The 144,179-nt window shown below is 35.0% G+C and overlaps 2 protein-coding genes and 1 long non-coding RNA gene across 3 annotated transcripts in view; 2 read left to right on the top strand and 1 right to left on the bottom strand.

Annotated features, from left to right (window-relative positions):
- Positions 1 to 50,254: 50,254 nt before the first annotated feature.
- LOC126836940 (sal-like protein 3) lies at positions 50,255 to 106,445 on the top strand. The gene is made up of 8 exons (XM_050570660.1): positions 50,255 to 50,851; positions 96,354 to 98,714; positions 98,974 to 99,285; positions 100,796 to 100,932; positions 103,060 to 103,738; positions 104,135 to 104,280; positions 104,373 to 104,567; positions 104,962 to 106,445. Exons 1-8 carry the CDS (start codon positions 50,710 to 50,712, stop codon positions 105,343 to 105,345), a joined length of 4,356 nt encoding a protein of 1,451 aa, XP_050426617.1. The 5' UTR covers positions 50,255 to 50,709; the 3' UTR covers positions 105,346 to 106,445.
- A 14,237-nt stretch (positions 106,446 to 120,682) lies between these two features.
- On the top strand, positions 120,683 to 122,960 carry LOC126836830 (uncharacterized). Its single transcript, XR_007685399.1, has 4 exons — positions 120,683 to 120,781; positions 121,405 to 121,437; positions 122,230 to 122,379; positions 122,841 to 122,960. It is a non-coding gene; the product is annotated as an uncharacterized LOC126836830 (long non-coding RNA).
- Positions 122,961 to 132,548: 9,588 nt separating this feature from the next.
- Positions 132,549 to 144,179, bottom strand: part of LOC126836817 (uncharacterized) — a 20,340-nt gene continuing 8,709 nt past the window's right edge. The window contains exons 2-4 of the mRNA XM_050570465.1: positions 137,973 to 138,137; positions 135,701 to 135,861; positions 132,549 to 133,362 (exon numbers count right to left, since the gene is read on the bottom strand). Of these exons, the coding sequence (XP_050426422.1) occupies positions 133,237 to 133,362; positions 135,701 to 135,861; positions 137,973 to 138,137 (452 nt within the window). The 3' untranslated portion in view covers positions 132,549 to 133,236. The remainder of the gene's footprint in view (positions 133,363 to 135,700; positions 135,862 to 137,972; positions 138,138 to 144,179) is intronic.

The raw sequence follows: 144,179 nt of genomic DNA, 5'->3' as shown, positions 1-144,179 counted from the left end.
TGAATTCCCGTGTATTTTTTATTTTTTATATGCCGACTGAAACTCAACCGTCAACCGTCATAAATAATCGTACACGGCCCAACCACCACCACACAGACCGTCGCCTCTGATCTCTCCCTCGGCCCTCTCTCTCTCTCTCTCTCTAAGTACACACATTATTTGTTGAAACGTGGTGAATGATTATCATCGGTGTGTTCATATTCGGTTGCTCGGTGTGAGCAAACGACACCGAGAAACATTCGGCAATCGATACGATACGCAAACACACAGACGTGATATGAAATACAAAATATCAGCTCCCGAGCAATACTACAATATGATACTCACACTGCGAGGGTGACCAAATTTATTAAAAAAAAAAAAGTCAGTTCCCTCCCTTGAAGCAAGCACATTGGATCACGAATATGTCTTATGATCAGTGTTGAGCGCCGGTTAGATCATTTTTTATCTAAGTATTTTTATTATCTTATTTTTCCCCCTTAGATAATATTTAACTCCTAGGAGGGACTGTGTTTGCATAGCTTCTCCCAAACATGATTTTTATTTGACTAATTTTTTTATTGTTGGCATAATTAAATGAAACATTATTCGAATAAATCATCATCTTAAATAGTGTCGAATAAGAAGGTTCCTATATGAAGGAATTTCAACAGGTAAACCGCAGTCTGTCACTTCAAATGTGTGTTAATTGTAATTTTCTTCCCCTACCTCTATCAACAATTCCCCCACCTCTTCATTTGTCACAGATCTGTTATTATCTGTATGCTATCTGGAGCTTTTAAAAGATGTCTCTTATCATTATTATCGTCTTGTCACGGCCTTAGAAGATAAGATCAATTAACTCCACGCCCTCCTCACCATCTTGACATGACATTAGTCTCCATACTGCTATAGCTAAACGATTTTATAAGCTAACAACTTCATTAATAAATACAATGAATACCGTCAAATACTATTCAGAATTCAGTTGTTCTTTTACAAAATGTCTTTCTACAAGTAAAAAAAATTATAATAATTATAATTTTTTACTATAAAACTTGTACTATACTTATAATTTTACTATAATTTGTGAAAAATATTATAATCTATTATAAAAATGGGTTAATAACAACTTTTAAAATTAAATTTACTAATTATTTTAAAATACAATGTTTGATGTATTAGATATAATATTTATAGATATCGATTATAAAATTTAAGAATGGGGTAAGTTATAAGGAATGGAGGTAATATTTTTATATTAGCTATAAAAGTATAGGAAAGGATAATTTTTAAAAATGTCTCTAATGTGTTCTAAGATATTGACCATAGTCGGTGGAACATTGTCACGGTTAGCCAATCACTGCTGTACACAATTTTAAGCACATTGTCGCTCTTGCAGTGATTAAGTGTGAAAATGTTTCCAACGTTTCGCTTGTGTTTTAATAATAGTAATTTCAAACATTGTATCATCCCAATGGGACAGGCAATGTGGACCGGGGTGAGGTAGCACCAAATCGTTTACACCGCCTACACGGATATGAAATCTCTTAATCCGGTCCTGTCGGATTACGGTTCGATCGACGGAATTTAATTTAAACCCAAAGTAATAAAGCGACGATTTGACTGCGTATGACAAAAACAAACAGACAAACCCTAACCCCACCCCCTCAGCCGGTAAGGTCTGAACAATATACATTTTGGCGCCCCGGACGATTTGGTTTTACTCTATATAATAATATAATACGTATGTACATTGTGTAATGCCAGCAATGTGTCTGCCGGACTGTGTTGGGGTTTGGACAGGTCTTACGTGGCGTCAATTATCCAATTTGTGCGCGTTTAAACCCATTTGGCGAGTCCCTCTATTCGTTTTATTAAATCGTTCCACGACAACACAGAACACAACACGAGAATCCGCCATTCGACAATAATTGAATAATATAAGTAATAACCGACCGAGTTGGTGATGACCGAGTGTGAATAATCCAAGGGAAAAAAAATGTCTAAGGCGACCCCTACAAACTGCCCCCCACCCCCACGGCCGTATTCCTCTCGTCTTGCTTAGCGCGTCCCGGAGTACTTATTCCCTATCCCGGCACAACGTCACTCCTGTCTGGAATATACACTCAATATTCAACACGGGCTCTGTTGCTCCACTCGAGATTCGCCACACACACACATTTAGCACGGTTTTCCGGCACACTTAGCCCTAACAACCGCACTCGACGGTTAGTTTTGCGGCCGTTTTCCTCCGTCGAGTCTCGAGTGGCACGACTTTACCGCCAATATAACACAATTACGAAAACAATAACGATTGATAATAATATATATTGTAATATAATTATCATTGTCTCCCGGCACAGCTCGTCGGCTGAATAATAAAATACAACGGTCGTCAGGCGTATATACGATAATGTTATAAGTTATACTCGGTCGTCGACAACTGAAACTGTATTCAACATACTTATAAATACAATTTTGCAAAAAACGTTTTCGTTCGATGTCTTTTTAATATTTGACTACTCAGAGAAGCCTTTCATTCTTGTTTAACTGATTGGAGTGGTATTCCTAAACTATGAACTACCAAAATCCTTCTAAATTCGTTCAGGCTAGTTTCAGAACTATACCGCGCCAATAGTGTGTTCCCTGTAGGTGTTTGTTTGACGGCGAGTTATAGAAGACAACACGGTCTGGTAGTGGCACGAGGTGCCCGGCACCGGTCGGAGAGACAATTAAAAAAGAAAAAAAAGAGTGCCGAGAACGATATAAACCTTAGATATTATACCTTAAGTGTATACACGTATTTTTATGTGTGTACAGAGACACATTTGAGAACAAATGGCGAGAACGGAGGCAAGTGGCAAATGGCAACAGCAGCAGCAGCAGCAGCAGTGGTCGGAGTCAACGACTGCCTTGTTGCCTTGGTCGTGAACGTCGCGGGCATACAAGTGTCGAGCGCCGACTGACAGAGCGCGAACTCATCAGCTCACGAAGATCAACAGTGCCCCAGTACAAAAAAGGTCATTGGAAATAATATTCAAATGCAAAACGCAAACACGACGAGCGGATTATTTATTTTTTTTTTTTTTACCTCCTTTATCCGCTGCAACAATAATAATACCGGCGCGGTGTGTGTGCAATGCTCACATAAATTAGCCGAGATAAGCTCGGGCCCGACGGTGTTTCTTATTCGTTTAATGAATGTACTCCACAGCCGGTCATACTTACACACGTGTGTGTGTGTGTGTACCTGTGCACACTTGGAAAAAGTTCCAAGCAACCAAACTGCATTGGAATAGCGCAATCGTTAAATATCTACTCTAAGCCTAACGATTACTGGTCCCTTGTTTCGACCGTTGTGCGAACGGGCAGCCAATCATATCTACTTCAGAGCCGATTTTAAAGCCATTTAAAGTAATCGATACCTAATGCCGTTTTATATTAATTTATAAATTCATCTTTTTTTCGCAGATGACTTGAATATAATAATTGGCAATGACAAAACACCTCGACTCTGAACAATGTAGCAAAAGCCATAGGGCTGACTGTGCTTGCTAATAGAACCAATGCAATGGTATCATTACCAAACTACAACCACGACGTTAATGTAGTTCATTCAAGAACGTACACTTGAAAAAGTATACCAATTCATTTTGCTGTAGCTAAATACCACAAATCGAAACTATTTTCCAAAAGATCCAAAGTGCACTTTTACACGGTCATCGTTAGATCAACATAATATACTGAGAATTAACTGTGACCCGTTGTATGATATTGAGAAGGAATCCTTAAGAAGAAAAAAAGAGGGATCCGATAGATGAAAGGAATTCCAGAGATAACAAATGTTGCGAAAGCACAGAGAATCACGTGGTCGAGTGGAAACCAACTTGGAAGAGGTCGTCCAAAGAAGCGATGGGTAGGACCTGGATAGGTTAAGAATACTAAATTGGCAGAAAAGACGAGTGCACGATAGACGGTTGGAAGACAGTGGTGGCGAAAGCTCCTGAAGAGTTGTGATGTCAGGAATAAGGAGAAGAAGATTTGATATTATTACGGCAAGTCGATGGCCTCGAGGGAGGCCGAGGGGACCATAACCCCCAAAGACGATTCACAAGCCAAGGTGTCAAGTATCGTATCGTGTGGGCATTATCGGTGAGCTGTCGGTACAAGTGTAAATGTACAAACTGTTACTGTGCCTACCTACCGTGATGTACAACCGGGCAAACGCGATTAGTAGGTACACATAGCTGTTACGGTCGCAGCAGCTTTGATATTATATTATAGTGGCGGCGGTGTGGTCGTGTGAGGTTGACTATGGAGATTGTGTTATTGAGCATTTCTCGACCGATCGATATCTATTAAATCAAACACATTAAACAAAAAAAAAAAAAAAACAGGACAACACGGACAGGATACCCGAGAGAATGGAGCATGTACTGTGTACAGATGGCGGCAGTTCTTCTATTCGCCGCAAATTTTATACCGAGTGCGGAATCTTGTTCCACGAGCTATCAGCACACACACACACATACAAAGGCGGCGGACACACCGACCACATAGTGTGTGTGTGTGAACCGAAAAAAAAAAAATTATACAGCACTAGTTTGGCCACACTGCATTTACATGGTATAGGCGAGGTCAGTTCAGGCGACGAAGGATCGAGATCTGGCATAAATAAGTTTCTTGACGAGGCAACGTTCCAATTAAAAATACAATTTAAAATTGCGAAAATTGTACTTAAATGGCCATTAGGCTATTTCAATTATTTATCAGCCTTACACAGAGACCGTGGAGAGGCATTTTGTTTTCGTTTATATTTTTACATATTTACTGCAAGTCTGCAACCGTTGGATTTATTATTTATTTTGTTGCATTTTTATCAAATTGTTTTTTTTGTACAAAGCAACCTTTATATTGAAACCACTCCTTTTTTTTTTGTTAAAAATTATTTTGGTTCTTATTTGATTCATATTTAAATTGTGAATTGTGGTCTAGTCATTGCACAGCCCCTGAGTAATATACCAATATGTACATATAACTCTATAATTGATTGTATTTATTTATAAATTATTTACTAATTATTTTATTATGTAGTTTGTGTATAATTATTTGTATCGAGAAAAACTGTAATGTACTCGAATAAAATAAAATATAAATTATGATTTCACAATATGATTTGAGGTTTCTGATTAGTTAACTTTTAGCAAGGTTGATCGAGTTAAAATATGAACATTTTTTACCTGTTTATCATAAATAGTTATTTGTTCATTTCAAATTATATAATTTATTTTATTTTTTATTGATTTTAGGCTTCAAAAAAAAAAAATTTTGACTATCACTAAATTCTTAATGTAACAATACAATGCTATGAAGTTTCATGTCATATTTTAATGTGTTTTGTTATTAAATTTTTCTTTTAGAAAATTCACAAATTTTCATCAAAATGTTCAATTAATTCTTGAAGTCAATCAACAAGCCTTGGACAACAATTAAATAGCAAATATATACAATTATTTGACTATAACGTAAAATTCTTAATATCAATACAATGTGCTCTTATATATTCTAGTGTGTTAAATTGTAATCAATTTTCTGAGAAATTTTCTTCTCTTCCTTTACACCTTTTCAAGTTGTGTTTGAGCTAACCACGCTAGTCCTAGGCCCTTATCTTTTTTGATCTTTCACATTTTCTCTGCCCTTTTACAACCATACGTGTCGTTTCAGTAATATAAGTCCAACCTAATAATAACTGAAGTCGGTATAGACTTAAGCAAGTTGAATGGAGATCAGAAATCAATTTTAACTCTACGATGGCATTTCATATGATTTATGGCCGTTCGCGGTGGCATTTACATTAAAATTTTTGCTTTTTCTATACAAAAACATTGAACTGTCAAGACAATATTTGGATTTGAAATCACCGGTCGGTTAGGTCGGTGTGCAAACGGTTTTGTTGATAATAAAAAAAATTCATACTTGGCGCGAACGGCGATAATTGGCCTGTCCTTGTTTCGGCGTTGTCGGCTTGTGTTTACCGCTAAAAGAACAACACTACTATTCAAACATGATTTATATGTGTATTATAATAATGTGTACTCGTGTGTTACATCGTAAGGTATTATATTATTATTACTATTATAATAACACTGTTTACACACAATAAACGCGACGACGGGTCTTTAGGTCCTCGGCGGTTCAAGGTAGACCGTATTACGGCGGCAATGACGATTACGGTTGCCGGACAGGATGAGGATGGGGAGGGGCTTTGGCATTGTGAAGGCGGTTTTTTTTTTAAGTATATTTTTTATATATACCTATTTATATTTTTTTTTTACCACGCGTGCCGCCACAACGTCTGCTGAGTGTACCCCTCTCTCTCCGCCGGCACTTCTTCATGCAGGTATGTGCCTTGTGTGTGTGAGAGTGTTTGTATTTTACTTTTCTCACAAAGTATTATGATGTTACCGGTGGTCGATCGACTATTGTCGAGGGGGCGATAGAGGAGAGGGTAGCGATTCACAAGCAGGTGGGGGAAGGTAAACACGAGAATTGAATAACATAGTTATATTTTGAGGGGAACAAAATATGCAACAGGTCGCATAGAGATGACTGTAAAATAGGACGAACTGTTGTGGGATAAAAACGTTGGACAAATTTTGAATGACATAAACAGCAAATAAAGACAAATGGGCTAAATTTGGCTACAATTCAGCACAACACTCTATCGCCTAAATCGCTTTATTTAGCCCCATCCCCCCTGTGACTTTTTCGATTTCAGGAATGCTAAACGGTCTTGCGGGAGATGAGTGACACTTCTAAGGATATCTGATGTCTTTGACAGAAAGATAGGTAGGACAAGCACATTACGCCGAATTGAGAGTGTTTCGAAGGGGATTCAAATTATTTAGCGTTTTTTGTGTAAAAAGGAATTGAGGCATCAGCTCGAGTACATTTTAGACAGGCTGTGTAATAAAAAAAAAATTCTATTTAGAGGAAAACAAAATATTGTTACTTTACAAATTACATTACATACTGACCACAGAATAGATTGCCTAACGACAGAAAGGGCAAAATGGTGACTAGGCTTACTATTGCTCAATTCAGATTAGCAAAAGCTATTATTTAACCTATATAATAATGCTGTAAGTAATATCACGAATACCTCCTCGGGCAAAGACAAAGGCCATTCGAATATTATTATTATTATTATTACTATTGGACTTTCTTTTTTGTCTTGTCTACAACACCGAGGTCGTGTTCATACCCATCGCTATGGGTATGTAGAACTATAATGTAATAATAATTATCATATCACCGTGTCTCGTACCCATCACGATCACTCTGTAGACCAATGCTGATGATGATGATGATGATAATAATAATCATATTATGGACTGTCGTGCGATCATCGCGTACAAGACGCTATTAAAAACGGCGAGACGGAGGAAAACACTAAGTATGATGCAAAAAAAAAAAAAAATTCACCAGACACGGAATCAAAGTAGAAAAAAAAACCCGGCAAATAAATAATAATAATAATCATAACGAATGCCTATGCGCGAATAACTACAACTAAATAAACAATAATGTATCCTTTTTTATAAAAAAATAAATACATATACGTCTTATTTTCTTATTGCTTCGGATGAGGTTTTTTTTTTTTTAAAAATATATATATTTTTATACCTACTCCGGTACAGCACTATTATTATTATTATTAAATAATGTCGTTTTCTCAAGATGGCCCGACACTCGTCATAACTCGTCGTGTACCACCTCCTCCTACACTTTGCAATAGCCGTGTTGTGTACCTTAGGTAGGCAGGTACAGGTTTCCAGTTTCGGGATTATGGTATCGTCGACCCTGCTAGGTATTTAATTACCCACCGGCATTATTGAGCTGTATACCTACTCTGTACGAGACAATGTCGTTTTGATTTAACAAAACAATTCCCACAAGCTCGTCGGGTCCAAATCATCGCGCCGACATAACACCATCGTTGGCAATCGACCGCAAAAATCACAAACGAATAGTGTGCAATTGACAAAGGGCTATACTCGACGGACAGGTCGAGGCATAGTGGGGAGGGTCAGGTCACAAGCTTACAGAAATTATTCAAAAACTGAAAGTGGTAGGATAACCGTGTACTGATCAAAGTGTAATTTTCTCTTATTTTTAGGTTTTCCTTAAAAAAAAAATTGTATAATATGGTACAGCCACATTCTAGATCTATATTAGGTTTGAAATCTATTATAAATCCAATAATATCTTCTTTAATTTACCTTCATTGTCGTGCACTCCTGCTTATTCCACCACTTAAATTGTTCTCAAATATATTTACAATATTTTTCACCTCTAAGAATAAGAAGATGTATTATTTTCCCTTAAGTTTGAAATCAAATCATAACAAATTGTTAACCATAACCGGATTTTAGACTTTTAACTAAACATCACGCGTTATGTATAATGAGTCTAATTGACCGTCATCTTTTTAGGTTTCATCTAAAATTATAAAATTAAAATTTTCTTGATAAACCGACGTGTAAGGCTTTCATAAGGTCAACATAATGATTAATTATAGGGTATAAAACGATAGAACAGGTGGATGACTTTGAATGTGTAAACACTAAAAGCTCAAGTGGAAAATTTGAGATTTTTGAAATGTAGTGTTGATGCAGGAGGTAAGTTGAACCAAGTTTGATCACCATTGAAGAAGAATTAAAAAAACGTTTTGGAATAAAGATCAAAGATTCAATCCAATAATGATTGGAGGTAATATCAAGAGTAACGGCGAAACTAATGGACTAATCGCTTATTCTCAGACAACGGTCACAATGAGCACAAGACAAATAGGTGACGGAAGATCAGGAATGCCAATTATACGAAACAAATTGAGAGCAAGGCCAACAATATTGGTTCTACTTTATTAAACATTGTTCCATTGCCGGGTCCTTCTTGTTAAATCTTGGCCGTCGTCTCGCGATTTCCTCTCCGATCGTTTTGATTGGATTCTGGCTGGGATCGCGCCTTTTGAGAACGGCACCCACAATGCCGTCGAAACAGACGGCGGTGCGTTAGGCGAGTATAGAATATAATAACAACAATATATACAATCTATGGACGTTTTGTGTCAATGGCAATGGACGGAGAATGAGCGCTCCGATCAAATCGTTGAAACGATATTCCGGCGGCGGTATTTTCAATAACGAGGCGAATAATACACACAAGTAAAGCGACGAAGTGTAGTGGTATAATATGCAGAGAATACGCAATTTTTTGTAAGTATACATATAACAACAACAAAGAAAGACAACTACCGCCGTCGTCGTCGTCGTCGTCTCAACGTGTACCAGTCGATTTCACATTTGCATAGGCCGTCGATTTATGAATACCCGTCGCCGCCGTCGCTGCTGTCTTCGCTTTGGACACAAAAAAAAAAAAAAAACTAAAAAGAAGAAGAAGAATAAAAAAATTAAATTATTTATATGAGACGTATGTATAGTTAAGTTTAATGCGATTTACAAAAAAAAAAAAAACACTACACAGACCGCCGCAAGCGGTGCCTGTGCGGACTGACAGACTCGAAAACGTCTCAGGTCTGACAGCCGCGCACCGAGCAAAAACCGATTGAACGAAGCCCTTCCATCAACTGTGCCCGTCGGTTAAACGTCGCCGCCGATGTCGGCTATTATATTATACTTACACACACAATTCTCCTCGGTCTCGAACCCAATACGATATATTGTTGTTATTATATATTATTATTATAATGTATACGAGATAAATCTTATTATACCTATACGTTGTCGAAACGACCAATATTTTTATACACTACCGTGGAAATAACAATAATTGTATTCGCCGCGGCCACCGCACGACTCTTGTGTGCCTTCTGGGTAGGTATTGTTTTAATTTCCACGGAAACAAAGTATCGAATACGTCTTACGAGACTTACTCGGGACTACACCCGCCAAAACTGTATCTACCGTTCCCACGATTATCCCCATAATCCCTGCAGCCAGGGACCGGAACGGCGCAAGGCATAGGCAACATAGGTACATTGCCTAGGACGGCATACCTATCATAAAAGTGGAAAAATCGTAGTTGGCCCAAGTTGAAACATTGTCTAGCGCCTAACCCGCTGATAGTCCCTAACCTGATCCTTAGACTGTGTCAAAAAAATATACAACTCTCTACCAATCGTCAGTCGCCTACGCAAATAATAAATCGTCAAAATTACAGACTTCTAGCTCGAATCCGAGTTGAGAAATTTTGATTTTTCGTTGAAAACATTTTAAAACTAATCGAAGTGTTAACAAATTGAAAAAAACAAATCTTTAAGCTGATATGTGGCATTTGACAATCCGTTTCTTGATATTAACATTATGATATTATGTCGCCATTTTCGCGTTACACTTACACTTTCACGTTTCATTTTCAGTCAGAGATAAGTGATAATAGATACGTGATAAGTTATAAGAGATAAGTGGTAAGATATAATAGATAAGTGATAAGTAATGAGAGATAAGTGATAATAGATATCATATCGATAATTCTATGCTTTTCTGTGAAGCGGACAAAATAACTAGACTTTACATGATAGAAAATGAGTTCATCAAGTTTTCAAGTGTCCGATTATAAAGTTTTCTTAAAGTGTCACATTTTCAGCTTTAAGAATGTTCTTTTTTAATGTTTGTAAAACATTGTTAAACTGAAAAAATAAATTTCTCCGTGTTAATCAAACGCAAATACACTGAAGGCGTTTTTATTTGCAATACGTCAGCATGAGAATATAATCAGACAAAATTGGAAGAGTTCAACATTTTGCGGAAAAACCTTGGACTAGTATGGTAATAGACGTTATACGATAATGCTGCTTTATGGTGATATTATGTTCTTTGCTTTATGATAGAGAAACGGCCACGGGTGCGATAGACTAATCCTAAACAATACATTAGTAGCTTTAATGTTAAAAATAATTGTCGCAGTACACGAACAGAACGGCGACTGCCAAACCTACACCTGGCGCCGCACACATTTCCGGATAATCCGATATTAAAATATTATACAAATAAAAATATACGTCTAAGGATAATTTCTTATCGGCTTGGTGGCTGTGTTTAAAATTGGGATTACGAGTGCTTATTAGACTGCACGCAACAAAAAACGAGTGTATCATAAAATATATTGTATAATATGTATTTATCGTTTGCACGTGCAACGGCTTTGTATTTAAATGTTTTACGAAGACAAGTCGCACGCGAGTTTAATTACAAATAATAATCATAATAATATAATGATGGCGTTTATTGTCTATCTCTCTCTCTCTCTCTCTCTCTCCCTCTCTCTCAATAGGATTTCCCGTGTATTTTATTTTTAATTTAATATAGTTATATAGCCGCGGTAATTAGGTTGTTATGATCTATGGACGTGATTGGATGAGGTCCATCGTAGCCGATCGGCATTTTATTGCGAGATACACGACCGGTCATGTGCACTGAGATAGATTTAACTGGCCTAATAAGTACTTTGGGCTTGGAATTTTAATGCACCGAAAATAGATTCGAACTTTATATTATACAAGCTAAGACTAGCTGTTAAGTTTACAATTCATGAACGTCCCTCGAATATCGTTTGTCCGTTGAAAACATCCAAGTTGCAAACAAGAATGAAACGTGTCTAGTAGTTCAAAGGTTACCAAGTAGAGTTAGGTAGGAAACTGTACTCTTCAGTTTAGTCAGCCTAACACGAACCTATTATCAAAGGTCAAGGGGAATGTAATTGTTTTCCAAAATCAACCCAATTGATAACCATGACAAAGCGGTTGAACTAAGTTGAGATCACTCACCATTCTGATAAAAAAAATGTTAGGTTATGTTGGGCTAGTTTAGAAGGAAGCCCTCGCGATTCAGAAGTAGCATGAAGTTGTTAAGGTTAGATTCTGTGGCATTTGGCGGTTCTAAAGGACATCTAGAGAGGTATTAGGTAAGATTAGGTTACCACGCACAAATGTGTATACATTTGGTTACTTTTACCTAGCTTAAGATAATACTGTATTATTACAAGTCGGAAGAATAAGAATTTTGAAAAAAAATATACTTTAATTTTTCCAGACAGTATGTACTAATTAAACCGCTTATATATTATGGAAGACGATAAGTCACAATTTTTTGCATTTTTTCTGGACATTTTTCTACTTAAACTCGATAAAACCAATGGTCGGGTCGACCTCGCCGACCTAACACCTTCGGCTATTTATGACAGTATTTCTAGATAACGCCGTGGTCATTATTATTGTATAACTATTTGCAAGCCATACATATGAAAAATAATACACGTGGACGTCGGTTCCGTACCATTGTTTCTAAATACATATTATTATTATTATTATTATAAGCGGATAATCTGTGAGAGTCATCTCTCTCCTCCGCCTCGGCGTGCAGTTCAACGGGGTAAAGTTATTTTTCGCAGAGGCGGGATCACGACCGTCGTCTAGTGTTAATTAATTGTTTAATTATATGTATATTTATTTATAATAAATTATTTAAAAAAAAAATAATAAAAAACAATCAACGATTCGTCGGTTCGTTGGCAGACAGATAGTATGGATAGATAATTTATATAAGGTATAATGTGTATAATGCCTAACCGTGTAACCCAGTCGTCGTCCCGTGTATTGGATAATATTATAAATATTCAATATGTATATGTACATGTACACACCGTGATTCATTAAGGACAAGACACTTATTTTATTTTAACCCTTACAGTTCCCATGCACATCACAATAATATGCACAACTTAATTATTTATTTTTCGTTTTTAGATAACACACTTAGATACGTGTTAATGATTTAACTTAATAGAAAAACATGTATTTTATACGATAGTAAATATTAAGGAAATTATAAATGTTGCATTGTGGTAAGTATTAGAAACAAATATTCTATAGGTACAAATTAATTTGGCACCGAAAGGTTTAAAACAATTGCGATTAAATAATTTTTCATTTTGAAAACGTTTTTGTGTATGTGATTTTAAAATTTTTTTTATAATTACTAAATATTTAGCTTTTTTAGTATTTACCAAAGCTTTATCAATTCGGACGGTAACGTGCACGTTTAATTGACTTTTAAAATTGTTAAAGGTAAACAATTTAGGACGGAAACAAGTGTGAAGAGTATCTCCCTTCCTAAAGTTTAGACTTTAGTAACTTTAAAGAAAATATCTAAAACTGGTTATCGAATATATTTGAATATTGCCTAATATTGCAGAACTACATACATTTGAGTGTCTCCAAAAGAATACCTGCGAAATTCAATTATTTTAATTGTAAATTAGTGTCTTAAACTTAAGACACATGCATTTTCATTATTTAGACACACGAGTTGGCTTTCTCCATAGCTCTTCCAAAAATTGTCCTACAGTAAAATTACTTATATCATCTGAAAGTCGAGAACTTTATCTGTGTTGCTTGGACAAATTTTTTTATAAAGGTAAACTACCAAATCTCCCAAGCTCTACAGGCCATAGTTGATCTTGGTTTCCAAAACAATTCTTCTCCACTCGTCCCGTTCTTTAGCGCCATTTCACCAGTTCTTGTAGTTCTTTCTATACTTTATCCAACCATCTACTAGCTAGACTTCCTTGTCTTCGGGTATTCTTTCCTCGTCCATTCTTTTCTACCAAAAAAAAGAGTTTCCTAATTACCGAATTAATTACAAAAGATTTTACAAAAAAAATTGCCTATACACTTTACTCCCGGGTGGATTGGCGTCCTCTTTAATGAATCACCCTGTACCTGTATTGAAATATATTATATGTTTATCGTTTCTCAGCTACACTCCAACGACAATAACAATATTATACACACAACACTTCGTGGTCGTCGTCGTCGTTGCTGCTTCTGCCGGTTCTGATGCCGTTGCTGATGCTGATGCTGCTCTGCGAATAAACGTTATTATAATTGGCTTGTCTCTACTCTGCCGTCCTCCCCACATTGCTCTTACACACACACACACACACACACACACACACACACACACACATACACATTATATATTATACTCTACTATATAGTTTATGGATACGTTTCCATAAGGCCAATGTGCTTCCCGACCGCGGAACGTGGTGAATCCCAGTTTGAAATTTATATTCATCACCACCCGCCCGTGTGTGTGTGTGCACTGTGCCTCGTTCAGACACGATTTTGCAGGAGCAAGCACACACACACAGATATATATATATATATACATACATGTGTGTATAAATGTGTGTTTGTAATATGGTTAATTGCGATAAATCAAGTCGGGCCTATACATACACGGTGTGTATTATACGCCGGGGAGGAGGACGGTCGGATAATATAATATATAATATAAATGCACGCGGAGAGATTGAGAGAGAGAAAATTATACCACGCCTTTTATGTCTCGCGTTTATACGGTGTATATGAATATTCATCGTTTTCCACCCCTTTCCCTTCCCCTATCATCCCCCCATCGTTCTTCCTACTCGGCCCGTGCGTCGTTGTTATAATAATATTACTAGCGCGCATAATATTATATTATTATTATCGTCAAATAAAAAACAATCCGACGATTATTATAATAATATATTATGTGCATCGTGGTGATTCATTAAGGATAAGAAACAGTGCTTTTCACTTAAAAAAATAATTGCCACTTTGTAGTTTTTCTTTCTGAAAACCCTTGTAACTATGTTACATTGAAAATATTAGACAATACTATAAAATTTGTACCTTTTTTTCGCTGAATAATATTTAGATAGAAGAAAACCATAAAAACTTGGTATTGGTAATTCAAAATCAACAGCATAGATATGAATAGTTGGTTTTGTTTTTGATTTCAAAAAGATAAGAGACAATGGATAAGTAATAAAAGATAAGTTATGAGTGATAAAAAACTAGATATAAGTGATAAGATATTAGAGATAAGTGATGAGATAAATAATTATAAGAAGTAAGTGATAAGTGATAAGAGATAACATCCGTGATTCGATGTTTTTCGGTTGAATCCGTTTTTCCATCGAATAACATCATACCAACTTATTGTTAATAATAAGGGATTTTTATACTTTTTTATTTTTACAACAGCAACAAGTCTGACGTTACCATTATTATTTCCCCCTCCCCGGAAAGCAATATCCGTCGCTATATTATTATATCTCATTAACCGTGTACATTATGTTGGCTATTATAATGTAAATAATGATAATAATACGGAAAAAAGGGTGAGATTTCAAAGGATTCTCTTGCGCTTCTGCCGGTGCTGTTGTTGTTGTTGTAATAATAATACAAGGAAAGGGGTACGACGACGACGACGAATAAAGATATAATACATGTGTATGTACATACATACAATAATATAATAGGTCGTTCTCGGGTTTTCGTACCAATACAATGATAATAATTACTATCGAACGCCGAAGTCGGGAGTAATTTGAGAACTCACAGATCTGATCCTATATAATAATACGTGTATGTACATGTCGTATATCGCGGATAAGTCCGAAATAATGATTTTTTTTTTGCATTATTTTCATTATACTTGCTCGTGTATCGGCTAAAAAAACGTATACAATAATATTAAAGGCACGCGAACGGCAATCAATCACCGGTTTTATCTCACTCCCATATTTTATTCATTGTCGTTGTTGTTGTTCATTGTCCGCCTCGAGCACCGGCAATTACCCGCTAAACAAAATGATTGACATATGAATCGTACGGAACGCGTTTCGCTTTTGGACTTGCCCGGCCCAGGTCAGATGGGACGAAGACCGGAGACGAGATTCTCCAAATCGATATTTACCGCATTCACCCGTTCATAATAATAATAATAACACGGATTAAAATATACGACCTGAGATAATATACGAGTAGGCTACAATCAAACACTCGCAAGATCCAAAAATCGCATATTTTGTCAGAAAATACAAAAAAACTGAGACAGAGTTTTCTCAATCACTAAAAAAATCTATACTATATTATTATTATTGATATATTACTGGGTTGGATACGAGAAATTTCATGTCTCCATTTTTGCGTTACACTGTCACTTTCAGTAAGAGATAAAAGATTAGGGATAAGTGATAAGTACAAGAGATAAGAAATAAGAGATCAGAGCAAATATATGAGTGATAGGTTATAAGACACTAGAGATAAGACATTGATAAAAGGTAAGTGATAAGAGATACGCACAAGAGATAACATATCCATGATTCAATGTTTTTCTGTGAAGTGGGGAAAACAACTAGGTTTTTTTAAGTAGTTTGGACGGAAAAACCCAGACGTGCTATAAAAAAGTACAAGTTTTGTTGATAAACATTCAAGCTTCCACGCGAAGCAGAAAAGGTATATTGTTTTTACAATGTTGTGTTTTTATTTTTGTGTCTGGACCCACGATACCATTTAAACCGTTGAACCGATTTATTCGTGTAGCAACTCTATAGATCAAAAATCGCATCTTAAAGGTTCTTTATTGGATATGAATTTAAAAAAATTCACTCATTCCCCTTCAAAATCGAAAAAAACATTTAAATTACCATGCACTTCAAATTGTTTCTAAACAGCCCAACCAGTTTCAAATTTGAATGGTGTATTCTTTAAACATCACATCTCCATCAACGTTGAAAAACAAATATATCATTAACCCTTTTCCCTAGGAGTGATAGGCATTTTTTCTTTATTACACTTTTCTGAGCAAAGTTTAAGGAACTTAAGTGTGAAGATTGGACCGAAGGTAGATCTAGAATAAAAAAGCTATAACATAAGCAATTTTCTCAAAAATATGTAGTCAAATTTTTAATTACTAAGCTAATTGTTTGTGGCCTAACAAAGTAACTTTGTTGTACGATTTCTACGATTTATAGAATTCATACAGTGATGAAATCGGCTCATCGTGGATTCAGACATAGAAAAGGAAATTTTAAGTACCCGATATAATACAGGGGGGGGGGCACTCGTGCCGTGCTATATGTATGTATAGTATAATAATAGGTCAGGAACCTGAGCATATAATATCCGTCTCCGGTTCACGACAGTTTCGGCGATTAACAAATCAAACAGTTTTATTATATTACATTATTGTTGTGTAGTCGCCGGTCGAGGTCTGCGTGACTGATTCGAATAAACTTGACCGTGTAATCCGCATATCTTTGTTTTTTTTTTTTTTTGATAAGTTGTGTGCCCCCCTTTTCCTCCGCCAGCCCAGTCGTCGTATGATATATAATAGGACGTATACAAAACAGTGGAAGTCACGCTAAGTATACTCTTATATTATACTTACCCGGGTGGAGGCGGCGACGGTGTGCGCGAACGACACCTGGACATTCGTCACGGGTCTGCCCCGTAAGTGCCCCCCGGTCTGTGTGTAATTCAATTATATTATTATTCAACGTAGGTACGGTGTTTGTGTGTTGTTGTTGTTATTATCGCTGATACATACTAACTTTGGCCGTGTAATCACAATTTAGCCGAATATTCTCAACCGAAGATGACGTGATGACACATCATCGATGGCTTGCTCCATCTTGACTTGCTACACACACACACTTGGGGCAATCGTTTGCTCTTCCGCCGCCGCCGACCGGACATAACCGTTGTGTGTGTGTGTGTTTTGTATGAATAGCCACTATGTATAACTCGATTATCATCACCGTTTTTGGTCCGACCGTATAATATCCGTAGCGAAACGGCAGCACGAGTCATCTTCGTCGTGCTGTGTTCCTGTACTATGCACACGGCCGACCACACAGAATGACATAGCGAGATAGCATAGTGTATACATATTATAATATCATAGTACCAGCTATAAATGCCAAGCCGTCAACTAATAAGCTTAAAAGGGTTATGAGAAATATTGAAAATGGCATATCAGTCACCTTGGCAAGAGCCATAATTCCTGGACATTCCTCTACGACGCATACAAATACCTTACATAATTCCAAACTTGTATGGAGTACTCTTTAGATAAAGCACTAACAACAAAACGTTGGCAAACCAAAAAATTATCTAATCCCTTTTCTCTCCCAGAAGGGTTAGGGAAAATTGTCCTCACTTCGCTTTAATAGGTCTTAAGGTCTGAAAATTGGACCTCAAACCCTTGAAAATTTAATACATTCAAATTATTATTTTACAAAGAGAGTTTAGTGTTATATTACCTTACGTTGTAGAGTAGATGAAAAAAAAATGAAATGAAATGTATAAACTAATGTAGAAATCTGTATACATATGCAAGTAGAATAAAGGCTAGATATATAAATGTATATTTTATTGGTACTTAAGAAAGAAAAATAAACCACGCCAGAGATTTCATTGTTGTTTCCTTCAATGATAATGTCAAGAAGAAGAAATGATTTTTTATAATAACGTTTGTTCGTTAGTATTTTTAGCTTCAATGCGTCGAGCTGAGAAGAGGTTTTTGATTTTTACAAAGGTGTGTTTTTTTATTTGTGTCTGAACCGATTTTACAACTAAAAATCATAAAATATTACAAACCCTTTTTCCTTAGAAGGGAAGTTTAGGACTTGATGCCTGAAAATGAACACTAACGAAGATCTATAATAGCGGGTCTATAGCATATAATAACATTTTCTTAAAAATCAAACTTTTTAACATGGACATGTTATTGGTCCGGATACAAGAAATTTCATGTCGCCATTTTCGTGTAACACTTTCGCTTTGAGATAAGAAATTAGATATAAGTGGTTATATGTTAAAGATAAGTGATAAGAAATCAGAAACAAAAGATAAGTAATGAGTTACAATATAAGTGATAAGTGATAAGAGATAATATATCCATGGTTTAATGTTTTTCTGTGGAGCGGAAAAACTAACTAGGTTTGTTTTTTTGTCTTAAACTTGTCAATAAGTATATGTAGCGTAAGAAAATGTGAAAACGCTTTCGGTTCTAGATTTGAAAACGATAGCTCTTTACAGCTAGACTACAATATTAGCATATTGTAATCGGTGTCAACAAATTTTCCACCACCTGTCTATCCGAACAAAGGGCTCTGGGTTTTGGCGATACAATGGAAAATTAACGATTTTTACCCACACGTGCCGATGATCCTCTTCATCTGCAACACGACCGTTGGGTAGGTAATGCTTAATCGAAATAGTTTACCGAATTCCGAAAAGTCTGCGACCGATTTCTCTGGGACGCCCCGTCCGCTGTCAGTGTATATTTTTCAAACCGAAATTCTCCACATGTAGCCAACACCTATGCCCGTCGAAATACCTTAAAGTCAATTATTATTTACCGCTCTTTGCGTCGCGACACGGACCGTTGCCTCGCCAAGACACTAACAATTATCTACAGCAGGTACGCCGATTGTTTTTGCAAACCCTTTCACGAGGGGAGGATTGTGTCGCATCCAAAAAAAGTATCCCTTTCCCTCCTCGGGGGTGAGGGGCTGTTGAACGCTGATGGGGCGCAAAAAAATCTTCGTTCCACTTGTAAACAATGGCACAAACATTGTTGTATGCTAACATCGAAGTGTGGTAATTAAAAAAACATTTAATCACAGATGTGTTATTTCTTATCACTTATCCCTTACTTCTTATAATTTATCTCATCACTTTTTTTTTGTTTCTGATCTCTAATATCTTATCACTTATGTCTAGTTCGTTATCACTCATATCTTATCTACTATCACTTATCTCTTATTTCTATCTGAAAGTGAAAGTGTAACACAGAAATAGCGACATCCAATTTCTTGTATTCAGCGCAATAACATTTCCATGTCAAAAAATTCGATAACTTTAAGAAGTTGCTGTGAATAGGAAAACATTTTTAAAAAGGGTACATACTAATAGTGAAAAGATAGATATTAATAATTGTATTAACTTTAATATAAGATAATGATATACTGGTCGATTGGATTTCATACACCCATGTTTTGAATTTGAAAAATATCTCTGTGTGTATTACATTTTATGAACGCTTAATTGTCAATATTCTCTTGGACTATAAGAGATAGAAAACTAATACTGTATGCTCATAAAAAAAGGAGCCAATCAAGAAGATGCAAAATACGAATTGAAAAAATAAAAAAATAAGTTATTTAATTTTTCTACAGTATTAAAAAAAAATTGTCAACTTTAATTAGATTTTGCTAATTTCTAGTCATGCAAATCTCTAGAATCGATGAACGGATTTGTTTTGTGAGGAACTTACTAAGAAACACTGAATCTAACTATAACAGAACTTTATCTGATAAAGTTCACTCACTACAAAGCTTTACAGGCGTCAAGCTACACCGTTTATTATCGTTTGCCGTAAGGACAGACATTTTCGGATGAAGTAAAATATACAGGTCGGTCGTACATAACTAAGTTGTTTAACGGCAAAGTCATCTGCGTCAAGTCGACGGGCCAAGTAGCTCAGGAATTTCGGTTTTGCCGAGTCCCGAATTGACTTTGTGAAAACCTTTTTTTTCCACCTCGTGTACAAACAATACAATCCACCATTGCGATTGCGGCGGTATACGAACGGTTATTTACATAAACCAGTCTTTGGGCGTTGGCAAAACCGTGGCACAAAGAATAAAATAATTACCAAACTTTCAAAAGTGTGAGTAAATTAAACTCTGCCGACAGGGTTGATCGTAGGCTCGGCAAACGGGTTGTTTTATAGTCATATCACGGCGGTGATAATGAAATAAACTAAACATACAGGGTGATCATTTTACCATTAGGCACTCAATTTTAACCCCCTCTCAACTTATACATTTCATTGGGTTTTTAAATTGAGAATAAACATTTTGACTGGTCGATAACCAGCATTGAATAACTATTCAAGTTATTGAAGTTTCAAGTTAAGGGCAGAAAGAAAGGTCGAGTGTAGTATTTGTTTTAATTACTTACACTTCCCCCTTAGTCCTGAATTTTAAACTATTATAACTTCAAAAATAGTTGTTGGTACATATTTTATTATATTTTACAACAATTAGAACATTTTTATCTTCATCCCATATACTTAAAACTAGTGTAGACATTGTTTTTATAGTTCTATAAAAATGTAGACAAAAAATTTAAAACAATTTTAGCGTTTGAGTTTTTAATTTCCATTAATTTTTACGTTCGTTATGACTTATTAAAGATTTTTACTTTTGAAAATTATAGTATAATAATATATACCTCCAAATATTAGTGCCTTTAAGTCAGATGGATCACCCTGTATATATTATTTTCGTCGGGATGAAAGTGAGTAACAACGTAACGCTTCGTTTAACCGGAAATAGTTTGACAAAAGTTTTTCTTATTTTTTTTTTTTTTTTAATACAGTCGTCATCTTTGCAACAGTCGGTTTGTTTTGCGCAAAAAAAGTTGTTAAGTAAGAAAGCCGACCAGGGCCGGCGGGCCGGGGAAGTACGCGCGGATTACTCGTTAAGCTCGTCGGCGCTGGTTTTGATTGTTTGCCTCCCCTATTTTTTTTTTTTTGGTCTTCTTGCCGTTGGGAAAATATAAAGTTGAGAAAACAACAACCGGATTTCATTAAAGGGCCGTCGGCCACACGGATCGGCAGAGATAACAACGGTTCGGACGGATTAATACCGTAATCGCACTCGGTGCAGCGCCGTCGGTTTTATCGGTTTTACTAACCGCTAATTCCATCAATTCCATCACCCTCCCCTCACGCGACCACCCACCCCCTCTCCGATCTGTCACTCTGATTACACTTGGGAAAATATCACGTCGGCGGCGTTGGTCATTCAAAGGCAACGCCGGGATCGTTTGGATTATTAAGTTAGAGCAAGACGGACGTGTTTGGAAAATATAATAATCATCAGGTGTCCTCAGTGGAACACGTTAGGTCCGTTAGAGGAGGGGAGATAACGGAAAGTGAGAATCGGTGATGAGAGACAGCCGATATAAGGGTTACATTGACAAGGGGTCAGTGATAAGAGATAACTGAAGAGTGGAATCAAAAAAGGCTTTAAGTGCCACTTTTTCCAAAAATTATTTTTTCAGCCGAAAAGCGGATGTATGTTCCAACGACAATGTAACGCAACAAGGCAGAAATTTCCTTGTCGATTGGCACTTACAGCCTTTTTCGATTCCACTCTTCAGCTGATAGAATGGCTGCTGACAAACGACCGGTGATAAGATAGCTCTTTTCCACGACACTGGAAGGTTAGATCAGGTTACTGTGATAAGAAGAAAGTGAAAGCGAGTGGAACAGGAGAGAGGAAGAGGGAGGAGAAGGCAAAGTAGGTATCAGTGATAAGAGACAGTCTATGATGGCTGCCTTAAAGGGCTATGAGCCTATCTGGAGTAACACCGGAACGTGAGAACGGTAGGAGGAGGGGGAAATGAAATTGATTTAATAATAAATATTATACATACAGTCATACTTAAATTCGTATTATTATTGTATGTCTATTGTCTTATTATTCGTCTTATTGACGGGGAATAACAAGGTATTAGATTAGGTTAGGTTTGTCAAATAGAATTGAAACGCGGGTGTTGTGTGACAGGAAGCCTTGTCGTTCTTTGAGTGCAAGAAAAATTGTTCAAAACGGTAGCGAGGCCAACAATGACGAATGGAAACGAATGTGTTGGGCGTTGAGAGACGAAACGAATACGGAAGTGGTCGAACAGCAACAATATTGTAGACAAAGACTATTTACGGGTCTTTACTGTGGAAAGAAACGGATACAGAATATATTAGTTGTAGTCTGTGTTTTCTCGCTTAGGCGATAGAAATGCTTTTACTCAGGTCTTGTTTTAACTCCTAGTTCAAACGGAACGTGTTCAAAAATTGATCAACTACTTGCAAAGCCAACCTGTTAGTCGCCCTGTAGTGACACCCCATTTAATCCGACAAAGTTGCCACCCATAAAGCATCGACGGATTAAATTTTATTAACGGGTGGTGAGATATTTCTGTGGAAAACATTTTAGGGAAAACCAATATTCGTCGGGTTTTTCCCCGAAAATTCCTTGTCGAATCAAACGAGGAAAACCCCGATAAAAACTATTTTCATATTCGAGGAACGCGGTTGGATTTTAACAACTGTTGTTTTATATTGTAAAAATATAATACCGATAACGATTTCGGTTAGATGTCGTCGGATGAAAGGGGAATGAAGGGAGGTGGATGGGAAATCACAAGACCGAAATAAAATGTTTGTGTATACTTTATGTACACGTATATTGTATTATATATATGTTATTTTGGTCGAGAAAGCTCGATAAAAAAAAACGATCGACCATGCATTATAAAAAGGGTAGCACGGTCCAGCGGGTTTTTTTTCTTAACCATTCCGTTTGTGCGGGCCAAGCAAACGATAGCACAACACGGTAAGGTGTGCGGTGGCGGTCGAATTCAATATGACGAGGTGAGCGTTCACAAAAAGCTTTTCTATTGCCGCACGCGCGCGTCCCTAAGTATACATAATATTGTATACTTTAATCTTTGAGAGCATTTTTCGCTTTCAAAGAAAACCGCGGCGTTCCCCCTCGGGTGAAATCGTCGGCGGTCAATTTCAATCGGTTTGCCCGGGAAAAAAAAACGTGTCGGCACGACTTGTTTCAATCATATTTTACTCTCTCTCGCTTCGTGTGGACTGTCTAAAAGGGAAGATATTTTTACACGAATCGACTATCACACACATCTTCTCAGCTCCGTTACGAAGAGTCTTGTAAATATAATAATAATAATTGTCTTTCATAATATTCCAAAATTAAGATGCTCAGATATGAGGGGATTTGAATGGTTGGAGACGTTCATATGGATTTTTGTATAGTAATAGGAAGCTAGTTGATAGCAATGGTATGTTAAGGTCATGGAGTAGGTTCGTTTGCTGCTACAGGTTACAGGTTGTATGGTAGGGAGCTTTTGTGATGAGGCGTAGATTTATTTATTGAAAGGATTGGTAGACATTTAAGTTGGAAGCTTTAGTAGTATGTTTTTAGTACTAAAAGTAAAGGTAATGTGGGTGAATTTTGATTCATTAATTTTTTTCCATAAGCTGTACTCTACTATTGTAGTTTTAACAGGTGCTCTTGGAGTTGCAGAAATAATGTCAGAGCTAGAAGAAGTTATTGCTGTGTCATCGTCAAAAGTGGCCAAATTAGTGGAGCTGGACTGGGGTAGGTCAGCTGTAAATAGGCCGTAGAGGGTCGGGACTAAGATATTGCTTTAAGGTGCGCCAGCTATTATAACTTTTATACGATTTTCGAAAAAGGATTTAAGAATGAGATATAGAGGGAATATGAAAGAAAGAGAAGTTTCAATAGAAGTCTATCTTGTCAGACACGGTCGAATACCTTTGCGGCATCAAGGAACACTCCTAAACAAAATTGACAAACTAGTCTGTGTATTTGATGCATGACAGAGTGTTTACTTCTAAAGCCAGAGGCCCAATTGGGCTTTGAGGAGGATTTTTTTCCATTAATTATTGGATTTAGTCTTCATAAGATGAATTTTTCTAGGATTTTAAAGAAGGTATCAGGCAGATATCAAAGGAGCAGACTAATAGGTCTGTACGGAGTAGGAGAATCAGAGGACTTGCCTGGCTTACGAATGACTATGATGACTGAGTGTTTCCACAAAGGTGTGATGTAGGAGAGATGGCGTATGTTGTTAAAAGATGTTGTTCGTGAGAAGTAGTTGGTAATTATTACTTTCACTAATGTTGTGTGCGATTATTTTTGGAAATATACAAGCTACGAGCATACTATAGGTGATAACATTACAGCACCGTTGACCGGCAGCCAGAGGGACAAGACAAACAATTGGGATTACTCACACGCGGTCATTTCGGTTCTTTATTTTTCTCCTACGACCGAGGCGGCCAGGCAGGCAGTTAAGGGCCGAAAACACATTTGCCGGACCCCTCTATAAAGGGAATATAACGCCGGAGTATTACAAGGGAAAAGTCGGCGGTAATCGACAAACGGTGTACCGCGTCCCCGGTGCGGAGAACAAAGGCAACAGCTACTACTAGCACACATTACACATAACCGATTATCTGTGGACGGTCTTTATTTTTGATGAGCGCCGGCAAGCCTTAATGTGTAACGCGGGACTAATAATCGGCGACCGGACTGTGATGTGTGCAGGTGCAATTACCGGCTATCGCCCATCAATATCAAAAGTTCCAGCAGCATCCTCAACGTCCATCGCGGTCCGACTCCGAAAACACTGATCGTTTTCCACATTTCGACCGACGTCAACTGATAGCCCGTCATATATAACATTACACACTTAAGGGATGCGATGTACTTAACCGACTAGGTCTTTGTGTCTCTATCCCACCCACTCTACCTCTACCACCTTCCTCACTCTACAAGTCCTACACGCAGCACTTTTGTCTACTAAGCGCTCTCCGAGTGTAGTGTTGTGCGTTCGGTGTGATAATGATTGAATTTCCCGGTTTTTCTTCGGTTCACAGAAAGGCACAGAGACAAAAAACTAGGAAAAAATTACCTGAAACGATAATAATTGAACGAATCACAGACTTCCCGCGAAGTTGCTTGAAAAAAAAACAAAAGTTGACAATCCGTTTTACCTTAAGACGTTCGGTTTCGTCTCAAAACTACTAAAAGCCAAGCGGAGCTCTGAGAAACTCAACGAAGCGGGGATGACCCTTTTAAGGTCCTAGGTGTACAGAGTTAGGGGAAATCCGATCACGAATTCATATAAAAGTTTTTTTTTCGCCGAAGTGATTTATCACTTTCATAATATATTGGTGGCTTCAAGTAAAATGACCACCACGACCCTACGCTGCTGACGGTTTTCTTCTAAAGGTAGATGAATGTATATTTTAAAAGTTGACAAAAGTTTTCGCATAGGAAAAAAAAACGAATTTATATTTTATATTTTTACTACTTTTCATAAAGTATAAGCGGATTTTCAGGGTATACAACAAGCAGAATGTTATCAAAAGGAAAAATTAAACAGAAAGAATGTTCGTTAGCTGTACTATATTTCTTATACTCTGCTAATCTATGAACAGCTATAGTGAGTAGAGGCTTAGGGAAAGGCTGCAGACTCCAAATAGTTGTGACGAAGAAAAATAGCAAGATTATTATGTTTCTCATTAGTTATGTCGTCGCACTTGATGCACTTTGTTCAAAAAAACTCATTCTTTTTCAAAATATAAAATGTCCGTTTCAAAAAGTATTTTAACTGTTATAATATTATTCCTAAACCAATACAAATGTAACGACTTGCTAATCTCTGGACTGAAATTGCATTTGGTTGGACCAACAAAATTGATCTGGATTAATAAATAGTGAAGAATTAAAAGCTTAAAAAAAAACTTATTTTTTATATTTTTTGTGACTTAATATTCAGATTATTATTACGAATCGTTTAAACTGTGATAAAAACTAATGATCTCTACAAAAACGTTCATAACTCAAATAAAAACTATTCATTTGGATAATCCGTCAAGGCAATAAAATATCCACATTTCTAAAATCCGGGTTTTCCTAACTACATAACATAATTTTTATTAACCCTCCTGTCCTTTCAGTTTGTCCAACCTGCAGCAGCTATCTAGACAGTTATTTTCTAGTGTTAAACAATTTTTAAAGTTGTTACCGCTTTTGGATAAATTCTTGAGCTCTATCAAAAGCTTAGGAAACTTAAACGGAAACGTTAACGATTTTGTTGACTTTTAAAGTTAAAATAAAAATTACCCAGAACCTTATTGACTTGTCGACAACCATTTTTTAACAACTGATTTTGAAGTTAGAAGAACATTACTCGATCACACTCCATCTCCCGTCTTTAAACTTATATTGAAAACCGGTTACGATCAGTAAACGTGTTTGAGCCAATACAACCTAACCTTGTCTATCTAATCCAAATCTAACCTTTTCTCATCTATCAAATCACAGATTTTCTAGTTTATTGAGTTCATTACAATTGACAGTTTTTGATAGTTCAATAGTTAGGCACTAACAAACAAGAATCTAACCTAACCCTACAATGACCTTACCAATCTAATAAGAATCGAATCTAACCTAACTTTGTCTATTCAGTCCCAATCTAACCTTAAACAAACTTAACGCTAACTTTATTTATGATTTTCTTGACGCTTCCTGGCAAATTGGTCATCGCCAAAGCGTATTACTCCATTTTAATACTAAACCAAACCGTCGCAAAACACCGTCAACCAAAATGTTTCCCAAAGGAAAAATTACAATTATTTCAAGAGGAAACGACCGTCTTACCGTTTCTGAGTAATCGCTTAGAAATTATTATACCTTGTGGACGTTTTCGAAACCGTTATAGTGATATCAACGGTACATATATATATATTATAAGTGCTTCTGCTGCTGCTGCTGCTGCTGCCGTTGGCTGTTTTAATTACCCCAATGAATTTACCCGGTAATTCCGGACGAATATCAAAACGACCTAACCGGATCCGGGAAGGGTTTGTATGACGGTAGTGGTGGTGGTGGCGGTGGTAGTTTAGTGGCGGTCGTTTTGAGTAAAGTTTGGGCGTTTTATAAGAACCTCCCCACACACCCCTGGCCCAAAGGAAGTTAAAATTAATTGCGTGACGTTTGCCGGGCAAGTATATACCGTGCACGATCCGCGGCGAGGGCGGAGGGATCGGATAAACGACTTTTGAGGGCGACTCAAAATACAGGGTAGGTATTCATTAATTTCGTGTGCCGCTTATTTTTTCGATGAATAATACTAAAATGAAGTAAGAAATATAACCTGTGAAACGATTTGTGTTACCCCTCCTAAACCTGGCATTTGATTGTTAGATAAAATCAAAAACGGTTTCATTTTTTCATCATTTTAGTATAATATTATTATCGAGAAATTAGGTGGGCCGTAAAATGTTGCATTTGTAGTGCCCATGTCGTTTTAGCAATATCTTAGTAGCCCATCTTACAGCCAAACACGGTCTCCTAACAATCATAATGATCTAAACCCTTAGAGCGGTCGATGGGGAAGGGGGAGGTGGTGAATTTTGTTTTACTACCCCAGTGGATAATATGATTTTTTTTATCGAGATGGATCACTCTATACGGACAGATGAGTATAAACACTACAGATAGCTGTTATTACTGGCATTTTTTTTATGTTACCATTTTTTTTTCCACTGCATAGCCCTATGCCGTCCAAGTGAGTGTGTCTTTTTATACCTGTATATAGACACAATAATAATAAAATATAAAACTATTATTATTTAATAGAAGCGTACTTCGTGTATAATGCAAAGGGCGCGCCCGACAGAAAAAACGCGAAAGGCAATAAAAACGCAGAGCCGGGCTTTTTTTTCCAACCATCCTCTTCCGCTTGTTCATATTAGTATTTTATATTTTTCATTTATATTTATGTAGGCCATATCGGCCGCAGGAAAAAATAAGTATATATATTTATACACATACCTATTCGAGATTCTCGCCGGCAATAAAATACTCGGTTTAAACGTGAGCGTACGCTTAAGTAGTATACACACTCATATAATAATATCATATTGAACGGCGTACGAAGACAGATGGTGTACAGACCAAAAAAAAAAAAAATAGCCAATACTGGCCAAATATCATCAAAATAATTTCCCAGAAAATGATTGACTATTATATCAGATGGATCATCATGTATATAGAACGATAAGCACAATGGATATAATGTTCACAAAGTGGATAGATTAACAGAGTGAAGAGACCTTCCAGTGATGGAACTTTAGCAATTTATTTTTCCAATAAATCTAACTAATATTCTAATAAGTATATCGAAATTCGACCTTTTAATTCCCATTAACAGTGTTGCCAACCCAATCTAACTTTCTTATGATAAGAGCTAAAAAGATTCGATAACGCTTCTCGTCGGGTAGGTAAGGTGGAGGTGAACCTTGAAATAACTGTTACCATATTTACAGCAAACAGTATCCGTTCAATAGACACAAACTCATCAAACTAAGGTGGAGATAAGCATAATAAGTGTGTGACTAGACAAACTTGATTTTCAACTACTGTTTTCGATAAATCAAGGCCTATTTGAAATGGATTGAACATTGACTGTGGTTAAAAAAAAAAACACTTTCCGTTCCCATTAAATGGGTTCAATAAAAAGCTTAAGCCCTCTGGACGAAATATTGAATTCGGAAATGTACATTTGGAACGTTATAAAACAATTATCACCGAATTGCCACTCCGAACATTAGTGATTTTGTACGCATTGAGGATTAGGTACATGTATATTATGCAGACTGTGTAGTTTGAGGGTGGAGAGAAGGGGTGTTGGCAGGCAGGGACGGTGATCAATTATGCATAATTTATACTTAGGGCTTGTCAACGGCGCTGTTTAACGAGCTGGTATTCATCAAGATGTAATCGTCATCTCATAACCCCAACAAACAATAATTATTATTATCGCCGCGTTATTATTCGCAGTTAATTACTTGCGCTCTGCGCTCGGTTAATTACCGTCGGGAGTTATTAAGCACCTATCCCCTACCCCCACAGCCGCCGCCACGTAGGTACAATAATATAATAATATAAATTATACCAATAACAGGACTTCTTGGCGTTGCCGGTCGCCCTTCTCCACCGTCTTGCATTGTATACAAGGGGCCGACGCCAATAATTATTATTGTCGGATTTCCACCAGGAAAATTCCCCGAGCTCCGCCATATAATACATATTATATCGTTATACTTACTCAGCAGAGTTGATGTGTATATATATATATACATGTACAATATCTCGTTAAGGGCGGTGGTCAATTGACACGGGCCCGGTATATAATATAGCTTTTGTCTAAAACTCGGTAACCCATTTATCTCGGTCCGCACACACACACACACATAATATTATACCGTATACTTATATATATATACAAGGTGGTTGGAAATTGTAAAAGCACCCTCCGGTACGCGGCGGGCATGGGCGATAAATCAATTGCCGGCCGGTCAATTTTATTTTTACCGCCAAAAGTCAAACGACCTATGCGCGCGGTAGTCGTTATTCTTTATTACCGCCGCGATAGCTTTAACGGGCAGCGACCTAGTCGCACGAAGGAAAGCCATATTTTTACACATATAATATAAGTAAGCACAAACTATATTATGATATAGTACACAATATCATCATATACAACAGACATTTGGCAGTGTTAGCCTAGAAAAAAAACCTACTACTTAAATACAACCTGGTTAATTTTCCCACTTCACAGAAAAACATTGATCTTGGATATTACAGTCTCTTGTACTTATCTCTTATCACTTCCCTCTTATCAAACTCTTATCACTAATATCTTATTACTCACATCTTGTCTCTGATCTCTTGATCTTATCTATTTTCGCTTATGTCTGATCACTTATATATTGTCTCTGATCACTTATAACTTATCTCTGATCTCTTATCTCTAGCTTGAAGTGAAAGTGTAACGCGAAAATAGCGACATGAAATTGCTTGGTTTCAGTCCAGTAACATATGCACGTTAAATCAACACAATCGGTGGAAATACCCACATACTAAAAATATTGCATTGTTATTGAAATTAAATATCTATTTAAATAATTAAAAAACTGACACACCGAATTTTGATGTTATGAAAAGGACAAAAGTGCAATTTTTATTTGCCAGTTTTACAATAATTGAACAGCTGTATTTTTCAACACCCAACTCGAGAAACCTAAAGAAAACCGTTTAGGTATTTTCGATGTAATATAATTTATATTGTAATTCCTGCTATAATATTTTATAAACCAAGTCTCAATGGATCATTATACGCCCATAATATGAGTCTACCATTCAGCTACAAAATGGCAAAATCTCAATTTCTCAAAGAGATCAATTTTCTAAATTTATCCTTTTTCCACTAGGCTGTTCAATTATTACTACTCTTAAATCATTTTTGTTTTTTATTTCAATTGCCAGATTTTGTGAGTTTCATATTATAAATGCGGACTATACGGATAATTATCGGATGGTGTCAATGGTACTTCATAGTTGTGCTATTAAGTTTTTTCCCATTTATTTTTTTTTTTTTGCATTTTCACCGTCCAACCCTTGCCGGTGTAGATTTATCGCGTTTCGAGTACTCCGTTTTTTTAATTGTATATATTTCAAAAATTAACGCGATAATTTAATCGCTGATAAATATGACCGGAAACGTTTGCGTGTCTTGCCTCTCTCACCCCTTCTTACCTGGCCACCCTTTGCGCCGCCTCCACGTTAAGCCATCCGTGAAATTATTACTTGTTTCCTGTGTGTATAAACACGACCAGCGATTGTCTTATCTTTTTTCACTATCTCTCTCTCGCTCTTGAAATAGAGAATCGTCCGTTTCTGTGTGAACGCTAAACGTTTATATTATTATTGCTACGTACTATTGTAGTAATTATAATATTATTATTACTATTGTTATTATTATTTAAACCGTTTCGTGCTCGAGCACAGCCGACTATTGTACAGGGTGATCCATCAGATGTAAGACACTTAAATTATGGTTTTTCCTTATTTACTCGTGGGTACACATTTTGTCATATTTTTCAATACTTTGAACATTTTACAGATGACAGTGATAAAATGGTCAAAAAAGTATGGAAAAACAGTTCATTTGAAAAATATTCTTAATATCCGATTGTGCCTTACGACAGATGTAACACCCTGTATTAGAGCCACTAAAGGCCGTTGTGTGCACACGCTTTGCCCCCGAGAGAGATCTTTTTTGTGTTTTATATACAATAATAATAATAGTAACACCAACAAGTAATAATACAGCAGTAAAGGGTAACGTTTGCGCGTAGACGGAGTAGTGCCCGGTGTAATAATAATAATATATAGCGTATGAAATGATATGATAATATGATTAAATTATTCAATTTCTAGTTGTAAATTATATCGTACAAGCGATGGGGACGGGCGATAAAAAACGACATTCGTATCGTCCGCCAAACACCTTGTGTATGTAATAATAACGCTATTTGTTTTTACCGCAACGAATCGTTTTTTTTATTTTTATTATTGTGTTCTACTAACTAGACGTTTATGTAAGGGTGCTCTCCCAAAACCCACACACACATGAGGAGGGGCAAGGGTCGCTCAGTGACCTAGAATTCAATAACCCCCATCAAAAAATAATAAAGTGTCTTAAAAAATGATTAATAGATTTGAATTTAGTGACCCTCCCCTTTCCCTTCCACTCTTTACCCTAGTGAATAACTTGTTAATAATAAAAAACTTATACTCAAATAAGTCTACAATATTTGGCGGTAAAATTGGATTAATTACTATTTGCACATTAAGGGTTAAGTCTCTGCACCGCCCTATCTTAGACCTTTTTCCCTGCAATTGAGTTACAATCCATTTACTTTTCATTTACCGACACTTATCTTAACATTTGAGGTCTACCTCTTAGTTTTTAACCGGCTCTGCTCCAAATGGGTTGTCATAATTGCTTAAAGCTTAATATTATTGTAAGAATATCATTGTATGATTTTCTAGAACGTTAAATGGCAGAGAGAATAGATACGTAGAGTGTTGGAAATTGAACAAGAGAGAGAGTGTTCTTAAATAAAAGGAACTGCAGTGTTAATGTTGATATGAATGCCTGAATGGATTATCTATCTGATAGACTTAGAAATGAGTGGTTGGCAGAAAAACGAGAAGAAATAAAAAATATAAAAACGGATGACAGTGAAAAGCAATGAGGGTGGAATGATAAGGTTGAGAAGAATGACGATGAGTTTTCATCATTAGGCACATTTCCATGTTTACTACCATTTTTATTGTAAAAAAAATAAACCCCAACAATCGTACAACGTGTAGACCTATGAGATTAGAGAGTTTACTCTTTGGCGGTACAAATGCCGCTTTCGAACGAGACGGTCGTTTGCAGCAATGATAATTATAATTATTATTAACAGAGACTTAATCGAAAGAGAGAGAGTGAGTGAGAGTAATAATAATTTCGGTAGTACCCATTTCGCGAATCGACTCATTAATAAAATGTATTCCCGGGGGAGGGTCGGTGGTGGTGGCGGGTTGATGAATTCCTTTAAGTGTGTACACCGTTAAGACGTTATAGCAGTGCATAATACTGTGTAGAGTGAGAGAGAGAGAGAAGTTTTCACGGCTGATGGAAATATCACACAATACGTCGGCTCTGCCACTCCTATCTTCACAGCGTTCCAGCCGAACACAGTACCTATTTATACATACATATAAAGTACATAACTACTTTGCAACAGATTTAAAGCTAACCCTCTCAATTATGCAAATGGTCTGGCCCGTTTAAAACCGTCGGAACCCTTTGAATATCGCTACATAATATACTTGCCGTGTATGTGTGTTAGATTAAAGTTTCGCCGCGTCGAGAGCGACGTTAAATTTCTAATTATAATACCAGCCTGGTATGTATACATACACGTGTACACATTTATATATATTATAATGCGTACTTACAAGCACAAAAGCGCGATGATAATAATATGAGAATAATATAATCTTTTCTTTGTGCTCGCGCAGGTGTATAATGCGTTTAACTCGCATTGTGTTGGCAATTCGGGCCGGAGACAATTTTGGTTCGGAGATGCTACTTCGCTGCAATTAAACGCAAACACACTCGGAGACAATCCCGGTTTGTTCCGAGTGTCCCGTCGTTCTCGAATTCCGGATTTTTTCCGTCTAATCCCCGGATTTAATAAGAATTTTGTCCGTCTTTCCCACATCTTTTCGACAGATCGTATCATCGAATTTGTGTATATGTCGTATATGTCCTATCAAACGCGGCCACGAAACGGATCAACGGAAACATGGGTTTCCACCTATTCCACTTTATCTCATACAAAATACGAGGTCATCCGTTGCCCAGTTTAATCATAACTGGTTCTGGCCTTGTCGTGGGCGCACAGTGGTCTAAAATAAAAATTAGCTTGTCTAAACTGTGATTTTCTAAACAAATTGATTTGAACCACTATTTCTTAGCAATTCCCTTAAAGTATATCCTATTGAAGCTGTACAAAATATGTTAATCAATATAAGTTGTTTTTATAAGTGGTTTGAATAACAAACGATTCAATTTTAATTTGTTTTTTTATAGTTATTTTTGGATATTTGTTCACATAAATATATATATGTATATATTTTTTTAATGTTTAAAAAATATTATATTGTTTATTTTAATTCAATTTTTATGAGATATACGGATACCAACCTATATGTTTTATATGAGGTAGCTGCATTCAAATTTAATATCAACTGTATTAACTCCTTGTTTTAGGAATAACAGAGTGCTTAAAATAATTAGATTAAAAGATGATAATCTTCAATTTAAGCGAGTTGAAAAATCGACTTCATACTAGTATATTTTAATGACACATTACGGATAGTGATTTTTTAAACAACCGAATTGGATAACATCGGAATAGTTGTTGTTCTTGTTTTGAATTGAGAGATATTAGTGTTAAGAAAAGTCAAATTTTTATTTCAGACCACTCTTAGGGGCACCTTCCGACTGCGTTGTAATAGATGATAATATTTTAACATAAGTAGACGTGTTAATGGGCTGGATACAAGACATTTTATGTCACTTTTGCTTTAAGTCAGAGATATGAGATTAGATATAAGTGATACGAGATTACAGATGAGCGACAAAAGATAGTGGATAAGTGATAAATGATAAGATATAAATTACCAGAGATAAGTGATAGATAGCATATCCACGATTCGTTGTTTTTCTGCGAAGCAAAGAAAACAAGTAGGTTTAAACATTTGATCTCATCTTTTTGTCGTTTTGGTTTTGCTATTTTCGGTTATAAATCTAAATAAAGCCAATAACTTACTTTGGCGACGTCACCTGTCGCCGCACCGACATGGCAAACATATTATCGTTGTCGTGTGAGATAAGCGCGTAATATATATTGAAAATTCGTGTATTTTTTTATTTTGTCAAACATAACAAAATAGATAGACGCGTAAAATGACAAGTACGTATACCTCTCCAATGCTGTACACAAAGTAATGCACGTCGGGAGGTGGTGTATAAAATGTAAAAAAAAAACTGCGGAGAAGTAAGCTAAAACGTCGACCGATATTATTGCGAGCAATATACAACCGTGTTACACGTGTGTATGTATATATATATATATATAATGCACGTCTGCGTGTATAAAAATATTGAGTGACTGATATCAATAGTGTGTAAGTGAGTTAACGCCGGCGAAGAGGGATATAATATATAGTACATATATATATAATATATATATGTATAAGATGCCGTGTTCCCGAGGGACTCTGCCGCCGTGGTGTGCATATAAGAGCTACTTTGTCGACGACGGGATTCCAGTCGGGTAGCCAGTCGATATTTTTCTCTATATTATTATATACCTTCTTTTTTTTTTTTCTTACAACAACCGATCGCGCCCTCGCCGTTCCACCGGTGGCTGCCGGGTCGCTTTCTTTCTGTCTTTCTCTTGCAAAAAAAAACCTCTTAAGTAGTACTTTTTTTTTATGTAGGTACGTCAAATCGTCGGTTGTGTGTAGATAGAGAACAAAAAAAAAACTACCCGGTTCACGACCCACGGCCGCAGCCGATTATATGTTTTTGTTCGCACAGTATCTTATTTACTTTTTCACTCTTTTTCCCTTTTTCTTCCATTGACGCTCAATTTCCCTAAACGGCCCGCACCGACAACCGGGATACATGCAAATTAATACTGAAGCCAAAAACCTTTAGTTGTAATCTTATTAATTTGTTTTGGTCACATTTTCAGGTTTTATTTTATTTATTTTTTTGGCCTGGGTAAATTCGGAAGCGTTTGTACAATTATTTAATTTCTACATTGTGGTCACACAAAGTTGAGATAGATTTCACTTATTAGTAACTACATCATCTGGTTTTATCTAATCTATGGTCTTACTGCATAAAAAGTGAAAAGTTATGTTGATACACAATTTTAACTAAACTGAATTGACTAAAAACTGAAATAAACTTAATTTAATTAATAATATTCTGTTCTTTAACTGCACTAATTTGACATAAATCACACAATTTATAATGCATTAATTGTATTAATTTAACAAATAAATTATTTCTAGTTGAAAAAACGCGTACAAATAATATTTTCAAAACAAAGAAAAATTTAAGGCGTGATGATGGCAATATATTATTTATTTGTACTTACCTTAAATGAATTAAATTTAATCGGGTGAATATTTTTAAGCTGAAAATGTGATTTCACGTTCCCTTGTGGTAACACAGGTGAGAGTACCTCACCCAACTCTATTAAAGTCAATATAAATAATTAACTTGTTGGGCCTTTGATCTTAGACATTATATTTGGTCTATAAATTCAGTTCAATGAAAACAAATTTAAGTTGAACCTTTGAAAATGCTTTCAACGAAAACTGTTTTATAGAAATAAAAAAAGAACCCCTTTAAGAGAGGAAACTGATCATTTAATATCGATTGTGATTGTATGTCAAAAGTTTTAGTAGTTTTTAAAGTATCGATTATCACTAGCAGTAAGTTTCTTCAAACACACAATGTAGTTTGTTAAGTATCAATTGGACGTGCAAGGCGTGTGCTAAAATACCTAGATACCTTGCTTAACTTTTCACAATGAATACCCAGACTTCATATTAACTGGTCAGGCTAGGGTGAAGGAGACGTTTTTAGATTCAACACAGTACTTGAGTGTAAGTTGTTTGATGGATTTTGGATTGTAGAATTGGGTGAGCATAATTTGCTGACTGAAATGTCTTATTAAACCCTATGAGATGTTGAGCCTGTATTGCTGTACACCCGAGTACGTTATTCGTGCTATAGTGACTTATTCATATGCAATATGGTATAATATAAAAACTACTATGTGGCCGAATGATATTGTACATATCCCAAGTACCTAACAGCTCTGTGTGTGTGTGTGTTTGCAATAATATTATGTACGGGCACGCACTTATTCCGTGTCGGGCTGTTCGGGGGCACTCTTTTTGGCGAAAGTGATTGATTGTAAAAATGTGTGTGCGATTTTGGTGGCCGGCATATGCCGAACTTCAATTTTATTAATGGCTATTGCTCTCTGCCATCACAGCGCTGCCGCACATGTACACACAACGCACATACATACACATAACAGGCCAATAACTGCACTCTAACTTTTCGGTCATCTATTTTCCCCGAGCCCTATATCGGCCGGGATACGTGGAATATATTACACACAAACGCGCAATTGCCCTTGGTATATATATTCCATATTATACACGTGTACGGAAAATGATAATTTATAACCGCCGTCGACCGATGGAAACCGTGCAAACGAATAATGCGACAATAAAACATTATAGGTACTATATTATTATCGCACACCATCGACGGTTTTTGTTTTTGCCGTTACAAAAAAAAAAAACAGCCAAAGATTTAAAAACACAAAAAAAAAGAGATTTGAAATAAAATGTAAAAATGTTGGCCCTCTTCATGTGACCTGAACTTCAACAGTTGACGCAAACGGGCGTGACCGATTTTTAAAAAAAAATCAATATTTCCCCAGAAGGTTAGGTCAGGTCAGCAATTATTGTATAACACATTAACCGCAACCAGGTCTCTTCGAATGTGTTTGTTGTGTTCATACCCTATTTCCTCTCCCTCTCCCCTATCTTCTTCTTTCTCTCCTCCTTATCCTTCCCTTAGCCTATTCACTCTTCGACCTTCGGATCTCGAGTCCTTGAACTATTTCAACTAAAAATAGATACGAGAAAAAAATTGCCACCCCTTCTAGGGGTAAAAGAGGTAATATGATAAATTGTCACAAGAAGAAATCAGACACAAAAACACTCATCTTTGCTGAAACAATATCTTTTCAGCAATCTGCATCGAAGCCAAAATACTTACAATATTAATACACTTTTACTTGTATAATATATATATATATATATCATAAAAGAAAAAAAACAATTAATATACTTTTTGAAATAATGAATAACGGCGAATTGATGACAAAAAACAAACAGTCTCGATATTGCGATTGTCACACACACACACCAACACAACTAAAATATGTCTAGGTCGTAGATAATATCATATATTATACTGTAGAAAATAATGTAAATAACAATAACAACGGCACAGGGTTGATATTATTGTTACGGTGATTTACGGTTAAAGTCGGATAAGTCGCCCCGAAGACTGCTCTGTTTGATGGAAACTATCGAAAAAATAATAACTCATACCTTAAGGACGAGTAACCTTAGAAAGGGTCTATACCTATATAATAACAAACATCGGACGCATTATTATTTACTACATAGTGGTTGTGACTTTCCGGAGGGATTTTAGGATTTTTTTATTCCTTTTTCTTTTCTGAGATATGACTCGGTGATTAAATAAAAGGGCAAAAGACTACGAGGATTTCCAGCGCGCGCACAAGCCGTTATAATAAAACAAACAAACAATAACACACGTGTACATATACAGACATTACATCATATATATATATATATATATATGTATATAAGTTATACGGTCGGAAGTCGTAGATAAAAGAAAAATCTCTATAAACCCATTTCGGGAGAGATATAAACGTAATCCGCGACGAGAGAAGCTGAAGCCGGTGGTTCGCCGGCAATCGATACATAATATGTGTAAAAATGATATTTTTCCCTAACCCTACAGCACAGACAGTCGACCATCGTGTGTGTGTGTAGTAACTCAACCGGGAGTCCCTGTGGCCTGGGTCCTGCGTACCGGGATATATTATCGTTATTATCATTATTATTGTATATAGGTACCTTTTATCCCGGCGGATTGATAATAATAACGGATAGTTTATGGGCAACGGTCTCTCTCTCTCCCTTAGCCCGCGAGCCTCTTAGATATATATATCAAAAGAAAATCTGTAACCATTACTCAAGCCGAGAAATAAGAGTAAAAATATTATCATTGTCCTACAACCTATAACGAGGGCGATATTTGACCTCTCTCCCGGCCGTTCCTGCTCCGTCTACTACTACTCCTCCTCCTATATAAGCCACACTGCTGACCCATTTGTGTTTGCTCTACACACATATCATACACCGTTATTATTATTATTATTATGGTAACTGCTCCCTTCGCAATAACGGATTGTTTGTTATGACCAGAAAAATTAGAGGAACTCGTTTGATTTATAATATATTGTGCACTCCAAATATCTCCTCGGCCGATCGCCAATGGGACGGGGCACGTGCGCCGTTAATTTCAACAATAATATACTTAAGTACCACCGCCATGGAGTGGAGTGGTCAACGATATTTGCATCCGGCAAACGAGTTAGAGAGAGAGACAGAGAGAGATATCCGAAAATAAAAGGCGGAAAAGCGTGGCAATATCAGCATCAGGGCCAAGAATGTATACATCCGGTGGCACGTCCAATATTCATTGAATGTGTCTCTTTCGACGACTTCCGGTATGTGCGCGTCCATCGATCGGCGATTGGATTGACACCAAAATAAGGAAAACAATAAAAATAAAGACATCACAAACGGTTCAGAAGTATGCTCCATTTCCCCTAGCATCACCGCCTTGGAATTTTCAATGAAAACCTTTGCTCTGTTCGTTTGTACCTGAGTCTGTCTCAAAGCTATCGTCTTACTCTTAGTTTGTAAGCGTCACCAATGGGTGGTTACCACGTGAACTTTTTATAACATAATCCAAGTAACAGCAAAACAGTTTGTCAAACAAAAAAAAAAGGTTAACGCGAAGGTATCCAGAATAAAATCTTTAAAAAATTCAACTTTCCATTTCTCTGGGCACAATATACTGTTTTACTTTGTATTTTGGTTTCCAAGTGAAAAATTCTGTTTAGTATCTTTCGACCGGACGTCCGCTAAGTATGATAAAAAGTCTTTTCCGCGTACAATACAACAACAACAATGACCTATGGCCCGTAGCCATAACGCGGCGGTCGCACTTACCGGGCAAAACTGTTTAGAGTTTGAGAAGAAACCCGGGAAAAGGTAACGGGACCGGGGCAATAGTGTACATTATAACGAACAGCCATTAAATAAAAAAGGAAAGGAAAGGGGAAAAATGCCGTAGAAAAACGGGAAATAAAAAAATACTGGGTGTCATACATCATGTTTGGACGGTGCGAGCAGTGCATCATACAAAGGGAGACTGCGGGAGAGGCGAAAGAGGGGTAGGGGTTACCTCGGGAGAGCGGCTTTGGCCTCGGGAGGAAAGCTGGCAAATAGGTCTCATACGTTTCAATTTTACTTGTCACGCGGTCCCCGGGGAATATTGAGGTTTATGTCCGGGTAAAAAAATTATCAACTTTCTATATAAATAAAGGCCTTGAAGATTGTTTTGAACGTCTCGGTAAAAGGTCTCTTTCATCATCGCACTGACCAGGTGCCCGAGTATGGGTCGGAAGTATATGTGTAGGATCTGGAAGAGACCGTGTGCCACGAGCTCCAACCCTACTTGGCTGCCGCCTTGTCGGCGTTCTTCTTCTTGAATAACAATTCAAGACAAGAGTACCTACTAACAGGGATTTTCAAACTATGACCCAGTTTTATAATTTATCAGTTAACCAAATTTGACATATTATTGCTCACGAGTACAGCCCCACCAATTCTAACCCCTTGTGCAACGATGGTGTGATAAAGTGTCAAATAGGATCTAACAACACTTGGAGTGGAAGATGAATAAGGAGGTAGCATTGGATAGAGACGGGTGGAAGGAAGTGTGTGATGCAGCAATAAACGGCATCTGAAGATGAACAATTTTTTCGCGTTTATCAAAAATGTTCTCCACAATACAAGTAATACACAATGAAACCTTCTTGAAAGTATTGACCCAGCGCAGCGTGCCCAATGCCGGACACTATACATGACAATACAAACGTTAATATAGGTACTATAATACTAAGATACGGTGTTCAGCATCGATGTGACCGTTTGAAATAACCCACTTGGAGTGTTTGTCCGGGCAAATGGAAAAAAAAAGAATTATAATATGGACTTTCACGGCGGAATAATATTTTGATTTCCCCGAGTAGTATACATACACACATGAACTATCGGACCGCGGAGATAAATTGTTTTTCTTTTCTCGTCGGCGCTGAAAATAGTGGACAAGAGAGAAAAAGAAAGGTATTTTTTCAACAACTTCTAAGCTGTTTGCGTTCCGAATAGATATTGAAGTGGACGGACGTGCGTCCCTTTTCTAATACAGACTACCCGAGATGCCTGTGACGCAAGGACTTTGAAAACCCGACGATGACGAGACGGTGGCGATCAATCGCTTTTTTATTAGTCCCTGACCTTTTGGCTCAGAACTTTTTATTTTATTTTTTCCCCCGCACAAACCGGAACCGCTCTTGAAAGATAACAGACGGAAAAAAAAATCTTGGATAACAGTTTTATGTACAAGACCCTAGTATACAAAAATATTATGACAAACTATAAAAGGGTCATTCCGTGCCAAATCACCTGACACATCTAATTACTCTCTTTTGATTCATCATTTTTTTTTTTGTATGATCCACACGCACACACATCAGGTGACTTGGCATGGAATTACACATAAACTTAAAACAAAACACAGCGCAAAACATTATTATTACATACAAAAGGAAAACAATAAAATAGAAAATCGGCTTTAGTATTGAAGAATGTTCGGAGGAAGATAACGGAGGACGACGGGAGTTTGAAATAAGAGAAGGGTTAAGCGAGGAATATCTAAGGGCACTTAGATGAGAGAGCAAACTTTTCTGTTAGAGTTGGACAGTCTAAGAGAGTATGATTGAAATTACAAAGGGTTTCACAATATGGAGATGGGCTTAAAACAGAGATGGAAGGCATGAGAGGGAAGAAGGTTATGACCAAAGGAGACAATAAGACACCTAGGTAAAGAAGAGTTCCAGAACCACGGACGACGGGAAACTGTTGGAGATATCTCTCTTTACCAAGTAGCATAACTTTGGATGGAGAGAATTCCACTTGGATTGCTAGGTCTTAAATAATAGCTTTAAGAAAATGTGGGAGAGGTTAGAAAGTGGGATAATGAAAATTTATTTTGGAATCCCACCATGGTTCATCACCTGATGATCAGGTTTGTGAGTCTGTATCATCTGAACGAGCAAAAAGCTTCGGTTTATTGTTACACAGTCCATCCTCCTGTCGGAATGGCACTGGACCTTGGGGGACCTTATCGCTGCGGTTGATTCTTCGTGAGTTAAGAAAGGAGCTTTATGACTAGATCCGTACAATACCATTCCGACTTGACAGTGTAGACGATTCGCAAATCTCAACTGCGTACCTTGTTCACTACGGACGACAAACTACATAATAATATAAGTTTGAGGCATTTAGAAAATCCACATCAGGTGATTCGGCACAGACTGACCCAATAAAAAAAAAATGTATCGATAATTTTATATTCTTATAGTTTTGCCCCAACTAAATTGTATCGAATCCTGCGGGCCGCCGTGCCAGAACCCGCGGAGTGCGACATACTTCCTATCTGGAACATCCTGTATATAATATATAATAATATTACCGGCAACGGGCGGCGGCAGTTAGTAGCGGGACGACCTAGTAAAATACAATATTCTGGAACAATCGGAAGTGCTAACTAGCGACAGTAGGCGCTTATTGTATTATTTGCCGTTCTTTGTGCGATTGCCGATTGTAAGGGGGTCGACTAGCCAGTGCTGTAGTAGTAGTGGACAGCTGATGAATACCTATGAGTCACACGCCGGTCGTGTCTTTTCTCTCCCCCGCGTTTTGCACTACACGGTCGACAGATCCGAAACGTTATTGGCCTTATGTCTGTGTGTGTGTGTGTGTGATGCGATTCACAAAAATTAATCACCCAAAAAAAAAACGAACAGCACCGTAGTAGTATTGTTATTATACCATAACTGAGAAAATCGTTCATTGTCATTTCAGGCTAGTTTGAGCATACAGACAGATCCATCCGATGCAAGACACCCATTTATTGACAGGACTTCAATCGACCTGCCTGAGCTCTTCTCGAGCTGACCCTTGCTTTTCTACCGTGTACATATACTTACTATATTTATCGATAGTTAAAAAAAAGATTTACCTTCATCCCTTACACGTTAAACCATTATGGACTAGTATGTATCATAGTGTTAGTAGTTTTGTGCAACACAATATAACTACAGACATTTAATAAATAACAATTCACTTAATTAAAAAAAAAAAAAAAATTAATTATAATTTTTTTTTGACAATTTCAGAAAAGTGCGTTTTATATTATGTGGAAATATTTAAAAATGAAATGTCCGCCAATGTGTTAAATCACCTGCGACGGTACACAGCACATTAGGTACAGCTGACAACCTAACAGTATCATCTATTGTGGTAAAAAAAAATATATATATACCTATATATTATTATATTATATAACGAATGGGTTAGGTGTTTTTTTTTGTCCGTGTTTTATTTTTATTTAAATCATATTTTATCAATTAAATGCCGTTTTGAGTGGATTCGAACCATTGCGTTGTTGTTGGTTTTTTATACATATATTATTAAAAACGCATTAAAAAATGTGCAGCATAATTTATTATGTACATATTATTATTATTATCATTAGGTACTATTATTATTTTTGATGTTGTATACATAATATAATAATAATACATGGGATAATCTATAAACAGCGACCGGCGCATTTCCTGTCCAGCAACGCCTAACAATATCCGTTTGTAATTAAATATCATACACCGGAATTTGTGCAATATGAATTACCACAGCGGGGCGGCGGAGGGGAGGGGAGAGACCTACGTTTTAGAATATAGGTACATTTTTTTTTTATTTATATATAGGTACTTATACAAATATATATATGTGTTATATTAAACCACGCGGAAGCTTAATTTCCTGTGTTTTAATGATCCATTGTGTTGTATTACTTTTAGTTATCATTATGTTATATGTCTCTTTATATTGTTATTATAATATTGACAAACGCAAACCGATATATTATTATGCTAATATGTGCATGTGATGTTGTTAAAATATTAGGCGTACCTGTTACACACCACGGGATGGCATTACGGTATAGTTTTATTAAATAAAATAATTGTACCTTTTTTTGATTATTGCGCAGTTGCTTTGTGTACAATATATTTCACGGTACAATGACAATCATAGGCAGCCGACCATCATACAAAAAGAGTAGGTCGAAAAGTACACACAGCATTATGATTAGTTTACACAGTTGATCGTGTAGTTATTTTTTTTTTTTATCTAGGATTTATTTAAAAACAAAAGTACCTGTATAGTAGTTATTATTGTAGAACTTTACTATGGGCTATAGCATAAAAAATATCACCTAGTTGTTTAAAAGTAAATCAATCAATAACAATATAACTAATACTTAGACATTAATAACAATGTAAAACACTAAAATATGCCAAGTTACCTAGTTTTATTGATGCAAAAATATAGATTAGAATTAATTTTCGAGACACATTTTCTTGATTGTTATTACTGTTAAGATGAAACTTTTTTAAACAAGTTTCATAACAGTTTCGACCCTTGTGGCTTGTGTTGTACGGATAATACAGGGTGATTTATAAAGGACATATTTGATTACATTTTTTAAATAAAAATTCTGAAAATTTCCAATGACTTTCCAAATAGTATAAACTAAAGGGTCTCCAAAAAGAAAACTGGATATATTTTCAAATGAAACAAGTGAAGGGCACAGGGGAAGAAGGGTAGTAGTCTATGTATGGAAATTTTAGAGTATAGCAAACACAAAGTTCGAGAATTCCTCTCCCTCTTACATAAGAACAAAAAAAAATCACATTAAGCGTTGTTCTACCAAAAAATGTATTTATTTAAACAATCTATTAACATAAATAAAACAAATTAATGACATATATTGAAAAAAAATATTTAAAAAAAAATTTCAAAAATGGAGGTTACCCTTCTTTCCCTGTGCCCTTCAAGTGTCTTATCCTATTAATAAATCACCATGTACAGGTAAAATTTGCGCTTATCTAAGTATATACTGTTAGCAAAGTTGTATTATTATTATACTAAAGAATCAGTCCATCTTGAAAATATGTCATACTTCCCCCCTAAGTCTGTTTGGTGCGTTTGAAAAGTCAAAAAGAACATGGCTGTTAACCGTGGTTAAAGAATTTCAGTGAAAACTACAAAGTAAAGTTTTATCAATTTATTCCAACCGTTTCGCCGACTGCCGAGATGTTTCTGTTTAATATTAATGGACACACGGACCAAAACCTAATCTTACCCTTTTACTAACCCATTGGGCGTCCCTTTTAACAAGTAAACAGATTATCACCCCGCCGGACCGACTCGGTGCAACCGCTGATGAGTTTTCCACCGACGCGGCCGGTTCGCCAAATAAACAAACCGACCCCTCCGATAATTAATCATTAAACAAACATAGTATTGAATCATATTATAATATATTTTTTCATTAACTCGAGCAGTGACAGCTTTTGAGAAGTGCGCTGCACGCAGAAGAACGTTAAAGGTGGCGGCTAGTGGTGGCTGGTAGTTTAGCTGGAGCTCAATCGGTTTTCACAAATCATATCCCTGCGTTTATGTAAATTAACTTTTAAAAGATACTCTACACTTAAAAAGTTTAAGCAACTGCTTCAGTTCATTGAGACTTTTAACGCCAACAGCGGTGTTTACCCAGAATGGGGTATTGCCGCCCGAGGGGGTTAAACCGAACGAAAAGAAACTTTGGTAACGTTTAAAGCAAAATCACTCTAGTCGACCGTCTCTGTCTCTTGGGATATCAACGCAGACAAACAGCGGCTCGTCGACAACCCCTTATGTATAATATAGAGAGTCCCCTGCCACGGAGTGGACCAAACAACAGGTCTTCGACTGAAAAATCTTGTCAAAAAAAAAAACAATAACGTTCCCTGTCTAACGTATAATAATGACACGAAAATATACTACCTAATGTGTAATTATATGTATTTTCAATGAGAAGAAAGTTATATGAAAACGACAAAACCAACGAACTTACATTAATATTGACTATGACGGTTTTCCAATTAGAACGAACGTGAGTGGACATTTCAATGAATATTATATTGGCTTATTGTAAAAAAAAAAAAAACAATATAAAAAAACCTATAATATATGCAATATCTAATATGACACTCAAAAATGTAAATCGCCAATTATTATTCAAATTCGTGACTTGACCGCAAAATCATCATTACACCGTCCAGTGTGGTTTCGTTTGCTTTGCATGCGGTCAACAACGTTATACCTATTGTATGTGTGTATGTATATTATATGTGTTTATATATACAAATGGGGTAAAGTGAAAAATGATATTTTATTCAATAGCGTACGATATTATTGTGCTATTATTACATAAGGTTTGTATACCTTCCTTGCTTCGGTCCTCTCTGCCGTGTTGTGTCTAATTTGATATTTTTACCGTAGGGTCAAGGGTAGGTCAGGTATATGACATGGGTTTCACGAAGGGCGCACGCTACGGGGGGTGAGTTCGTTCAAGTCTAATTATCGGCCTACCAAATCTTCTTCCATAAAAAAACAACTGAATGGACTCGGGGGTTGTTGTTTTTATTATTTTTTTACTGCGTTTGCCGATGAATAAAATATTTCAAACCAACAAAAAAAAGGTATCTTCTTATTAATAAAAACAAAAAAAAAAATGGGTAAAGTAGTGTCTTTTTATCTGATCTTCGAATATATTATTATTATTATAGTCACTGAAAAACTCATTCAACGTTTTCGTCGATGATATAATATATTTTTATTATCATAATATCCGGATGAGCTGTTAATGTGTAAATACCAAAAAAATAAAACAATCTTTTATACTCTATTCCGTGTCGACCGATATAGCCGTCCTTAATGAGATTTATTAATTATTAAAATATGATTTTAGACTTGCACAATTATCATCACCAAGACAAACACTATACGGTTTAGTCTGGTTTAACGTTTTTTGCAAGTAATTTAGTTCTATCGACTACTCCCACGCCAGACTACCCTGTACAAGAGTTTTGGAAGTTTTACCAACCCCCTTTGTAGCAAAGTCCAGACTTCCAGTTTGGATGCTGTGGCCGAGCAGGTATATTGGACTGGTAAAACGATCGGTGAACGGTTTAGGTTTTTTAAATTTATGCTGTACTCGGTATGGTCTTTAAATTTCTTAGACACTGCTCGTAACTCCAACGCAGACAACCCGGACGTTTCTCATTATATATTATTACTGTTATGATGTTCAACGCTATAAAAATAAATTCTGCTCGGCTAATCCGCGTATCTCGTATCCGGTCGGAAGTGAAATTATTTGATACGTCTAATAATATTATAATGTATATATATATATATATATCTAGTCGCTCGACCGAATTAGCATTTTATAACGTTTATATTGTTTGTAAAATTCTGTAGGTACATGTAAAAAAAAAAAAAATTACACACAATGCGCTTCTCAGACATGGATTATACAAAACATAATGGCGAAAGGCACGTGTGGCTAAGCTTCTTGAGAAATAAAACGTTCTTTTACAAAAAAAATATATATATATTATAATATGCTATCTTAGTACCTACGCCGGTGTGTAATCCATAATTTATTTGATTATTTTTTTTTTTATATATTTAAGTATTTGTTTAAGACACAATTAGATAGTAGTTGAACTCGACATGAATACACTCCAACATTTATATTAAAAACACAACAGAGTACTCTGTTTAAAACTTCTTGAAATTATATTACTGTCTAACGAATGAAACGAGACACTATATTATAAAATGTCTAAGTCATTTTGAATTCTCATTTCCCGTATTAAAGACTTTTTGCTTATAACGAAGAACTTTATTACACTGTATAAACAGTAGGTAAACAACGTCTTTCGTCTTAACCTAGTTTTTTTTTTTAGTTAATGCTTTTAGGTACGCTTTAACGTAACGTGACAGTAAACCAATGTGAACGCCGTACTTAACCGGAAAACTATCTCTATAGTCGTCCTGTTTGAGTTAATCAATATATATTTTGTACGGATATAATATAGTTAAGTGCAAAAGTCGTCGAGGTATTTCCTGGAATATTTCTTGAACTTTATTCCAACTCCAATCGGTTCGCTGTTTTTCGGTGGCAATGTACTTAACTATGAGAACGCTGAGATTCCCTGCTTGTCTGTACAGGCCTCTTATGGCAAACTGAAACTGTAAACCTAAAAGATTTGTGTTCACCAGGAACCGTTGAGATAAATTCGACAAATAGGTGAAAGGCCAGCAACGATGGGACAATAGACAGACTTGATGCCTTAGTTTTCAAAATCCAGACAAACATCTAGTATAGATTATGGTTCTTATTTTTTATAAAGATTGTATAATTATTGAACTATGCGGCCCCTTTAACTTGGAGGTTATAAGCATGTGCCTATCTCGCCTAAAGGGTAGATAGCTAGGAAATATGACCCTGGTGAGTAAATGTGTGTTATGATAACGGATGTTACCTATAATGTTTTAGGTTGCCACTTGCCATGTATTTAATTAGGCCTCTTATTACAAACTAAAACTGTAAACATAAAAGAACTGTTGTTCATCAGTCTATTAAATTAAAATAACTTGTTTGTATTATAAACTTTGCCGTACTGATTTTTGTTTCTGGAAAAAAAATATAACCTAACCTAACCCTTCACAACTATTTGCAAAGAAAACAGCAATGTTGAAGTTTTTATTTTCATTTATCTGTTCATTAGCTGTGACTTTGTAAAGATTAATTTTTTTGTTAATATTTTCATTCGTTACTACAAAGACAAGTAGTTGTATTACAAAATGAATTTCACGTGTTACCGTACTCTGTATCATAATCAGATATAATAAATAACCTGTAATCTAAGTAATCTGTAGATAAGAACCGTTTATCTATCATTATTTCAAAATCTTTTATAGTGACTTCCTAGTTGTTAGAATGTTATCGCCATTTGGACAAAGTGAACATACATATAAGTTTTATGTGCTACCGGCTTTGGAAAACCGAAGAAATATGATAATTATTAAGAAGAAAATATGTAGTATATCTTTACAGTCATAGCTAATGAACAGAGAAATAAAAATAAAAAAATTCAAACGCTAACATTTTTTTCAATTTTTTGTCTACAAATAACAAATTTACGCAATTAAAAACTTATGTTGCCGTTTAAAAAACCCGAAAATCCCCCTTTTTGACTTATAAGGGTTGGTGATAAAAATTTTCAAACTATTGAAAAATTTAATGAAATATGTACCTAAAATCCAGAAATCCGTTCTTTCTTGAAATCTAACTATACACTTGTAAGGTGTTTTGTATACAAATTTCAGATTTTTAAAATTAAGTTAAATTTTTTTATTAAAAAAGTACAAATGACCGCCATTGCACATATAGCGGCGTAATACCAGTCACCAAAAAACACATGTAAAGCGATAGGGAAAAATTTAAGTTCCTAAAAAACATACAATTTATGATCAAAATATCATTTTATCAGTACAGACCTATTGTACTGGATGATATTGTTCAAAGACGTTGTAGGTATGTTTAATGGAAATATTATAGTTAGATAAGGTTATTACATAGGTTATGTTAAATCCCGTTATTATCCTGTAGCGATCAGTATCCCAATATTCCCAATATCCCGATATTATCCTGTATCCCATCAGTTTTGACTAATACCAGTATCAGTCTGATATGGGCAATACCGCACCCATATCAGACTTTTTTTAAATATGTACATGTTTTTCATTTAAAAGCTGTAATATTTAGGTATAGACTATAGGTATTATGAGCAAATAAAATATGCAATCCTTGCCAGTTTGTGATATATTAGAAACTGTCGATACAGGCGTTATCAAGTTATGTGCTCGTCTAAATTTTAGCTATCACGTCCCAGGAGATATTCCATTGACCGGTGTAGGTATTACCCGCTGACTATGGTATTCCCCCATTCTCACACACTACCCAGAGCCGTTTCGATAACCGGTGTGTTATAGGTGTACTCATATGATATGTATACATATATTTTTCCTTATCCCCAATCGCGCCGGTTTTGGCTTTTCCTTTTTGTTTTCCCCGTTTTCCCTCGGTCGTCGCGCGCCCGTCGCCCGTCGGTTTTCCTCGTGCCCCGCGACCGCCGGTGCCAGCGCCAGTCCGTCATCCATTGGACGGGCCCGTCGGCACGCCCATCCGCGAGCCAATCCCCTCTGCCCCTGCGGGGAAAGGCGCGCGCTCGCGTCACGGCAGCAGCAGCGGCGGCCACCGCGCCGTTCCCCCTCAGTCCATCAGTCTCGTTCGGGCATGCTTACCGGTCGGTCGGCCGAACCACACAGCAGCAATCTCGCCGCGACAATAACAACAACAATAACACCTACTTAAAAAAAAAAACATTAGATAATATTCAATCGTATCGCGCGAGACGTACCTACTTAATACAAAAAAAAAAAATCCGAAAAAATTACCAAAAAAAAATCATGCTTACGGATAGCACTATTGTCACGGCCGAATCCGCCGACGGGCTTTGATCGCCGAACGAGTGCCGACCGCGTTGGTAGTAAATTATTAATAATAACCGTCATCGACATTTATCTAACACTACTACCATGACGACCGACGGTTCGCCCGTGTCCGCGCAGTGAACGCACGAGGATTTAAACGGTCAACGCACTAAGCACATACCTACCTTTGCCGGGGGCCGGATCGCGACCATCGCCTCCTTACGCCTGCCTCGAAGTCCCTGGACTCTGTCGTCGGTCCGCATGTCCCGCAGGAAGCAGTCGAGACCGGTCAAGGTCCTCGACGACGGGTCCGAGGAAGACGGCGGCCTGCAGGGACTACTGGAACCGGCCGTCGTCAACGGTCACCACAACCACCACCATCATCATCATCATCACTACGACGGTTAGTACTTTTTTTGCTTTCTTCAGCTCCCCCCCTCGAAAAATAGCCCAGAAAAATACAACTCGCATCTTTACAACAGCCCCTGCGCAGCCCAAGACGGCTCTTTCCGAGTTCTATCGCCCTCGAGCAAAGCAAAGTACCCTTTTCCGGTTTTGCGCCAACCGTGCTTGGATGGAAAAATTAAATAAGCTACTGCAAAAAGTCTAAAAAGAGCACTAGTTAATGAACCAATAATTAATATACATCCCGGTTTAACTTTTAAATTTAGATTTTGCAAAAAATTACCTATATCCAACTAACTTGATAAATAAACACAATTAAAATCTGTGAGCAATTTTTCTTTTAAAAGTCTTCTAAAAGTTGATTTTCTTTTTTTACAACGTCCAATAGCTGATCTGTTCACAAATAATACCATACCAGTCGAATAAAAAAACGTTTTTTTTCACCAAAAAACCAACTTATATTTACCGTTTCAAGTAAACTGCGCAACAAACCAAAAAAATATATCCAATTTTTAAATTACTCTGCGGGAAAATTCGGTTTCTTCGCCTTTTTGAATTTCAACAAACTTTTTTTTCATAACCAATTATTATTTTCAATTGTCGCGCTTTTACACGAGTAACTAAACCGATAAAATACAATTAATGTGTTTTTTTTTCGAATTATCTCTCCAAAAAAGTGCTAATAAATATTTAAGTGTGGTCAGTCTCTTTTAAAAATATCAAATTTAGGTCGGTTTCTCTAGTGTCAATGTGAACTGTGAACGCGTTTTAAATATATTATTATTTTATTAAAAGACAATCGAAACATTGTTACCGGAATCGACCACTAAGTATGAAACTTATATGAAATCCAAAAAAGTAACGTTAAGTCGGTGAACGAATTTTCATCGCCAACATTTAGATACACTTACTAATGTCTTCTCTCTAAAAACGACCAACGGCATAAGCCCAAAGTCCTTTACCGTAAACAAACGACCTAATCAGCTGAAATAAACAAAGTATAGAAATTGTTACAAAACAGATTTTTGTTTTAAAATTTCAATTCAGTTAGAAAAACTCCAAAACTGTTACAAGGCGTTCGACTTAAATATAGTGTTTACAGTAATATTATTTGTTTGCTCAAGTTAAAAAAAATAATAAATGTATTTAAACGAAAATCTGGTTTCAACAATTCGGTTACTACTCTGTTATTATTGTAAAGATTATTCTCGAAACTCTAAGCGTGACATTAATTCAAAGATAACAATACAATATCGCTTTGCTGGCAAACGAAATGCAGAATAAATATTTCATCTCCATTGTGCCAAAATAAATGAATATCAATCCCTCTGGCGCTTTTTATGAATCGCCCCAACCCCTAAAACGTTTCATGACAATCATCCTCTCCAATGTCAAAATAATAAATAATAATAAATAAAGCTGCTCGACAGCGAAGCTTTAGAAATCATTTCGTTTGGACGATCATTAAAACGACCGATAAGTGAATGATATTATATTGCTTTGTGTAGTAATAGCCCCTAGAAACGTTTGATCGGATTTAAATACTATTATTATAAAAACATATAATAATTAGCGCGAAAAAGTTTTTAGAAAAATAACAAAAAAGCTTTTACATTTTTTTTTTGGAACTTATTACATCTATTTATTGCTTCATGCGCCTAAAATACAATAATAGAAAATAAAAAGTTGCGCAACAAACATAATTTTGCAAGTAGTAAATTGGCAATGATTAAATAATAAATGATAATCAGTTTTATGAAACCACACGCTCTTTATGATATTTTTAACTTTGCCTGGTTCGATCACAACACAGTTCAAAGTGTAAACGAATAATATATGTAATATATTATTTATAGGAGATGTTTTCAAACGTGTAAAATTTAAAATAAATGTGTTCAAACGTGAAACAATAATCGAGAGGCCAGCTTGGGTATTCTGCATCTTCTTGATTGAATATAGTGACACTATAAATTCTATCGTGGGGCTTACCACAGTTGGTTTTGAAAACAGTCTATGTGTAATAAAATATATTTTGTGAATAATCATCACACTTGGGAAATATTTTAGGAACGTTGGCGATTTAAAAATTTGATTTCATGCCAACCGCATTATGTAAAACTAATTTATTTATTTTATTAAAACCATTTTATACTTTGTACAACGCTGCAAGGACATTATTATATTTTTCAAATTGTCAATTTTAACGCTGTTATAATATTTTCCATGTATTACTCTCTAGGAAATAATATATTCTTTATTTTCAAACGGCTCACAATGTGATTTACACCCCTAACGCTTGTCTTGCCTGTCTTTAGAACATTCTGCACAGTCTGGACGTTTCAAGTAGTGTCCCCTTAAGGAAGCAATATCAGAGTAATTGGACTACTTTTCTTTGGGGGTTTGACCGAACCCCGGGAAACTTAAGTCCGGCACGTTTGCTTCTGATTACTTACTCATCTGCAGGTGAAATCCGAAAGTGTCTCGGCAGACCCAACGCAGCAATATATATAGAGCTGTTGTGTCATACGCTGCGTTTTTTATTATACTTACAAACCGACAACCGTTTTTAGGGTTATTTTTTTTTCTGCTGTTTTACACGGTACGCGCGCCTCCTATGACTATGACACATAATAATAATAATAATAAACCGACTGGCCGAGGTTATAAAAATCGCCACACCGAACGCGGTCACATGTAGGTTTGTACATACATATAATATAAAGGTATATAATATTATATGCGCACTGTGGACATTGCGAGCATTGTGTTTATATGTGCCGGTGGAGAAAAGACAAAAATTACGACTAGATACCCCCGGTCTTGGAGCAAATCCACGAAACTGCTCTGTATATACGTCCTATTTGTGTTATTCGTCCCTGGGGGGAAGAGTGAAGACCACCACCACCACCACCACCATCGTCGTCATAGCTAGCAGTAGTCGTCATACATAGCTAGTAGTGTAGTTCAGTATATTATATACAGTCTCTCTCTCTCTCTCTCATTCTCTTTGAGTGTATATTATTCTGATTTCCACCGACTTATCCGTCTTGGGCCCGTGACGCCGTGGACCCGGACGTTGGGCTGGCTGAGGGGGTTGGTGAGTTTTCCCACAGGACTCGTTTCTTTTTTCATCTCTCTTTACCCCCGGACTTTTATGGATAACCCGGCGACCGGTCAGCATAACACCATAAGGCGCATTATATGTCGACGATGACACGGTCGTCCGTCGGCTCTTTATTACACACACACACACACACACACTGGTCGGGAAAAAATTGGGATCAGCGTTTTTTTTCAACGCAATTTGACAGATAGGTCAGGTCACCTACCTACTTATCCGCGGCGCGTAGAGCACACCCCAGAGCCCGTTAGGTCCTGAAGAAGTCACCTAAGTATATATAATATAGGTATATATAATATTATTGTGTAAATCCTTAAACGCAATACGGACACATCTTTGTATCTTTACACACAAACGGTCTGCCGCCGCCGCCGTTGTTGTTTCTCTGCCGGTATTATTATAATATATATTAGGTATATATACATGTATATATATATATATATATATATATATAATATTATTATAATGATGACGAAAAAAAAAGAAAACATTAAAATAATAATAAAAGGGGTAAAAAACGCAATTCAATTGTTATGCGACTGAGCTGCCGTGACATAAATTTACATGTCGTCGGCGGCGGCAACCGGACCTGGAGAATTTGCGGAATTACAATAATAAAATATAATGTAATATATATAAATAATAATATTCATAAATCAATCAATTCTCGAGGGGGAGAAAGAGGGGAGGGCAGTGGGGAGGGGGCGACGGAGACAACAATAGTACAATCGCCGGCCACAGAAATTTTTATTTTCATATTATAAAAAAATTGTCGGTTTTTTTAATAATAATAATAATATAAAACATACCTAATAATATTATATCGTCGACCACTGGGCGGTGCCGGCAAAACGCGGTTTCGTATAAATATAATTAAGCGTACCTACCTGTTTATGTTTTTTAATTATTATTATTATTATAGTGCTGTGTATTCACAACAACAGCAACGCGGGTAGTCGATATGTAATAACGACAATATGGTAGTAATAAAATATGGGTAATAATATTATTAGATAGGTAGGTACCTAGGTATAGGTATAACCTGGGTGGTGATTTGCCCGTGTTTCCGGTATTTCCGGCACAAAACGACAATTTTCGCCTCGAACAATGGAATATAGTAGTATACACGAATAACACACGGTGTGTATGTATAATAATATGTATATTGATTTGTAAAATCAAAAAAAAAAAAAAAAAAATAGAGTACCATATTTAAAGTGGATAAAAGAAAAGCTTAGCGTGGCTCGATCGGTGACTCGACGGTTTTCATTCATGAACGACCTACCGTCGTCGTGCCTATACATTTTTACACTCTTAAACCGATTCCATCCTCCCTCCCTTCCTTGTTTTTTTTTTTTTACCAGGTACCTGTTATAAGGTATAAAATATCATAACGCGGCGGCGGCGGCGCGTTCATTCATAAAACGCGGATCGTGGGAGTTTTTCCCGAAAAATCCTTTTTTTTTTTTTTTAATTTTACGTTGGTTTATCATGTGGAATTGAAATAAAATTAATATAAAAAAAATAAAATCGAGCGCGCGCGTACACCGGAAAAAGGACGATAGCGCGGTAGAGCTAAAAAACAATAAGAAGAAAAAAAAATGAATTTTTTAATATATACATATATATATACACACACACACACAGGACTAATGTACCCGTACATAGCGGTTAATACACCACGGTGACTGCGATGCTGCTGTGTAATGTATAGCAGCAGCAGCAGCCTACCGCGGTTTGTTTTAACACTTAAAGACGGTCTGAAAGAAAAAAAAAACGTCTCGTCCAAGAAGCCATCCGAAGGGGGAAAAACGACGGCGGTCACGCACGGATTTCAACCATCAGAATCGATTATCATTTATTATTATCATTATTATCGTTACCTATATTATACCTGCTACCTTGCTACCGCAGCTATCCACCGTAGTAATACACCTACACCTCGAGGGTAACCCGTCCGAATCGCGCCCGGGGTGTGCATAATATTAATATCGGTTATCACTATAAATTATACTTAAGTAATCCGTCGTCGGTTAGGCACTTAAAGCGGGTTTTTTTGTTTGCCCCCTCAACGGTAGCCGTACGAATATTATCGTGGCGACACGTCAATGGCACGGCTACCGCGGCGGCAAAGAATACTACTTACATGTTTTTTAAACAATAATATTAGTAAAAAAAAAAAAAATACAAACCAACACACTACACGGTCGAGTCCATATTTAGTGTCCATAAGGACCGATCGGATAAAATAAGAAAAAAAAAAATTACAAACATTCATTGTATTCAAATTTAAAGAAAACTAAAACAAGAACCCCCCCCCCCCAAAATGCATCTCATCAAAATGCCCGTTTAATCGTTTCGACCAAAACATTTCCTGCTCGGTGTGTGTGTGTGTGACATTAACACGGATCCCGCATTAAAAGTCTAATATATAAACTAAAATAAAATAAGGTGCCCAATAATAATAATATAGTTATACACAACATGGTATTGTACGCAAGAGCTTGTTTTATTGTGCGAATAAAAAAAGAAACGGTCGTTTCATAAGTGCGCATCTGTTTCCTGTCCGTCCCGTGTGAAATGTATACATAAGAACTACTGTTTACTTATTCTTTTTTCATTTTCTTAACTGTTGCGTTGTAACGCAAATTGTACAAGCGCGGGAAAAGTCATTGCATACATTGCAATAATTCTGGAACCCCAAAATTCCCACGAGCTCCCACCCCCTACCCTTAAAGCGTAGACAGCCCAAGCAAGTAATCTCGGTCTTAGGTTTGCCTAGTGTTCTTCTGGGGTAAGAAGTCCCACAAAGCGTTTTTTGTCATTTAAATTTTTGCACTCGGGGTCCGGTCTTGAGTCTGGCAAGAATGTCATATTGTCTAATGATAAAAAACGGGTCGACTGATTTCTAAATGAATTACAGTTATTTGGGAAACACACATATACCTACATTTTCACGGTCAAGTCAGACTTGTGGCTAGTATCGAGTACTGTGCGCTAGATGTACATGGAAAACCTAACCTGCAGCTCTCGCTGGTGTAATAATATATTATTGAACAATGTGTGTGGAGAGGAAAACTGAACTTGCCCTTAGCTCGACCCCGTTTGTTGTGCACCGGCAACAGCAGCAGCATATTATTATAATATCATTATGTGTGTGTGTACAATTCGCGCCTACTCTTCTTTTATATATATATTTCAGAAGAGTGCGAACACTTGTGCGCCCGTGTCGTTTTTTTTATTATATTATTATAATATTATTATTGTATTATACCTACGGTGCGCGTCGTACTTAGGCTGTATAATAATATTATATTATGTACACCTCCGGGCGTGTACATTAGCTGTATGGAAGAAACTGGTAAATGGGGGAGGAGGCGAGCGTGGCCCGACGACGACGACGGCGCAGGGGCGGCGCTCGAATTTGCATGATCCTTATTTTGCTTAATGGACTCGAAAATTATATTTAAAAAATAAATAAAATAAAACCGGGCCGGAGGAAGAAAAGAAGATTTCCCTGAGACCTACGGGGATGATGCACGATGACGTTTATCGACGAGGCGCTTTAAACTATTAGCTATATAATACAGAGGGGAAGCCGCCCCGAAGGGGAGGATTACGTACAAATATTATAATGTAAGTTACAATATTACGCACTTGTGCGGAGAAAACAAAATAATATACACCCAACGCTTAGACACGCTTAGTGTTATAATACCATATGTATCTAACAGCCCGACGATTACCAGACTGCAAAAAACTTATAAATATTCATAAAACGATATTATTTTCTGGTTGGGTTCGTACAGCCAAGTAATTTAAGCTATCTCGGTTTAAATAGCCGGTAGGTACAATAGGTTTGTAAAAAACGAAAAACTTCTACTACCGACACTAAACACTGTGATTGCGCAATGAACGCATAAAAAAATTGCCAATAAGCGAGCGCGTGCGAGGCCGTTTCTTTATAATATCTAATTTTATAACCCGAAAGTGTAGTTGGCTGTTAATTATTATTATTGTCAATTTTTTTTAAACGCACAAACGAGATTAACTAAGCCCCTAAGCGCTGTCCAAAAACGATGCACCGACCGCACGGGTTTAGTTTTTACAAACTATGTTTGTGTAGGCACCAAAATAGCACTGTAATGACAGTACAAGCGCACTTGTTCGGTTTAGGCACGCAATATAAAATAACCCCTCTAACCCACCCCCCCTCCTTTCCGGGCTTTCATGTCCTTGTTGATTTTCCATAATTACTATCGTTGATGGTTTTGATTTACAAGTGTTCGTGCCGGGGAGACCTGTTAAAAAAACAAAAACGCCTAACCGCCACCAACACCGGTGAGCCGGTGGTGTCTGTTTTGCGGTCTCTCTTTATGTGTTTGTTTATAGAAAAGCCACACATTGCCTTTAAAGTACAACGGAAATCAAATTGCTCGAATCACTATTTCTTTCCACCGTTAGGTTAGGTTAGGTATAGGTACACTATAAGCTCTCAAAACTCCTTTAGGCTCCTGAAAGATGTCACCGACCAAGACCCACAGAGACGGGTTTATATTATCATCCAAATTCTGCTTGGGCATTTATGTCCCAACACTAAGCTAATTTTTTGAGAGGCCTCAAAATTGCAAACTCAATTCCACGGTATTATAAGTTCATTAACTTGCATGTTTTCGCTGAAAGGATTAAAAAAATTGATAGATAAGCTAAGAATGGAATTTTAAAGAATCCAAATTCAACAGTTTTGTTTTGCATAGTTTAGCAGTTTAGCATATATTTTGTTTATCTAAAAGTACCTACTTACAAAATGTAATGACAATTTAAAATAATTTTTTATTGAAAAATAGAGAGTGCAACATATTGTGTTATCAGACAAAAGAGAAAAAAAATCCTACAATAATTTTGTTTGTAATATTTGTTTCATTTATGTGTGCGTTTATTTTAAAGACAGTTTAATTTAATTTTTTTAAATGTATAAATAAACAATAATTATATATTAAATTTTGTTTTTATAAACACTAATTGTGGTCACAATATTAGTCTTGACGTGATACAAGTCTCAATAAAAATTTTTAAAAAAATGTTTGAGTGCATATGGGGGGGTTGTTTCGGTTGTTTTTAGACCATTTATACTTCCGGGCCCTACAGTTATTATTTTTTATTTTTTTTTTTAACTTTAACACATTCTTCCTCGAGTACTGCTCGAGGTGATCGATCATTGAACTCTCGTGTCGATAAAATATAAAGCCCCGACCAAAGGGGAAGTAGGGGAGGTAATCCGCACCGGGTGGCGCTAATCAAACTCGTTGAGGGCGATGATGACGTGTCGTCGCCGTCGGATTGAGTCGTTATAGACGCCTACTGTAAATTAAATACTACCACTATTACTATTACTAATAATAATAATAAGTAATAACAATATGTCAATAGGTGTGTGTGAGAGAGAGAGAGAGATAGAGAGATGGGTAGAGAGTGTATTATTATTATTATATGGTTTTCGTGGTTATGAGAGTTATAAAGGGCGCTATATTACATTTTCGTGACGGCGGCACCACCCCCGGCGGCAAATGTGTGATTTACTCGCGCCTGGCACGCGGTTAGGTATAGTCTGTGTGTGTATACAGTAGTAGTGTTTCAATAACATTGGGTAAAACTAATAAAAAAAAAAATTAAAAAATCATGCCACCGTTATTATGCCCTCGAAAAAAAACAAAACAGTTAATCACTATATTTTATTCATTTGCCGAAAGCGGAGGAGGCGCTGCTCGTTATACAAACTATTAATACAAAAATATATATATATATAAATTATATGTTCGTGTCTGTCGCAATATTATGTACAACAACGGTAGGTATAGGTACAATGCCGCCAATGAGGTTTAATTAATTTCATACCACTCGGATCGCGTGCCCCGTCCCAATGACCTTTTTATACGCAACAGAAAGCGCCTTGTTAAAAATTATTGTTCTCCCTGTATATAGGTATGGTTAGGTCCCATCCCATCGGTTTACCCTTAACAGAGGTATTTTTTTGTGATTGTACAATATTATTACAGTGTTAAATTTGAATAGAGCCGTTGTAGAGATGTCCAGTGAGATACCAACAAGTAGCAGAGAGAGAGAGAGAGAGGAGAGTATGGTGTGACTTAAAAGGGCCGTTTAGAATCAAAGAAGAAGTTTGGCAAACGGTTTGGACATGCGTTGACAGTTGTAATATTATCACAGTATTATCCATACCGTCTTGTGAAATTTGAAATAAAATATATTCATAAAGCTCTCTCTCTCTCTCTCTCTCTGTTGGCAGGTAACATGATAATATTATAACGCCTGTTAGCTGTCGTACTCGCACGTTATAAAGCTGTATGTATAAAATAATCTCGTGTGGCATTAATCAGTGACGCTGGTGAATTAATATTTGTAGTCGTTACCCGTGTACCTATAATGATAATGATAATAATTAAATGTATATAAATATATATTACAATATTAGCCAACTCGTTATATATCGAATAATCCACCACGACTGGGGACGTGTTAATTGACAACAACATTGATTTCTTAATATTTATCAGTCACTTACTCGATTATTTTGCAGTAGTGTTGACGGCTATAATGTTATTATTTTTTTTTTCAGACGGTTGGTTACATTACACGGGCAATATTGTAAACGAGTATTGACTAATTATTTACCTCGCTCGATAAACCTATAAACGATAATTCGTTTCAATACAAAAATAATATAATATCGTTATCCAATCGAATAAAAAAACACCGCATTAGAGACTCGTTTAATCTAATTATAACACATTATTGCCATATTGAGTTGCGCTTACGGGTCAATAACAATCATTATAGCATAGTTAATATGATATGTAGGGGGGGGGATAAGAGTCAAAGGTATACAGGATGATTCTTGTAACGTGCCACATTAGTTTACTCTAAAAAAGTATTTGCTAGACCTTCATTGACTTTTGAAACTTAAATGCTAACATGTATTATGCTTAGACTCCACCCTTTCTCCCCTCCTAAATTTTAAACTTTAAAACTGTTCATTCACCACTGCGGTTATCGACCAGTCACAATTTTCGGTAAATTATTGTCTATTTAAAAACAAGTTAATAGAATCACTCGATAAGACGTTTGAATAGCCTTTGAAATCTTTTCCCGGCGCCCCCATGTACATAGGTACCGTCTCGCCCGCTTAAACAGCTTTGAAAAAAACGGTGGTATTTTTTATTATTATTATTATTATTATTAAATAAAAAATATCATATTACACTATTTTACCGGTCGTTCGGCCCGACGACCATGAAATCGCAGTATTAAAATAATATTATAATAATATTGAAAGAATAAAAAATAATACAGTACACGATATTCCGTCGAAACGCCAATTAAAAGTCAATTTACAATTTATGTACCGCGCGAGATAATAATATATTATTTTATAGATATATATTTATGGTAATTTTTATAAATGGACGACCGTCACTATACTACTTAAAATATTATACCATTTACCATAATATATTATCATACGTGTGTTATAGTATTTTATTATAATTATATTTTTATTGTCGTCGGCCGTGTGTGTCGCAGCTATAAAAATAATTTATTTGATCAAAAAAAAAAAAAACCAAAACTATTTTCACAAAAAAAAAAACAATAGAAAAAACTACTTAAAGCACACCGTTGTCGCCTGTACTTGCTTTGGTATACTAATAATAATTTTTCGTCCATTTTTTTATTGTACCTACTTTTGATTGCCCTATAATACTACTAATATGTCTCAAAGACTTTATAATAATATACCTACCTAATGGACAACGATAAATCGATAATAATCGACAAACCTACGCCATCGCCGACTACCCGATGTGTAATAATATAATTTTATTATCATATTAGTCGAACAAATATTCAAATACTACATTGTCAGGTGTACGCATGCCCAATCTCGCCTACACTATAGACTCTGCACACATTTATAATAATTATTATATTGCCTTCCAACTTGAGCACTACGACAGTGTTCGAACCCAATGTACCTCATTCCTATGGTAATACCGCCACATAGCATAACTTCATAGTAGTGCGACAATGTTTAGGCACTAGTCCCTTATAAAATATAGAGTAATGTTATTGCAAAAAAAAATCATGCAACTATATTATAATTTCTTTTTGGGAAGATTTTAACCGTGTATCTATTTTACTTTACTTCTGGCAAGTGCTAATTTGTAATAATAACTATTTATAACGATGATGAACGTTAATATTGTGACGTTTTATAAAAATATCCAACCGTAGTCCGGCGCCACTTTCACCGTGTTTTCCGCAGAGCGTACAAAACAAATTCAATTACCACCGTCTAAGGCGGAAAATCACTATGGCAATACCAAATATACCTATATATATATATATATGGGTACCTCTACCTATAATATTAGGTAGGTAGGTACATTGTATAATAATAATAATAACGGCCGGCGTTATATCTGCATTGCGCACAATTATACCGAGTAGAGTGTACTAGTGTACACACAATTGGAGTGTTGTACGACGATTGGTGTGCAATTCGAGAAGGGTTAAAAAAAAAAAGAAATGTATATATATAATATAATAATTCGTTATGCCCCTCCATCGCCCCCCCCCCCCGATTACTTTGCTCTTATTCATCTCTACCGGACCGCGATACTCTGTATAAAAATAATATAATATTATTATTGTACAGATGCGTTACGCGTTGTGCTGCTGTATAGTAGTAGCATAGATAGCAGATTTCCAATAACTGTGACAAATTTTAATTAATATAGTTAGCGGATATATTTCAATGAAAAGACAAAAGGAATACAAAAAAATGTACATAATATTATTATACTGTGTTGGAAATTCAAAAAACGGGTTTACTGGTCCGTCACGATCCGCCAATGGCGGTGTTGGTATCCAATTGTGATTTTGTAATAATCGTTATTATTATTTTTTTTTCGGTGTAAAGCCTTCGATACCTTCCTCGGTTGGCTTGGTGTACTTGTTTCACAAACGGAATCGGTTTTTGCCCAAACTAAATAATACTTACTTACTTGCTTACTCGCCGTCGACGATATTATTATTAATATAATGTAATCGAATATAACAAAATATCGTTGTAGTATTATACGACGGATGACGATAGGTCAACCGGTGTGTGGCTCGTCTCGAACCGAACAAATAATATTATTATGATCAAGGGCAAACGATATGAAACATATTATTCTACAAGTATGTGCATATTATTATAATGATCCAAGTTCCAACCGGTATATCAATATTGAATATTAACTATGGCGTGGCGCAGACTCGAATTCAGGAATTCGTTCAGATCAGATAGAATAGGATAGAAAAGGATACGAATAAAATATGAAATAGAACATGATGTAGACTAATGAAATATGAATATGGATAGATAATATTTCATTCATCGAATCAGATTTATCGACTTCAGTTGTATTCAATAGACAATAGTTAGAACCTAACTAATACATAATAATATTATCTAACCACAACCTAACCTGTAACTCTAAAGTGTTAAACGTGCAATCGTTACACAATATTCTTGCTGGAAAAAAAACCATTAACCTCATTGATTCAAATTCGAATTTAAACGCCTGGAAAATACTGGAGCTTAAGCACCCTGACTTAACGACCCAATAACTTCACATTGTAAGTCCGGACAAAAGCGTTCTATTGGCTGCCCACCGTACTTCCTAAATTTCCCACCAAATTGCGATCAACGCCCGCATTAATAGCTGCTGGTATGTTTTATTATTATGGAAAAAAATATCTATATTATAATTTTTTAGCCGGTAGGTACATTATGTGACTAATGGTGTACAGATAACGTCGGTAGAGGAAGAGTAGGTGGAATACAAAAAAAAAAAAATTACAATTAAAAACCAAAAGGGGGACGACGAGGCTGATATGCAAATAATTTCGGTACGACAATTAACGTTTCCGTGTCCTTACCGGTATGTGTATTACTATTATTATTATTTTTATTGTTATAGCTGTTATTGTAGAATGTAGATTACCCGTCTTATAATGTGTAACTGCGCACGAACGGAGAGGTCTTTATATAGGTACTATTTGATAAACGCAAAACCGTGTACTTACATGTTATTATAATATTAAATTCTACAAGTTTATATTATTATATATATATATATATGTATATTGTTCGAATACCAACCGGAAGCTCGCGATTATCAAGAAAACGCATTACAATAAAAAAACAATATACGACAACTATCACATTATCACAGTGTATATGGCACAAACGGTTGATTTTGTATATAAAAAATAAAATAAATACACAATCCGGTTGTGTCATGTGTATTACAATATTACAATATTCACCGACGACCATTGTTTGGCGTTTAGATTAATTATTTTATAATTTATTTACTTGTGCGCCGCCGACTTCCTCTTTTGGCCCGGCTATTTGCATTTCCAACACAATAAAACCATTTAACGCGCTCTACACACTGCACATCGAGGTCCTACCTACCTTCCCTATAATATTATGTAGGTACATTATATAGGTACAAGTAGAGCGACACCGTACAATTTGTACAGCAATTACCGTTTTGCATTAATTAATATTATATATTGAAACGATCACACATCTGACACCGGCAAACAGTAAGCCCGAAGCGACACTATGACTGTACCAATAGCGCAATAATATTACTCTATATAATAACCAACACTGCACTTCCGGTTCGCACGGTGTGTAATCATTGTACAGCTCCAACGATTATTATGTAACTTGGCATTTCAGCTTTTAACAATAATTGTGGGTTAAGTCTATCATTGGAAATCGACGGATGTGCTTCATCGGTGAAAGAAGAATACAGACCGCAAAGTATTCTGGTAACATCTTGACCCGTTGCTGTGCCCAAGACCTTTTACTTATCTAGTACCTTTACGGTGGTTGTTTCGACAGAGAGTTAATTTTTTTCTAATTTAATGATATTACATTTTAAATAACTCGATTTACACTTGGTCAACTATCTTCTGTAATACTCTGTTTTAGAACATAACGAATAAATTGTAGGCAGTCCTAATTTACCAGTTGCCGTTAATAACCGAAACGACTAAATTGTAATTATAATGATGGCTAACGTAATAGGTTAGGTTTTAGTAGTTGAGCGAAAAATTAAAACTGGATAAAATATATTAAGTATACCTACTCTTTTGCGTTAGCGGTGAATTTTACACTCTAACCGTCAATGATGGTACCTATAGGTGTTTTGTGTATAGGTGTAATATATGTTCCTAATTAACAGTCTATTAATTGATACAGATTATCAGAGTGTTGTAGCAGAACAACACCGATGGCTCATATTAAACTGTGAAAAACGGTGTGGGATCTCCCAGCTTTATTAACAACTTCGAGTTAAAAATAAAAATAAAATATCTTTTACTGACATAATATTTTAGATGCAGCCAGCCGAGTAGTGTGTTGTAAAATTGTACACAGCCAATCATAATATATCACTCTTGTACCGACTAATTAAGTATAATATAAAGTATACTTACGGTGTAAGGCCGTTTAAAATATTTTAACGTTTTCTTTTTTTTTCCCCTACAGAAATAACTTTCAGTACATATTTTTTACAACGGTTTTTTTATTATTCTTATTATAAAAAAAAAACCGATTCGTTATTATTAAACCGGCGGCTCCCCCTTTAATTCCTATTGCCGGGGCACGCCACCCTATTTGTGTATGCGTAAGTACGTTCATTCATCATTATCATTGCCTCCATTTTCCAAGTCCTAACCGACCATATTGCGCATCTCTCGGCGCGCGTTTAATCTCCTTTGCCTTCCCCCTTTTGTATGTGTGTGTGTGTGAACGGCTTAAGCAACATTCCTCGAGTAGGTACATCATCATCATCATCATCATTATAATACAGTATTATTACATCCATTATTTTAATTATCAACCCGCGGTCAGGTACAGAATGGCTCCCCGGTTAGGTGCGTTACCCATATATTATTATGATAACCGATTCGACCACCATAAACGACAGGGTAGGTACCGTTTACCGGTAAACGCATATTAATTAACCAAAGGAGCTGTTGTCGACCTTTATACAATATAAATTTATACTATAATTTGTTTGAGTTGAATATAGTGAAAAAATGCTTTCTCGTAGCAATTTCAGTGTTTTACTCTGAGACACAACCGAAATGTCGAAAACAGGTTTTAAACGATGATTTATACATCTATTTGAGTAGTTCGTCACATTAAAAAAAAATATTATGGAAGGAAGCACTAATGCGCGCCATATAATTATACAGATAAAAATAATATCATTGAACGCATGTGCATTTATCGAGTAGAGTGTATTGAGAAAAATAACCATTTAAAACAGGTTTCTTAGGAAAATAATATTATCATTATAGCTTTTTATGATTTCGGATACTTCTGTGCGCGTTGCGCTGGCTTTGAGTAAACGTATTTGAATATTTTTCTGACGTTAATATTAATTATATGACACGATATTATTCAAACGTCGTTATATTATTATTAGGTACTAACTATACTACTTCCCATCGTACCTACCGCAGCTGCCGAGTGGGTAAGCCGCTTTATTTTTTTTATTAGGTTAGGTAAAGCGAATCAATTAGACGAGACGCGACAATATACAAAATAATCTTCCTGGGCGTACCCTGTCCAAAGGGAAACGTCCTATAAGAGTCACCAATAAACTAGACTTGGGAGAAGCAATGCGCGAAAGCGGTTGCCCTCCCCGGTTTAGTATAAGCATTCAAACGGAATTGGGTGTATTAAGCTTACTCGATTTAGCTCATTTCAGCTATCAGTAGGTTAGAATGGTATGGTTAGGTTAGGTTTGGTTAGGTCAGGTTAGGTGGTTCAGTTCAAACCAGTGGTACATGCAATACTCATGAGGCCATCGGCATCGTTTAAGGGTCAACCTTCGTGTACAGCGAAATAGTGTTTGTTAATAATATCAATCATCATTATTGTACCAATTTGAACATTTTTTTTTTTTAGCCGGCAATACTTAATAATATATCTAAAATAATATTATAATACGAACTGTGCGCGTCACGCTATTTTCACGATAAAGCGAAGGCAGTACGCAGTCTCTCTCATTTGGGTCGGCGATGAATTCATAAAAAAAAAAACAATTGAAATTATCTAAAAAATCATTCGTGTTGGGGATAATAATAATTACCCGTGCGGGCCCCCGGGCAAGTGAAACAATACCCGCACAAGGCAATTAATAATTAGAAGCGTTTCGAATTCACAGTCCGCCGAGCTTGGGCTGCTACTATTGTTGTACCTATTAGGTATATTGTGTTATTTTAACAGCAAAAAAAAAAAAAATGGTAAAATATGTATATTATTATATTATTGTTCCATTTCTACACCAATTTCCACCACCATTTAAATTGAGCGAATGTACTGTACATTTTCTCTGGTCGATGAATCCAGTTTAGGATAACTATTTTTATACTTATCTCGGAGATAACCCGCCAACCGGGTTAAGTGTTTGGAAAATCCGGATTTATTTCCCATCGCTAATTATTGTATAGTAAGTTTAGATAAAATAAAAAAAAACACTTATCATTAATTTTTAACCGTTAGAAAAAAGTACTCTTTATTGAATTGTATATTTTAACCGAGTAATGGGTATCAGTAATTTTAGTCCGTCAATTTATAATATATAATATAATTCGTTAATATTTTATTGAATTTTTATTATCGTCGAAATTATTTAGTAAAATATTGCAAAAAAAAAAAACACTAATTTATTTCTATTAACATAATTTTAATATTGAATAATTTACGGAAACCTGTTAACCCGACTGTATATTTTATTAAGACACTTTTTTGCCTTCTTCGTTAACTTGTATATACGACGACCCTGGCGGGTCTTAAAGCATTCTTTAAATCGCCACCCTTCGGCTTGCCAATGACACGGTGAAAACTTTATACCTGCCTCTCAAATAATACTGTCCCACAGCCGTGACTTGTTTAACTCGACTTACAAGAGTGCTTTAATGGAATTTAACAACAGCTGTGTATTAAAAAAATATTAATATCCAAAACGTTGTTGTTCTTGGGTGTCAGCCGGCGACCTGACAATAACAGCCGGACGGGTTAATATTGTTTAATATTATATTAAAGTTTAGCCTTTAGCTCGACACCGCGGTTAAGTGTATTTAATATTTAATTAATCCGTGTAACGTGTGGAACTCGATAGTATTCCATTTGATTAGCTTGGACGCCGAGTAAGTATAAATATTTGATTGGCCGCCTCTTAGGCCTTGCCGTTTTATCCATCGTCGGTTAAGAGCATTATTTTAAACACTCTGGTTAATGTTTAGTTAAACCTTAAACGTGATTTTATGTTGATCTGCTCGGTTAAATTTTAACTGGATCTTTATCACAGTCCCAGTTAACTGGCCTATACCTAATGGTCAGTTTAAAGACTTTAAACTGAGATTATATCAGTACCAATATAGATTATAAAACTTGTACTTACTATTGGTTACTTTGTAGATAATTAAATCAATGTAGTTACTTTCCAATTAAATTCAAAACAAAATATACCCAACACACTGTGTTAGCTAGTTTTCATTTTTCAAACTACATAAATGCATTTTATAATGCCAACAACAATATTGGATTAAAATTATATGATAACAGATACAGTTTACCAATAATAATTAATATGAAGTTTAACCGACGATTAATGAAAATTGGGCTCTGAATAAAACAATCAAGAGTAAGTAGAACTTTTAAAGAGGGAGTTTTTTTTTTGCGTTTTTTTGTCTCATTATGTATTTTTCTCGTTACCGTCGGGTGTATTATCGACGAGGGGTAGTTTTTTTTTGTATTTTAAATTTATATTATATAATCTGTATATTAGGCAGGCCGGTATAAATTGTACCTACCTCTTGTGTTGTCGGCGTGGAGCGTCTGCAAATATTGGATTGTAAAAATGTATAATATAATAAAGTAATGAGACGGTAAAATCGTGTAGTGGACAAAAAAAAAATAAATAATGTATTTATATACGACCGAGAGACTTTTACCCCCCCCCCCTCAGCACCGCCGCCGTTGCCGCCTTTTGGAATTAATTTTAAATATTTTACTACCATACCGTAAAAAAAAAAAAAATAAGAGCGATACCGGCTTGTGTTTGCTCAACACATTTAAATAAATAGGGTGTTCGCCCGACGACAGCCAATGCGATATTCTTGTTTTTTATACCTTCCCCTCCTCCACCGTGACAAAAAAATATTCCACAGTTTAACAGAACACTTTACACTATAAGTATTTTATACATGTATTGGATTTCTTTTCTCACTCTTTGTCTTTCTTATTAGCCGAACGCACCGCGCCGGTTCGAATCGATAATAATTTTCAAAAGCCACGTCTTCGCGATTGGGTTTATTTATTTTTTATTATTATTATTATATATGTATATATATTTTTTTTTTGTTAATGTATTCTCTTCAATAGTCGATATTCAAATATATACACCGACCGAGGCAAATCAAATTAAAAAATAATATATAGATGTATAGGTGTATATAAAAAGGAAACAACAAAAATGGCGGTTAGTATTTTTTAATTTTTTTTTTTTTTATTTGCGCTCGCTTCCTCGGTTTAATTATTATTATTTTATAATACACGAATATTATCTCCAGAGAGTTCCATGAGTCCTTATAATATATATATATATTATTTATTCAAGGATAAATGTATTAAAAACACCACCACCGTGTGTCGACCTGACCGAAGCGAAACGTCCGCTCGACATGATAATATAATAACTATAACGAGTATAACGATAATATTACATGTGTATATTGTATAGGAAACACAGTAGGGAGTACCGCTTCCCCAAAAGGGGGGCAGCAATAGGTACGAGACCATCGACCTAGGTACAACCTAAGTACCTTCATTTAAATGTTAGATCAAAGATGCATTTTTTTTTCTGTACCTTTCAGAGCTGTTAATAACTATAATAGTGATTGACAGCCCTGAATACCGTTTGCTGACATTAATTGCTAACAAGCTGAAAGATTGTAGTGTGTAATAAATTTAACAGAGAAAAATGAATTCAAAAATATTTTGGAATCCTTTCCCCCCCCCCCTGAATGGTCGTACAGACATAAATATTGTTATGTCATAAAGCGAACGACCTAGGTGTGTGTCTACAAGTAGACACAGGTTTATTTTGCCCTTTAAAGGGTCAGACAGAACCTGTGGACACGGCAGACCCTAATCATATATGAATAATATAATATATATATGTATACTTCAAGGGAACACAATGATAATCGGGTTACGTAATGCACACTATGTGCGTGTGTCACATTTAAGTCTTTTAGGTTTTGTATTATATTTTATTGACAATTTTACGGTCACATAATATCTCTATGTAAATGATAATATAACGTGATATATTATTTCCCAGTGTTATTTATTGTGTCGAATTCTTGTCGGACCTCCTAATGTGTACAACATACATACTTACAATACGGTAATAATAATGCAGTTTATATTAGGTATACTTGATGTGTGTTGGAATAAAAAAATTATTACACGCTATCATAACGAGTAATCCTGGGTCGAATCCCTTTCGCTCGGGTCCTGGCCAATGGATATTCTTATATTATTTCTTTCTTTTGCTTCTTCTTTACCTATAAATTATATATTGTATAATCGGGGGAAGAAAAGGGTTGCGCGACCTCGAGTCCTTTTTGTTGTCCTCCTAGGCGTTTCCTTTGGCACGACCTGACGTTTTATGTAGTTCCCAAATAACCATAATGATAATAACATAATGGACCATATCCATATTGTACCGGAATGGCCTATTTATTTTCCTTTTCTCCACTGCATTATTGTAAATTGTGTACTACAGAATGGTCACACGCACACACACATCCTTGTGTATGGAATCCATCAATATAATAATATTATGTAGGTATTACGTTTTATTGTAGATAACTGTAAATAAATGGTACATATGGCTTTGGTTATTGTCAACATCATCTTCGTCATTTTTCTCCACATTCTCGACCACTTATTATTATTATACACAGCTGTACAGTGTACTTAGAATACTTGGAGATGCAATACTGTTGCGTTGGTCGTGTCGAAAACCCGTTGGACGACAAAATGGCCCATATATGGGCGTCGGTCGTCATAATATTATGTTATGTGAAACGCAGTTCGAGCAAAAGCCTGTGCACACACACACACACAATACAATATCTTAAACACCGTGTGTAGGTTAGGTTAGGTTCGACTTGGAAAATGGCAGCCGTCCCTCGAACACCCTTTGGCGGGTACTAGGTTTTTCTCTATGTTAGCTTATGTAACAGCCGACAAGCCAAGACAATAAGACATGAAATTCCAAAGAAATGTTACATCTCACGTGTAATTAGGATTGGAAAAAAAGTTCAATTACCGCAAATTGCACGTCAACCGTAACTTTCACTGGTTTTGTTAGATGCTTCTTGGCCTGCACGTTTTATTTTATTTTCCAACGGGCATGACTGACGTGACGTAGGTATATAACATTGACACTAACGGCATCTTTAGACCGACAGGTTATCCTCTTACACGGACGGACAAACGGTGCAATTGATTTCTCGATTATGTCATCAACGACCAATCGTTTAATGAACACCGACAAAAGTTTACTGTATATTGTATAAACGGCAGTTATTTTGGATTTTCTCGGTTGGTGTTAGGTTTAAAACATAACAGTTTAGGGTATTTTCTTTTAAACGCCTTTTCGGCGTCGGTTTAAGTAGGTGTGTACGAAAAAAATCAATACCGGCGCCTAATAAATTTATAATTTCATTAGGAAATGGACTGGTCGACTTGCCGTTGCCACTACATTATTGAAACTATAACCGTGCATGTCGGCTCGTTGTAAATTATCATTTTACCGCCGAAAAACAGCGGACCACGGGTAACCGCATACCGTGTATACGGTTAGGGACCTCGTGTGTATTATACCTACACCCGCATACACTTATTACCACACAACTCCACCGGGGGACAACACCGTCTGCTCTTGCTGTATCGCCTGCATTGCCCAACACGGTAATTGCCTGTTCCTCAATTCTACTTGTCTCACAGAGAATGTGGACGACAACGACCTTAGCGTGATAGATCATACGCTACTTCTCCTTCTTCTGCTGACATTTAGTACTCTCTCCAAGAGTTTCCATCGTCTTGAGATCTTCTTCCACTGAAGTCTCTTCTCCGTAGGTTTCCATTCCAGCACCGCTCTAGCCGTCTCCTTCTCATTTCTGCATGTTACACGACTAGCACGATCGAATAATAACAAACTAGAGATTGTCTCTACCTGGACCAGACAGAAAGCTATTGCAGTTCTGTTAAGGTTGGGTCAGAAAATATTTTGTGTTTTTTTATACGGTTCGTGCGAAACGTTTTTGATATACGAGCCGATCATACTGTCTGATAATGATGATTCGATATAATGCCTACTCTCTGACCGCTCTGGTTTTTGGAAACCGGTAAACTATAAAAATAATAATATCATACCTCTGCCATAGATAGTATCTATAACATATTATTGTGCGTATTTAGGTACACGGCGCGGATTTAGTACGTTATAGATTTGAAACGTTTCGGTGGAGCCGGTAAACCATAAAAACCGTGCCGTTATTGTTATTATCAGTGTATATCGTTATTATCATTACCATTATAAGAATTATTATTATTCTACTATAAATTACCAACTGTCCCGCCGCGATAGCCCGGCCAACATCTGCTGTGATGTATACATTTTATGCGAGTCCCCGGCCTAACGCCGAGTAGTCTCGTGTAGTGTGTCCGGCCCGGTAGATTTTTGATGAATTATATTTTATATACATTATTGAGTTGTATTTTTAGCAGCTTGACCGTTCGGCCGTTGGCATTGTCACATTGTGCACATGACCGCGGTACGGCTGTGCGAGGCTCTCATATAAGTATATAATTTACAGTTTTAACGTCAATTTCCCCGCAAATCGCCCACGCATGTCTTTCTGTGTGTGCCGTGTCTCTCTGCATTGTCGCCGCCAACACCGGTCTTTCTCGCCTATTGTGCATGTGTCCGCCGGTTTCAATGGTGCCGGACCGTGATGACCCATTCGGCGTGTCGGGTCACATATAATAATAGTATGGAAAATAAATCTATATAGAGATTTTTATTAAAAACGCACAAGAGCCCCCCCCCACCCCCAATAGTACACGTCCGAGTGGAAGCGGGGGCGGTTTTCATACTTAACGGGCCCGTCCAGTGTGTGAATAGAGCGCGCGGTGTGCTCGCACATACATATTATTATACACTATTATTATTATTACTACTATTTAGGCGAGTATTGTCGCACTTAACACGCCCGGGAACTGGAAAACGGCGGTAAAATTCGACTTTTATCGCCGCCACACGGGTCTAGAACGGATATTTATATTATATTTGCCAATTAAGCGACCGATTCACGCACAATGCAGGCGGGGCTGGGTAATAAAAGATCCGGAATGATGACACTGTACACATTGGTTACTCATCGCAGACTAGGATGAAACAACAGCTGACAAGGCGGCCGCCGAGTAAAAAACAAAAGGCTAACATGTATTATTCCGAAAGGGATAATTTGCGTTTGTCATAATACCGTGTTGTTGGTCTTAAGTTGTCCGGCCCAGAGGAACTTTGGCCATTACCGTTGAACTGATCCTTTCTGGAAATTTTGTATTTTATCATTCCGGTGTATTGTGACTCGAGTCCCTCTGCAGGATTGATTTACGAGTGGTGTGTGTATTTTTGTAAACAACCGGCGGTGTATTATATTGTATGTATATAGGGCGAATAATAATTCTTGTGCGTGGCACAAAAGGGAAAACGGCCGTCTGACATGTCGTGTGTTTTGCTTCTGCTCGCCGATTGTGTGTGCGCGGTTAGTCGAAGACCCTAATTTTCGGTTCCTTCGAGCACTGCTGGCACGTGCGGCAGATGTTGCCCATATAAGAGCGCGTGCGAATAATAATAACATCGTTTGCCATTCAGGAAATAATATTTATCATTTCTCTGCAACTCTATAGATCAGAAATCGTACCTGTAAAGTAGTGTTTATTGGGCAAACAATTAAAAAAAAAAAGTCACCCCTTCGATATCTAGAAAAACACATTGGCTGGACAACAAAGTCTTAGGGACAAGTTGGGTGTGCTGAAAATTAAACCTAAGGTCGCTGTGAGTGAATCGACGACAGTCAACGCATGTAATGAACATAATATTTCCAACACTAACTATGGCACTATATTTTCATAGACAGACTGTCAACGCTAATCGTCTGAACCCTAATAGTAAAAATACATATTTAACAACGCTTGTATGGATATTTTTATTTTTATCTGGACTTACTTACTACTACTACTACTACTTACTCACTTGTGTATAACACTTTCTGAAAATTGTTTCCCCACCCCCACCCCCTGTTTTTTTTTTTACCGCTAGACGCATACACCTATATTATTATTATTATTATTATAATGCACCGACACGGACTCGAGAGTCACAAAGATTAATTGCATTGTACTCATAGCCCGTCTCTTAAATACTTCGGCGGCAAACAAATTGCGCTTGCTCGAGTCTCGGACACGGTGCCAAGTGTTTTCTATATTTAAAGTTACACCGAAATACATAAAATTAACCACACACACACACACAATGCACCATATAATAATAATATAAACGACGTTAGTTCGTATTAACATTTTTTTTAAATATTTCCACGAGAATCCGTTTCCAATGATTTCGGTTGTAGATCAGCCATAACATAGACTCGGTGCAAAAATAATTTAAATATAAATACAAACGTTTCAAACGCATCAATAATAATTAATATCGACGTTAAGTCAACGTTGTAGGTAACTCGGTTCGACTTGGCAGCGGTCTTGGACGTTATTTTCTTTTTTTTATTGTTCTTAAAGATGTGATGGGATGGGGGAGGGACGATTATAGAGTGTTTACTTAATCGTTATACGAGGAGCAAGCCATATTATAATAATAATTTACAGTGCCTATACGAGCGATTACAAGCTTATCCAAATGGTACGCTGCCAAATTTGATGGTAAATTGTAACAAGAATGAAAAATACCTTGTCTTGTGAGATTATTTCGGATTGGCGAAAATTCATAATTAAGCATAATATAATGGATACTATACGTTTCATTTTACTTGACATGGAAACATGATATAGAAGAAAGAATACAACCAACCCATACTTCAGTGACAAACTTCTTTGTTTAGTGGCTTTGTGAAGAAGGTCTCTTGACCATCTTTTGGTGCATTATAAGACGTGTCTTTTATGCATTATTGTTATCATCATATCGTGCTCGGGTCGAGTCACACACACACACACACATATGTATGTTCACACTTTGCACACTCGACCGAAGCGCACAAATCCTATTCTCGTGTACACCAATATAGGTATAATATAATATACAGGTGTATGTATACTGATAATTATTATACAATCGTGTGATGTACCCGGTATACAAAGTCGAACGGATAAAAATTACCGGCCGGATAGAGTATATTATAAGTGGTGTGTGTGTGTGTGTGTATGTATGTTCAAGGGCGAATCGGTACATGTCTACCGAGAGTGGAGAGCATAAAGAAATCACACGGGCATTCATTTATATATTTATATATCTCCTAGGTATCCAAGTGGAAACTGGAAAGAGTGTAGGATGGCGGCGCGAAGACACAACTATACCGAGCAAAATACATATAGGTACAATACATAATATAATTCATTTATTTTCTTCCTTTTTTTTATTTTTATTTTGCGACCGTTGTTGTTGTAATTTATATGAACTTAAATTTATAATAATTTATTTTCGCCGACCGAGATTCCCACGATTCTCATTATACGCATACATTAGATATATGTATATGGCCGTCTTTAACGCGGCGGAATCTCTCTCATTATAATAATAATAATAATAAAAATAATTGTTATATAAATAGGTACATACAAATTATACGATTGTTTTTTATATAAATAGACTCCGTTTGTAAGTATACCGGATCCGGGCCACGGTCCATCTTCGTCGGGTCACCTGCAGCTGTTAAGTGTGCAAGTTATGATGCCTATACGTGTCGGTTGTGCAGTCAGCATAATATGTATCCAGTGTGGAGTACCACAGCAACGAACCAATAGTATTATATTAATCGACCAATATAGCTGCTCAGAGTCAAAGAAGTTTCAAATTGGCTCAGATATTAGCCAATCTAGAGTAGGTAATAATTATTGTAATCGCCGACTAACGTTTGAAATCAATTGTCAGTGTCTCTGTACGCTTCTCTCCGACCGAAATTCGGCCGAACAGCAATGTAATCTATTCAACCTCCAAATTGTCTGATTTCAGCTAAATATGCAGTTTTACTCTAGTTTAGACTCGTCTAACCTTGACCATTTGAAACCGCACTAGCTGTGCACTGCGTAGAACTGCCTATTAGCAACTGTCGCTGCATCTAAATTGAAAAAAAAAAAAAAGAAAAATTATATTAAGGACCCGCCCGAGTGGTTTATACGTTTACAACCCGGTATGGTTATATTTTTTTGCCCCCGTCCCCCGGGGGTTCGTTTATTGGTTTATGGCAATATGGTACAATAATAATTATTTGTACAAAATTTCGGTTTTTGTCGCATGTTTTTTTTTCGTTTGCTCGTGTTCGTTTTTCCAAGTGATTTGTTACCGGGCAAACGTGTTGAGGTCCACTATATTATTATTACTATTATTATTATTATAAGTATGACCACACCTAGAATTTTTATTGCTCGAATATATAATAATAATATTACTACGACGTTAATAATAATAATAATAATAAAAAAAAAAAATGATTTTAATATCCTAGCAGATGCGGCCGAGTTATTATTACAGCAAGTAGATAGAGGTACATGACGAACAGCAGAAGAATCTCTGCTATGTTATATTATGTTTGTATATACTTAATACGGCCCCGCAGATGAATGATATATTCCTGATCTTGTAGACAATATATTATTATATATTTTCAGACAGAGAGAGAGAAACGGCGCTGTGAGTTTATTGCTTTATTACCACCGTCCATATCGCGTGACGGGCGTGTATCAATAAAAAAAAAAAATAATATTATATAATAATAATATATTCCACGACCAAATGTGTGTGTGTAGAAATATTGGTTAACGAGCAATAACAATGATAATAATATAATATTATAGTTGTGTGTGTGTGCTCTCTCTGCATATTAATCTACATGTGTATATATATATATATATATCAATAGACTATAATATTATTGTAAAATCTCGGTTTGATATTATACGATCATTGTTGGTCGCAATTTCAGTGTTTTTATTATTATAAACCAGCCCATAGTAACTATATATACTACACATAGGTATATACATTACACACACGCCTAGTTTACTTTAGTGGACATTGACCCACTATATAGGTATAAGACATGAATTGTGCTGCTTACAATAAAACATAATATTATTATACTGGACCGTGTATATTATATTATATTGTATAATATTATTATGACTTTATTATCGCTTATTATGCGAGATCACGATGGATCTCTTCATTAACAGCCGCTGTCGGTATGCGGTAAATCAAATCAAATGCATGTATAAATTAAACGCTGCGCTATGACTACACCGGTTAACGCACTTCTTAAAATACATTCGAGTATGCACACAGCTTAGCAGCTGTTTCAATGGTGTTTCCAAAAGTTTGAGAGCTTCCGGCTATTCCGCTCATGACTATATGATGTTTGTTTAATTTACACATACCTACCTAATGTTGTCTTTTTTGTTTTCGTTTGTCAATTGGCACACTAGACAGCGTCTGTTGTCACTTTTCGAAAGGGATCAACGTCACATGAGACGGCGATTTCGCGTTTAAGCCGTTCGCCGTGTTAAAAAAACAACAAAGAACGCTTTAAAACAAGTTGCTATTTTGTAATATAAGTTACAAGTTGGATAGAATAGGTTTGGTTAGGTAAGGTTAGGTAAGGTTAGGTTTGGTTAGGTTTGGTTAGTTTGGTTGGATTTGATTAGTTTTTGTTATACTTGGTTAGGTTTGGTTAGTTTTGATTAGTTTTGGTTAGGTTTGGTTAGGTTAGGTTAGGTTAAGTTTGTGAAAGTCAATCAAACCGTTTTAAATGACCTAACCTAACCCGCTTAACGATAAAAAAAAATTAAGAATTTCAAACGGATGTACAAAAAAGTATTTTTTTTTTTTTTAATCATAATTTTCTCGTACCGTTTTCAACTAACAAAACCGACAACAAACGCGAGTTGGCAAACAAAAGAGTTTAATTTGTTTTTTTTCTTCATTTTTCTAACGGTAGTCATAATCATGATGTATTATCATATATATGTATATATATATATATATATATGATCATCAGATGTAGATAGCACTAGCTAGGAACGTCTTATTGTAAATAAATAAATTAAAAAAATATAAATATGAAAAATTCGGTCCAACTCTTAGCCAACGGTCGCGTCACAATAACTTTTTTTTTTTAATTTTCTTTATTTACAATCTATACGAAATATGTATAATCAGCCGATCTAATGACAAAGACACAGTGACGACAATGTAATAACAGGAAGGCTCTCCTGAGCAGTGCCGCCTGACCAGAATAGTCTTGATAACTATAAAATATACAATAATAATAATTCTTATACCGTTGTTTTTTTTTTTTTGTTAATTTTAAATTCAAATTTAAAACGACCGGGTTCGTATAGGTATAACCTAACCTAACCTACCTAACCGGCAAACGACGCAACGGTGTTGTTTGTAGGTAGGATTAACGCGGCCGGCTTATGATTTATCGCCGTCGTTGTATGCCATGCCGGCGAGGAAAATATTATATTATATTATGAAGCGATATAACATTGGATTATTCACGACGGTCCGGGGGCGGGGCCGTCGTTTCACCAACCAGAAAACACCGTCTCTCGCCGTTAGTATGCATGTATATATATATATATATATATGACATAATAATAAATATAATACATCATAACTTTCAACGATGACTGAAGCGCGTACAATACCACCGCCGACAAAATGGACGAGGCACACGCAAAGTACAAACCGAAGTCGAAATCGGCGGGGCATGCAATATTACTAATTCGAAAAGTCGATTATTGTTAAACAAAAAAGCTGTTACCGTACACGAGTATTGTAAAATATCACAAAACGATCGAAAATGTATCACCCTGTATAATACATTTTTACAATGGTCAAATATTCTTGGTCGTCTGTTCGATGATAAAATTATTATTATTAGACGGTTAGGTTTATATAATTTGCCATCGCTGCGCAAAAACAAAATAATAAATTTAACGATTCATTAAAATTTAACGGACCATATAATTATTTATTATTATAAACATGATATAATAATATTATGACTGGTTATATTTTTGTTTTTTTTTTTTTTCTTTTTACGAGGGGCCGCTCAATATACATAATACTATTTAAATATATTTCAAGTATTCCTTTTAATAAACAGTCTTAATGAATAATAATATTGCGTTTACGGTCTAGCCAACACGAACGGTTAAAATTGCAGCTATTTTTTTTTTTATATTTTTTTTATTAATAATCACATAAGATTATTATCGTTTGCTGGTCACCTCTATATTTGTATATTGTGGACACGAGGCGAAGAAGACGAATAAAATTAAAACAAATATTTTCATCTTTATAGGATAGCGTTCTTCAATTGGTTAATTGTAATACTTACTCTATTACAATAACTGTAGTTGGGGTAGTTAAACTATACCTATTATCAACAATTTTCCGGTATCTTTTTAAACTAACATATTTCCTTTTTCGAAAAAAATATTCAACTTTTATGTGTTCATTATATATTATTTATAACATATTGGTATAATATTCATAATTTAAAATGACAGCGTTGACTCGTCCCGTCTCGTTGTTGTCACAACTGTCTACAATAATTATACCCATGTCTGTGGGTAGGACAAAAAAATCATAAAAGTCTTCATCGTGAAAACTCAAAATTGTTCTTTTTTTTTATTCAGTTTTTTCCCCTGCTGCCAGCTGTGGTGTTGTGTATTTTATTTTTCTATTAGTCATGGGGGATGTGGTGGAATCTAAATAATAATATTTAAATGAAGAAATATAATCGTTAGCCGTTGTGTACGACCATTTCCGTTTTTGTACAGGCATTACAATAATAATATAATATATTTTCCCCAACACGGTACAATTATATTATTATACCCAAAGAGTGATATACTCGTGTACTTAACAACGGTCCGGCCGGATTTATGGGTTATTTTTCGTTTATATATAGGTACTGGGCATATTAAGGTAAACGAGATTTTTCAATCGAGAACGGGAACATATTTTCTAGAAGTATATTCTTACACATAAATACTAAAACAACACACCTATAGACATATATTACAATATAAGTGTATATAATTATTGTTATAAAAATAAAAAACCAAATATAAAAATGTATTTTACCGAATAAAACTAAAAAGGTTGTAGGTATACCTCTATACACCATTGACAGGTCACCTAAAGACCCTCGGAGTTCGCCTGTTAGCTTTATAATAATATAATAACCATAAGTGTATATTGTATATTGTATCATCGCCGTACACATACATAGATAGGTACACCCGTAATAAATTAACAAAATAAAAAACGACCGATTTCAATAATACCGGTTTACATATTATTATATATATATACATATATATATATAGGCATTTATATTACTGTATCGACATATATTATATATTTTAAGTAGCTTATAATGTATACCTATATGTATAATTTTATTTTTTATTTTTTTTTTGTTCTTCACACGGTATAAAATATCAAAAAAGCATTTTATCCCCGATCGTGGCAATAAATTTCATTAGCGAGAAGTCTCCGTTGTCGTCGTACCTACTCACACACACATACTTATAGGAAATATTCAGAGAATTAAAAAAAACCACACCGTGTATAATATTATTATATAGGTATATATTATTATTGAACGTACCTATGTGTGTGTGTGTGTGCGTTTAGAGATCTAGATAATAAGGCTTTATTATATGGCACATTAAAATATTACTCATTTTATACCGGTTAGAAATTGATAACTATTTTATATACACGTACACACATAATAATATAAACACACCGGCAGACATTTTTTTTTTAATTGGACTGTTATTTCCCCGTGTACCCATTCACAAGGCGCGCACACGTTTATAATAATAATAATACTAATAATAATACCCGTGTGTACCTACCTAGGTCGTCGTGTACGGGTCGGGTTCGGAAACCAATAAATCTGTCTGGGGTTAATGGATGAATAAAAACAAAAAAATACTGAAAAGATATTTATTTAAATTTTCTACTTATACAATGTATTGTACATATATATTATTATTATTATTATTGGTGACTAAGGCCGTTGAGTATTACCTACATTGTGAGTGTGGTTACTGGGCGGCGGTATGTCCGTCAGAGAGGCAACTGGCAACGACAATTATAATCATCATTATCATTATCATTAGCGTTATTGCTACTCCACGAAGAGGGGCACCAATGAGAAAATATACTTGAATGATAAATTATTATATCCATACATCGGCCTACATCCATTAATCGTTTGCCAGACGACGGCCCTTGTAATTAATTATACATACATTACTGTTATTGTTATAAATCCAATATCGTTTAAACGCTGTGCCGCAGGGTAACGTCTCAATTCTATACCGAAACGACGCCTCTCCGAATTATCCGGCCTGAAGGACCAACTTTTGCCACATCTCGTCGCCAAGCACGGAGTATTGAATACTAACATATTACACTATGCTTGTGACACAAAAGAAAAAAATTGTCTTCATTGTTGAGCGGTTAACCGTTATTGGTTTTTTTTTCCCCATAAATCCGGCCCGAAGGACCAGTCGGTAATTTATTTACACTAGCGAGTGCTCGGACCGATTAGTTTGCTATTAGTTGGTCACTCTACCTGTTTTTGCAGTGTCTATTATATGATAATTTTTATAATATTATACCAAATATGAAACACAGGCCGTGTAAACACAGTAGTATATTATAACTATGGCAGGGTAACTGGGTTTTTTGACATTTTTCCCACAAACAGCGGTTAGTCTTAGAAGATAACGCGCGTAGATTGCGCCCGGATAACGCGGATCAATGAGTGGAGAGACCACCACGGCCAGTGTATTTTTTTTTTTTTTTATTGAGAAACGTTGCGAGCAGTTCCATGAGCATAATAATTTACGAGCAACCCTGTTGTATATCGTCATATACAACACACACCACTATAAAATAAAAATAAAAGTATATAAATTTTATATAATATACTTAAGGCCTGACCGTGTAAAATGTTAAAATGTTTGGCGCCAGACACACACAACACATACACTATAGAACTGCTCTACAACCATTTACCCTACCAAAAAAACAAATAAATAATAATAATACACGTACGTATAATATTATTGTAAGAGATAAAACAAAAAAAAAACATTTTTTTTTTTATTTTACTCGTCGCGTTAAGAATATTTTTATTGTTTCTTTTTTTTTTTTATTATTATTTAACGTCATTTTTATAGGCGAGGTAAAAAACACCACAACGACACTTCCTCCGGCGTAAGTCGCTGGGCGATAAATAATATTATTTATACATTGAATATTAATTTGACGGGTTTCGGAAAACCGTACCGGGACACAATATTAGGACTACAATAATTATTACACGTGTCATCGAAGCGCCTACGCGGTCGTTTTGAATAGTTTTTTTTTTTATGTATTTTTGTAAAACTCCCACTCGTGCACGATTTGCTTGCCGGTAAGGCGCTTAAAATAATATATAACTATATTAGCTTGGCCAAGTACACCAAATATGTGTATACCGTGCGAGAGATACGGCCACTATAGGTAGTCTTGTCGGTCGCTACCACAAAGCTGTTGATCAGTCACTTGATTAATGACCAGCGTCCGAACCGATTCAGTATAATCTTAAACTAGTGGTCGCCTATTAGAGTTTTCTTCCAAACGAATGAATTAAGACAAAAACAAATTGAATACATTCAATCGTGGACCTTCGAAAGACACAGGGCGTCTCACTACCGTTTGGTAGGTATATAGACCTTATCCTGTAATTATTATACATATTTTCATCAAAGGCTTTTAGGGGTTGTACAATAGTAACGATAATAATGGTATCACGGTAGCGTAAGAAGGAGAAAGAAGAAAAAAATCTAAATAAAACCACATCTTAGAGATGTGCCCAAGATGAACGCGCCCTCGCCGTCTGCGACAGGTGTGTAAACCGTATAAATTATTATTTAAACATATTATACTAACGATACGACGACGACGACGACGGGCAAACGCTGTCGATACACTGTCTTATGGTTATTATATTTGTAATTATATATTCGAGATTTCCACTGGATATAAGAAACCGAACGGACACGAAGAAGAAGAAAAGTACATAAATTATTACATTGAATATTTAAACACGAAACGCCGGCTATCTTATTATACAATCGGATTGTATTCATTAAAAAAAAAAAAAAATATGTTATTCTTATGAAATAAACCGTGTTTTACTTTTTGACATTTTTCCTTGTTTTTTTTTCACATCATTAGCGTTTTGAAAAACAATAAAAGAAACAAACGCCAACCCAAAAATATAATATTATATACAGGTAGGTTCTCCCCCCCCCCCGTTAAGGGCTTTGTTGTTTGACGGTTTAGAATTTTCGCAATATTATTATCATTAGGTTTTTTTTTTTGGTTTTTTATGTTAATAATAACAATACCTTATACCACTAATCCGGTCGGGCTATCATATTGTCTCGGTAAATTCATATAATTTAAATTTAATTAAACGATCTAATAAATCTGGTTTTGAAAAAAAAAAAAAAAACATTTTTGTACCATTTTTTTTGTCGGTTTTTTTTAGATTGTTTGTTTTTTTTTTGGTAATTATAACTTAGGCTCGTACGGTGGTAGGTATTACTATTTCGAATATATCAATTATATTTTTAATAATTTATTATAATCGCCTTGAGAACCACTGTCGTCTAGACGATAAATCTATATGTTGTGTGCACGTTGGGTTCAGTCCGTCTTGTTTTTCACTTTTTATTATATGTCCGCATATTATATACACACACACACACACAGTAATCTTATATATACATATATTATGTGTACGAGTATAGGTACTACTACTATAGAGAGGTATGTGAGTATGTATGCGTGTGACAAAGAGTCAGGTTTTTAATTAAGAGTGTATAAAATAATGTCGTGCGTACATTTCTTTGATGGGTATTGTTGTGTGTATTAGAGATAAAGTGAAACGATAATAAAATACACGTCTGCCGGTTGTGTATAATATTATATCATTATGTTTAAACACATATATATATATATATATATTGGTATGTAGGTACGATTTCGTATTAAATAATAATAATATGAAAACGAGAACCGATAAAAAATATATACATTTATATAAATAAATACATGTATGTACCGCACACATATGTATAAATATTTAAGATTTAAAACCGGCCGACACAAAGAACCTATTGTCTTTAATAAGATCATATTATTATTGGGCATGCGCGACGTTGTGATATTATTAAAATGCTTTATGTATGTTAATTAACCGCTTTCTAAAATATAAATACAACACAAACAAAAAAAAAAAAGACACCGTGGCTTTGAATTGTCTTACACGAGCCAGTTGTGTACGTTCAGTGCAATTATTTCATGTACGCCCGCCAATAAAATACAGTATTACAATGTTGTGTCCTTTTGTTTAGCATACCGTTTAATATACACACACGTTTGTTAAAATATTTGACAGATTTTTTGTTTTACCTGACTGTTCTGACCTAAATATGTTTAATTTAACAGTTCCAAAATACTTTAATCGGTAGATAAATGTTCACACTAAGTTAACAGTACGGAATTAGTTTGAATACTTTAAGCACTTTTTGGAAACAATTTTTTTTCACCCAAAATCCGGCCCGAAGGACCAATCGGTCGACAACGGCTGTAACTATTCATATGAACGGCGGGACCAATGTGTCGACTTGCCAGTGGACTTGTGATAACTATGAATTCATGGTTGTACTTCTATTCGTTGAAATTGATATGGGAAAATTGCAAAAACGGTTCAAGATCAATGGATTTCTCTCGGGTCAAACGTGGAGAAACGCCTGTTATTTATTTATTTATTTTGTTAACATTGTCCGCACAAAAAGAAACAGTGTAATGTGAAGTAAATAATCGGCGAGCACTCTCTCACGGCGGTAATATATGGCTGTAGGTGTGTAAGTATGATAATCCGTATATTATTATTATTATATCATTTTACCACCACTGTGGTTGGCCGTCGTGAATGTGTATGTCACCCGAACGATTATGTATTTATCACTATAGCACGCAACAAAAACACAACACTCGGCTATCGATTTGTTGAACATGTTTTTTCATTTCACCCCGGTAAACCGTACACACAGCATTCGGATATTATACCTAATATATTATGTTCATATATACATGATGTACAGTATTATACTACACAGAAAATTAAACTGGAAATGACGGCCGGATTCACGTTTTTTTAATAACGTGTGACACCGGAGATTGTAATATTATTATGCTATGACCCCCACGGTCGTTTGTCGTATGACGCTGTTCATCATAAAAAACAAAAAAAAAAAATCAACCGTTCGCAATAAAAAAAAAAATGTAATTCGAAATTACGCGTCCACCAGTTTTTGGGAAAAGTCGCCGGGGCCAGCGGTGAACATTAGATATTAATCTACCTACTAAAAAAATAATAAAATACTTAACCTGCTCGAGATGACTCAGATGCCAAATGAAAAAAAACGCTATAATATTTTGTTCAGAACGGCGATAAAAAATTATATTACTATTATAAATTATATTATATACTCCACGCAAAACCTTAGGCCACAGTAACTTAACCACATTGGAGTCTTGGCGAACAGTTGACCACATACCAACCAGAATGTTCTATTACATTATTGTCAGCTGTGCAGCAGAGAACAGTCGCACTCGAAGCCATCCAAGTTTGGTTAGGTTTGGTTAGGTTTGGTTAGGTTTGGTTAGGTTTGGTTAGGTTTGGTTTGGTTAGTTTTGGTTAGGTTTGGTTAGGTTTGGTTAGGTTAGGTTCGGCAAGGTTCGGTCAAGCTCGGTCAAGTTTGACAAGGTTCGGTAAGGATCGGACTGATGTGGTGAGTTTAAGTTGATATTTTTTTTTCAAAGTTAATACTTTTAATATTCGATAACAAAGACTCGAATTATTCATCCTAACCGAACACAAAAAATGCACACACAGCCGCCGTTATGCTTCCGACCTGGCTCGGGTTCCCACACATGCCTATATTTCTAGAGGGGGGTTGGTGGGGGAGGGGTTTCTCGGTAGGTATATTTTTATTATGCACACAATAATAATATAATATGTCATCTGGTGCCATCTTATTGTCCGCCGACGTTTTCGGGTGCGTGTAGACCTTATTATTATTATTATTATTATGACGAAGACGATATGAAGTATTAAGTATTAAGTAAGGTACACCGCCGTCGTTGACATAATATTTTTTTTTTTATAGACATCAATCACAATAGTTTTTTTTGGCGGCGCGGACACACAGCGTATTGCCGACTGTCAGTATATATTATATATATATAATATATATATATAGGTTCAGTATGAGTATGTGTGTACACAATGTAAACACATTATCCTGGAGGATCGTTCGCGATTATTGAAAAAAAAAAAGGAAAGAAAAGGAGAAAAATACGCTTGTTTCTTTTATTATTAGACGGATGTCTCTCTGTGGAGACATGACCCCGAGGGGACCATCATCATCATCGGGGCAATGTCAACATTATTGCACACCAGTGTCAATAATGTGTGTACGGTCATCAAATTCGATGCCGCGTGACGTTTCTATTGAAATAAAAACTCACTCCCGTTACACAGCACGCATACAAGTAGTACACACACACACACAAAAAGGACAAACGACAGTAGTTTTCTGATCCCCTCGTTTGTAGTGTGTGCGTGTGTATGTGGACATAGAAAAGACTTTTATTATAGTAAAAAAAATATATATATATATATATATATTTACATACAATAAAATGTACAAGGAGAGATTTTTTTTTTGTTGAAATCTGAGAGGAGGACACACAAGCTATTGATATTATTATTGTGTCGGCATGTTTTACCAAAAAATCGACAAATTTCTTCGGGCCGACCGTTTTTCCCTTCTCAACTGTCGTCGCGGTCGTCCCTTTAGTGTTATTATTTATTTATATTGTGTGTCGTCGACGATCGGCCCAGTGTTTTGCGGTGAATTCGTTTTTTTGTTAAATATAATATTACATAGCTAAAATAGGTAAGACACTACAACGTGATCCCTTAAGATTATGGCCACAGAAGGAAACCTATGTGAAAATATAATAAACGTCTCGGACCGAGAGACCAAAGGGTTAGGTGGATCGTAGGCGCCACGGTTAAGTTATGTTTATCGACGAGGAAGTATTCATTTTTGAACGTGATTATGATAAGCTGATATAGTTAGAGAATTTGTGGCTTCGATAAAAAAAAAAAATAAAAAGTGTAAGTACACCGTTTGGAAAACAAATACCCATCGCCAGTTATTGTTAATAATCTAATATCAATATTTTGATGTATTGTATTGCACCGCCCGCCACTACTGGTGTACGTATATAACCGAAGCCTATGGCTTCGCCGTCCACTGTGGGGTGTAATTGTCGTTACAAGCATAAAGCACACATTCATATTATATATATATATATATATATATATATATATCCTATAAACGGGTCAACGAGAAACGCGATACTAATTTAAAAACAAAGAGGGGAAAATTTGGAAACCCTACTAGTGTGTACAAACATGATATAATAATAATAATACATGTCTGTAATAATAATTAAACGCCGTCGCGCTTTTACTCGTCCGACGCTTCGGCCACAGACACAAAATCATTTTTGTGTTTTCCACATGTTAATATTTCACCCAAAGCATTGTTTCCACAATATTCTCGATTTGATCAATTTCTAGTTGGAACAATAACTGTAAATAAATAATTGCCTCGACTTAACATTTAGTCGGCCGAACTTGCTGTACTTGTTTAGTTATTCCAACTAGAAATTGATCAAATAGAGAATTTTTGATCGATGAAGTAAGAAATAGTCGTTGGTCTTTTTGAGTTTTTTCGATTGAGACACAACTACAAAGATTATTGGCTTGTGTCTGTTTACAGTGAGAAATACATTTGGACATATTTTAAATATGAACCTCCAATTTTTGGAGGACAATGTTTGTATGTTTGTACAATATTATAGTATTGTGTTAAATATAAAATTATACAATTTGGAAAATATTAAACATTTCATTTCAGTCCCAGAGCTTCGTACATAGGTTGTCAGCTGTTTTTGGGTTTTCTCTGATCTCTGCAAACTTGCCACAATACATATTATATTAGTATGTATTTGAAGGAGAGAACATCTCCGCAAGTCTATTGAGTACATATTTTATCTGGTCGGTTCTTCTCATTAGATATCCGTGTGAGGTCAATTGTTCTGGGACTGTAGACTGTAGTTACAGTTTACAAGTGACATTTTGTCACAAGCAATGTTAGCCAAGGATGTATAGATATTTTCACCTAACCAAACCTAACCAAACCCAACCAACCCCAACCAAACCTAACCAAACCTTACCAAACCTTAACCAAACCTAACCAAACTTAACCTGACTAAACTTGACCTAACCTTGTTAGTTATAATTACGCTTATTGAAAGTACCCGCTGGGCACTCGCACGCCATATAATTCCATAGTATATATAGACTCTGAAAACATGTCGGGGGATTCGAACAACACCGCCGGGGTGTGTTATTGGAAATGTGTGCACGTAATGGTTTACACTGTTATTGTTTAATGGTTCTTTGTCGACCGATTTTTACTCAGCACTCACAGAGTTATTGCGAGTTATTTATAAGCGTGGTACATAATATGTGTATATGTATAATATCATTATGCGTTTTAAGGGGGGAAGTCGAGCCGTGCCGTGCTTACGGATATATAATATTATCATTATATAGCGGTCGTAGAATTTTAATTTAACTTACTCGTATATATGTGTGTGTGTGTGTGTACACTGCACTCACACACACACACACACATATATAATATTGTATAATTAATAATAACAGTAAGAGAGCCGGGGCGCAGATGAAAAACGTCAATGTTAATGGTTAGCGGGACGGTAAATGATGAGCCGGTCGGATTTCTGTTTAAATTTAGAAAAGGAAGGTTTCCGAAAAGACGGAAACCCTTCAGTAGCGTCTGCGGGGGGGGGGCGGGGGCAAGAAAAAACATTGAAATTAACAACACAAAACGAGGGTCGTCGTCGTCGACGGTGACACTTACCGTCAAGTGGGTTTGTGTCAAATAGCTGGGGGTAGAAAATAATAATAATAATAATAATAATATAAGGGCGGGAGGAGGGGGGGAGCAGATTTTTTTCCCCCTTAGCACGTGCCGTAACGCGACACGTATTTATTTTGTTTTCAATTTCCTCGTAAACGTACTTAATAATAATAATAATAATATGCAGATGCAGATGTGCGAGTCGAAGAAAATAGAAAAAAATAAATAAATAGAAATTCTTATTATTTTTACTCCGTAAGTACACCGTAAGTCCGATTTTTTCTAGAACTTTCGGTTATAACACAGACAGCCGTTCCAAACCGACTCCCAGCCCGAAGGTCGTGGTCGAGCTACTTCTTTAGGTAGAATAATAATAAAATATATAATCGTTAGGGCCATTCGAATCGACTGTAGTATTGTTCAAAAATAGACTCAAACCGTTTCGGCCACTTAACCAAATAATAAAATATTCCAGAACCAACGATGTAGTTACTAGAGTGCTGGGAATCAAAAAAAATCAGGATTTTCACAAAAAAAAAAAACGCTACTTAAGTCGAAAATCTTAGAAGTGTTAAATATTATAATACAATATAAAATCACGTGTGCGAAAATGTAATATTATAAAACACATGGCCCTTGGATTTGTGTGTTTCTTTTAAATTTCCATCAGTACAAGGTACACGAATTTATTTTGTAACGATATTTATAAGACGTTTGAGTGGCTTAAATAGCTTAAATCCGGATTTTTGGAATCCCACCGCTAGTAGAATATACTTGTAATTGATTCGGACTTAAGCGATTGAGTAAATTCGATTTTGGACGGTTTTTTTCTTACAGCTTTGCACGAACGGGGTGGGTATACAGGGTGTGCGCAGGGTCTAACCTTTTTGATTTAGACTTCTAAACACCCTGTATATGTATATAATAATATGTGTAATTTTAAATCGTCGGTGGTATTCCTTATTGGACATTTTACCACCGGGTTTTACACTGTGTGTGTGTGTGTGTGTAATTATTTTTACAACACAGTTACAACAACCGCACTGGTATAACTACGTGTATGTCTGTGTGTGTGCACGCGTATGTTTTCACTCTTCTTATATTTTTTCTTAAAATATTCCTTTTTTTTCCCCGACAAGGGACACATGTCAACTGTATGATATAATACAAACACAACGGGTTCCAGATTTACCGAAGAATTCGTTCGTTCCGTATCATCTCTCCCTCACCGCCCACACCCACCCCTTTCCCACTGCTTTGCTAAAGCTGTGTGTGCGTGTGTGTCTGTGCGGTAGCTTATCTTCTTCTCGTTCAACCCCTAATAATAATAATATATTGTACATAAATCTCCCCGCGGTTTATTTTTTCGACTCTTATATAAAATATAATATGTCAAATTCGAGCACACGGTATTATACTTGTTTTATTTTTGCCTATTCATTTGTATTTTTTGAACTACACGTGTTATGGTTTTATGATCGCAATTATTTATTTAGAATGTATAAAAATTATTTTGTTTTTTAATTTAATTAATTATCGAAAACGTTGTTAATATTACGAAAATGATGATTAAATTTTTATAGTTTTATTTTTGCAATTAATTGTCTAACCTAACCTTATATTTTACGGCTATTATACTATAAATGGTACACGTTAAGTGCAATATAGTGGTCTAACCGATAAAATAAAATATAATTTTCAAATTTGTAAGCCAATAAAATTAACTAGTTTAAATTTAATTTTCATCGAATAGTTAGAATAGTTTTTTTTAAAAAAAATTGTTTTTTATTAAATTGGTTTTTTGATTACACGTTACAGCACAACGTTAGTGTAGTTAATTGGTCGAAATAATTGCTCAGCAATTCGATTATACAACTAATTTTGAATTCGAGTTTTTATTTTCCGGTTATTTTTGTTTCAAACTAACTCCGTAACGTAAATTGCAGGTATTTGCAGGTGAAATTTATATTAACGTTATTGAAGTTTTTGTTGGATATAAAAAAAATAACATACTTAATAATATTATTGTTTAACGCTATTGATTGAACGTACATTGACTGCGTTTAAATATTCGTTTCATACCTTAAAAATAAAACAAAACGTAGTGCAGTCATCTAGCCCAAGTTGACCACTTGACTTGGAGAGAGCTGTAGCCAAACAAATGTTAAGAAATTAAAAATATACTCAGAGGTCACAGGTGAACGATTACTCCCTCCCCTACATTGGCGGAGATCAGGGTGAGGGGGGGGCTCGGGATATAGAATTCCAAGCCCAGTCCACCTGAGTTGTATTATGTAACGAAAATATAATTGATTACAAGAAAAAAAAACTGATAAAATATTCGATTCTCACAGAGAGAATAATCGTCGTCGATAATTGCCCTGTGCGCGCTACTGTTTCTCAACGGTTTGTCGCGTCGTTTAATACCTTTTCATAATGATAATAATAATAATAATAATGATCGGCGTGAGTGGAAAACCCCGCCGAGGGTTTGTTTATAATAGTGTATATCAATAATAATTTTTGATTCCAAAGACGGCGACGACGGCCGGTTATTATTGCATTCACCCATCCATCACGACTTGGTTTTCGATTCGTTCGATAAAACCGTGCATAACAAATCAAAAACCTTCGAGTGTAAAATATGCGGTGGAAAAAACATAAAACAAAAAAAAAATCCGAGACGGGGTTAGCGCTCTCCCACCCCCGTTTGAAACGAAAATCGGTTACCCAGGTTAAACTGGCTTTAACACTCCTGTCATCATCATCATCATCATCATTGCCAGAGACACAAGAGTCATATTTATTGATGCATATAGCAGCTCCCGCTCCTGCCAACTGACAAACTTACACCGATGTGTACTATTAAATAATAATAATAATAATAATAATACAGACTACACTCTACGGTAGAGTACGGTGTGATCGATTCCAACTCTGGCCGAGAGCACGTCTATTCATCCGAGACGCCGACGCTTTATGCTTTAATTCGAATACTTCCGGTCCGCGTACACTCCTTATGTTTTCACAGACACACACCAAAACGCGATATGCTTTTTCCTGTTCGGTTCGATGATGATAATAACAATAATATAATAACACAATAACGACGAGAGATTGACATTAGACACCGGCGGTCGAATTAGTCCGTTACGAAAACAAAACAAAAAAATATATACAAACGACAATATCGTTTCAATACCGGCGGCGTTCGTCGAATCCGGTCTACCGTTGTTTCTTTATGTTCTTCGTATTGTCAACGGTGCTATCTGACGGTGACGGGCCCGTCTTGAGTGCCAAAATATCCACAGTCGTTGGTTTTAGCGTGGAATATAACATGCTTTTGCGATTGACACCAATTGTGCCAAAAAGCAAAAGGAAATCCAAAAAGTAGCCTAGGTTAGATCAGATTCCGTCTAGGTAGGGTTAGATTAAGATTTTATAGGCAAAGTTAGATTAGATTCTGGTTGAATATGCAAGATTAGAATAGATTCTGATTGAATTTGTAAGGTAAGATCAGATTCTGATCAGACAAGTAAGGGTATGTCAGATTCTAATTGAATTTGTAAAGTTAGATCAGATTTTGATCAGATAGGTAAAGTTATATTGAATTCTGATTAGAAAAGTAAAGTTAGGTTAAATTGAGGTTAAATTTGAATGAGTCAGGTTTTAGCTATTGAACTATTGACACCTATCAATCGATAAACCCTAGGATAAGTAAATGATAGACTACAAAGGAGACGAATGCAGGGAGTTTTCACAGCAATTAAGATCTACAAGATCTACAGCGCTGCACTACAACTCTGATCGATTTGCCTGTCTACCGCCATAGAAGTGCCATCTTCACTCTTGTAGGACTTACCTTCAAGTCTCATTGCGATTCTGTTGTCACATAAGACGCCTGACGCTTCTCTTCGCATCCTCTCGCCGGAGCCACTGTTTATTATCAACAATATTGGGTATAGCGGATTATTAATAAACAAAAAACTGTGAAACCCCGGGCCACCCAACTGAGTCCGGATAGGTAGGTTCTCATCAATCTACACACCGGCTTCATACGATAGGTACACCTGTGTATGTGTGTGTGTTTTTTTTTTGTTATGCCGTCCGGACCGACAGCAGTCGGTGCACAGTACAACAATAATAAATCGATCAAAATTCTTCTGGGAACACGGACGGGGCAAAAAAATATGAAAAGAATGAGATCTAAAAATGTACGAAAATAAAATTGAAAAAAAAATAACCGGTTGGAAAATGTCAACGAAAAAAGTACGTTAATAGATTTTTAGTCTTTGGTGGTATGACGCGAACCAGTTTTTTTTTGTTTCCTCCGTCGGTCACGTCATGTTTTCGCCGCCGCCAACACGATGACGGCCAGTATAAGTATGTTTCTTCGAAAAATTCACCGTAGGCACATCATCTTGAAAATTCCACAAGGGCGGTCACATCGGCATACACAGCTAATGCGACTGCCATAGCACACCGATCGAGAAATTAATAGCTACTGCCGTCGTCAACGTCCGATGCAAGTATGTTGACGTGCACAGCTCATGTCGGTGTTGATCAAAAACCTAACCTAACCTAACGGGTTAATTATTTAAACCTAAAGTGATAAATCACTTTCCAATAAAACGTTATCCGAATAATCATCCTGATAACACATCATTCAAGTCGTATTTACTCGAATACAAACCTGTCTTCCTATATTTTTACTGGTTTTATATATTTTACAAAACATGTAGAATATATTAGATATTTATACGAAACAATACTTGCAAATATAATTACTAGAAAAAAGCACTTACAAACTATTTAAATAGTATTTTTAACAATTATTATTCCAGTAACTGTTTATTCGAATAATTTCAAATTTGAAATTATTCGAATAACTTTTACTTGAATTTCGTTGAAAACGTGTTGTCTAGATAATTATTTAGATTTATTCGAATGACGCACAACTCTGAATTTTTTTTTTATTAGTATTAGGGTGAATACGAGGGTAGGGTTGACTTTGAGTGTATAACTAATAACTTCTTGCCATTGTTTCCCATACATTTATGCCATACCTAAAACAATAATATAACGTGTTGACCAGATTGTTTCACTCAAACATAACAGCAGCCTTTGCTAATGACAATTTGTAATTTTCCCTTTTTTTTTGGGGGGGAAAGGGGGGTTTCCATAAAAAAGTCAGGTTATACGTTATGTAGATCCACGCTAGATCGCCGGCGATTACGTTCGGTCGGGACACGCTTTAAATTTGTCCGTACGCAATATTCGGATATAATTAAAAAGGGAACGACTGCGAGGTTCGTGGGGCGATACACGATTGTTCTAAATAGAACGACACGGGTAATTATACTCGGTTTATAACATGTTGCGGACACGAGTGGTCCAGGGGTCGGGTATGATGATGATGATATAATCCTATTAAAAAAAAAAAAAAAAAAAATACCAACTTTTAGGGTTTACACAGAGTTTTATTTACCGTGGAAACCCGCGATGGCTAAAATTAGCGACGATAACGGATTGTCCGGGCAAACGAAAATAATATATTATAATTTTTGGAGACAAAAAAAAAAATGAACAACGATGATAATAACGACATTAATTTGTAAGTACCGCGTTTAATCGTCGTCTCAGCTACACGAGGAGATCTGGGTATATTAATGACGTCTAGACGATCCGTCACGGGGATTGAACGGACCCGAATGGATTTATATTTTCATCCTAATTAACCCGTGTAATAATATCAACACACACACACGTGTACCCGATATTATATTGTTATTTTATTTTTTTATTTTACCGTTTTGTACGGACAAACGCACACGCCGTCGTCGTTGAGTTTCTTTTGATCGATGGCAAACGCTTTAGGCGAGAATCACATAGAGATATTTGTCTATCACTAGACAAATATCGCATACGTTCGACACGAAAGTGATCTGTATCTGGATTTTCCGTTATCTATTAATAACCGACCAATCGTTGAGTTGCGTTGTTGCACGCTTGTCATCGATGACCGAAATGCAACGTCAACGATGGACGAACTGGACGACTGTTCGACCACATCGCTAAATTAATTACGTTTATATAATATATATATATATATGTTTGTTTGTTCTCTCGTTTGGATTTACCGTTCCGCGACGAGAAAGTAGGTTGCAACGACCGTTTTGCTTTATGGAGTCTTCTTATCAAATGCACAACAACAATAATTATAAATTGCGAATGGAAAAAAAACCGTCCGTTCCATTTTTGATCCGCGATAAGATCACTTTTACTTTACAAAAAAAAAAAATGAAATACATAATAAATAAATAGCAAGTCGAGTTAGTTAAAAAAAAAAAATTAACCGATCCTGAGATACTATCGACTGGCCGTAATAACATTTTAATGTCGTTTCGTACGGCTTTGGCAACTTGTACATTGACTAGTTTATCGAGTAAGTCTATTAAAATATAGCGTATAAATATTTTAAAAAAAAAATGTAATACGTTTTAGTTTTTTAATGTACTTGTTCAGTCGGCAATTTCAACAAGATTATATAATATTAATTAATTTGAAAACTGTTGTTCTGTTCAACATTTCTGTTTATCATAATATATACTCAGTTTCAACGTGCCAAGTAGTTGAATTGCTAAGAACCCTTTTCTAAACAGTATTTATTTATTTTAAGTTATTCTTTTCATAATGATAATGATGGTAATAATTTGGAATGGTGTTGGATTGTTACAGGTGCGATATCCATGACATCTGACGACGAAGAAGACGAAGAAAACGGACCCATTCACGGTGAGAAACTACCGAGAAAGTTATCCAACACTTGTCGGCAGTGCGCGATGGGATTTCTTAGTTTCTCCGAACTGTCGGAACACAACAAGACTTGCGTGCTGCACACCGCGGCCGGCCACAACGACGCGGACGACTTCGACGACGGTGCTTGCGCAAAGCGTCTACGGGACGACACAGATGACATGGACGACATGGACGACGACGAGGACGCCGAAGAACAGGACGAGGACGACGACGAGGTGTACCACCGCCGCCGCGATTTCGGCGGTGCCAACTTGCCGGCGGATCTGAGGAACGGCCTGAGCAAGGCGCACGAGGAACAGCGCAGACAGCGCCAGGACGCCGAGAACAACAACCGGCGGTACGGCGGCCGCGGTCTGCCCGCGGAAGCCGACGTCGGGCTGTCCGCCGACGAGCCGGCCGCTTCCGTTTCCGGTTTCCCGTTCGGGTTCCACGCGGCCGCCGAACCCGCTCACCACCCGCCCGGCCACGTCACCCTGGAAGCGCTGCAGAACACCAAGGTGGCCGTCGCCCAATTCGCGGCCACCGCAATGGCCATCAACAACGGCGCCGCCAGCAACCCCAACGTTCTACAGGATCTGGCCGTAGTCAACTCCACGCTGTTCACGTTGCAACACCAGCAAATGATGCAACTCAGTCTCATACAACAGCTGCGTCAACAGCTGCAGATAAGCCGTCAGTGCGGCACCGGCGTCCAGGCCGACGAAAACGCGTTACTTGCGGCATCGCCGCCGCTGCCGACCAACAGCGTCGACGGAAACGACGAGTCAGCGGCCAACGACTTACCACTTTCGTTGTTAGCCATATCGCGAAACGGTGAGCTCCAGCAACACCCGCCGCCGCCGTCTTTGTCGCCGCCGCTGCCACCACCTCTCATGATGATACCGCGAGCTGTCGGTGACTGTGCCGTCACTCAAACGCCGCGCACGCCCAGCCGATCTCCGTCGCCTTCACTGTCGGCGTCACCACAGCCGCCGCCGTCACAAGCCATGTCCACAACGCCGCGACACGATTCCGTCACGCCGCCGCCCACGACACCCGTCGCACACGCGCTACAGGCCCTACCGGCCACCGCTGCCACCGCCACAGCCGCCGCCACCGTCACCTCCCCGTACTCGTCCGTCCCGACTTCGACGCCCATCGTGACTCACCACGACTTCATTCCGTCTTGTTCCGTGTCGTCGGCGTTCGCGTCGTCCATCATCACCAACCTGGACCCGCCGCCGTCGCCCAGTGAGCCCAACACGCTGGAGATGTTGCAGAGGCGCGCCCAGGAGGTGCTGGACAAAGCGAGCCAGGGCCTTTTGGCCAACAACCTGGCCGACGAACTGTCGTTCCGCAAGGGGTCGGGCAACGGCAAAGGCAGCTCGCTGTCGCCGTACGACGGCAAGTCCGGCAACGGCAGCGGTGGAGGCGGCAGCCGTGGCGAGAACTTCTACAAACACCGGTGCCGGTACTGCGGCAAGGTGTTCGGCAGCGACTCGGCCTTGCAGATACACATTAGATCGCACACGGGCGAACGGCCGTTCAAGTGCAACGTGTGCGGCAGCCGGTTCACGACCAAGGGCAACCTGAAAGTGCACTTCCAGAGACACACGTCCAAGTTCCCCAACGTAAAAATGAACCCACTGCCCGTGCCCGAACACTTGGACAAGGAGTTCCCGGCCCTCATGCCGCCGCACTTGAGCAACAGCCCTCACCATCACGGGCCAACGCAAATTCCGCCGTCGTCGGCCGTCTCGTCCCATCAGTTCTCCAGCGCCGCCGCGTCCTCGCCGACCTTCTCGTCGGCGCTGTCGCTGTTCCGGCCCAGCCACCATTTGCCGCAACAGTCGTCCGACAACGTCGTGTTGCCGTCTAACCTGCAGCAACACTTGGCCGCCGCCGCCGCCGACCCGTTGATGATGAACCACCACCACCAGCAGAGGCAACGCGCCTCGTCGCTGCAACGGTTCTTTCAGCTCAAACACGAACAGGAACAACCGGAAAACCTGAGCAAACCCGCGGCGTGTTCGTCGCGCGAGTCCTGTTCGCCGTCGTCCCCGCCGCTGTCCGACACCAGTACGGCGCGCAAGGACGACCGCGCGTCAGAGTTCAACGACGACGGGCCGGCCGACGTGGACTCGGCCGACGTGGACGAACGCCACCACAACGACATGGACGCCCAGACCGACGATTACAGTGTGGACACCAAGTATAGCGGAGAAGAAGAGCACGGGGCTTACAGTCCTACCAACACCGCCGACAGACTCCAGGAGCAACCGGAAAACCTGTCTAACAAAAGTAAGAATCGCATTCCTTAACTTGTCTCTTTCGAAGCTTCTCAGTTGCACACTTTTTCTTTATTCCTCACCTTATTCCACGCAATTCCAGCCAAATCGTCTATTCAATCGTTCTCAGCTCTAGCCCAAGTTCTAAACATTTGTCCTTCTCACATGACATCCACAATGAATATACTTCATTGGCACGCTGTGCAAATTCATTGGCTCTCTGTCTACACCAATTGGCTCCATTCTTTTTGACGTTTGTTGTACGATTACAGGTGCAAGAATGATGTCCAGCCCGCCTGTGATGACGTCCGACGAATCGTTTTCGCCTAGACCGACCTCTTCCGCTTCGAGGCATCACGGATCCCGTCCGAGTTCGCCTTTGATGATGAACCACAGCAGATATTCGCCACCGTGCGCTTTGGACCTGACGCCCAAGCAGTCGACCCAACCACTGCCTTCGGTCACTGCCAACCACATAATATCAGCTTATCTTCCTCCGACGTTTAGCGGCCTCATGGCCGGCGCTGCCGGCGGACCTGCAGCCGTGCTTTCCGGACAACACCCACCTTCTTTTGGACCATCGAGTAAGTCTGAAATTCGATTATCGACGAAATCACGTTTATCGCTTTTATAGTATCTAAATAATTGTTTTGTTAAATTTTATTCCATTACATTATGAAACAACAGCCGGGTATAGGCTGATAAATAATTGCACGCACTTTTTTTGGCACCGTGACAAGAGCTCGGTAGTATGAAAAACGCGCGTCGCATTCATCACCGGCTGAATTCCTCGCGGTATATATCTTATCATCGCATTATTGTCTGGTAAAACGCATTGACATTTAAGAAACAGTTGAAATGTTCATCGGCGTCGTTAGGCGCGTTATATTTAGACACGGTACGCGCATCGTTCTGTCACTATTATTTTTTGTTGACCAAATCAATAGAATCCGGAGTATTTATTTTTCAACATGTTGCCCGTGCAAAAATAATATAATACCCTTTTTTTTTTTTTTGTTTCCATTCCGCATATTTTCCGTCCGCCTCGAGACGATGATTATAACACCGTCAAGTTTATAATTACTCCAGTCCACCGCCGCCAATTTCGCACATACCGAGGTTATATTTTTAAACAAGCATTGGGACCAAAAAAACAAATCTCAAGACGGTTGGACCGATGAGAGACATTGATGATTGGCACATAAGTGACCAAGTCAGAGTCGCTAAGGAAGTTCAGACCTTATGAAAACTCTGAAAGCTCTGGTCCTTGAATTTTGAGATTCTGAGATTCCTCAACGCGTGGTGACTTAAGATAAATATTTGTCGGCTGTATTTTCATAACGCGAGTTGTGACTTGTACGGGAGATTAAAAATAAAACCTTTCCCGTTTCTTGTATTCATCATGCTTAGCGCGTATCATCTTTTAGTGTGCCGTCTTACTGTTTTGGAATAATTATATTTCGTTGTTTACCAAACCGTGGCGCGACCAGATGTTCTCGGAGGAGTCCTTAGAGCCGTGCACGGTATTGGACGCGACCAAATGAAAAATAAGCACATTAACAGATTAATAAGACAAGTTAATAGCGTCTGACATTCCGGACCTTTTCGTTTTGTGGGGAATCTTGACGCGCCACGTTGTCACTTATGATATAAACTTAATGGGAATATCATTTTCGTGGATTCACTAACAGACCAAGGAACGAGACGCTAAGTTCTGGAACTGCAATTTCCCATTACGATTTTTCTATTCTACACAAACTAGTCGAGGAGGGGTTGGCAGTATCTGACAGTGACAATTTTGCAAAAATTATTCCAGGAGAATTCCTGAGCTGTTGCAGGACAACTACAGCCGGATTATGAATAAAAAATGATTCCCCCTCCCCCAAGAAGTATCGTTAGTTAATGGCTTTTTTTTTTGGTGTGGAAACCGCAAAATGCAGCTCTGTTATAGTTTGTTATTTTTATCCCTGCTGCCGGTTAGGTCTGAGCGCTCGCAAATTCAACCATTGATTTACGACTCTGATATTATTTCCGGCGTTTTTAGGATTTTTATGAAATATTATATCCATTTAACGTGTGTCTGTGTGTTTTTAGCGGCCCGAGGCAACACCACGTGCAACATCTGTTTCAAAACGTTCGCGTGCCACTCGGCTCTGGAGATCCACTACAGGAGTCACACCAAGGAGAGGCCCTTCAAGTGTACCGTGTGCGACAGAGGATTTTCGACAAAGGTACGACCCCAGCTTAAATGCTGATAAAATATGATATTATTTGTAGTGTTTACTCTCATTTGTTGTCGTTACTATCCTTGGCCAACAATATTACAATAAAAAAATGTGCAATTACCAATTGGCTGTTGTTTGACTCTCACACGAAAACCTAGAAATACATTCATAACGGTCAAAGTGCGATTCCCCCTAAAGGCTTTTTAGAACATTTCATTTGGTCCCACACTGGAGCTAATTTTCACGTCTATAGTTCTTAAAAATTTGCTGGAAAAAGAGGAACATGAAGAATATTCCACAGGGCTTCTGGTATCCAAACTCTCTGGACAAACATCTGGACCAGCTTCGGTGGTTTTCATTTGTCAATTGCACAACGGTTTTGGATTAGATACAGGCAGATACAACTGTAGTTAGTAATAGCTGTTGTACCATTGTATAACACACCGTGTATTTTGAGTATTATTTTGTGATGTGTACTTAACCGCGGCCGACAAACGGGTTTTGTGCATTATTATCAACAATGTACAAACGTCTACGAGAAGTGTATTTTTGCAATTGTCATACCTAGTGGTCGTGTGTAAGACATGACAAATTGCAATTCGCTCCTATTCTCCCAAAATCGTATTCACCATTTTCACGTGTTTGTTTACACTTGAGCGAGTATTTTTTATTATTTTTTTTTTCCACATCCGAACCGTGTTCGAAAATTGAACGGTAGTGACGCGGATTAATTCTCTTAAGTATCCAGTCGTTTTTTTTTCTTCCATTCATGTCATACATTCTATATTAGGTACATATTTTATATATTTTCTTGCAAACCGACGACGGTTTTTTTTTTTGTTTGTCTTACTCTTATTAATTTTCTCTTTTTCCTCCTCACTCCTGTATACCTATGAGGTGTTTTTTTTCCATTATGTTCTTTCCCAACGTGTGCATGCGTTTCGCTGCGATGCGCATTCGGTGTACCCAAACACAACGTATCCTACGGAAAGAGATGTGCCACTTCCATTTATTATTAATTGTCTGTGTAGAGTGGTGCGGGGCACATGTATATTTACACATTCAACCGACACGGCATCGTCGAAATGACGGATTTCGATGTTGACTTATACACATCATCATATTATACACGGAAATGAATTTTTTTTTTTATTCCTATATATATTTTTCGATCGAAAACAATAAAATGTGTCACGGTTTTGATGCGTGATTGGATTTTTCGGAGCCGGATTCACGGTGTTTAAACCTTTATATTATTTTTTTCCATACACCTACTATTATATTGTTATTACTATTATTATTATTTTCGTTAAACGTTCACGTACGCACCGCGGATACGTACCTAATGTGCATATACAACGACCGTTGTATAATATGCGCATTATCGTTATATTGTTCATAGTCTATCCGATTCGATAAACCGTGTATTGCTAGTCTTCTTCTTTGTTTTTTGTTTTTGCCGGTTAGGTTTTGTCGCGTTTTTATCAAAATGGTTCAGCCACCTCAATTATATACACGCCATCGCTTGTAATCACTTTGAATTAAACATCACACCTGAGGCATCTAAAAAACCACCACAAGATGAATTCATAACTTTCAGCTAAGTTAGGTTAGGTTAGGTTAGGTTGGGTTTAACTTTGGATTGGTTGCATATTTTGTTTAGGTTAGGTTAGCAGGTTGAGTTTTCTTTGACCAACCTTATCTTTTCTTTTGTAGAATGCTTTTCCAGATAAGTTTTATAATTTTTTTCAAGTGAAATTGTACGATAATAACAGTTATTTTTAATTTCCCAAAAGTTGAACGGTTCTGGACTAATCCCCTTTCGGAAATAATCGATTCAATTGCATTAGTTGAAGTTGGAAAATTTGGAAGTTGTGTCATAAAAGTGATAGCTTGATATGCGGTTTGGACTTGAAAGAAGGTAGGCCAAGTGAAATGTTAGGAGAGAAGGGTTACAGAGGCTAAGTGAGAGTTGGTGGATGTAGCTGGAAGAAGAGAAGCATAACATCCATCTCATTATGTACAAAACTTGAGGATACATCCAAAGCTAAACTTAAGTCGTCCCATGCAATGTGTGTCATTAAGTAATATTTGGCTCATAGAATTTCAGTATGAATTCTGCACGTGTTGCAGGGTAATATGAAACAGCACATGTTAACGCATAAGACACGAGACATGACGTCAGGCGGCGGCGGCGGTGGCTGTGGCGGCGGCGGCAGTTCCAGCGGCGCGTACGACGTCAACTCGACCAGTTGCGGCCACGACGACACGGCCAGCAACACCAGTTCGGAAAGCCGAGACACCCAACACCAGCAGCAGCAGCAACAACAACAACAACAACAGCAGCAGATGATGTTGCTCTCGGCAGCGGCCGCCGCAGCCGCAGCCGCAGCAGCCGCGGCCGCAGTCAGCCACGCTCCGGCACCGGTGCCGCCGTCCAACTGCGCCGCGGTCCGATGTCCGCCACCGTCGCACAACTCCGCGGCCACCGGCACAGTGTCCACGGTGTCTCTGGCCAACGCGTCCACCTGCACCCCGGCCAACGGCCTGCCCCTGACCGTGGCCGTTCCGGCCGTGCCACCGCCAAAACCGACGGCCGTCCCGCCGCCCCCGATGCCTCCCTCGTCGTCTTTGCCGGCCGCCAACCCGCCGAGCGGCCAACACAACAACAACAGCTCCAACAACAACAACAACATCAACAACAACAACAACAACGTGAGCAACAACCGCAAGGACAAGTGTTTGTCGCTGTCACCCAAGCGCTCGCTACCCGACCCGGACGTTGGCCTGCCAGCACCCAAAAGACAACCCAGTAAGTACCCAAACTTCCATGCTTGATATAGGTGAAATTTAAAGGCAAATCGGGTGTGCTTACCATACTTGGTTTTTAAACTAGCAACCCCAAAATTGCCTGTGTTTCGTTCCATATATACAGTAATTATTTCAGTTGACTTTGAACTCGAGTTTTCTGACAGTGTAGTCAACCGATAAAAACAAAATATCCTCATTTAGTCCAATGTCACCCTTCCGTCCAAAAAGCCACCCGAAAAAGTGAGAAGTTGGGATTTTCTACTGGAACTTCCAAAATTTTAAATAAATACCCCCTTGGTCGTATTTTAAATGTTTGAAAGCTGATCATTTAGTTCTTCGTCACACCTTGATTTCTGTTTTACCTTTGAAGATAACTAAACGCGAGTTTAATCCACAGGTTCGCCCAAGCACTTGTGTCACGTGTGCAATAAGAATTTCTCCTCGTCGTCGGCCTTGCAAATACACATGCGGACCCACACGGGCGACAAACCGTTTCGCTGCACCGTGTGCCTGAAAGCGTTCACTACCAAAGGAAATCTCAAGGTAACCAAATGAAAAGCTTAAGAGCAGAGTCCGCCTCCGGAGCTCGACGAATTTGCACGATATGTAACCGGTGTTTTTTTTACTTTTCTCAGGTTCATATGGGTACGCACATGTGGACTAACGGCACTTCGAGGAGAGGCCGGAGAATGTCGTTGGAATTACCACCGACGATGCAGATTCCCAACAACTCCAACGTGAAAGAGTCGGATTTCCTGCAGAGGAGACCGGACATTTACTACCATCCGTTTTTGCCCAGTCCGTTCTTGAACGGCATTCATCAGCAAAAGGTAAACTATCATTTAGATTAGGAGGGGAGTGCAGTTTGTGGTAGTTTGGGGGCTGTGACGCGAGGGAGAGAGAGACACTAAAAAGTTTAAGACATCACCAGTAAGAAGGAAATTCCCAAGGATCATCAATGAATACTCAATCCGTTGTTAATTTAGAATCCAAAATAGAGGAATTCTTAAAGATGACAGGGAATCGGATATGTATGACTATAAGACAGCGGAGAGATTGAGATCAGATCAGGTCGAGTCAGGAATGGAACGAGGCGTGAGTCAGCCAACTTAATCATATTCGGTTAAGGTTCAGAGGCATTGTGTGGATTTTGTGTCTTATTTTTCGTTTAAGACTTTCGAACGATTGTGTTAAATGCCATTTTATTTTTTCTCTTGCCTATAGATTAACGAGATATCGGTCATACAAAACGTCAACAGTAACGTTAACAATCGTATCTTGAGCGGATTCGGTAATTTCGGAGGCGGCGGGACTTTCCCGGGCGACATCTTGGGGAAAACCGGCGACTCCGGTGCGACCAGAGAAAAACAAAATATGTCGCCGCCTTCGCATCATCAACAGCAACCGCAGCAGCAGCAACTCCACCATCACATGAGAACGCCGCCGCTGTGGGACCTGCACTACGACCGGCAGGCGACGGCGGTCAACATGAAATCCACCGATGACCATCAGCTCAACAATTGCGCCTCGCAGTCGCCACAACCGCCGGCCATGACCAACCACGGTAACCACATCAGCCAGAACCGCACCGAGGGGTTGGCCACATAACGTTTACTCGAGTATTTGCGTTTTAATCGATAAAACTCAAATGGATCTCTTTGGTACGGACCGCGGCTATAAACAAGAGGTGGTCACAGTGGAAAACAGTCTGAAAACAAAATGGCGTCAGGCCGAAATCATAATAATATTGGCAGTGTCGCCAACTTATTTTTCGGATCGCTCGAGTTTTTATTAACCGGCCTACTCGATTATGTTTTTTTTTAAATTATTATTACTTAATTTCTTACTTCATGTCTATTTAGTCAGATTTATAGTTTTCATATATATATATATATTTGTAATTTTTTTTTGTATTACCTAGCTCTACACTCAAACGACGTCCGCACAAATCCTATTTAGCAAGTAGTGTTTTTTTGTACATAAACATAGCCTGTTAGAGACGTGTTACCTCGTTTTTGTAACCATAATATTATTTATATCGATATCTCGGTATTTCCCACACACCGACGGTGTTCCCCCTCTCCCCCTCGTAATTGATTATCATCGGTGTGTTTACTACTTATAGGTATATTATTATATAATTATTATTCTACCTTATTATTATTCAATTCGATTTGACATTTGTGTAAGATTATCTCTCTTTGTACAAACAAATTATTTCTACAGCGTTTAGCTAATCGTTTTTTTTCTTCTCTGTAAAAAAACATTAAAAATGCGGTTATCATTTTTTTTTTTTTGAATTTTTATATTAGCTATTATTATCTATTTATATATCGCGTGTAAATATGAATATTATTATTATTATTATCGAGTTACAATATTATTATAAACGTAATGCGCACGTTGTGTAAGTATAGTTTTTTTTTACAAAGATTCTCTTAAAAAACTACACTATTTGAAAATTCCGTACAACCATAAATCGTATTCAAAGTGTGTTGTGTTTTATAAAAAAAATATGATTATTACACAATAATATCATTATAATAATTTTTACACTACTTAACCAAACTCGTGTACGTTAGCGGATTAGTTAAATCACTATATTATTATTATTGTAATTATTGTAATTATTAATATTATTATTATTATTAAAATAATATTATATCCTTCGATGAATGTTCCTAAATTTACTAGTCCGAAAAAAAAATTTTAAAACAAAAATATATATATTTATATATAATAAAAAAATATATATTGTGTATCTTATACATATTATATTATTGTAATATTTATCGACTTTTTTTTTTTTTTTGTATAAATTATCATAACCTATATTATTACTACGGCGGTATTGTATTGATGTTGTTTATGTACTTAAAAATTCGTACAAAAAAAACAAAAACAATGAGAGTACTTAGAAAAATAAAATTATGTTGTTTGTCTCAGCTGTTGTTTGACGGATTTGCAATATTTCTATGTGAAAATAAATATAAATAAGAACAATAATTGTATTATATTCGAAAAACTTGAATTCTGATCATCATTATTGAAAAAATATAATATTATTATGTCTCGTCCACACTAAGACAAAAAAACTCAAAAGAAAATGTTCTCGTTCCAATCTAAAGCATCTCACGATATTTTTGGTATTATTACTGAAATATTAAAAAAAAAAAAAAAAACTCAAATTTTTTAGCTATTATTTTACATTTTTTCTCTAAAAAACGACAAATTTAAGCATTTATTCGTTATTTTTTCACACATTTTTATTATTATTGTCATTATCATTATTATATTATTATTACTATTTTTATTATGATTATTGAATAGTTTTTATTATTATTATTATTATTATTGATATTATTTGTATTTTAATTATGACTATTATTAGTATTACTATTACAACTCATTTGCAATATACATTTTAATTGGTTTTTCAATAGAAACATACAATATTATAATTATTTTGAGTTTTTCTGTGATAACTGAACTCACACTTCTGACGAGGTAAAAAGGGAGTGAAAAAATATATTATTATATTATATTTTGTAAATACATGATTGATAATACAATTCATATAATTATTATAAATTTTTTTTTTTTTTAGTTGTTTAAGTACCTCATATTTTGTATGTATTTTGTGCTTAACCAACACGTAACTGTTTCTATTCAATTTGTACATATTATTATTATATGTTAACGATATGATATACAAATAATAAAATATTATACTTATTGCGTAACTTATGTATATATATAAATATATAATATCTTATCGTGTATTGATACATTTTATAGTCCATTTAAAAAGGTTTTGTGAACCAACATAGTATACACATAAAAAAAAAGAAAGATGTACTAGATTTTTTTTTTTTTAGCAAGTAAGATTGTATTGTTTCAACATAATAATATATACCAACGTAAAAATATGTCAACCGCATTTCTCTTTACATTACTTGTGAAAAAAAAATATATAAATATTATAATAAAGACAATTATTATAAAAAGTATAGTTCGAGTTGTGGTTTTTTTGTCAAGATAAATTGTATGATTAGATGTCTAAAAACGGTGTGTCTTCCTTATCTAAAAAATAACATATAATTAACCAAAATCCACCGCATAAAATTACAGCATTTTTTTTTATAAAAAAAAAAACATAAAATCTTTTGTCTAATTAATTTCAAACTTAGATGAGATATTCATTAGTTGTGTATAGTCTATCGACAAACACACTTACAAACCAAAAAAAGTAACACACTCCCCCTTTACCCCAAAAGTGTTTGAAACTTGTCTTTAAGTCACCCGGTTTAGTCTTAGGTACAGAGGTCTGAAAAAGTCTTGAAAAGGGTAGATCTAGAGTGAAGCTATAACATGTAAAATTTTCTTAAAAATCATCACATCTCATAATAGCTTAATTTTTATTTTTTTCTTAAACCATAACAGACAGAATGTCGAAACTAAGCTCATTAGAAATAATTTGTCGAGAAAATACAAACAAATATGACGAACTATAAAAAACTAAAAGAAAAATATTTAATTTTTTTTTTTGAATTGCCAATTTGATCAATTTTAGCTAAATTTGTTATTTAGGGTCTCAATCAGTCACTTTGATATGCAGAAGTGCAGTGAAGAGTCTTAGAACTTTTAAATTGTAGATCATAAAAACAAATTTCTTTTCCTAAACGTATAGATATTTTTTAAATAAATTTATTTAAATTTAATTAATATTTAAATAATTCAACACAAATTAAAAACCTAACCTAACCTCGGCTTGACAAGCATTTTTAGTTTGTTATATTTATTTGAAAAATACAATAAGCATATCACAAGCCATAAATATACTATCTTATTATTAATTAGCAATTGAACCTTATAAGGGATTTTTTTTGCATGGTGGTTTGATAAGTATGACTTTTGTAGTTTGTTCAATGAAGTATTGGCAAGTATCCACCACTGCATAGCTTATAAATATTTAAACCTTATATATTGACTTAATCGGTTACCCGTCAAGTTATAATTGATTTATATCTCCAATAATAGAACCAACCAAAATAAAACAATTTTTTAAGACAACTAAATTTGTGTTCACCTGCGTGTAATCTAAATAATTATTTAGGAAAAATAAAATATCATATAAAAGGTATTCGAATAGAAAAAGAAAACTGATGATCGTTTAATTTGTTCTCAGTACATTTTATATAAAGAGTTAAAAATAAGTTGTTATGTTAATTCTGTGAAATAATCGAAGGGATAATTTGGTTATTATTATTGTTGTGACAAAGTAGATTAGTAAAAATTAACACAGAGTTGAGAAAATTACTAATGATGTGCTTTTTTTTTGGTTTCCGGAACCAATAGTATACCTTCTAAAGGCTGAATCGATTTCTGCATGTAGTCTATGTACACCAGCGCAATGGTACTCGATGGATACTTGAATGGGCCAAACGATTAACGAGTTCACCCCTCCAACCTCTAAAAAAATCAGTCTTGTGGTATGTACCAAGTGTAGTTTTAGAGTTTAAGATATTAAAAATTATACTGAAGGTGGGTTAGGTCAGGTCTAGAGTGAGACTATAACATTTGTTCTCAGAAATTCGTTGTCGAGACTTTATTTTTTTACTAAGACCCCCCTCCCCATAAAAAAGGCAAAAATCCCACTCACTCGCTTAGGTTTTTAAATCAACTTTGCGTTATCGGTTATTCAAAAACAGTAATCGGTGGCGCTATCCAGCGCCGGTTGATCCAACGTTTCTACAAAAGAACCGAACGGTAGATGTCGCTCTTGGCATCAACCGTTTCCTTTAAAATCTTATTTTATTACAAAACCTTAAAATATTTTAACCACCTCGCAATTTTATTAATGTACTCAAGTTTTGTCGATTTTTCTTTCCTCCAAAATTACAATATTATTTTTACAACACACTTTTCCATATTGTACATTTAATTTTTTTTGGCAAAAAAGTACTCTTATGGATTGGCACCAGTTTTTCTACTGATTTTGTTTTCATAAATTTGAGGAATCATCTTTTATCAAGACTGCAGATAGACTAATCCCGCAACTCGAAATGTTTTTAAGTATTCGAAAAATATCCCTAATACTCACTACTCTTAACTAAAATAATACTTTAGAAATCATTTGCATTTCAAATTGGTTTCTGAATTGTATTACTACATTTTCACACCTGAAACTCTTTTAAAATGCAATTTACTTATTCAAAGTACACTAATCAGTCATTCTAAATTCACCAAAAAAAGCCATAATTATGTAAATATGTTTTTTGAAAAAAACTTATACTCATACAACAAGTATAAACACAATGATGCGCAACGATGAACATTTTAAAAACTAGTAGGCATAGTTATTTTAAGAATGTGACAAGAATCTTATATATTTCGAATTTGTCTGACTGTCTGAACACAATTAAATTTAAAAAATATTAAATATTACATATTAAATGAGTGCGAGCAAATGATCTCGTATTTAAAATTAGCTTACACATAAACAATCTGGTTCTGGATTTATTTATTAATTATTATATTTGAGATTTTTTGCTGTTTTTAAACTATAAATTACTTATAATGTTGACTTTTATCATACTCGAATCATACTTTAATGAGTAAATGTCTAGTAGTAACATTTTTACACACTGTACTAAACAATATGCATATCTAAAAATATATTTTTAACTACATCATTCGCAAAATCGCAAAAATGTATTTTTAAAAATATTATATAATAATAATATTACCTGTAACTATTGTCAAAACGAGAAACAATAGTACTAATAACATTCTGGTAATATTGCTTTTAAATGACATACTTAAAAACCGCGACAGCTAACGGAAAACAAAATTTTAATTTTATATTAACACTGAAACGTTATGCTAAGTTTTATTATAAGTCAACTGCGGCTTGGGAATGTTTAAGAAATACAAAAAACGGTATAGTATTTATCGGTTTCCAGTGAAATCCAACACAAAAATATTATTTATTTATGAAAAATCAACAGCATATTTTGTATTTTTTGTTTTTGAACCAAACCTACGTCGAAAACAAGAAACAGGCCTTTAAGTCGAAAACAAGTCTTATTCTATTGTATCCAATATTTGGTTTTCATGACTAAATCTGTGTATCACATTCAGTGAAATCCTCCACTAAAATATTTGTTTTTTTAGCTATGGTAAAACACCTGTAAAATTATTACTTTTTAATTATTCTTTAATATTATATGTCCTATTTTTTCTATATAATTCAGCAACAGCATAGCTGTTACATTATTCATTCTATTTTATAAATATATATTCTAATCAAAACGTTTCACATTATGTATTTCCTTTGTTTAATATAAGTGTTTTGTTTTATTTTACATGATTTTGAATGTATTTTTCAAAATGGATTTAATAATATACTTTTTTGGGTGACTAGTGACCACATGTTTATTAATATTACAAATTTTCAAGTTTCTAATGTTGTACTTTAACATAAATACAAATGTTTTCAATAAGAAATACAAAAATATTGCAATGATTTTATTAGTAAACTAGTCGGGGGCGTTAAAAAGACATTCTTAATTGAATAACTTTCTTAATTAGTTGTTTTCACTGAAAAAAACGGATTTCATTTGTCCTATATTTATTTTACAAGGGATTTTCTTCAATTCACAAACAAATATGTTTGCCAAAGATATAATTTTAATGCGAGAGGTTGTTTTTTTTAAAAATAATTCTGTATTAATAAAGGTTGTGATAGTCTTATAAAAAATTGAACTACTAATAAAGTATCCTCAATACTATCATAATTAATGTAAAAATGGTAAACGATACGAAATTGATCGAAAAAGGCAGGCACTATCTCCAAAGATAGGACCAACTATTTGAGGGGTCAAAAGACCGTTTACAATAATTAGGCTGTAATGTCATAACACGAGTAAAAAAATTGAGTAATTTTCTATTTAAAAGGCATGGTGTGGTGCAGTGGACACCTCAGCTGCCATGGAGCACCTGAGATTAAGCTGTGTCCATCAACACAAATCAACCAACAGCAAATTGTGTTACCTATAAATTACCGTGATTAAGCAACTCTACCAAAAAAACAAAGTTGGTTCAACGAAAACTATGGTTAATATAAGGGCACAATACATTTATTGTGGAACTGAGTTATTAAAAATGTTGTTTAACTTAAAGTACGCTTATTATTGGGGCTCAATAAAATTCTAGTTCAAATAACTAAGTAACAAGTTGTTCTAACGAAACATTTAATTGGGCCAACTAGAAATTATTCGTGTCCCTACATTAACCATAGTTTAAGTTAGATCAACTATATTATATTTTTTCTATGTAGGAGTGTGGTACACAAATTAATGGTATAGACATACCAAATATATGTTGTATGGTATATACAGACGATTCATCAAGGCCCTTTTTTACAAAATAATTCTAATTTTTAGTTTTTCTTTCTAAAAACAATAACAATTACTGCATTTGGAACATAATGTATCAACAAAATATTCAAATAATTATAATATACATTATTTACCCAATGTTTATTCAAACTATATTAGAAACTGAGTTATTAAAGTATGACGCAAATGGCAATGTTATTTGAAAAACAACAGCACATAATATCATGTTTCTCAAACTGACTAAACATTACGTTAGCAATAAACAATTTTGGTTACCGTCGCATAAAGTTATTGTTCAAATTTTCAAGCTTTCCTGATATTTTACGAACACAATTAGTCAAAATATTAAATAAATTATTAAACCTATTAATTTCGGTGATTAAATTACCCTCAAAAATTATAAAGTTGGTCCAACTAAAATTATGGTTACTACCCTTTCATAAGTAATGCAATATTTTTAGAATATAAATATATGGTTAATATAAGGGCACAATGCCTTTCTAGTTGGACTGTGGTTAAGCTGTGTCCAACACCACAAATCATCCAACAGCAAACTACCTAGTTACCCAGTTATCTATAAATTAAGGTGATTAAGGAACTCCACCAAAAAAATATTTTTGGTTGAGACAGCAAACCAGTCGGGCATTAACACGTGTACCATTTTTTTCACAGGGATGGGGATGACAATGAAGTTTTGATAATAAAATATTATAACATTAATAATAATAATATAAACTAAAAATTTGTATAATTTGTGAGTACTATGTTTATAATTAACAACAATATAGTAACAATATATAAAAGTTATGCATTCAAAGAGATGTATTTGAAAAGTGTTTACAAGAACTGTACAAGACCTATATTTAGTTTTGTTCATTCATATCTGCAACAAGGTCAACCGAAACCAACTTGCTGGTTTACCTAATGGTAAAAGCTTAGTATTAACCCTTGGTAGAATAAGACTGTTTTATATACAAATACATATTAATGGTAAAAACCGTATGCATGCTCTCCGGTTGATAATATTAAATATTAACATTCCAATATGAAAATAATTATTAAAAAAATGTATGCCAAAGATGTACTTATGATCGAGAAACTGTTTTTTTAGAAATTCTGTATACCCAGTATATTATTGCCTTGTAATATATTTATTTTTAGACATTTGCTTAACTATTTAATATCTCATGGTTTAAAAACAGTAGTATCAATCAAAATTTTTGTAAATCTGTAATTTGAAATTCCTATACTCTGTATTATGCATAAGTTTTGATGCATATTAATTATGATGAATGCAGTACGTTTAAATTACATTCGGTTGTAACTATAAGAGGTTATAGTTTTTAAAAATAAAATTGATTTTTCCCAACAGACAACTATAAAATTATGAAAACAAATAATTTTAAAAAATCTAATATCTGCCAAGTTTCTGACTGGGTCATAGTTGACCAATCACCCTGTTTAGTTATAAAGGCAACTTTGACATTGTCCGCAAAATTTTTGGAATTAAAACTAAATTATCATCATCAAATTTGCTTTATAGTTGTTTCTTTTTAGACATTTTTTAAACTATTTTATATTACAAGATTTAAAAATAGTTGTATCAATCATTATTTGTTTGTAAATCTGTTTTTCGAAATTCTCATCTCAACATGCATATTAAGTTTCTGTATAGTTTTTAAGTAACAATCATAAGTGTATACAGTACGGTTAAAATACATTCGGTTGCTTAGTTCAAAAAATCTTAAAATGCAAGTTTTTATGCACACTTTTCGAAATAAAGTGAACGAGTCGTGCGATTTACGAAAAATACTTGGTTTGCATGTGTTTTTTTTTTTAATTTGCTCTAACACACCGGTTTTTATTCACATAAAAATCACAACGGTGATGTTATCCTACATTTTTGTGTATCATAGTATATTTTCAACAGCTTGTTGTGTGTAATAAACACATCTGGATACTTAAAATCGTTTTTTGAAAACAACAACATTTGACATAAACAGCACCGTTGGGGCCTAAATATTCATCATAATGAACTTGCGACCACATATTTTTGTGCCTAAATAATGGAAAACACATATGGAAACCAGAATATGTTTTCAAAATGGGGTTTTTTGAAAAACTCATTTTTTGTAAAGTTACAAATTTATAAAAAACATTAAAATATATAAAAAATGACAACCCCTCGCACTCTTTAAGTTAGATTCGGGGTTAACCTAACAAAATCGAGGACACAGTATTTTTTTACTGTCCGTGTCCTAAATTTCCCCATCTGTAGTTATTAGCCAACTGAAAAGTCGAAAGTTAAAAGGCGGTCGCATACACTGGATTTCAAGGCTTCCGTTGTAGACAGTATTGTCTGAAAAAACTTCATGTAGATCTAAAATTATTTTTTTTACATCAATTATGATAGAATTGAAGATACTTTATTAGTAGTTCAATTTTTTATAAGCCTATCACAACCTTTATTAATACAGAATTATCAAAAAAAAAAACAACCTCTCGCATTAAAATTATATCTTTGGCAAACATATTTTTAAAAATAATTTTTATATTCGTATAATAATATTTAATATCATCATGCGAACATAATGATGTGTTTTTTTACGGATTTACTATAATACACAAGTTTTTCTGTTCGCATAAAGACCACAGCGATTAAGTACCCTATATCTTTGTATATTATAGTATATTTTCCACAACACGATAATGCCGTAAACACAGTTGAATATGGTCATTCAAAAGCGTTTCAAATAAAACAACAACAATTTGCCTAAACAACATCGCCATGACCTAATTTCTTAGTTTTTTCCTATCAAAATGAACTTGCGACCGCATATTTGTGTGTCTAAATACACATTTAGAAACAAAAATATGTTTTTAACAAGCATTTTTTTTTTTTTTTTGTAGAAAAAACACATTTTTGTAGTGGTACAAATTTAATAATAAAAAAAAAATGATTGAAAATGCTGAACCCTTCAGCTGTTACACTCTATAATATAGATTTGAGATTAATCTAACAAAATCTAGGCACAGTGTATTTTTATTTTCTGAGTCCTATTTTTCTATGTCATTTAAATGTATTGTGGCAGCCGACATGTAATTAATAAAAAAAAAAGGTGACGAAGTTCTGTGTCGAAGAGTGAGTCAGTATACATTGTGCAATAACTAATGGCAGTTATGAATTTCTTTTTGTTATTGCTACTATCATTTATAATATTATTTTGAACGAGGCCTCTATATTTTTTTTAGATTATTCAAGTAGCCTATTTTTTACTGATCAAAATACAGCAGGCATTAATTCTGAGACATTATAGTAAAATCATTAAGCTACCTAGGCCCACACAGTTAAGTCGTTGTTGTCCATTACAGTTTTTATAAACGTTTAACTTTCCGCACCGACACATAGTTTTTGTTGGCGACTCTTAAATAGGTCTATTTAATATATAGAGTAAATTTCTAAGTCTATTATCTCTGGAACTAAAACGCATTGACACAAACGACCGAATACACGGATCTTTTTATTTTTCATAAATAACATTTATTCGCAATTTGAAGAAAATCCGTCAATCCTTTACTGTGTTCTTACCTAGTAAAATAAATATAGAATAAATGAAATCTATTTTCTCCAGCGAGAACAACTCATTAAGAAAGTTATTAAATTAAGAACGTTTTTAAAAAATGCATTCAAAACTATGTAAAATAAAACAAAACACTTCTATTAAACAAAGGAAATACATAATGTGAAACGTTCTGATTAGAATATACATTTATAAAATAGTATGAATAATGCAACAACTATGCTGTTGCTGTATTATATAGAAAAAATAGAACATATAATATTAAAGAATAATTAAAAAGTAATAATTTTACAGGTATTTTACCATAGCTTAACTTTAATTTTAAAATACTTCTTTAATTCAAACGATGACTATTTTCTTTTAAGCCTTATTTATTTATATGTCCTTTCTAATAAATTTGAAAATTGGCCGAGTCTCCATCTCTCGACATAGTTCACTTTATAGTGACTCCCCCCCCCGCATTTAGTTTTATAAATGTATATTAATTGTAGGTATATTAAAAAGTAAGCCACCAAAAAGCCAATCATTTTGTTAAACATTTTTTTCATATTGACCTATTTTTTCAACCATACTTTTTGGGTATTTTGATATTATAGGTATTATAGTTATAATACTTAAATATAATTAAGTCATCTGAGCCAAAAGTTTTGAATGCCAGCTACGATTAGCGATGCAAGTATGATTTTAAAAAATCACGTTAAATGTAAATCCGATGTACTCAATTAAATAAACCGTTTTCGCCTAAAAGTTTGGTTTAAAAACAAATAATAAAAAAGTTGTTTTTTTTTTTTTAAATAATATTTTAGTGGAGGATTTCACTTAATGTGTGACACAGATTTAGTCATGAAAACCAAATATTGGATACAAGAATATAAGAATTTTTTTCGACTTAAAGGTCTGTTTCTTGTTTTTGACGTAGGTTTGGTTCAAAAACAAATAATACAAAATATGGTGTTGATTTTTCATAAAAAAATAATATTTTTGTGTTGGATTTCACTATAAACCCATAAGTACTACATCGTTTATTGTATTTCTTAAACATTCTGAAGCCGAAGTTGACTTATAAAACAACTTACCGTAACGTTTCAGTGTTAAAATAAAATAAATATATTATTTTCTGTAAGCTACAGTGGTTTTTAAGTATGTCAGTTAAACGAAATTTTACCAGAATGTTACCAGCACTATTGTTTCTCGTTTTGACAATAGTTACAGGTAATATAATAAATTAATAAATATTTTTAAAAATACATTTTTGTGAATGATATAGTTAAAAACATATATTTTTGGATATGCATATTGTTTAGTACCGTGTGTTTTTATTTTATTGATTTTTTTTTGGTTGGTACGGTAAAATTAAGTTTTTGTTTTTTTTTGTATTTTAGTCCTAAACGCAAGACCCGGAGGTAAGTATTATAAGTACATTAATTGATGAGTGGCGGATGCTAGGGTGGCTTAATTTTTACAATGGATAAAGTAAAACTTTATCTACGGGGTAGCGTTTTAAGTTTTTTAATAACATAAGTACCATAAAAAATATTGGTCTAAATTTAGTTTACCGGGCTTCCTTTATTAATTTGTTTATAAAAAAAAAATTAAGTTTAGATATCAGAAAAATTAAAATGTTACCCCGTGGATAAAGTTTATTTTTCTATACATTGTGTAAATTTACTGTTAATATTGGACTAACATACTTGAAAAAATTGTATTTTGTCCAATTGAAATTACTGTGATAGTCTGACAAAAATATTTTACATATTTCTACATTAAATATTGACCTGACGCTCGCTAAGACCAAACAAATTCGTTAATATTTTAGACTAAAAAATATGTTCAATTATAAAAAAAATGTTTTTAAAAAAAATGATTTGTATGCAGGTCCTTCTGAAACCCATAACGGTATGTATAATTATTTGCTTTTTTTAATTTTTTCATTTATTATTACTAGGTAATTGTAGATTTTAAAATAATTTTATATAAATAAAAATATCGCATACTAAAAATTTTTTAAATTTTAACTAGTTGTCCATTTTATTTAGTAGTTAGAATTATATTATATTTACGATTTTGAGAAATTTTGTACTTTTTCAAAACTCTGTATCTCAGTACCTATGCGGTCAAAAAGAAGTTTTGTACTTGAAAATTTTAGGAAATTTAGTCTTCTACATTTACTAATTCAATGTTATCAGCTAAATTTACCGTTTTTTAAATATATGGAAAAAACAAAAAAAAATTTGGGATTTTCCCCCCTCCCCAAAATTCTACACGGTTTTTTTGTTGGATAATTTCGGTGAAGCACTACTGGACAACCATAAACTACTTCCCGAAGTTTCATTAAAGTCGGGAGTTTTCAAAGGTATTAAGTACTTGTCGACTGGACTAGTAGTGTAATCCGAAAACTAATATTGGTCGATAAAAAGTTTTGAAATTATAATTTGGTGATTTATAATGTATAAATCTGTTGGCAACAGAAGAGGCGCACTTATTCATTACCAATTTTTTTTATTTAAGAGTTCCTTATGACAAAAAAAGCTGGTCAGATAAATTCTAATAGTTTGACTAATAGTTTTGATTATCTTATTTATTTTGTATTTGATATTGTTTGTTTGTGCATTTATTTTATTGTATGGTCCATTTGGCTTATAATAACTTTATTCATTTTCAGACCCCCCGCCAGCAACACAGACACAGGAACCAGGTATGTTTAAGTTATACAAAACAATAAATCATAAGTTAAATAATGTTTTTATTATTTTAATAATAAGATTCTAACAAATTGCACTATATTACACTGTCTACATACGTGGCCAAAAGTAATTTTTATTCAAGCAGTGTAATCCGGAAACTAAGAATGGTCGATAAGAAGTTTTGATATTTTATTTTGGGGATTTTTAAAGTAGAAATCTGTTGGCAAGAGAAGGGGTGCACTTTTTCAATACCAATTTTTTTATTTAAGAGTTCCTTATGACAAAAAAAGCTGGTCCGATAAATTTTAATAGCTTGACTAAAAGTTTTGATTATCTTATATTTTGTATTTGATATTGTTTATTTGTACATTTGTTTTATTGTATGGTCCATTTGGCTTATAATAACTTTATTCGTTTTCAGTAACTTCGCCAGCAACACAGACACAGGAGCCAGGTATGTTTAAGTATACAAAACAATAAGCAATAAGTTAAATAATATTTTTATTATTTTAACAATAAAATTCTAACAAATTGCACTATATTATACTGTCTAAATACGTGGTCAAAAGTAATTTTTATTCAAGCAGTGTAATCCGGAAACTAACTATAAGATTGGTCGATAAGAATTTTCGATATTTTATTTTGGTGATTTTTAAAATATAAATCTGTAGGTACTCGCATAGTAAATAGTGTATGTTCACATAATAGTCATGATGCGAAATGTGTTATCAATATGTTTACTCCCAAAACGATATCAGAATTGTATTAGTTGCACCAACTAGTAAATAAAAAAAAAAACTATAATCCCATATTATTTTTTCAATAAATAATTAAATAATTGACAAATACAATTTAAATGTCAACTACATTTTTCCGCTAAATAGTACGTTATGCAAATAATTTAATTAGTATAGCTGTAGATTAACATGTGAAATAAATCGTTTTGCTTCAATCTGTAAATAGTACGTTCTGCATAAATTCTAGAAAATAGTACATTTTGCTTCATTTATTATTTGTTTTACACTAATTATCATGGGAAATAGTGCGTTTTGATGCGATTTGCAAATAGTTCTTTTCGTCATGATTTTGTCGATGGAAATATAGCATTTTGCAAAAATTACGAAACTTTAACATAAGAAATAGTACGTTTTAGCACAATCTGACAACTTCATTCGAATCCCCGTCTTTTTTACTTTAAGAACTGACGTATAAGTCAATTTCGATAATTTTTGGCGATAGCACGTTTTGCATTGTAGCCCCTTAATTGGTGTGAACCTAGTTTACCGTGTTTACTCTTTTAATTTTTTTATAAAAAATATTAAGTATAGATATCGGAAACCATGTTAGATCTGCTGGAATTATCATACACCAAAACAAAAATTTTTCACATATTTCTACATTAAATATTGGCCTAACGCTCGCTAAGACCAAACAAATCCGTTAATATTTTTCAATTATACTAAAAAATATGTTCAAATATAAAAAAAATTAATTTAATGAGGTACCTATTCCATATGTATATTATACTTATTTTATAAAAAAAATTGTTTGTATTCAGGTCCTTCTGAAACCCATAACGGTATGTATAATTATTTGATTTTTTTAGTAATTATTAGTAGGTGCTTGTAGATTTTACAATAATTTTATATAAATAAAAATAACGCATACTAAAAGCAATTTTTATAATTTAATTAGTTGTCCATTTTATTCAGTAGTTTTGAAATTTTATTTTCGGCGATTTTTAAAGTAGAAATCTGTTGGCAAGAGAAGAGGCGCACTTATTCAATACCAATTTTTTTTATTTTAAAGTTACTTAAGCTAAAAAAAGTTGGTCCGATAAATTCTAATAGTTTGACTAATAGTTTTTATTTTGTTTTTGATATTGTTTATTTGTAAATTTTGTTGGATATTGAGGTGTGTATGTACGTGGATCAAGACAAAAATAAGAATTAAACACAAGTTCTATAGTAATCATAAAACACTAATACTGAATACAATATAAAGTAATAATAAAGACTTGTTATACTATGTAAAAAAATGAGTGAATAAGATCTCCCTTTCATATAAGACCAAAAGAATATTCTAGAACAAAAAAACTGCATACAAAGCAATAATACTATTGACGTCAATTAACACGCGAATTACTTTAAACACCTTTGATTAGTTAATATGAAAATCACGTCATAATATTTTGCTTATTAAGTAAACAAGTTAATCTAAAATAATATTAATGATAACTTATATTCTAAGAAGAATATAATATGAATTATTTATTGACTATTTCAACACATTCATTTTATTTTATGGTCCTTTGGCTTATAACAACTTTATGCATTTTCAGTAACCCCGTCAGCAACAGCGATACAACAGGAATCAAGTATGTTTAAGTTTACAAAACAATAAGCAATAAGTTAAATAATATTTTTATTATTTTAATAGTAATATTCTAACAAATTGCACTATATCTTATTTATTTTGTACTTGATATTGTTTATTTGTACATTTGTTTTATTGTATGGTCCATTTGGATTATAATAACTTTATTTATTTTCAGTAACCCCGCCAGCACCACAGACACGGCAATCAAGTATGTTTAAGTTTACAAAACAATAATAAATATGTTAAATAATATTTTTATTATTTTAATAATAAGATTCTAACAAATATGAACTATATTTTACTGTCTACATAAGTGGCCAAAAGTAATTTTTATTTAGGCAGTGTAATCTAGAAACTAAGAATGGTCGGTAAAAAGTTTTGAAATTTTATTTTGGCGATTTTTAAAGTATAAACCTGTTGGCAAGAAAAAAGGCGCACTTATTTAATACCAATTTTTTTTAATTAAGAAATTCTTATAGCAAAAAAAGCTGGTCCCATAAATTCTAATAGCTTGACTAATAGTTTTGATTATCTTATTTATTTTGTACTTGATATTGTTTATTTGTACATTTGTTTTATTGTATGGTCCATTTGGGTTATAATAACTTTATTTATTTTCAGGAACCCCGCCAGCACCACAGACACGGCAATCGAGTATGTTTAAGCTTACAAAACAATAAGCAACAAGTTAAATAATATTTTTATTATTTTAATAATAATATTCTAACAAATTGCACTATATCTTATTTATTTTGTACTTGATATTGTTTATTTGTACATTTGTTTTATTGTATGGTCCATTTGGATTATAATAACTTCATTTATTTTCAGTAACCCCGCCAGCACCACAGACACGGCAATCAAGTATGTTTAAGTTTACAAAACAATAATAAATATGTTAAATAATATTTTTATTATTTTAATAATAAGATTCTAACAAATATGAACTATATTTTACTGTCTACATAAGTGGCCAAAAGTAATTTTTATTTAAGCAGTGTAATCCGGAAACTAAGAATGGTCGATAAGAAGTTTTGATATTTTACTTTGGTGATTTTTAAAATATAAATCTGTAGGCTAGAAAGAGAGGCACCTATGCAATACTAATTTGATTGATGTGAATTACTAAGGCACAATTAATTTTTACACAATTACAGTAATAAGTCACTCGAAAAATTACCATACTTATTTTGTATTTAATATTTTTTTTTTAGTTTAATTGTACACATGTTTTGTTGTATGGTCTATTTGACTTACCCCCGTTTGTTTGTGTACGTTTACAAAATAATAAATCAAAATTCACACAATATTCGTATTTTTTTGTAATAATAATATTGCATATATTATATTATATGTATTGTAAGATGTATGTAAGATTCTTAACTTGTTAAATATTAATCTACTATGCTACTTCCTAATTTGATTTGTATTCATTTTGTTCAATAGATTCACTAGATTGTTTAGATAAAGTGACTTTGGGAGTACTCTGTCCTTGCATGACTTGTATATATTGTGTTAGAACAAGAATTATGGGTCGTAGAGAGGATAATCCTTATAAGAACTGTTTTGGTTATGTTAAAGAAGACTAAAAATTAAGTTGGTATATCTTTAAGTTAATAATTAAATAATTAAATTTTATGCTTACATCGTTGTCATCATCGTTGATGATGGCGGAGTAAGCTAACCTAACTATTGAAATATACAGGTTATTTAAAATAAACTGATTGCAACTTTTCTTCTGATAAAGAAATCTAAACAATTTGAGAACGTACATAACCGGATTTAAACTCAAAATATGTCACATATGCCTTTAGAAATAAAGAGACCTGTGTATATTTCTGTTAAATATATAATTTAGCTAAATGAAATTTAATACAAATCTGTATTATATTAAATTTTCAAAATAATTTATACCTTTCTGTTAAATAATTTTTTTTTAAGGAAATGTAGTTTTAAAAAGTAGAATTCTGAAATGCTTAAACAATTTACAATAGTAGTATTTTAACAATAGTGTCATAAAAAAAAAATCAGATTTTTAATTTTATTTTTTTTTTCAGGAAGGATCCAAAAGTGTCATAATAATATACAGTTTCCAACATAATCGTCTGTTAAATTGTGTACAAAATTTTTCAAAACCAAAATTATATATTTTACTAAAACATAATAAACATTTACTATTCGGCCAATTTTAAAACGTCTTTTTTTTGTTAATTACACGGTACACCTATTATTGACTGAAATCAACATATATATTACTTACTCGTGTTTTTGTATATAAACGTTTGACCAACTATATTTCTTGCACGGTAGCATCTTTATGTTTCAATAATTTATATAAATTTTTTTCAAAGATTTCGAATAAGATTATAATTCTTACTTCTATCGATATCCAATAAGTACAAAACCTAAATTATAATTATTTTTATTATATAATTTGGTGCTGTGAATTTTAGCTTTGTATTTTCAAGTTTTTTTTGTTGGTATTTTGAGTACTTTACTATGGTCATGGTTCTACAACGTAAGAAAATAAAAAGCTCAAACATTTAAGTACACAAATAACATAACAAAACACTTAAAAATGTACGCCAACAGTTATGAGTAATTTGTTTACATTTACACAGTCACTGTAAAAAACACTGTATTATGTGTAGTTAAATTAATATGATTATTGATTAACCGTGTAGCTAAATCACTTGACGGGTGAAATAACATATTTTTTATAGCTATTTATAAATAAATGTTAAACACCAAAACTGAATTCGAGATTTTACAATTGTAGTTCTTTATCAACTTATAACCTGTTAAATATAAATTAAAGCCGCTTTTAGGATACATTTTTAAGACATAATCTATGTGCCTAAAACCGATGAGTAATTGCAGTGTCCGAATTTTTATTTTTATTCTAACTACCAAAACGTTATACTTGCAGCTGATATTAGTTGTATATATTTTTTAGTTAAACTATATAAAATTACATATGTAGTTAATTGTAATTATTAATTACAACTAAAATGTTAAGAAGAAATCAGAACAGAAACATAACAAGTATTCGCTATAACCTATGTAAAGTAGAGTTCTACTTAGCATGCTTGTTTGTTAAAACATATAAAGTCCGTCCGTATAGAAAATCCGTCAATCCTTTACTGTGACCTTCCCTTGTAAAATAAATATAGAATAAATGAAATCTATTTTCTCCAGTGAGAACAACTCATTAGGAAGGTTATAAAATTAAGAATGTTTTTTTTATTGCCTCAAACTAGTTTACTATTAAAATCTTTGCCATATAGTTGTACTTCTTTTAAAAAATATTGCAACAACTATTCTGTTGCTGAATTATATAGAAAAAAATGTAGCATATAATATCAAAGAATAAATAAAACGTATTTTACCACCGTTTAAATTTAATTTTAAAATTCTGCTTTGATTAAAAAGATGACTATTTTCTTTTAAGCCTTATTTATCTATATGTCCTTTCCTATAAATTTGGAAATTGACCGAGTCTCCATCTCTCAACATAGTTCACTCTTCAGTCACAACCCCCCCCTGTATTAAGTTTTATAAATGTATATTAATTATAGGTATATTAAAAAGTAAGCAGCCAAAGAGCCAATCTTTTGGTAAACATTTTTTTTTATATTGACCTATTTTTTTCAATTATACTCTTTGGGTACTTTGATAAGGTCTAATTGTATTATAGTTATAATTCTTATATAATTAAGTCATCTGAGCCAAAAGTTTTGAATGCCAGCTACGATTAACGATGCAAGTTTGAATTTAAAAAATTACGTTAAATGTAAATCTGATGTATTCAATTAAGTAAACAGTTTTTGGCTAAGAGTTTGGTTTAAAAACAAATAATAAAAAAGTTGTTGTTTTTTTTTATTTTAATAATATTTTAGTGGAAGTATTTACTGAATGTGTTACACAGATTTAGTCATGGAAACCAAACAGTGGGATACAAGAATATAAGAATTGTTTTCGACTTAAAGGTCTGTTTCTTGTACTCGACGTAGGTTTGGTTCAAAAACAAATAATACAAAATATGCTGTTGATTTTTCATAAATAAATAATATTTTTGTGTTGGATTTTACTGTAAACTTATAAGTACTACACCGTTTATTGTACTTCTTAAACATTCTCAAGCCGAACTTGACTTTTAAAACAACTTACCGTAACGTTTCAGTGTTAACAAAAATTAAAATTTTGTTTTCCGTTAGTTGCAACGGTTTTAAGTATGTCATTTAAAAGCAATATTACCAGAATCTTATTAGTACTATTCTTTCTCGTTTTGACAATAGTTACAAGTAATATAATTGTATATAATATTTTTAAAAATACATTTTTGTGAATGATGTAGATAAAAACATATTTTTAGATATCCATATTGTTTAGTACAGTGTGTATTTATTTTATTGATATTTTTTTGATTGGTAGAGTAAAATTAAGTTTATGTATTTTTTTGTACTTCAGTCCTAAACGCAAGACCCGGAGGTAAGTGTTATTATAAATTTATATTATAATGTTATTGTACATTTGATGAGTGGCGGATGCTAGGGTGGCTTAATGTTTACAATGGATAAAGTAGACATTTATCTACGGGATAGCGTTTTAAGTTGTTTGATAACATAAGTACCATCAAAATTATTGGTATAGATCTAGTTTACCGGGTTTCCTTTTTTAATTTGTTTATACAAAAATATTAAGTATAGATATCGAAAAAATTAAAATGTTACCACTTAAATAAAATTCATTTTTCTATACATTGTGTACTTTACTGTTAATACTGATCTCACATACTTGAAAAAATTGTAATTCAGCCTATAGAAATGACTGTGATAGTCTGACAAAAAAATGGCAATGAACAAAGTATCTTTATTACTTTATAATAAGTATACATTAGTATAGTTTAACTTTTTATTATTATAAATACATTTATTTATTTACATATGTATATTATACTTAATTTTATAAAAAAAATTGTTTGTATGCAGGTCCTAATGAAAACCAAGACGGTACTTAAAATTATTTGCTTTATAACATTTTTTTATTAATTATTATTAGGTGATTGTAGATTTTACATATATAAATAAAAATAACGCATACTAAAACCAATTTTTATATTTTAATTAGTTGTCTATTTTATTCAGTAGTTTTGAAATTTTTTTTTCAGCGATTTTTAAAGTATTAATCTGTTGGCAAGAGAAAAGACGCGCTAATTCAATACCAATTTTTTTTTATTTTAAAGTTCCTTATGATAAAAAAAGCTGGTCCGATAAATTCTAATAGTTTGACTAATAGTTTTTATTATCTTATTTTTTTTGTATTTGATTTTGTATTTTTTGTTTGTACGTTTATTTTGTATTGGATATTGTTTATTTGTACATTTGTTTAATTGTATGGTCCATTTGGATTATAATAACTTTATTCATTTTCAGTAACCCCGCCAGCACCACAGACACGGCAATCAAGTATGTTTAAGTTTACAAAACAATAATAAATATATTAAATAATATTTTTATTATTTTAATAATAAGATTCTAACAAATATGAACTATATTTTACTGTCTACATAAGTGGCCAAAAGTAATTTTTATTTAAGCAGTGGAATCCGGAAACTAAGAATGGTCGATAAGAAGTTTTGATATTTTATTTTGGTGATTTTTAAAATATAAATCTGTAGGCTAGAAAGAGAGGCACCTATTCAATACTAATTTGTTTGATGTGAATTACTATGGCACAATTAGTTATTATACGTGTACAGTACATGTTAGATATTAATCTACTAAGCTTCTTCCTAAATTGATTTGAATTAATTTTGTTCGATAGAAAAGGAACTGGGAAAACACGGAAAAATGTATAACAAGCTTCATGATGCAGGGTTAAAATGTGCAGTTACCGGGATTATGACGTTTCTCTGTCCTTGCATGTGTTGTATATATTGTATTAGAAAAGCGACTGGTCATGACGATGAAAAACTTTTTGGTTATGTCAAGGAAGAAGACTAATTAAGTGGGTATATCTTTAAGTTAATAATTAAATAATTAAATTTTACGTTCAAATTGTCGTTATCATCGTTGATAACTATTAAAATATACAAGTTTTTTTTAAATAAACTGATTCTAAACTGATTTCTGAAATCTAAACAATTTTAGGACGTTCATAAACGGATTTAAACACAAAAAATGTCTCATATGTCTTTAGAAATAAAGAGGCCGGTGTATATTTCTGTTAAATATATGATTTAGCTAAATGAACTTTAGTACAAATCTTTAATATATTACATTTTTCAAAATAATTTTTACCTTTCTGTTGAATAATTTTGTTTAATTAAATGTAGATTTAAAAAGTATAATTCTGACATGCTTAAACAATTTACAATAGTTTTATTTTAACAATTGTGTCATGAAAATAGATTAAGATTATTAATTTTTTTTTATTTCCGGATGGATCCAAAGGTGTAATAATAATATACAGTTTCTCCACAGTTTCCAACATAATTATTTTCTAATTTGTGTATACAATTTTTCAAAACCAAAAATTATATATTTTACTAAAACATAATAAACATTTACTATTCGGCCAATTTTAAAAATCCTTTTTTTTTTTGTTAATTACACCTATCATTGACTGAAAACAACTTATTTATTTACTCGTGTAAGATTACGGTTTTGTGTATTGTTGATACACATGTTGACTGACTATTTTCATGATAAAAGAATCACTCTGCACACAAACTATAAAAATTAATATTTTAAACAATTTCATTTGCCAATCAAAATAGATCATAAAAAAATGAATGCCATGGACTATTTTACGTTTTTTAGAACTTTTTGGTTATGTTGGAGTATATTATTTATGATCGTCAGTGTCTGGAAATATAGATCTAATATATATCTGATTTTTGTTTGATTACTTTTGATTAATTGGGCGTGTGTCCATTAAAATTCCAAAATACCGAACGTCAAAATGATAGAGAAAATACATTATGAGCATTAAACTGTAAATCTTATTTAAATTACATTCGGTATAGTTGATCTTATTTTTTTCAAGCAATATTACTAATCAACATTCTTAGCTTTTACACATCATTTAATTAAAAAAAGACTAGCACATTCTATCGTCCGATTAAAGTTGAAAAAGCTGTTTTTTTAGCTAAAATAAATCTAAAGAAATGTTCTTTGATACGCATAGTGGATTTTGACATACTATTGTGGATGGTGGCATTGAATATCTAGCCTTTAGTAGATTTTCCGGATGCGGAGGCTAAAGTAAGGGGAGGTATACGATTTCATTCTATGCGTCTCGAAAAAAAGACTTTATGACCTTTATGATACAAGTGATAACATATCTACTTGTAGATCAGTGTAAGGATACGATAATCCTTAGTCTTAACCATCATTCTTAGGTCCAAGAAAAGGGCTCTGGCTTCAACTGTTAGAGTGATAATAACGATTAAAGAAATCAAGAAGGTTTAGTACACATCCATTATCCCAATGTCCTATCTCTCTTCTTTTAATTCAAAATGTGTATTATTAGTTATTACATATACATGCGTAGATGCAATTTATCCACATTCCAGCTGCCATTTATAAGCTATTTATAAAATATAAATGTAAATAAAAAGGCCATTAAGAAAATAACTATGGACTTACCTTGTACTTTTGTTTTTTCTAGGTCTGTAGGTCTTTTTCTGAAACGTCGAACAAAACAACCCAAAATCTAAACAAAAAAAAGTTGAAATAAACTTAATTTTTATGGTTGCTTGACTTTATTAGCTCATACTATAGTTGAGTGTAGTTTTTAAAAGTTTGGTAATCTAATTTAAAATTTTTCATTAGATGTACTACATTAAAAAGTTTAATATTTAAAAATAAACAACATTATTTAAAATAATTTGTACTACCTTCACAAAGATCACATTCTGAAAAATAAACCTTTATATGTAATAACAATGTGTGTTAGAAAAATATTATTATTATTATAAAAACGATTATAGTGTCAATTTGTATTTATTATTTTATAAACTAAACATACCGACGGCTGCTAAATGGACCACACAATAATTGAAATGTACAAATAAACAATATTAAATATAAAATAAATGTGGCAATGAAAACGATTTGTTAAAATATAAGGGTTTAAACAAATTAATCTAAGTCGGACCAGCTCTTTTCATAAAGACCCTCTCTATTAAGTTTTACATTATGTAATTAAATAGATGATTTACTCTTAGCCCTTAACATGATTGCCAAAATAAAATATCAAAACTTGTTATCGACCAGTTTTCGGATTAAACTACTGTATACAATAGTTATAAAAAAAATTCAAAAGGAAATATAATTATACAACGTACATACTGTTTTGGTTTTCAACAGGACCTGCATACAAATATTTTTATTTTAAATAATTAAGTAGAATAAACATAGAGAATAGGTAGCTCATTAAACTTATTTCATATATCAGCTGTTAATGCATCGTTAACTTTTACTTAATGAAATAATAAAGTTCATTTTCACTTCTAACTCTGCTGGCTTACACTGTGCTTGGTTTGTTTCTGTACTGGCTTGAAAAGACTAACTATTGATTTGCAACGAAGCGTTTTTTCGAAAGTGATTTTATCACACTCAGATTCAAAAATTCCTGTGAAGCTGTGACCTCACCGTCCCCACTACGCCCCGTCCCCAATGTACTGTTTTTTTTTTGGTACGATTTTAAGCACAAAAAAAAAATAAGATAAGTATTAATAGAATATTTTTTTTTCAAGTAGGTAAATCAAATGTTTTTTCTCGATTAACTGAATATGGATTTTAATTTATCATTTGCACTTATGGACTTGTTAACAGTTTGGAATACACATATTACTTTTTTTGCAATTCATTTTTTGTAATGTTTTCAGTAATTAAAAAACTAATGCTACGTTTGACTGTACTCAGGACCTACTAATACTCACTCAAGTCCGCCAATGAGTGTAAATCTTAATTTTTTTACTAACCTCAAGTCTCAACAACAAGAATTGGTCATGTTCAGAGACGTTTACAGAAGTTTAACACCAAAAAAAAGAGCATTTGTTTGCACAAGCTTATTTGTTGAATTTTCGAGGAAAGGGTTGAGGGCTTTTTTCTGTTTGTACCAAATTCTAAATTCTGTTCAGCTCGGTTCAGGCACAAATATGATATACTATCTAGTGTGTGCCTAGTAGTCTTCTAAAATGCAGTCTTCGGTTGGTGTGTAAAGTGTTTACCTTGCAGATTACACATTATTGGCCTGAAATGAACGTTTAACGGTAAAACCAAATGTTTTCTCAATAAATAATAATATATACACACTATCCTATCATTGTACGTTTTGCCTCAGCAATTACAGTTAACAATTATGCTTTGATACACAAGTCAGTCAACTAATTGCTGATGAAGGGTTAGTTCGGAATCGATATGGGGTATAAGAAATTGTACGAAATTAAAAAAGAAAAACAATCCCTTGCATCAGACTAACCACCTGAAAACCCACATGTCAAACAAAGGTAAAACTATAATCATATCCTTTGGGTTCTCCTAAGACATAACGGGATGGTTTACTTTTGACTGGCTAAACATTCATTTTGGACCGCTGTACAGACAATTGTGATGGAATTATATTTAAAAAAAAACAAAACAATGTGTTTTCTAAAATACGCATAAATATATACATATATATAAGTGAACGTGTATATATATATGTATAAATATACATAAATAAATTTGAATACAACGAATTTAAATCACTAATAAAATACATATTACAAAGATATGCGATTTATAGTCGGCAGCGGCGGCGGAAATGCTTCTAACAAAATACAATTTTTTAATATTGATAATAATAATAATAATAGGTAATTATAAAAGCGTTCGTACAATACACATACTTTGTTTAGAGAAAAAAAATCAAACGAATAATTATTATAATAATATAACACCAACAACAGTAGTAAATAATAATAATAATATCAACAACAACGACCATATTACTATTCGCAGATATTATTAATATTATTATTATTTCTGTTTTTTTTTTTAAATAGACAAACGTAATTACAATATATTATAATAGTAAAATAGTAATGATGATAATTTATAATTAATGTTTTATCATTTATCGATTATTAAATTCATCGCGATACAATGTTTTAAGTTTCTGTGTAACTGGTGTGTGTGTGTTGTGTGTGAAATTGTATACTTGTGAATGTAGCAAAATATACCTAAACCGACTTTCTAAAACGTTTAATTTGCTGATATTAAATTAATAACACAATATATCACTAATAATAATAGTAATGAGAAGAGCAAAAAAAAAAAAGAGAGATAAATACAATAAAAATATTACTATGTAATTAACCTACTAAAAGTAAAATAAAAGTAAAGTGAATTTTTTTTTTAATATAATATATAATATAAATATAATAATAATAATAATATTAAACTACGATTAAAATATAGACGAATAATATGATAATTAATAATAATAATAAATATAGGTATAATCTTAATTTAACTAAAAAAAAAAAAAACCAAGCCTACAAGTAATATTTTGTTATAATAAAAATATATAAGACCGAAATCCGAAACGAATGCAAATGTAGGTTTAATTAAAAACAAATTGTTATAATGTTTTCACATTTTAGAAAATTAAAGTATAGGTGTAATATTTTTTTGGGGGTTTTTAAATAATTTTCATCAGCTATTTCGTTTGGGCTTGTTGTAAAAGCCAAAACGGATATGACGATTCTATAATAATATTATTACTTAGGAACTCGGGCGGGAATTTTTTTTAAATTTTTTGGTATTTTATCAAAGCGTTTTGGTAACTATCAATATAATATTAAGATAAAAACTATTATTACAGTTAAGAAAAAAACAAATAAATCGAAAAAGATTTAATTTTAGATTATTTTAATATTATTACTATTAAATTACACAATAGTTATAATCATAATATTATTGCGACAGCCGGCTGCAAGGAGTAATGACAATCATAGTTTAATCGAAAAACAAATTAAAAAAAATTCTACAATAATGATCCGAAATAATAACATGATATATTATATTATTAAAATATTAGGCCGTACCTATTATATATTATAATGATAATTAAAGCACAATATCATAAAGAGAACCGAATGCGCTTGGCGAAGACCGTCGTATGCCATTGTCGTTTAAAAAGCAAAAGAAAATAATTGAAAAATGTTACTTTTTTTTTATTTGAAAACTAAAAAACCATTTATAATAACAATAATAATGCTAATAATGTAAAACGATCCCCGTGTGACCTGTCCGCCTTCACTCGGTGTTGTCGCAGACTATATGATAACAGATAGGTCATGACTGAAAATGAAATTAGTGTGACCACAGATTCCTGGCTAAAATTTCATTAAAATAATAATATCACAGATTGGATAAAAATAAATTATCTAAACTGTGATAGGTGATAATATAGTTGGTTATCTTTTAAACCGTACGATTGACAAGGTGTTTTTGATACCATAACGTTGTAAAGTACCAGCACGATAATTTGTGTACACCAGTTCATGTGGCTGCACTGATTTCGTCGCGACTGATTATGGAGTGAGCTATCTGTTTTCATACAGTCGGTGGTGTTGTAAGTTTTCTTTTCGAATTATTTTTGATTACAATACATTGTATTTTTGATTAAATATTTTTACTCTTGAGACATACATAAAGTAATATTATTTGTATTGTTAATTACCCTGCTTGCTACCAATCGTTACGATATTATTGTTTTTTTTTTTTATGAAAATTGGCCGCAATTGTTATTTTATTTCATTTAAAATATTCTAACGGTTTTTTTTTATATTTTAAATTATGATTATTATCGTTTTTGTTGTGCGCGTTTCGAAATGTGTTCTCGTATATTGTTTTTTGACATTTTTACATATAAATAAAATATATATTTTGAGTTTTGTATTATATAATTATTCTGGTTATTACTCTGGTGACGACGACGACGGTAACACTGTGATATTGCTGTGTATTGAATTGTTTTGGAGGCTGGGGAGGAAATGATGGTGGATAAGGGGTTAAGGTAAATGACTAGTGCGAAAGGGTAAAGGGTTAGAGAGAGAGAGAGAAGCCAAAGTAGCTGTACGCTAACTGGTAGTAATTAAAAAAAAAAAGACAATCTATCACTTCGAACTTTATGAATTAAAAAAAATTAGGTAGTTTTTTTTTAAGAATTAAAATAGGACCAGGAGCAAGACGCTGTCGAGCCCTCTGTCCCCCCCCCCCTTTTGTCGCCGGGTGGGTTTTATTTTTGTAAAATTAATTATAACATAGTGGGTATCGATGATAATAATAATAATAATATTCGTTAGAGGGATTGCTTTGGAGGAAAGTTGGGAATTTTGCACAACGACGAAAGAGCAACGATAGGCGGCGATGATATAACGTTTGTTGTATTGTCTTATTGCTTGACGTCGTCGCTTTTCCGGGCCTTGTGACCGCGGAACGAAGCCTGGATCTTGGTGGCCGCCTTGTGCAATTCGGGATCAGCCAAGTCCACGTCCAACAGTTCTTGATCCATCAATTCCTGTGGATCATAAAGACAAAAAATTAGTTCCGCCGGAACGGTAGTGAGGTCAGCAATGTTATGTGGGTCAGAATGTTGGCAGTTGACAAAAAAATTAAACAGAAGATGAGTGTAGTTGAGATGAAAATACTAAGGCGGACGAGTGAAGTGACTGGGACGGATAGAATAAGAAATTAATACACAAGGGGAATCTAGGAATTGCATCAACTATGGAGAAAATGAAAGAGAATAGGTTGAGCTAGTTTGGTCTTGTTATAAGCAGGGAAGAGGCAGAGGCAGTGAGAGTTGTTATGAAGATGAATGTAGAAGGAAAGAGAGAAAGGGGAAGAGTGACACGAGGATAACTGGGGCGATTGAACGAGATGTAGAAGATCGAGCTTTATGGAAGTGTAGGACTAGGGCGGCCGAAGCCATGTAGTTGGGAGTAAAAGGCAAATATCAAGAAGAAGAGGCAATGCCAGGAATTTCTTGGAGTGTGCAAAATGTCTACAAAAAAGCACAAGTTATTTGGCTGAGAGTAATATAAAATGCGTCATCGAGGAGAAGATGGTGAAAAGATATGAATGGGATAGTGATAAGGCGTGAACGATGCGTGGATAGGAATTGGTTGGGAGTTAGGTTTAAAGAGGTTGGGGAGAGACGGTGAAAGGAAAAAGATTCTTTTAAAAATAAGTAAGGTTTTTTCTAAATTAATTTGTTTTTGAAATCGTATATTTTGAATGGGTAAACTTTTTATGCTAACGAACTGTACGTTTTTTTTTGCTTGTAAATAGCTATCATATTTAAAACCGCAAAAAAAACAAAAATATGTAAATTAACACTAAGTTTAGATGGCACTAAGCCAGGAAAACTTTATAATAAAAGAATGGATAAACATTTATGTACTCATGTATATTCTAAAGTGCATTGCAAAAGGGTTCAGAAAAGTCTGTTAGGACTTTAGATTTTTTTTAAATTTTTGATAGCCTAATTAAATTTAACTCAACTACATAGTGTTATTTATTTTAAAAAGGTATTTTTTACTTGGCGTTGATTCGAAAAAATATTGCTCATCCCTCGTATTGTATACCCCAAAAAACTAACTAGGTCAGACTTTTTTTTTAAAAAAAGAAAGAAAGCTTCGGCTATCTCTAACCGGACCCTACTCTCAGACAAGCAATCAGAAAAGGTGTCCCAGGCCGTATCCTTATCTGTAGGGTAGGTATGGTTATCAATTCTGACCGTACATGGGTCCAGACGTCTTACCGTAGTGCCAAGTCTGGCGTAAAATTTACATGTATAGCCTGTCCAATCCAAAATAATATTACAGACAAATAAAAACTGAGGTGTCACACACGATCCGTATAAAACACAAGACGTGAGATAAATGTGTAACAAATCAACCATTTTTTTTTTTTTTAGGATAATGCATTTAAATAAAACAACTGGAATTTGTCCAACAATGTAGCTTTCCGAAAGTACACACTTTGGACTTGCTGCCCTGAAATAGTGGGCTGGAACCCTTTTGATCCTTGTATGATTTTCGTTTAGTTTTATTTTAATTTCCTCCAAAATTTTGGCCATTGAATTAACACGAATAAAAAAAGTTTAATTGCACAATTTTGGATTTCCTAGTGCATTTTTATAAGATAAGGACAAAAACGTACTCGCATCATATTGTATACCAAGTAATAGGTAATGTATTCAAATTTAAAAATAATTTAAAATAAAAACAAAAACCCCAAAATCTATTACGACAAGTATATGGCCAAGTTAATGATTTAAATTAACTTTTTATAAACAGCTGCCATCGACGAAGTTGCTTTGTTAAATTACATTTTCCAGTGAATCATATTAAATGCCAACTTAATCAATTTTGTAAATAATTGTAACAATAATTGAATTAACTATATAGCGAACGAATTATAGGTATTATTTTTGAGGATAGTCGACTCGTGAGTCGATAAATGTCGATATTTAATTGAAAAATATACTCAATGGCTTTTTGGATGTGGAATGACACGTCAAGAAAACAAATAGGAGTGTTTGTTATTTTTAAATCGATAACGCCCAAAATGTTAGGGCTTCGCTGTTGAAAAATTAAAAGCTTTGGACAAAAGAGGATATTGCGTGTGCTGTCAAAAACACCCGCATATTATACATCATGTCTGGTCGTGTAATTCATTTTTGAACAAGGCTCGAGTGCGTTACGCCCATCTTATCCCCATTGGCGGGCTTTCAACTATTTTATTTTTTTTGTTCTATCAACGAAATGCCTTTTGTGTTTTCTGTACTAACGAGCAGTTATTTCGCTGGACATTAATAATGTATAATATGTATTTATGCAATGACGTAAAACCTTATTGATGTCGACGTTCTTTAGCTGCGATTCCAGACCGTCAACCGCAGAACCGGCACCTCCGGCAGCACCAGGTTCGTCTTTGCCGCCGGCAGCTTGTTGTTTGCGAGTCATGTGGCCGCGAAACGATGCCTGTATTTTCGTTGCAGCGTGGCACAGTTCTACAACCGAATTAAAATATTCACATTACAACATAATAATAATAATAATATTTCACTCCGTTCAGGAGTGTTGCAGATTTGGAAAAGGCAAGGTAAGACAAGGTGACGAAAGAGGTCATGGTAGAAAACGAAACAGGATGATGAGATCAATCCAGGATCATCGACGATCAGCAGGTTTCAAAAAAAGATTGGGAACACTCGTTATGCTAGGAGTGTGAGTAACGAATGGAGTAGGGGAATATAAGTACTTAGAATCAGGATCAGGATGCATTCAGAACATTGGAAGTAGATAGATTGCTCGAGAAAATTTTGGCGGGATAAAGTATCCGAAATTGAAGGAATGCTGCTAATATAATGGATACCACTGAGTCAAAGGTCACTAAGGTCTGTAGTGCTTTGGAGAAAATGCAAAAGTCAAAGAGATTATTAAGTATGGTCAAATGAAGAGGAAAGAAGATACAAAAGTTATGTGACAAAAAGCACGCCGTTTAAGTTAATAGGAGATGAAAAAAACAAGTGTCATTTTGTATTTAAGTAAAGGAGACTAGAGAAAATTTACATAACTCAAACGAGAATATTGAGATGAATGAAGAACTAGGAAGTTTGTGAATTGTACCAATACAAGAAATAATAACAGCGGATAGACTGAGAAGGTTTCAAGATGGGAGATACCTTTAATAGTAAAACGGTTAAGACGGATAAAGAGGATTAGGCTGACAGAATCAATTCGTTCGAGATAAAATGGAAAACTATAATAAATTCCACTCTTTCATAAAACATTTTTTTTTTGGCACCCAAGTCCTTGAGTGTTCCAGGCTTTTAAATATTGTAATTCCGGACCTCAAAACCATTGTGTCTTTGATTAGAAGAAGAATTTTCATTATGTCGATTCCTCGTTGGTGGACCTCATTTTTCGAATCGTGTCTTGTTTTAAAATTGAACGTAACAATATAAAATAAAAAAACCTTCACTTCGAGCAGAAAATAATAGTAATGCGCATTTGATTTATTGGAGACTTTGCTGTTTGTTTTTTGATATCTGAAGGTCATATAATAATCGTGTCGATGCAAAATTAAACGAGAAACATAAAATTGTCTTATTGGTTTTTTTTAATGGAGTTTTATGTCATCCTATGCAATATATAGTTTGAATTTATTGAGTACGTGGCTTTTTCAAATTAAGTCAATTTGAAATAAGTTTTAGCAGAATAAAATAAAACAACGAGTCCTTAAAAATAAATTTCATATTTCAGAAATTTCGTTTGTTTAATGTGTTTGGTAAATCGAGGTGATTAACTCGAAATGTACCGTCTTATTGTTTGTTCAATTTTTTTCGATACAATATGACCTTCTAAGCTTTATCCGAGTAAACATTAACAGTAACTATGTGGTCTAGCTTTTAAATTAATGTTTTTGAATTTTATTTATAACTAATGACGAACACGAGTTGTGCCAACGCTATAATATTAAAGCCATAAGTCAATACAGAAACGCAATCCCCCATTTACACAACCGGGCACACGTCGGGATAGTTTAATGAAAATGATTAGAAAACTACTAGTGCGCCGTATTGGGAAATTCCGAGTTGTCCCACGTTTTTGGAAACCGTCCTAGTTCTGTGTGTTGAAAGATATTTCCACGGACAAAAACCATCCCTGTGTGCGGTGGTCTTTATCGACAAAATCAATCAGCGGCTCTATTGAAATGGCAGCACACCAATCAAATGCCTGAATCGACGACCCGACCCCAAGTAGGGCAAACGTATTAAAGCGTAATCAGCCGCCCGTCGGTTGGCCGTTATCTACATCTCGGCTTTCTCGCTAATGTACCGGGAATAATTTATTATTTATTTTACCAACTTTAGAGATTGCCCCCGTCGCAACCGTCGCCAAAAGCGGAGATAGAATTGTTTTTGTTTTTCCCGCTTCCTTGAAAATCCATTTCGGACGAACCAGTCAAAAAGAAGAAGTCCTATTCCCCTGAGCCCCAGCAAGCCCGTCTCATAAATATATAATAACGCGTCGCACACCGGTAGGTACGCGGGTACGTGCCGGGATTGCAAACAATGTACTCTGGTATTCTGATAATATATATATTTTTTTTTTGTTTTACCCGTATCGTCCGGTCGGAACTCCTTCTCGAAATCTACTGTTTCCTCTGAGGTTTTCATCGTTTTGTCTTGGGTAGTTTTCGACCTTTCTTTACCGTTGCTCTTGTCGCTGCTGCTGCTACTGCTGCTGCTGCTACTGTTTGAGCTTCCTCGGGTTTCCTCGTTATCTGTACAACATTAAAACGCATCGAGCATATTATTATAGACGAATAGCAATAATTGTAAGGATAGAGTGTGGCGTATTACATATATAAGTCGAATGGCGAAGATTGACGGGTACTCGAATGTGCTGCTAACAACGCGTGGCACGACAAACAAATGCGTCGTCAACGGACGGAATGACAACACACAAGTACCTACCGACCTACCTGCCGCCTAAGCTGTGGCCGTGGCGGTTTTTATATTTTCTTTTATTATTATTCTCGACTACTTTTTATATGGCTTTGTTTTTTCTGTTCGTACCTACGTACAATAGAGTAAAGTGAAAATCCATTCCGCCGTTCACACCTTTGTGTTGTACCGCGAGCGATCGAAAAGACTGATTTCGAACACACACGGTCGTGCTGCCAATCGATGCGGCCAACCTTCGCCAGCTTTAACCGTCTCTACCGCCCTTCCTCTTACCTACAACTTCCACCCCTGCTGTTGCTGGCCTCGCCACCACTGCTTAACACTCCCAAACAGCTAAAACTTTTACCCTTTATCGGCCAACCATCTCGCGCTGTCTAAATACCAAGTACGATCCTTCCAAATTACTACCAGTCGGCCATTAGTGCTAAAAGCCATACGGCGGCAAAATACATATATTTTAACGTCTCCAACCTCCTCCCACAAGTTATATGGGGCGTTTACAAGCGACAACGAACGACCTAGGCCCGGTGGTCGAAAACAATAGTTTTAGTTTACCCAACAAAATATGTGATTGTTTTCACGTCAAAATCCACTGGTCAGTTCAGGTATAATTGGTCTAGCTTATAAAATACAGATTTTATGTGTTTTGTCTTTTTCTAATGTAACATGCGAAATCATAAACATACACAGTTAATGAATCTTGGCAGAAAAGTAGTTTAGCAAAGGTCTAGTAGTAGCAGTAGTAGTTGTAGTACAGCGGATATCGGACAATGGAATTGGATTTACGCCAAGAGTGAGAACAATGGAGCCAATTTTTTTTCGTGAGATACATTTAATTAAAGGAAAAGCAAATAAAATGGTTTTTATAGACTTGAAAAAAAAACGTACGTACAAAGAAAATTATTCTGGGCGGTTCCGAGCAAGAACACTTTTTTTTTTTAAATATAATATGTAAGGTTTGTGTGTAGTGAAGCAGACACGTCGTCAAAACATGTAGGAATTCAACGAGGACCTGGTCAAAAGCGCATCCTTGTTTCCCTTGGTAATGAATGGACATACGGGATGATACACACGGTGATGTATGTTGTTTGCATTAAGTATTAACGGACGAGAGTATACTGAAGGGTGGGAAGTTAAATCAAAGCAATGTATGGAGAAAAGCGGCTTAAGAATAACTTAAGACTTAAGGGTTTGTGTTTAGTGGGTTTAGAAAGAGGTTAGGTAAACAATTAAAATGTGCTTGGGGCGTAAAAGGTTTGTAAATGCTTCTGTTTGTTTTTGCTCTTTACTGAAATTTTCAATGGACGAATAAAACCCATACTTGAATCGAGCGAGTCGAAACAATGCTGGTTTGTTAGCCTACAACGGTTTAAAAAAAATCATCACTCCATTGTTGCATTTTGATAAGCCGATTAAATGAGTTTTCATTGTTAAAAATAAATTATCACAAATGGATTGCCGGGAGGATCGATGGGCTGGGACTTGTACAAAAGCTTTCAATTAAAAATTTTGAGTTTAATAATGTCTATAAAAACAATTTGCGTTAAAATTTCTCCCCGTTCGTTTGCCGTTGTCCTATCCGACCCCGCTAAAGAGGTCGGCTCGATTGATTTTAATTATCAGGTTGTGGACCCGCATCGACGGCGCTGGTAAATCATTATAATAGACAGATTAGGGTCCCAATGGAACGGATACGGGGATTATAGCAGTACATACCATCAATACACGTACATCCTGTTCAAATGACATTTTATTAAGTACTTAACCGCCTGATTGTAGCAACGGTCGACGTTCGTGTTGAACGCTTAACAATGCTTGGCGAACCCGTTTGATTTAGATAAATGAACGGTGATTTATCAAAACGTCCCGAGTGCCCAAGCCTAAAGGATAAAAAATTAGTTCCATCGACTGAATTAATATAGAAATAAATGTATTCGAGTGGATGGAAAAGATTTAATACGTTTTCCGAGTGCCGAATGGCTGTTCGGTACGATCCTGATAATTTATAAATGTAGTAAGCCCATTTTGACAAAGTGGTCCCCACCGAAAAAAAAATAGTACATTATAAAGAAAAATAAACCTTCTGGTTTTCGTTGTTAAACGACAATTTCAAATGAAATACAAAATGAAAACAATGATACGCCACGCTTTTTATTAAACACTAAGTGTATAACACAATATGTAAAAAAACGTTGTACAAAAAGTATTAGAGCTAAAATATGAATTAGCTTGAGTGGTCGCCAGTAAATGTACAGTAAGTATAAAAAAAAATTGAAAAATATACTTTTTTCCAAGAGTTCAATAAAGACAATAGCGGTAAAAAATGATAAACTAAAAAACCTGTTATATTATATAATAAAATACAGCACTTGCGTGTGTGGAGTATTTTGCGGGCGTTGCATTCAATTTTACTCTGATCATTTTGCCTAGTATTCATAATATCTTAATCCATTAGGGTTGCCTTTGGATAGGCTGTTTTGCTTTCATGTGCACTTGGTACGTTTGAGGAGGCGTACGCTGTTCGAATAAAAGGGGTTTTTTTCAGCTTCCACGAGCAAAGGTAAAGTAAAAGTATTGATTGTAAAAAAAAAAAATTTGTCATCTAAAATAACTCCAAAAACCACCGGGTCAAAAGTTCAATTTTAAATGGGGAAAGCCCGAAAACTATACCACCGATGCTTTTAATTACCTTTTACTTGCCGTGACCTTCGCGAACAATCGGTCTTATTAAAAGTTTTAATGGGACATAAATTAGAAACGCCCCCGCGTCTAACAATATAGTCTTTGTAGGAGGCGCCTTCTATTCTATATATCATAATATAGGTAGGTATGGATCTTCTATCTGTTAAGAAGCCATATAATTTGTAAAGGAGACTTTCACATAGGTATAGAAATGTAGAGGACATAAAAGAACAAAGGAGGAGGAAACCGATCTCGAGACGTTGGAAATTAGAGCGGAGCCGAGGATAAGTCTTGGTAACCGATTTTCAGACTACATCAGCTGTATTGGATTATTTGTTTGTTTTTCTACATAACATTGTGCTGTTGTGGTGTGTTTGTCGTACATACACACAGTATGGGTAATCCGAGAAAACATAGCAAACGTAACCGATAGCATATTTTACACCTATATCAAAGTTGAAAAATGTGGGCTGACTTTTGTGTAGGTAATATTATTATTTCAACGATCGGCAGCGTTTTACGGGCCAAAAACCTATTTGGACAAGTGCGCCGTCGGCACCACCGGCGTTAAGTATATAAGTACAATAATAATAATAATATGTAACTTCTATGAATCATGTGTATGTATATATATATATATATATATATACATAATACTAATGCGGGCAAATACCGTTCGAATATCGTGTGTACACTATTTACCAGTGATTCATAATAAATGTAATAAAGTATTATAAATTCTATTAAGTCAAGTAGGTGTAGTATTTCGTCGGCCAATCGATAAAATATTATAATTTTACGAAAACGTTCTTAATATTACGAATACATCGAATTCGGGAAATTCCCATTCAGAAGCCACTCGAACCGTCGGTGCAGCGGAGGGCAGGGCAGGGGAGAGGGATTGGGATTTTCCCAAATCGTGGCTTTTTTCGAACGCTGGAACGGACACGGCCGACGTTGTTGGCGTGGTAAGTGGTTAGCGGTTAATGTGTGTGTGTGTGGTAGCGGGGGGAAGGTTGTGAGAGGGGTGGCGGTAACGCGAGGGCAGGGCCGGGCAGGCGGAGGTGAATCGCGCGAGAGACGACAGGGGTAGTCGGCAGGTGTGTGTGTGTGTGTGTGCGGTGCAATACAAAACATACATATACATAAATACGGCGGTGTACGTTATGTATATATATATATATATATATACATACATACATACACTATCGGCCGTAAGGGTAGGAAAAGGGGGGCGCGGGTGACTGCATTGATCCGGACCAGGTTTACAACGGCATGGACGGGGGGGCGGGTAGCGCTCGCGACGAGGGTTGTGCGGGGGGGGATGACGGTCATTGGAGGTCAGCAGGTCACCGCAGCCGTCTTTGACCAAACCAAGGCCGTAACCTTTTGTGCGCTACTCGGACCGACCGCGGTGGTAGCGGATTTCCCGTCGTTAAGCCCTTATAACGAGACGTATCGGATTACCTCTAATTAATTATTACGGTCTCGGGTACCGCCCGGTAACCCGGAGCAGTTATTGAATCTTTGGAAATTTAGAAAAAAAAAAGTTTGTACGCTTTTTGATAATATCTAAAAAATCTAGTCGGCAAGTTTACCGGAATAAAAATTAAAAAAAAAAAATAATAACTACTTTACCTAACATTTCTTATTGACAAGCTGGAATTTTTTTTCAATGTTTTTAATTAGTTAATAGAATTGTTGAATACTTACCGCCGGTTTTCGACGGGAGACTCGACTGGCGTTCTGGCAACCACTAGACTATTACAGTAGTACGTGCGATGCTTGTAGAACAGTGTAGGGCGACGGTGGCGGCAGGTGTTTTTTTCTGTTAATACGGTTATTGGTATTTATTATTATTTTTTTTTTATTGCAGATGCAGCAGCTGCTGGTGTGCTAGATAATATACGACGGTGTTTACGGTGTAGGTTTTTCGGTGTACTTTTTGATTGTGTGTAATCGGCGGGCGCGTTCGGAGTGTACAAAATTGATATAATATATATATTTTTTTATTATTTTTTTTTTTTTTACTTCTTTCGGCGAATTAAAAATATTATGTCGGTATTGTACCTGCACCTGCCTCGGCGACCAACGGCGACCGCGTAATCGGTTAACGGTTATCTCGGTCGGTCTAAGGTAGGTATTGGCGCGGTGGCGTTCGCGAACGGAGTAACGCGTCCCTCGGCTGTCGCTCAACGCCGTTCGGCCGCGTTCGGCTCCCCTCGCGCCGGCGCCGCCTCCTCCCTTCGCAAGCTCCCCCGCCCCACCCCGTGTCATCGTCCTCTTCCCTGGCCCTGGCCATCGGTAATGTACGTCACAGTTGACCCAGTTTCTCTCTATCATCTCGACGGTACGATAAAAAAAACCGCAGTAATAAAAAATAATCATAACGACGATACAACGTTAATTTTTTATTTTTTTTGAATACTAATATTACAATCGCCGAGGGTGTTTTTTTAACGGATTAATGCTGGACCAGCGTATCAGCTATCGGCACGTCGTCCTCGGCGAAAAGTAGCGCAACAAAAGCTCCTGTACAGGATGATCCATCTGACAGTTATGGCAATACCAATGCCCGGTTGCACCAAAATTGTCGTTATCTAAATAATTCGATTTTACCACCGTCTCCTATTAACTATTGTTATATTTGTCTTTTGTTAAAATAACATGTGTTACGTTTACTTTGTGTTGCTCAATCGTTGTTTTATATTCAGGTTATTTACCAACATACTGGTATCAGCAGTAGGAGTTTAGAGTTAATATTATTATCATACAGGGTCTTATCAATGATAAACTGATAACGCACATTTCCATTATCGACACTTTAACATTGATAACAAAAATTAACTCTACATACATTTTTACACAGCAATAAACGACTCTGTAAAATCTAACTCGTGATAAAGTAAATTTTTAACAATATATAAAATTTAAAACATGGTTTATGCAACAGAATTAATTTTAACTCCAGTTAAACTAGTTTATCTTTGTGTAAATATTTGGTTACTGTTGTTTAAATCAAATTTTTACAACGTTATAGGAAAAAGGAAGAGATTGAAATTCAAACCTCAACAATTTTTAAAAATTTGTTATTTATATAATTATTTGAATCGATTATTTATGAAAACGGTTTAGTCCAAAAATGTAAGATTTCGTGAAATGAAAACATAACCGTT

Source organism: Adelges cooleyi, unplaced genomic scaffold (genome assembly GCF_023614345.1).
Source record: "Adelges cooleyi isolate 19-005CV unplaced genomic scaffold, UGA_ACOO_1.1 ACOO_flye_CR_arks_rails_tigmint_CR_PRNA_247, whole genome shotgun sequence".
Lineage (NCBI taxonomy): Eukaryota > Metazoa > Arthropoda > Insecta > Hemiptera > Adelgidae > Adelges > Adelges cooleyi.
This window is presented reverse-complemented; position numbering and strand designations above follow the sequence as displayed.

What these genes read in the sequence shown, in the direction of transcription:
- LOC126836940 (XM_050570660.1), top strand. Translation starts at nt 50,710, where the DNA reads ATGTCCCGCAGGAAGCAGTCGAGACCGGTCAAGGTCCTCGACGACGGG. An exon ending in CTACCAAAGGAAATCTCAAG is followed by an intron (nt 104,281 to 104,372) that starts GTAACCAAATGA and finishes TACTTTTCTCAG; the next exon opens with GTTCATATGGGTACGCACAT. An exon ending in ACGGCATTCATCAGCAAAAG is followed by an intron (nt 104,568 to 104,961) that starts GTAAACTATCAT and finishes TCTTGCCTATAG; the next exon opens with ATTAACGAGATATCGGTCAT.